The sequence below is a fragment of the Equus caballus genome, chromosome X (assembly GCF_041296265.1).
Source record: "Equus caballus isolate H_3958 breed thoroughbred chromosome X, TB-T2T, whole genome shotgun sequence".
Classification (NCBI taxonomy): Eukaryota; Metazoa; Chordata; class Mammalia; order Perissodactyla; family Equidae; genus Equus; species Equus caballus.
Window position 1 is genome coordinate 101,726,741 of NC_091715.1, and position 144,179 is coordinate 101,870,919.

Sequence of the window (144,179 nt, forward strand, 5' to 3'; positions counted from 1 at the left end):
ATTTAGTGAAGAGACTTCCATTTCTCCATTGTATGTTCTTGGCTATTTTGTCAAAAATTAGCTGTCCATAAATGTGTGGGTTTATTTCTGGGCTCTCAATTCTGTTACATTGATTTGTGTGTCTGTTTTACTGACAGTACCATGCTGTTTTGATTACTATAGCTTTGTGGTATATGTAGAAATCAGAGCGTGAACTACCTCCAGCTTTGTTCTTTTTTCTCAGAATTGCTTTGGCTATTTGTGGTCTTTTGTTGTTTCATAGAAATTTGAAGATTCTTTCTTCTATTTCCATGAAAAATGTCATTGGGATTTTGATAGGGATTGCAGTGAATCTGTAGATTGCTTTAGGTAATATGAACATTTTAAGTATGTTAATTCTTCAGATCAATCAGCATGGAATATCCTTCCATTGCTTTGTCTTCTTTGATTTCTTTCAATAATGTCTATAGATTTGTCTTGTTGTTCTTTTAATTTTATTGAGGTCATAATAGTTTATAACATTATCAAATTTCAGTTGTACGTTATTATTTGTTAGTCATCATATATATGTGCCCATTTACTCCTTATGCCCAACCCCTAACCACTTTCCCCTCTGGGAACCACTAATCTGTTCTCTTTGTCCATGTGTTTGTTTATCTTCCACATATGAGTGAAATCATACAGTGTTTGTCTTTCTCTGTCTGGGTTACTTTGCATAACATAATCCCCTCAAGGTCCATCCATGTTGTTGCAAATGGAACAATTTTGTCTTTTTCATGGCTGAGTAGTATGTCATTGTATGTATATACCATATGTTCTTTATCCATTCATCCATAGCAGGAGACTTGGGTTGCTTCTGTGCCTTGGATATTGTGAATAATGTTGCAATGAACATAGGGGTGCATAAGTCTCTTTGAATTGTTGATTTCAAGTTCTTTGGATAAATACCCAGTAGTAGGATAGCTGGGTCATGTGATATTTCTATTTTTAATTTTTTGAGAAATCTCCAGACTGTTTTCCGTAGTGGCTGCACCAGTTTGTGTTCCTACCAGAAGTGTATGAGGGTTCCCTTTTCTCCACATCCTCTCCAAAATTAGTTGTTTTTGGTCTTGGTATTTATAACTGTTCTAAAAGATGTAAGGTGATATCTGATACATTATAGTTTTGGTTTGCATTTCCCTAATGATTAGTGATGTTGAACATCTTTTCATGTGCCTCTTGGCCATCTGTATATCTTCTTTGGGAAAATGTCTGTTCATATCCTCTGCCCATTTTTTGATCGGGTTTTTTGTTGTTGTTGTTGAGTTGCATGAGTTCTTTATGTATGTTGGAAATTAACCCCTTCTCAGATATTTGACTTGCAAATATTTTCTCTCAGCTGGTTGGTTGTCTTTTCATTTTGTTCCTGGTTTCCTTTGCCTTGCAGAAGCTCTTTAGTCTAGTGTAGTCTCATTTGTTTATTTTTTCTTTTGCTTCCCTTGTCTAAGTAGACATGATATTCAAAAAGATGCCTCTAAGACTAATGTCACAGTGTACTGCCTATATTTTCTTCTAGGAGTTTTATGGTTTCAGGTCTTACATTCAAATCTTTAATCCATTTTGAGTTAATTATTGTGTAGGATGCAAGATAATAGTCTACTTTCAGTCTTTTGCATGTGCCTGTCCAGTTTTCCCAACACCATTTATTGAAGACACCTTCCTTTCTCCGTTATATGTTCTCGGCTCCTTTGTAGAAGGTTAGCTGTCTGTAGATGTGTGCTTCTCCTTCTGGGATTTCAATCCTGTTCCATTAATCTGTGTGTCTGTTTTTGTACCAGTACCATGCTGTTTTGATAACTGTAGCTTTGTAGTATATTTTGATGTCAGAGATTATGATGCCTCCAGCTTTCTTCTTTGTTCTCAAGATTGCTTTAGCTATTCAGGGTCTTCTCTTGCCCCATATGAATTTTAGGATTCTTTGTTCTATTTCTGTGAAGAATGTCATTGGGATTGCATTGAATCTGAAGATTGCTTTAGGTAGTATAGACATTTTAACTATGTTTATTCTTCCAATCTATGTGCATGGAATATCTTTCCATTTTTTATGTCTTCTTTGATTTCTTTCAATAATGTTGTATAGTTTTCATTGTATAGGTCTTTCACCTCCTTGGATAAATTTATTCCTAGATATTTTATTCTTTTTCTTGTGGTTATAAATGGAATTGTATACCTGAATTTTCTTTCTTTTAGTTCGTTATTAGATTATAGAAATGCCACTGATTTTTTTTTTTTTAAAGATTTTATTTTTTTTCCTTTTTCTCCCCAAAGCCCCCCTGGTTCATAGTTGTATATTCTTAGCTGTGGGTCCTTCTAGTTGTGGCATGTGGGACGCTGCCTCAGCGTGGTGTGATGAGCAGTGCCATGTCCACGCCCAGGATTTGAACCAACGAAACACTGGGCCGCCTGCAGCGGAGCGCACAAACTTAACCACTCGGCCACGGGGCCAGCCCCAAATGCCACTGATTTTTGTAAGTTGACTTTGTACCCTGCAACTTTGCTGTGGTTGTCGATTATTTCTAATAGTTTTCTGATGGATTCTTTAGGGTTTTCTATATATAAAATCAAGTCATCTGCAAACAAGAGTTTCACTTATTCCTTGCCAATTTGGATATCTTTTATTTCTTTTTCTTGCCTTATTGCTCTGGCAAAAACCTCCCATACTGTGTTGATAAAGAGTGATTAGAGTGGGCACCCTTTTTGTCTTGTTCCTGTTCTTGAATCTTGAAGGGATGGCTTTCAGTTTTTCCCCATTGAGTATGATGTTGTCTATGGGCTTGTCATATATGGCCTTTATTGTGTCGAGGTAGTTTCCTTCTATTGCCATTTTATTGAGAGTTTTTATCATAAGTGGATGTTGGATCTTGTCAGATGCTTTCTCAGCCTCTATTGAGATGATTGTGTGGTTTTTATTCCTCATTTTGTTAATATGGTATATCACATTGATTGATTTGCAGATATTGAACCATTTCTGTGTCCCTGGTATAAATCGCAGTTGATCACGGTGTATGATCTTTTAAATGTATTGCTGTATTCGGTTTGCCAGAATTTTGTTGAGGATTTTTGTATCTATGTTCATCAGTGATATTGGCCTTTTGCCTTTCCTTCTTTGTGTTGTCCTTGTCTGGTTTTGGGATCAGGGCGATGTTGGCTTCACAGAAGGTGTTAGGAAGTGCTCCATCTTCCTCAATTTTCTGGAATACTTTGAGAAGGATAGGTATTAAATCTTATCTGAATGTTTGGCAGAATTCTCCAGAGAAGCCGTCTAGGACTGACCCTGGACTTTTATTTTTGGGGAGGTTTTTGATTACTGTTTCTATTTCTTTACTTGCGATTGGTCTGTTCAGATTCTCTATATCTTCCTGATTCAGTTTTGGGAGGTTGTAAGAGTCTAAGAATTTATCCATTTCTTCTAGGTTGTCCAATTTGTTGGAATATAGTATTTCATAATATTCTCTTATAATCTTTTGTATTTCTGTGGTATTCGTTGTGATTTCTCCTCTTTCATTTCTAATTTTATTTATTTGAGTCTTCTCTCTTTTTTCTTAGTGAGCTGGGTTAAGGGTTTGTCAAGTTTGTATATTTTCCCAAAGGACCAACTCTTTGTTTCATTGATCCTTTCTACTGTCTTTTTTGTTTCAATTTCATTTATTTCTGCTCTATTTTTATTTCCCTCCTTCTACTGACTTTGGGCTTTGTTTGTTCTTCTTTTTCTAATTCATTTAGGTGTCGTTTGAGATTGCTTATCTGACGTTTTTCTTGTTTGTTGAGGTGAGCCTGTATTGCAATGAATTTCCCTCTTAGGGCCACTTTTGCTGCATCGCAAATGAGTTGGTATGGCGTGTTTTCATTTTCATTTGTCTCCAGGTAATATTTGATTTCTCCTTTACTTTCTTTAATGATCCGTTGGTTGTTCAGTAGCATGTTGTTTAGTCTCCACATTTTTGCCCCTTTCCCAGCTTTATTATTGTAGTTGATTTCTAGTTTTGTAGCATTATGGTCAGAAAACATGCTTGATATTATTTCAACCCTCTTGAATTTGTTGAGGCTTGCTTTGTTTCCAAAGATATGGTCTATCCTTGAGAGTGTTCCATGCAAACTTGAGAGGAATGTGTAACCTGCTGTTTTTGGATGGAGTGTTCTGTATATATCTATTAAGTCCATTTGGCCTAGTTTTTCATTTAATTCTACAATTTCCTTGTTGATTTACTGTCTGGATGATCTATCCGTTGGTGTTAGTGGGGTGTTGAGGTCCCCTACTATTACTGTACTGTTGTTGATATCTCCTTCTAGTTTTGTTAATAGTTGCTTTATGTACTTTGGTGCTCCTGTATTGGGTGCATATATATTTATAAGTGTTATGTCTTCTTGGTGGAGTGTCCCATTTATCATTATAAACTGCCCCTCTTTGTCTCTCTTTATCCGTTTTGCTTTGAAGTCTTCTTTGTCTGATATAAGTATGGCAACACTTGCTTTCTTATGTTCATTATTAGCTTGGAGTATCATCTTCCATCCCTTCACTCTGAGTATGTGTTTGCCTTTGGGGCTTAGGTGTGTTTCCTAGAGGCAGCATATTCTTGGGTCTTGTTCTTTAATCCATCCTGCCACTCTGTGTCTTTTGATTGGAGAGTACAATCCATTTACATTTCGAGTGATTATTGAAATGTGGGGGCCTAATGCTGCCATTTTATTGCTTGTTTTCTGGTTCTCCTCCATTTCCTTTGTTCCTCGTCCCATGATTTTTGGACTACCAATTCAGGTAGGTAGTTTTCTATATTGGCTTTCTTTCTCTTTGTAACTTGTGTCTTTATTCTTGTTATTTGTTTAGTGCTTACCATGTGGTTTGTATAAAACATCTCATAGATGAGATAGTCCATTTTCTGATAACCTCTTATTTCCTTAGATTAAGCCATTCCATCCCTTTCCTCTTCCCCTTCTAGCTTGTTATTGTCATGTCTTTTTTTCTTTCTTCTTCCTTCTTGTGTTGTGAGTTTGTGGTTAAAATGACAAGATTATATTTATTCTTGGTGTTTCCCTTCCTTTTATCTTTAATGTTATACTTAGCACTTGCTAGCCTATTCTGATGGAGGGCTGCAATTTTCTGATTTTGTTTTTCTACTTATCTCCTTTGCTCTGGGTTTTGTAACCCCTTTCCTTTTTTTTTTTTCAGGTATGAGGGTCTTCATGAGTATTTCTTGGGGGGGGGGGTCTTGTGGTGATGAACTCCCTTAACTTTTGTTTATCTGGGAAAGTTTTTATTTCTCTCTCATATTTGAAGGATATTTTCACTGGATAGAATATTCTTGGCTGCAAGTTTTTGTCCTCCAGAGTTTTGAATATATCATTCCACTGTCTTCCAGCCTGTAAGGTATCTGTTGAGAAATCTGTTGACGGCCTGATGGGGGCTCCTTTCTAGGTTATTTTCTTCTGCCTTGATGCTCTTAATATTATGTCTTTGTCATTGACTTTTGAAAGCTTCATTACTGTATGCCTTGAGGTTGGTCTTTTTACAGTGATAAAGTTTGGAGATCTATTAGGTTCTGTTACATGGAGTTCCATCTCTCTCCCCAGGTTTGGGAAATTCTCAGCCATTATTTTTTTGAACAGGCTTTCTGCCCCCTTCTCCTTCTCTTCTCCCTCTGGGATACCTATAATACTTATGTTGCATTTCCTAAGTGAGTCAGATATTTCTCAGAGAGTGTCTTCATTTCTTTTTAGTCTTAGTTCTCTGTCTCCCTCTATCTGAAGCATTTCTATATTTGTTGTCAAAATTGCTAATTTTGTCTCTTCCATATTATTGACCCTACTCCTCAGAGAGTCCAGATTTTTCTTAATCTCCTCCATTGTGTTCTTCATCTCCAACTTTTCTGATTGGTTCTTTATAGTATCAAGCTCTTTTGTGACATAGCTCCTAAACTCGTTGAGTTATCTATCTGTATTCTCTTTTAGCTCATTGAGTTTTTTAATGATAGCTATTTTGAATTCTTTGTCGTTTAGGTTATAGATTTCTGTGTCTTTGGGATTGTTTTCTGCGTACTTGTCATTTTCCTTCTGTTCTGGAGATTTAGTATATTTTTTCATACTGCTTTATGGCGTGTATTTGTGCCTCCACAGATAGACAGAGTTTGGTTACTGTTTCCACTTGCTTCTACTGGTGGGGGAGGGGGCAGCAGCTGTGTAATCTTCCCCCATCAGGATCCCTGTCAGCTGTTCCTGAGAGAGCCTGGGCCCCTCCTCATGATCGCAGTGGCCCTGTGGGGTCTCCTGTCAGCTGTGGGAACAATCACAAGGGGGCCACGGGTTGCTGGTGTCTACTCTCGCAGACTGCCTAGATATGCTCCCTCCTTAGGGTCTGCAGCAGTGTTATGGGCTTTCACAGTGGCCAGGAGCAGGTTCACCTAGCCTTGCAGCTCTGCCACTGTCAGATCCCGCAGAACCTCACTGGTCCACTATGGGCTGCAGCAGAGCTATGGGTAGCTAATGCAGCCTGTGGTTAGCTCACCCAGCTGTGCCACTTCTGCCCCAGGGCCTCCCAGCCTTCTGATTGCTGGGTAGGGCCTCTCCACTAAGGCCGAGTAGAGAATTTCCCTGCAGCTGCTGTGGGAGTCTGGATTTTCCCCCTGGACCAAGGAGGTGTCATGCTGGGGCTCCAACTTGTCACTACCCGCTCCCATGGTCCCTCTGGGTCTCCCTTGCCCCCTCGGGGCTGCAGCAGGGCTGTGTGTGTTAAATGCAGTTGGCAGGTTGCTCGGCTGGCTGAGCCCCTTTTGTTTCAGGGCCTCCCAGCCTTCTGATTGCTGGATGGGGCATCTCCACTAAGGCTGAGTAGAGGCTTGCCCTGCAGCTGCTGTGGGACTGAGGATTTTCCCACTGGGCTAAGGAGCAATCATAGGGTGCTTAGGGCTGTAGTCACCTGTTTCCACAGTCACCCCACCAATGCAAGTGCACGCCCGCCCTCAGTGCTGTGGGGATGCTATGAGCATATCAGCTGGTAGAGAGTCGCTTCCAGGTACTAGGTTGTCTGGGGGTCAGAGAGTTTTCACCTATCTCCACCTCCTCCCAGGGTGAAGTCCATCCACTTTGCGATGTATAGCAGTGTGGGTCTCTCAGGCATCCTGAGGTGCTGTGTAGATATCCTTTGTTGAACGATGAATGTCCAATTAGTTGTAGTTCGAAGGGGGAGAGACAAAGAAAACTGCTCACTCCACCATGTTGCTGATGTCACTCTCAACTATTAGTTTTTTTGAACAAGCTCTCTGCTCTTTTCTCCCGTCCCTTCACCCTATTGAATACCTATAACCCTTATGTTGCATTTCCTAATTAAATCAGATATTTCTTGGAGAATTTCGTCATTGTTTTTTTAGTCTTAGTTCTCCCTCCTCCTCCATCTGAAGCATTTCTATATTTCTGTCCTCTAAATTACTAATTCTGTCCTCCATGATATCACTTCTGTTACTTAATGACTCCAGATTTTTCTTTATCTCATTCATTGTGCTTTTATCTCTAACATTTCTTGTTGTGTTTTTTTATAGTTTCAATATCTTTCATGAAGAATATCCTCTGTTCCTTAATTTTATTCAAGATTTCATTGAACTGTCTTTCTGAATTTTCTTGTAACTCGTTGAGTTTTTTTATGATACTTATTTTGAATTCTGTCGTTTAGATTGTAAATTTCTGTGACTTCAGGATTGATTTCTAGGTACTTCTCATTTTCCTTCTGGTCTCGATTGTTAATAAACCTCTACATGCTATTTGATGGAGTGGATTTGTTCCATCACATAGTGGTAATATCTGGTTGCAGATTCCACCTGCCACCACTGTTGGGGGGTGCAGAAGCTGTGTATTCTGAGCCAGCCATGATTCCTGTTAGCTGTGTCTCTCCTTTGGGACTGTGCTGACAGGGCCTGTCTGTGTTTGCCCCCTGGCCACCACTGCCTTACACACTTAGGCATGGAGGCACTCTCATGGGGGTCCCCTACCATGTCCAATCAGCTGAGCAGATGCACCAGGCAGAGGAAGGGGCACTTTCTTCATGTGCATGATCCCGAGGCTTCTCCTGCTCTCTACTCACTGTGTCTCTTCCTGAGCTGCTCAGCTTGGTGAAGACGTCCCCACAGTTGGTTAGCCTCCTCAGTGTGGAGCATTCCCGTGGGCTGGGATGCAACTCCTAAAGTGAAGGTGTTCGTGTGGAGGGCAACCCTTTCCCCCTTCTCCTCTCTGATCTGCATGCTGTTCTGTGTCCTAGATCACTGCTGTTTGGGGAGGGAGAGGAGACCCCCTTACCTCCTTCCACTGCCTCTAGGGTGTCCAGCACATACACCTTCAGATGGATGGTTGTGTGGATCTCTAAAATGTCTGTTGTGTTGTGTGAATATTCTATGTTGCTTTGTGAGTGTCCTTTTTGTTGTATCTTACGAGGAAGAGACTAAAGGAAGAGCTCACTCCACCATTATGTTGACTTCACTCCTTATAGTTTTCAGTGTACAGACTTTTCACCTCCTTGGTTAAGTTTATTCCTTGGTATTTTATTGTTTTTGTTGTGATTACAAATGAGATTGTATTCTTAATTTTTCATTCTGATAGTTTGTTGTTAGTGTATAGAAATGAAACTGATTTTCGTATGTTGATTTTGTACACTGCTAGCTACTTTACTGTGTCCGTTGATTATTTCTAATAGCTTTTTGGTGAATTCCTTAGGGTTTTCCATCTATAAAATCATTCCATCCACAAATAGTGACAGTTTTACTTCTTCCTTTCCAATTTGGATACATTTTATGTCTTTTTATTGCCTAATTGCTCTGGCGAAGACTCAAGTAGGGCATGTTTGTCTTCTTCCTGTTCTAAGAGGGATAGTTTTCAGTTTTTCACTGTTGAGTATAATGTTAGCTGTGGGTTTGTCATATATGGCCTTTGTTATTTTGAGGTACTTTCCATCTATACCCATTTTGTTGAGAGTTTTTATCATAAATGGATGCTGTATCTTATCAAATGCTTTCTCTGCATCTATTGAGATGATCATGTGATGTTTATTCTTTATTTTGTTCATGTGGTGTATCATATTGATTGATTTGCACATATTGAACCTTCTTTGCATCCCTGGAATAAATCCTACTTGATTGTGATATATGATCCTTTTAATGTACTGTTGTATTCAAGTTTCTAATATTTTGTTAAGGATTTTTGCATCTATGTTCATCATGATTTTGGCATATGATTTTCCTTCTTTGTGTTGTTCTTGTCTTGTTTTGGTATCAGGGTAATGTTGACCTCATAAGGTGAGTTAGGAAACATCCTTTCCTCTTCAATTTTTTGAATAGTTTGCAAAGAATAGGTAGCAAATCTTTGTATGTTTGATGGAATTCACCAGAGTAGCTATCTGGTCCTGGACTTCTGTTGTTTTGGAGGTTTTTGATTACTGTTTCAATCTCTTTACTAGACTTGGTCTATTTAGATTCTCTGTTTCTTCTTGAATCAGTTTTGGGAGGTTGTATAATTCTAAGAATTTCTCCACTTCTTCTAGGTTATCCAATTTGTTGGTGTATAGCTTTTCAAAGTACTCTCTTATAATCCATTGTATTTCTGTTGTATTCATTGTAATTGTCCTTTCAATTCTGTTTTTATTTATTTAAACCTTATCCCTTTTATCTTAGTGAGTCTAGCTAAGGATTTATTAATTTTGTTTATCTTTTAAAAGAACTAGCTCTTAGTTCGATTGATATTTTCTGTTGTCTTTTTAGTTTTTATTTCCTTAATTTTCACTCTGATTTTTATTATTTCTTTTCTTTCACTGATTTTCAGCTTTGTTTGTTCTTTTTTTCCTAGTCCTTTTATGTGTAGTGTTATATTGTTATTTGAGATTTTTCTTCTTTCTTGAGGTATGCCTGAATCGCTATATAATTCCCTCTTAGTACTGCTTTTGCTGCATCACATATATTTTGGTATAATGTGTTTTCAGTTTCATATGTCTCCAGGTTTTTGTTTTTGTTTTGTTTTTTGATGAGGAAGATTGTCCCTGAGCCAACAGCTATGCCAATCTTCCTGTTTTTTGGTATGTGGGATGCCACCATAGCATGTCTTGATGAGCAGTGTGTAGGTCCATGCCCGGGATCTGAACCTGTGAACCTCAGGCTGCTGAAACAGAGTGTGTGAACTTAACCACTATGCCACCAGGCTGGCTATGACTCCAGATATTTTTTTATTTTTCCTTTGATTTCTTCATGGATCCAACAATTGTTCAATAGCACATCGTTTAGTCTTCTCCAGCTTTTGTGTCTTCTCCAGCTTTCTTCTTGTAGTTAATTTCCAGTTTCTTAGCATTGTGGGCATAAAAGATGCTTGATATGATTTCAATTTTCTTAAATTTATTGAGACTTCTTTTTTCCCCCAACATTTGGTCTATCTTTGAGAATGTTTCATATGCACTTGAGAAGAACATGTATTCTGCTGTTTTTGATAGAATGTTCTCTCTCTGTGGATCTATTAAGTTCATCTGGTCTAGTTTTTCATTTAAGGCCAATGTTTTCTTGTTGACTTTCTGTCTGGATGATCTATCCATTGATGTAAATGGGGTATTAAAGTCCCCTACTATTATCGTGGTGCTGTCAGTTTCTCCTTTTAGGTCTGTTAATAGTTGCTTTATATACTTTGGTGCTCTTATGTTAGGTGTATATTTGTTAATAAATGTCATGTCTTCTTGATAATTGTCTCTTTTGTCATTATATTATGTCCATCTTTGTCTCGTTATCTTTTTTGGCTTCATGTCTGTTTTGTCTGATATAAGTGTAGCTCTACCCACTCTGTTTTGGTTGCTATTTGCTTGAAGTATCTTCCATCCCTTCACTTTGAGCCTACATTTTTCTTTAGAGCTGAGATGGGTCTCCTGGAGGCAGCATTATGTAGGGTCTTGTTTTTTAATCTATCCAGCCGCCCTGTGTCTTTTGATTGGTAAAGTCAGTCCATTACATTTAGGGTGATTATGATATATGAGGACTTAATACTGCCATTTCATTTTTTGTTTTCTGGTTGTTCTATATTTCCATTGTTTCTTTTTCCTTGTGTTTCTCTGTGCTATTTCAGTTTAGTGGTTTTCTGCGATATGTTTCTCAGTTTCCTCTTTTTTATGTTTTGTGACTCTACTTTCAAATTTTGTTTTTTAGTTGCCATGAAGTTTGTATAAAAGATCCCATAGATGAGCTACTCCTTTTTCTGCTGATAGAATTTTATCTTCATTTGCCTACGCAAATTTTGTCCTTTTCCTCTTCCTTTTCTATGTTTTTGTTGTCACAAATTATCCCTTTTTGTATTGTGAGTTCTTTACTAAATTGAACTGGTTTTAGTTAATTTTAATGCTTCCTTTCCCTTTAACCTTTATGTTATAATCAAGTGTTTACTAACCTATTCTGATATAGAGTTGTAGTTTTCTTATTTCATTTATTACCTTGGTTAAAGCTTTGTATACCTTTGCTTTTTTGTTTCAGATCAGAGAGCTTTTTTCAAGATTTCTTGTAAGGCAGGTCTAGTGGCAATGAACTCTCTCAGCTTTTGTTGTCTGAGAAAGCCTTTATTTCTCCTTCATATTTGAAAAATTATTTTGCTCAGTAGAGTATTCTTGGCTGACAGTTGTTATTGTTCAGTATTTTGAACATACTATTCCACTCTTTCCTGGTCTGTAGAGTTTCTGTTGAGTATTCTTCTGATAGCCTAATGGGGATTCCCTTGTGGGTTATTGTTTTTTTCTCTCTGGCTTCCCTTAATATTCTTTCTTTGTCATTGATTTTGACAGTTTAAATATAATGTGCCTTGGAGAAGGCCTTTTTGTGTTGACAAAATTAGGTGTTCTATTATTTTCATGTACTTATATATCCAGTTTCTTCCCCAGGTCGGGGAAGTTCTCTGGTATTATTTCTTTTTCTTTTTTTTGAGGAAGATTAGCTCTGAGCTAACTGCTGCCAATCCTCCTCTTTTTGCTGAGGAAGACTGGCCCTAAGCTAACATTGTGCCCATCTTCCTCTACTTTATATGTGGGACGCCTACCACAACATGGCATGCCAAGCGGTGCCATGTCCACACCCGGGATCCGAATTGGTGAACCCTAGGCTACCAAAGCAGAACGTGCAGTTAACTGCTGCACCACTGGGCCAGCCCCTGTTATTATTTCTTTAAATAAGCTCTCTGCTCCCTTCTCTCTCTCTTCTCCTTCTGAGGTACTCCTTATGTTGCTTTTCCTAAATGAGTTGGCTGTTTTTCATAGAATTTCTCCATTTTTAAGCAAATCTCAATTCTCCTCCACCTGAATCATTTCTAGATTTCTATCTTCAAGCTTCCTAATTCTCTGTTCCATATGATCTGCTCTATTTCCAATGCTTTCTACTTTATTATTCATCTAATTTATTGTTTTCTTCAGTTCCAGAATTCCTGTTTGGTTCTTTTTTTTTCCTAAGATTTTATTTTTTTCCTTTTTCTCCCCCAAACCCCCCGGTACATAGTTGTATATAATTAGTTGTGGGTCCTTCTGGTTGTGGCATGTGGGATGCCACCTCAGCGTGGTTTGATGAGCAGTGCCATGTCCACGCCCAGGATTCGAACTGACAAAAGACTGGGCCGCCTGCAGCGGAGCGTGCGAGCTTAACCACTTGGCCACGGGGCCAGCCCCCTGTTTGGTTCTTTTGTATTTAGAGTTTCAGTCTCTTTGGTGAAGTACCCCTCTGTTCATTAATTTTATTCTTGAGTTCATTGAACTGTCTTTCTGAGTTTTCTTATAACTCATTGAGTTTCTTTATGAAAGATTTTAAATTTTCTCTCAGTTATATTGCAATCTTATGTGTCTTCAAGTTTGGTTCCTAGAGAATTGTCATTTCCTTTTTGTGATACCATGTTACCATAGTTTTTCATGATAATTGATGAGTTTTTTCTCTGCTGGCCTATATGTAGTAGCAAACACTTTTCTTATTTAGGTAAAACTTTGTTTACTTTGATTCTGAGCTGCTTCTTGTTGTATTTGAGAGCCTGCACTTTCCACCCTCCACTGCCTCTGCTGGAGGTTCTGTCAGTGCCCTTATTGTGTTGCTTGTTCCTCTGAGGTTGCTGGTGCCCTACTGCTTGCAGTGTTACTGCAGTCACAGGCATCTCCACCTGGGTCACAAGACTAGAAAGCTCCTCTGCTGCTTCCACAGTTAGTTGGGTTTTGGGTTCCCCCACAGTGATGGAGGTAATGGGAGGGTGTGGTGGGAGCTGGGGTCATAGGCACCTCCACCGTATTTGAGTTCATTGGGTCTGCAGGCACCACTGCCATGAGTGACAAAACCAGAGTTGCAGACACTGCTGCAGCTGGGGGAAATTGTGGTTGTGGGCTCTGCAGTTGCATTACCTGGCTCTCCGTAGGCTTGAGTGCTGCTGCCACATGTGCTACCTGTACAGGTTTTCTGGGGGTGCTGGCACCACCACTGCCAACTTGGCTGGGGTTGCAGGCTCTACCACCATTGCCACAAGGGAAGAGGTAGCTGGGTCATGGATGTCACCATGGTTCCTGGAACCTGCCTTCAGAAGTTTAGATATATGGATTCCTTAAGCATTCTTGTGTGCTGTGCAGGGAGTCTTTTGTTGGTTTATGGATGTCCTACTGGTTGTAACTTAGAGGGGAGAGACAAAAGGAGCAACTCACTCTGCCATGACTCTGACATTTCTCTTGGGATTCTCTCTATATAAAATCATATCATCAGCATGTAATGACAGTTTTACTTCTTCCTTTCTGATTTGAATGACTTTTATTTTTTTGTCTTGCCTAATTGCTCTAGCTATATTGAATAGGAGTGGTGAGAGTGGGCATCCTTATCTTTTTCCTGATCTTAGAGGAAACGCTTTCAATTTCTCTCCATTGAGTGTAATGTTAGCTGTGGTTCGTCATATATAACCTTTAATATGTTGAGGTACGTTCCTTCTACACCAAGTCTGTTCAGGGTTTTTATCATGAAAAGATGTTGTATTTTGTCAAAGGTTTTTCTGTGTCTATTGAAATAATCGTATTTATATTTATCTTTCATTTTATTGATGTGATGTATTACATTTATTGATTTGCATATGTTGAACCATCTTTGCATCCCAAGTATAAATCTCATTTGGTCATGGTGTATAATCCTTTTAATGTGTTCTTGAATTTGGTTTGCTAATATCTTATTGAGAATTTTTGCATCTATATTTATCAGGGATATTGGTCTATAGTTTTCTTTTCTTGTGGTATCGTTATCTGGTTTTAGTATCAAAGTAATGCTGTCTCATAGAATGAGTTTGTTTGGAAGTATTCCCCCCTCCTCAATATTTTGGGAGACTTTGAGGAGGATTGGTGTTAACTTTTCTTTAAATGTTTGGTACAATTCTCCAGTGAAGCCATCTGGCCCTGGAGATTTCTGTGTTGGGAGGTTTTTGGTTACTGATTCAGTCTCTTTACTCATTATTGATCTGTTCAGGTTTTCTGCTTCTTCCTGATTGAGTCTTGGTAGATTGTGTGTTTTTAGAAATGCATTCATTTCTTCTATATTATGTAATTTGTTGGCATATAATTGTTCATAGTAGTCTTTTATGATTCTGTGTATTTCTGTCATATCATTTCTGATTTTATTTGAGTATTCTCTTTTTTTTCTTAGTCTAGCTAAGGGTTTGTGATAGACATTCTTTTCCCATTCTTTTGCTACTAGATTCAAGCTCAGTTAGTATCTGTGATGGAGAATTCTATCTGTCAACTTCACTGGGTAAGGGATGCCTGGATAGTTGGTGAAACATTACTTCTGGGTGCATTTGTTAAGCTGTTTCCAGAAAAGATTAGCATTTGAATCAGAAGACTGAAAAAAGAGATAAGCCCTCACCAATGTGAGAGGGCATTATCCAGTCCTTTGAGGACCCAAGTTGAACAAAAAGGCAAAAAAAAAAAAAAAAAAGAGAGTGAATTCCCTCTCTTTCTTCTTGAGCTGAGACATGTATCTTCTCCTGTCCTTGGACATTGGGGCACCTGCTTTTTGGACCTTTGCACTCTGGGAATTCAGCCTCACTGTTCTCAGGCCTTTAGCCTCCAACTGGGAGTTGTACCATGAGCTCTCCTGATTCTCAGGCCTTCAGACTAGAACTGAATTACACCACTGGCTTTTCTAATTCTCCAGCTTGCACATGGCATATTGTGGAACTTCCCTGCCTCCATAACTGCAGTGAGCCAATTCCTATAATAAATCTCCTCTTATACATATCTATATATATCCTATTGGTTTTATTTCTCTGGAGAATCCTGATTGACACAACATCTGATTACAGATGTCTTTGAACACGTGGGAATATTTCTGTCTGACAATTTCTTAGAAATGTAATTGTATTTTCAATTGGATACATCATTAAATTTTAATAATTATCACTTGTTTGATCTCCAAAATGATTACATTTATTTGTATTCCTACAAACAGTGTGTGAAAGTACCTGTTTTTCTACACCCTTAACAACACAGGATATCATCAATCTTTTAAAAAAATTTTGCCAAACCAATCTAATAAGTGAAAATCATTTTCTATTTCAAATTTAATTTATTTTTAATGGTGGCATGACATCCAATTATTTACATGAATGTGCCTTAATTAATTTGTCCATGTTGTATTATGGATATTAAGTTTTTTTCCATAACTTCTCTGATACATGCAATACTCTATTGTGCATCCTTATGTTCTTTTTATTTTGCAAATAATAATTTATATGTGTAAGTTGAATGGGGTCACCTAGGAGTTGTCTGGTTTGTCCCCCTTCAAAATCTCCTGGGTGAATCCTAGGGTTGCAAGAATAGAATTGACCATCCATCAACTGGTGAATAGATAAGCAAAATGTAGTGTTTACATAGCCATAAGAATAAAGTACTTATATGTGCTACAATATGGATAAACCTCAAAAACAAGCTAAGTGAAAGAAGCCAGATGCAAAAGGTCACATATTGTATGATTCTATTTATATGATATATGCAGAATAGGTAAATTCATAGAGACAAAAAGCAGATTAATCATTGTTAGGGACTAGAAAATGGGACTGATTAATGAATACAGAGTTTCCTTTCTGGGTGATGAAAATATTTTGGATTTAGATAGAGGTGATGATTGCATAACATTGTGAGTGTAATAAATGCTGCTGAATTGTACATTTTAAAATGGGTAGTTTTATGGTAGGTGAATTTTGCATCAATTAACGAAACGAGCAAAAAACTTGAATAAATATTTCTCCAAAGATCTACAAAATGTGAAAAGATGCTCAATATCATTTGTCATTAGGGAAATACAAGTCAAAACCACAAAGAAATATCACTTTATACTCACTGGAATGGCCACATTTTTTTTAAAAAAAGAAAATAACAAGTGTTGATGATGATGTGTACAAATTGGAAGCCTCCTACATTGCTGATGGGAAAGTAAAATGGTGCAGCCACTATGGAAAACAGTTTGGCAGATCATCAACAAGTTAAATATAGAAGTGCTATACAACTTAGCAATTCCATTCCTAGGTGTATATCTAAAAGAATTTAAAACAATTATTCAAACAAATATTTGTACACGAAAGTTCATAGCAGCACTATTCACATTAGCCACAAGGTGGAAACCACCCAAATGTCCATTAACAGATGAATAGGCAAACCAACTTTGATATATTCATACAATGGAATGTTATTGGGCCATACAGAGAAATGAAGTACTCATATATGCTACAGTGTGGTGAGAGACTGAATATGAAGATGGACAATGGCCAGACTGTATAGAAATATAGAACACTGGCCCACAATCTGCAGCAACCAATCCAAGGAGCCAAACTACAACCTCTGTAGCAATTGGTCCCAAACAGTCAAGACATAATAATTACTAGCTTCTCTAATTTTTGCCCCTGCTTCCAACTTAGGACCAACCAGAGAAAGCCCAATATTCTCTCCTTGCCAATCACATAGGAAGCTCTTCTTCTAGTTAGCCTACTACCTCCAACTCATCCAAGCCAACAGCCTCCCATCAGGGCATACCTGAAGCCTTACCCTTTATTGCAGTGTAAAGCGTTTACATTCCCCTGCCTGCCTTTGAGTCTCTGCCAAATGCAAGGAATAGTGGCAGACATTTTTGCTATAGCAAAGTCTGAAAGAAATACCCTTCACTTGTTCTCATTTGAGTGGTCTTCATTTATTCCTGCAACAGATGAACCTGAAAACATTATGCTAAGTGAAAAAAGCCAGATATAAAAGGCCGTTTGTATGATTCCACTTATATGAAATATCCAGAATAGGCAAGTTCATAGAGACGGGAAGCAGAAGTATGGTTGCCAGAGGCTGGGGGGAGGAGGAAATGGGGAGTGACTGCTTAATTGATGTGGGGTTTCCTGTGGGGTGCTGAAAAATTCTGAAACTAGATAGTGTTGATGCTTGTACAACATTGTGAATGTACTTAATGCTACTGAATTATACACTTAGAATTTTTAAAATGATAAACTTTTATGTGTATTTTGCCACAATATAAAACATGGGAAAAAATGACGCAATTTATTTCTGCCAACACATCAAAAAGGAAGAGAAATGCTGCAGCTTTCATTGAAAGCATCCAACCCCTGCTTTGTTATTTGTGGTTATCTCCTTCTGGGCTTCACTACAAAACTTTACTCTTGCTTTGGGTAGATTGTGCTGGACTTGAGGTTTCTATTCCAATAGGACCCTTGAGGAAAGAATTCATCTAAGGGCTCTCTTTCCATCCTCTTCCCCAGTTACTCCCAGAGAGCAGGAGTGATTTCTCAGAAGCCCTTTGCTCAGCCCTCAATAGAGACAGCTCCCCTCACTTTGCAAGGAGGCCTTAAATTAGTTCTCTTAGAAAAACAATCTACTCCGTGATCTGCCTTAATTTATGACTAACTCTCTCCGTGTCTAAAACTACTGGACTGAACAGAACCCGTGAGTTCCAACTCTTGTCCAGAAGCAGCCCTCCCCCCAAACTAGTACCCTGCCACCTGCCTGCTCTCCTGGACTGATCCACCAGGCTCAGAAAGATGCTCATAAGGAGGCCTCCAAGGCCCCAGGAATGTGGGGACTGCACAGTCGCTGTCTGACTGGGGGCCTTGGCCCCTTTTTCTTCCAGCCTCAGTGGGCCTGCAAAGACAGGCTGAGTGGTACATTTGAAGGGAAAAGGAAGAGGGACTCACACTTTCTAAGGATGGATCTGCCAAGAGTCAGGAACCTAGTGGAGTATTACCCCACTAGTAGTGGTGGGGGCAGGAGACTGTGAACTATAGATGTGAATACATTTTAGGGGAAGCATGGTCTGGAGAGCATGTGGAGAGAAGAAGGAAAATACACACATGTTTGTATTTTGGCCGTGAGTCAATATCATTTCTATGTGGTGGAATGAGTGCCCTGATGGGGCTGAGGGAAGGGAAGAAGGTGATTACACCATTTCCATTCAATGGAGTCATGTACTCCATGAATGGAGTTTGGGGTAAGAGAATAAAGTCACCCCCTTCCATATTACCCATGTTTTCCTGTCCATTTATCTTATCCCCTTGTTTTACATGAGAGAAGAGTGTTTCCTTTGAGCTCCTGAAGGGTAGGATCAAAACCTCATACTCTGTCAGCTAGACAGGACACTGGAACAAGATCTCCCTGGGTCCCAATACCAGACCCCAAACAATAACTCTGTGATGTTCATGTCTCATGGGTAAGTCACTTACTTCACCCCTCTTAGCCTCCCTTAGAAAATACATATTTGTGTTACGTGTGAGCTTCATTGCTATGTGTTAGAGTGATGGCACTGCAAACAGAAACAGGTGGAGACTGAGAGTTTAGTGGATGAACCAACTCCCAAGGCATGGGCTCCAGTACCTGTGTTTCCTGATGCACTATACTGGTTGTCAGGCACTTCCCTTCTTTCTGTCCTCCTCTCAAGGAGCCCCAGATTCCTGACTTCTGTCTACATTCCTCTACTGTCATAAAGGGTGGAGGCAAAGGGGTAGGAAAGGGGACAAAGACAGAGTCCCCGGAAATCTGCTATTTTCTGTTCTCTTCCCCTGGCAGAGTTGGGGAAAAGGAAGAAAATCATTGCCCTCTGTCTTCTTGTTCCATCTGCTGTCATGTTCCATTACTTCTCCCTGCAGATAACTTCAGAAAAGCACTTTTCCACCGAACCCTTGAAAGGTGAGGTGCTACATTGGATCAAAAGCTATTTCTGTGTATTTTGGATAAGACGCTGCAGTATCAGCCAGAAGATCTCCCTGGATCCTGGTGGCAGGCCTCACCTCATAACTCTGGGATGACCTTGGATAAGTTACCTCACCCCATGTGGCCTCATCTGTCAAAGAGGATCACACCATCCTTTTCTCTTGGCCACCTAGGTCTGGGCCAGATAATAGTCATTTCCTTCAGGGAAAACACTTTGAGTTTCTAGAAGGGAAATACTTTTCCATGTAAGGCCAGGAAATTATGTTAACAGTGATGCTATAGGCCCAGCAGAATTCTATGTTCAGTCACTACATTTAGTACAATTGAGTTAAACAAAAATTCAGAGTGCCAGGCCCCGAGTGAGGCTCTAGAAATATATGTTGTTGCATGGTAGGAGGGTGGTTAGTACTCGTGGGCTTTGACACCATACAGTTCTGGGTAGAGCCCTACCTCTGCGACCTACTAGCCATGTGACCCTGGAGAAGTTTCTTAACCTCTTTGTGCCTTGAATTTCTGATCCATACGTGGTGATAAAACCATAAAGGACTGTTGTGAAGATCAAATATGTTAATGTAATTAAAGTACATAGCATGGTGTCTGACCTAGAAATGTAGGCTTCAATGGGCCTTCATTCTTTTGTTCAGCCTCCTTGATGTTGAAACTACTTCTGGCTCTGGCTTTACCTGGTGGTAGTGTAACCAATTTCTCCATGTTATACTACTTCAAACACATTCCTTTTACAAAGTTAAACAAGAGCTAAGCAATAAATCTTGAGTTGAAATTCAAGATTTTGGTGTAGTTTATAAGAATGATCTTACTTAAGTTTGAAGAACTGATATAAGAGTAGAAAAATTGATGACTCTCAATTCTATAAGCCATTTGCATTTATTTAACAAATATTTATGGGACATTTATTATATGCCAGGCCTCACAAGGCCAAAAGCCACGTCTTCATCTCAGACCTTTCTCTAGGCTCAAGGCTCATGCATTCCATTACCTACTAGAAATGTATATGTAGAACAATGGTTCTCAAATGGGTGATTTTGTTCCCTGCCTCCAGGGGACATGTGGCAGTATCTGGAGATATTTTTGGTAGTCACAACTGGAGTGCTACTGGAATCTTGTAGATAGAGGCCAAGGATTCTGCTAAACATCCTACAATGCACACAATAGTCCCCATGACAAAGTGCTCTCCAGCCCAAAATGTCGTTAGTGCTGAGGTTGAGAAAATATACTCTAGAGTAAGATAAATGCTGTTACCTACCCCTGTGTGCACAGATTCAGGGTAGAACCCAACTTCAGAGTAGAACCCAACTTCAGAGTCTGACAATCCTGGATTAGAATAACCATGCTGCCTCTTACCAGCCATATGTCCTTGGAAAATGTATTTAACCTCTATGAATGTCTTTCCATTCAGGCTGCTATAGCAAAAATACCACAGACTGGGTAGCTTATAAACAACAGAAATTTGTTTCTCACAGTACTGGAGGCTGGAAATCCAAGTTAGGGTGCCAGTATAGTCCTGTTCTGGTGAAGGCCTACTTCCTAAACAGCTGTCTTTTCACTGTAACCTCACATGGTGGAAGAGGCAAGGGATCTCTCTCGGGCTTCTTTTATATGGGTACTTATCCAATTCATGAGGGTTCTGTCCTCATGACCTCATCACCACCCAAAGGCTTCATCTCCTAACACCATCACATTGGGCATTAGGATTCCAACCTATGAATTTAGGGGCGCCACAAACATTCAGACCATAGCAATGAATCTTAGAAGAGCATACCTGGAGGAAGTAATGAGTTATAACAGGGGATACTTATACCTAACTTACAGAACAGTTGTAAAAAGAAAACAGAATGTAAAGTTCCTAACACAGTGTCTGGTCAATAGCAAGCCCTTGAAGTGTTATTTTCCTTCCTGCCCCGCTTCTTAACTTCTGACTCTAAGATGACTTTAATTTAAACTACATAGCTCTAAACAGAATAACTGTGTCCTAAAGAGCTTCTGGAAATATGATGACAGGAAGGAAAATAAACTCATACAGATTCAAATTGTGTAAAAGAGTTGGTGTCACTTCTGTGTTGTAGAGTTATCTAATGGAGGTGGGATAGGGGAAAAGTTGCCACTCCATTTACATGGAATCAATATACCTTTACTGACCTCTTTGGAGCCTTCTTGGAGAGTTAACAGCAGGAGTGCACACTAATTGGGTGAGTTCTTATGGCTTCCTAAAGACAAATTCGAGAGAAGTGTAAAGTGTGATGACGGGTCTTCTGGAGAGAGCGATGGAGTCAAAGGAAGATGTTGCTTCTAGTGCTTGGCAAACTACTTTCTATGCAATCTTAGGTAAAACATGTACCTTCTCCTGGCTACTAACTCAGAGTTAGGGCATGTGATTTGAGTTGATCTTCTAGTAGGCCAAATTTGGGTAAAAGTGATTTAGGTTACCTCTTCCCAAGCATTTCTGTCATCATTTAAATTCTCATATTCTAGTGTTATTGGAGGATTAAACAAGTTAAACTACCTCACAAGAAATCTGGGACATTGCTGAGGCAGCGAGAAAAAGAGTACTGGTGGAAACTCTCAATGACTCTTAACACTTCTGCTTGAAAGGGGCACGCTCCATTTCCTCTTATATTTCTCTCATAATTGGCCAAATCAAGTCATATGCCTAAGCCTGATGTCAGTGGAGTGGAATCAGTGGGTGTAGGAGGGACCTCAGGGACCAGCCAATTCATGTGACCCCACAGCCAAACTTCTTGACCTAAAGGGCAGGATTTGATCACCGTTGTCTTTCTCAACATGAGAAGTTGTTGAGGATGTACCCATGAGGGCACAATACCAGGGAAGAGTAAAATTATCATCTTCTATATGCAAAGCTTCTGGTTATAGTGTGAGGAGGTTGAAAGAAGGAACCTCATTCCAATCTTGTCACTTATCTGAAGAGAGTCTTAGTCTCTGTGAGGCTGAACTTGATTATCTGTGATGTGGAACTCACTATGCCTTTCTCATGGTGCTGTCCTGAGTTATAAATGAGAAAACCTGTAAGGTACATATGAGACACAGTAGGACTTCAACATGTATCAGTCCTGGCCTACCTGCCTCCTTCCTCCAAGAGGGGAGATGACATTGACCTAAACCAAAGGGCATAAATGCCATAGAAAGCATCTGGAAAGGTAGTAGCAAGAGCTGAAATATAGCCCCATAATGTATTTGCTTTGGTGCCAGTTCTGAGTTATGAGATGAGTTGGGGAAAGGTAAAAAAATTATCACATGATTTCCTAATAATGCACATACTTTCCTATCCTCTTAGTTTACCATTTAGTTTGACACTGCAGGAAGAGCAGTTTCCCATTGCTTCTGAGGTATAAGAGACAGTATGGAGCAAAGTAACATGGATGCTGGACAGAAGACTAGAGTCAGGAGACCAGACACATCCTTGACAACAGAACCTTGGGTGAGTCACTGCCCTTGTTCTCCCCTCAGCTCTAACACTATGATGCTTTATAGCAGTGGCCTGAGCTTTGGGTCAGAGAACTCAGTTTAAACTTGAACAGCCTTGGTTGATGGTTATATGACTTTTTCGTTTTTTGGTCTGAAACTCCACATGGTAGATAAAGTTCTAAGATGATCTCCAGTGATCCTCATCCTTGTATAATCCCCTCCCCTTTGAGTGTGGGTAAAACCAATGAACAAGAAGAGATAGCACTTTTGTGATTATGTTGTGTAATATGGCAAAATGGAGATTATCTGGGAGAGGGGCTGAGCTTATCAGATGAGGCCTTAAGGAGACAGTTTTCTCTGGCTGTTCACAAGAGGGGAGGTCAGAGATTCAAATCACAAGAAAGATTCAACACACCCTTGGTGGTGGAAGATGAAGGAAGCCACATGACAAGCCATGTGAAGGAATTGGCATAACCTCTAGGAGCTGAATGCACCCCCAGGTGACAGCCATCAAGAAATCAAGGACTGCAGTTCAACAGCCAATAGGAAATGACTTTTGCCAGCAGCAAGAATGGTCTTGGAAGTGGAATTTCCCCCCAAGCCCCAGAGGAGAGCTCAGTGGAGCTGACGCTGACACTTTGATTCCAGCCTTGTGAGACCCTGAGCAGAGAACACAGTCCATGCCATACCAGACATGTGACCTACAGACCTGTGAACTACTAAATGGGTGTAGCTTTCAGTTATGACGTTTGTGGTTACATACCAACAGAAAATTTATACATTCTAGTTAAGCAAAATCTACAGATTTTACCACCTTAGCAGTATTTCTAAACAGTATTTCTAAAGCTCTGCTGCTAGCAACTAAAGGTGCCCAGGCTGCCATGTCCCATCACTGGTTCTGGCAGTGGGCATGGGGAGCAACCTTTTTGCCAGCCGTCTCTGTGCTCAGGATCATGTGCTTTGGAGTCACATACATCCGTGAAGAGAGGATAGTGATATCTCACTACCAGGGTTGTTATAAAGATTAAATCCTCCATTAACTTGAAGGACGTAGTGCTGGACCCTTTAAAACAATCTGCTTCATAAATAGTAGCTGTCTTTCCTCCATGGATCAGGGTACTCCTGTGGCAATTTGACCTGCCTCATCAGCCAGGGTGCCTTAACCAGGAGCCACATTAGAATCACTGTGATGATCCTATTCTAAACCTTCACCTGAAACTCCCTTGTTGGTGGAAACAGTACTTCTATATCAAAGGGCTTTAAAGTTATTAAGCCATAATAAAATGTCTGAATACCATCTGCTACAGCCTTGTTTCCTGCTCCTGAGAAGTGAATCTTTTGTTCTATTCAGGCCTTCATCTGTTTTACTCAAAGTCCACCTATTTAAATGTTAATCTCATCCAAAACACCCTCACAGAAACAGCCAGAATAATGTTTGACCAGATATCTGGGCACCATGGCTCAGTCAAAGTGACACATGAAATTAAACATTACACACTAAAAAATTATTCGTTGTTTATCTGGAATTCAAATTTAACTAGGTCTCCTCTGTCCTGTCTGGCAACCCTACACATGGACAGCTCTGTGGAGAAGACTCCAAGTGCTCCAGTCAATAGCCCCAGCTGAGCTCCCAGTAGATGCCAGCACCAATCCTCATCCTTGTGAATGAGCTCTCTTGGATGTCCCAGCTGAGAGGTGCCTCTAGATGACTGCAGCCCCAGGTGACAGACACCACATGGAGCAGAAAAACACCCAACTGAGCCCCGTCAACCCACAAAATCCTGAGGGAATACATGGCTATTGTTTTGGGGTGTTTGCTAAGCAGAAATAGATATTCGAAACATTATGATTTTGGTGAATGTTCCCTCTTTTTATGTGGTCTGTTATCATTGGCTAAGATAAATATTCTCTTATCCCGGAAGGCTTGGTAAGACTTTGTTATAATTTTGCCTGTAGTTTGTGTGTTGGTTTATGTGTGGGAAGACACTTCTGAGCATTTCATCAATTCCTTCTTGAGGGGCTTTCCAAAGAAAATTTTCATGATGTATGATATTCACACTAGTCTTGCAAATTGGAAAATGATTCCATTAATAATTATGGAATCACACTGAAATCACATGAATTAAGGTACTGAGAAAGTGTTGCTACAAATGGCTTCATGAGGGAAAGCCTCATACATTGGCTTGGTGTGTATTCATTCAGAACAAAGGATATTTATTCACTTTGAGAGTGTTTCTCAAAGTTTTCCTGAAAAACTTTCTCCTGCTACATGGATTTCCTTTGGCAAGGAAGCCACTCTCTGAGTACACATAGACAGGGCTCCTTAACCAAACAGCAGGTAGATATGCATTGCAGTCTTTGGTCTTTGTGACTGACCCAGTGCAGCACTGCTGAATGGACAAGTCTGTACAATTCTGTACAATTCTGGAGCTCATTAATGGGAAGCCCACTTGCCAGCAAATCTAAGCTACTTTCTCCAATCTTGCCTTGATAAGGAATCAAGGTGATGTATTGTTTTCCTTATTCTTTTTTTAATATTTCTTAGTTGGTCCACAGCTTAGACATGGAGCAAGGGTGGATTTCGGGGAGGGTAAGCAATAAAGACAAGCATTTTGAAGCAATAACATAGGAATTGTTGGTGAGCAAGTGAGACACAAAAGGAGGAGAACTGTGGGCCTATTGTAAGACCGACTTTTGAGGGCAGAGCAGAATCCGTGCTCCCTGTGGGAAGCTTGTTATATGAGTTTTGAAGGGAGAAAGTCTTGGCTATGCAACCCCCCCATTTCTCCTTCCAACCTCACCAATCAGGTAAGTTATTCCTGCAAAAGAGAAAGAGTGAGTGTGTAGAGGGGCTGGAAGTTTGTTGGTCATGAATGTTCCTCTACAGGGAAGAAAATATTGGGAATGGTGGATAAGAATTCCCCAGAATAAACCAATGTATGGTTCAATTGACTATATTTCTGCCTAATAAATGACTATATTATTCTAGGCCTGCCTCCCTGAAATATCTCTGAGATTTCTTAAATGACATTTGTTTGTTTATATCATTAAGTCACATTATTATAGACAGTCTCTTAGTTCTCTGCCACAGATGGCAAACTGCTTAGCATGGCATGTGATTTTACATGTTCATCCTCTGGGGGCTAGCTCATCTCTGAGAACCCTAGGATACCTCCTTGGGTCTCTGTGTACCAATAATACTCCCCTACTGTCTCTTTAAAGCAAACAAAATTCCTGACGACAGGGACATGCTTTGTTCCAACAACATGGGCAGAATTCTGCCAATTGCCGGGGTCCTAGTCTAGTGCCTGTAATTTGCATGCGGAAATGGTAGTGGTCAGGTGGTAGCCTGAAAAGCGAAGGTGTTCTGCTTTAGACCAAAGGCCAGGAGGAGGAGAGTGCAAAAGCACTTCCACTGTGGAGGATAAGCCTGCGCGTCATCGTTGCCATAGAAACCTGACGTCAATATGGCGACCGCGACGGCTTCTATATAGAGACAGACGTGGCCTGGCGGGAAGAATAGATCTTGCTTTCGAGTCTTTGATACTCAGCCGACAGTGTGAGTTCCCGCGATGGGGGCTGAGCTGCCCTGACGTGTAGGGAGACAGAGGGGTCCCAGATTTAAGTGGCCCCTTTGGCCGTTTGGGACTCGCTGCTCTGGCGACCGGTCTCGCAGGCAAAGATGGGCCCCAGTGAGTGTGGTGTCCTGCTCCAGGGATGTCTTGAAGCTACTTTCCTTCTAAAGGCAGGGGCGCAGGAGGAAGACACGGGACGACTCTCTCTGAGCCCCAGCTCCTCTCCCTGCCAAACAGGATAAGAATGCTTAACCCACAGGATCGCTTTGAGCGTTCAGTGACAACACATGAGCAATCTCATGGCCCCGTGGTTATTGCGGGACCGTGAATGCCTGTATGAATTCAGGCTACTTAGTATTAATTTTCAACTTTTTAAATTAGGGCATAGTCTAGGAAAGGAGAGGGGAAAAAGCCCATTATAACATCTGGTTGTTAGAGTCAGTACCCAATCTTATCAATGTCATCGTCACTATCCCAATGCCTAGCATGGTGGAGGACACATCGTTACTCCACAAAAGCATAGTGATTGCTGGATCTGTCTCTCCCTGCTCAGCTCTTCATGCCGGAGGCCTAGCTGGTATTAGGTTTCTGACAGAGGCAGGTTCTGAAGATGTGTGTCCTCATAGCTGCTGAAGCTTCTGTTACAGATTCAAGGGCAGCAGTGCTCAGAGACCCCAACACGTCACATCCCTGCTGGGATATGACGTCTGGCTCAAGTGAGTTCATAGATCTGAACGAAAGCATGTTATAGAGTAGCTCCTGTGAGGTTCACAAACTAACCTCAAAGGAGAGAAGCTGCTTTGATCTCCTCATGAAAGAAGAGGTTTAGCAGGTTGAATGTCATTCCGTCAGCAGCTACCTGCTTTGCAGTAGCCCTTAGGCTCATTTTAGAGATGCTTTCTTTGTTTGCAAGCAGTAAATTGGCTAGCAAGAGGAAGGGTCTTCATGTTTAACATGCATGTACATAAATTTAATATATTTTCTGATTGTATAAATAATAATCAGTGATTCCCACGGCTCTCTCCCATGGTTGTTGAAATAAGCCATTGGCTTGAAGATCTTCCTAGCAATTTGGCATTGATTCTTCTGTAGTCACCATGTTGTCATCCATTGTATACTGAAATATTTTAAGAAGCCAGAAATTTTTCAAGTATTAGTTAAAATATCATTTATAAGAATTTTGTATTTTCAAAATTAATAATTACCTTATAGTTTGCCCTATTATAATGATACCCAGCAATATCCCCAACGATAACCAGGTAGGCTTAAATGTCATTGTTATTATTTTTCCAGGACATAAGATTTTCAGTTCTGTGCTACATGGCCTCCCTACCCCTCCCACTGCCCTGTCCCCAGGCAAACATAGTTCTCCTGTCACTATGGATTAGTTTTCATGTCCTAGAAACTTATTTAAGGGGAATCATAGAGGTTTTATTCTTTTTTGAGGAGGCAATCTGACTTTGTTCATTCATGATGTTTTTGGTTTACCCACTTTGTTGCATACATCAATAGTTCATTCTTCTTTTATTGCTTAGTAGTGTTTTAGTATATGGATATACCTCAATTTATTTTATCCATTTACCTATTGATAGATATTTGAGTGGTTTCCAATTTGGGGCTCTTATAAATAAAGCTGCTATGAACATTTGTGTATTAGTCTTTACATAGACATAGACTTTCTTCCTCTAGAATAAATACTTAGGAGTGTAATGGCTGGATCACGTGATAGATGTGAGATTAATGTTATAAGAAACTGCCAAACTGTCTTCCAAAGTGGTCGTACCATTTTTCATTTCCAGCAGCAGTTGTGTGAGAGTTCCATCCTCCACAACCTTGGCAAGACTTGATGTGTTCAATCTATTTAATTTTAGCCATTCTCATGGGGATGTAGTAGTATCTCACTGTAGTTTGTATTTACATTTCTCTAATGATTAGTAATATTGAACATCTTTTCATATACTTATTTGATATTTGAGTACTTTTTTTTTGTTGAGTGTCTGTTCAAAACTTTTGCCCATTTATTTATTGTAGTGTCTGTTTCCTTCTTATTGACTTTTGTGAGATTTTCTATATTCTGCATACAAATACTTTATCAGATATATGATTTTCAAACATTTTCTCCCAGTCAGTGGCTTGTCTTTTCATTTTCTCAGCAGTGTCTTTGGAAGAGCAAACGTTTTTAACTTTGAGGAAGACCAGTTTATTGATTTGTTCACTTATGGTTTGTGGTTTTGGTGTCTCATCTATGAAATCTTTATCTAATCCAGTGTCACAAGGACTTTCTCTTGTGTTTTCTGGTAGAATTTTTACAGTTTTCACTTTTATGTTTGGGGTTATGATGCATTTTGAGTTAACTTTTATATATAGTACTATATGTGGATCACAGTTCATGTTTGTATATATGGATATCCATTTCTTCAAGAGTCATTTATTGAAAAGACTTTTTTCCACTGAATTGTCTTTGTAGCTTTGTTGAAAATAAACTGTCCATATATGTGTGGGTCTGTTTCTGGACTCTTTATTTTGTTCTTTTGATATACATTTCTACCTTCACCCCAATATTATAAATTTATAGTGAGTCTTAAAATCAGGTAGCATTTATCCTCTAACCCTGTTCTTTTCAAAGTTCTTCACAGTCTAGGTTCTTTTCATTTCCACATGAAATTAGGAATCATCCTGTCAATTTCTTTAAAAAAAAAGTGTCTGCTGGGACTTTTATTGAGATTGCATTGAATCTATAGATCAGTTTGAGGGAAATAGATATCTTAGCAATGCTGAGTCTTGGAAACTATGAAGATGGTATGTCTCTCTATTTATTTAGATCTTCTTTAATGTCTCTGAGCAATGTTTAGTAGTGTTCAATGTACAGGCATTGCACATTCCATGGACAGATTATTCATAAGTATCTCATACTTGTTGCTATTGTAAATAACAGTATTTTAAATTAAAATTTCCATGTATTTTATTTTCACTGAACTGTCAGTGGCCAAATGTTCAACAGTAGCCATTGAGGAATCTTTTTGGTTGAAAGTACAGGCTACTCTAAGATAGAAAAGGTACTTGATGTATAATATACATTTGCCTCTATTTCCAGGTCAACTTTTATTAGTATTGGCAGTCTACTAAAACCAGGGGGAAGAATGTCCCAGAGACAGTTCTACAGGTCATCTACAGAAAAATCCATCACTAAAGTAGTTTGAAATTTATGTGTGTGGTCAGAAATGACTGTGTTAAATTGTGGGGCTTTTGTTCTTTTCACTGCAGCGAATCTGCTTCAGTGAATTCCTGGGAACTTGGGTGATGAGAGAGACTCGGGAGTCGGGGAGGAAGGGGAGAGAGAGAAGAGGAGAGAGAGAAAGAGAGAGCATGTATGTATGTATGTATGTATGTATGCATGTATGTGTGTATTGCTGAAGCTACCAGGAATCTTTATTGTGAAGGATACTTGAGGTTAATTACTGTGTATTGTCAGTCCTGTTCAATTCCTAAGACATATTGGAACCTAATCACGGTAGATATTGTCTGTTTTTCCCCAGCTTTACTTGGCCAGAATGGTTACCATGGTAACTCAGTGACTGCTGTGGGATTTGATGCAATCTGAGCATCCATTTATGATTCTTACCTGAATCACTTGTTACTATGGTTTCTGTCAGCTGTTGCTTTTCCAATTCTGTCATTCCTTCTATAATTATTAGTTAGCATTTGAATGTAGGGTTAAGCCTTCTCTTTTTCCTCTATCATTAATTAATTAATTCTTTTCATTTCTATCAGTATGAAAACCTAGATTCCTACTTTTTGCTCAAAGAGTTTATTATCATTACGTATTTTGATACTCAAATTATCCCAGAATTGGCCAGTGTTAGCCCTTCTTGTTGGCCTCTGTGTCTATTTGACACCTCCCTCAACTTTGAACATGTATGTTCTTCTCTGAGCCTATCTCCCATCTGTAGAAAGGAAGTAATGATGGCCACCTCAGAGCATTGTTTTGAGAATTTGAAGATGAAAAATAACAACTTACAGCGTGTGACATCTAGTAGGTCATCAGCAATGTTAGTTCCCCATTCCAACTTTGCAACCTTAATTCTGTTAGTGTGATGCCTCTGACATTAACATAAAAGCATGACTACCAGAGAGAATACTTGGAAATGTAATAGATAGCAGGGATCAGTCCATAATTCCGTGATGTGTGAGCTTCAGTGTCGTTGCATGTGTGGAAGGGGGCTGTGTGATGGAGCTGGGGAAGAGGCCAAGTGTCACTGAACAGCTTCCAGTGGACTGAGTGGGGACAGGCAAGGACATTCTCACTTTTTTCTCCTGTTTTTCATGTGCTTTCCCATCCTCTCACTTTACTCTAGTCCATGAACTCTCTTATCCCCTGACTGTCCTTCTAGTGGACCCTCAGAGAAGGGTGTGGACTCTGAGCCTCAGAAACAGGAGCTGATAGAGAAGAACCAAATGTGATGTCAAGTGTGCAGACAGATTCCTGGAGCAAGAGTGAAGAGATCAAGGTCCCATCATTGGGACACTTAGGTAAGTCACTACCCTTCCACTAGATTTGTCTATACAGCAGGGTAACAATACCCAGTGTTGCTGACCACCAAGGAGTACTCTGGAGTTTAAGTGTGATCCCATGTGGGAAAGAAATCTGTGGTCATAGGTGGGAGGAAAGGACCAGTGCACTTTTGAGTAATTACATTAACAGAGACATCCCAGATGTCATAGAACTCTGCATGGCAGACATCAAATTAATAGCACACAAATGCCAGATATTTAGGTCATGATTTTCCAAGTGTGGTCCATGGAGCACTTTATCAAAATTGTCATGGAGTACTTGTTAAAACTGCAGACTCGTAGGCCCACCTTAGGTCTGCTGAATCAAAACCAGGAAGGTGCGATGGGAGATGCCTACGTTTTTAACAATTTCTCTGGTTGGTTGAGGTATTCATCCAAGTTTGAAAAGCACTGCTATAGATTAACTCTAAGGTCTTCTTAACATTTTGAATCCTTTAATGTCTAATGTCTTTGTCAGTTTCTCCTGCCACTCAGCTTTAAATGTCTGTGTCCTCTCTGGAATGTCAGATAGGTAGCAATTCCTTCATTTAAATAATATTTATTCAGTGACTTATGTGTGAGGCACTGAACTAGGCACTGGGGACACAGCTCAGAGAACAAGACAGGCAGGGTCCCTGGAGTTTCATTCTAGTTTGGGAAAACTGGCAATGACCAGGTAAACCTATCAATAAGTGGGACAATTCCATATGGGGATGACTGCTTTGAAGAAAATGAACACATGAATAGAGTTAAAGTGATGATGATGGATTATTATGGTGGAGTTGTCAATGAAGCTTTTTCTCAGGGAGTGACATTTGAGCTGAGTCCTGATGACAGAAGCCAGGCTTGGACAGGCCTTTGGGTCAGTGCCCTTGTGATGTGCGTGGCATCAGTTGTTCCAGGAGCAGACAACGAGCTCAAGTGGCTGAAGCGTGGCAGACAAAGTGTAGATGGTAGGAGATGAGCTCCAAGGGCAGACAGGAGCCACATCATTTGGGGGTATATAAGGAGTTTGGAGTTCCTTCTGATGGTGGCAGTTAGAGTATGGGGGTGACATGCTCTGATTCATGTGCTCACAAGGTGACTCTGGCCACTGTGGAGCATGGACTGGAGAGGGACAGGAGAGCTGTGGGGATAACCATTAGGGGGATCTTGCAGAAGTCCGGGGGAGGGACGAGGGTGGATTGGCCCAGTGCTGCAGCAGTGTGCAGAGGACGGGATGGCCCTGGACAGGGCATGTAGGAGGTGGGGCAGGCAGGACCTGCAGTGGCTGTGTGTGAGCGGTTTGTGAGAATAAGGCAGGATCCTGGATGACCCTTCATCTTATTGTTTGGTCATGTGGAGAAACGGCAGTGCTATTTTCTGAGACCAGTTGTTCCAAGTGCTTTCAAGAGATTCTCAAGAAAATCAGTTAGGTCATCCAACAGTAGTTATAGTGAAAGTTAGTGATGGAAACAAGGAACCATAGGAAAAGACAACCTACCAAGTGGGAGAAAACATTTTCAAACCATGTATCTGACAAGGGGTTGATTTCCAAAATATAAAAGTAACTCATACAACTCAACAACAACAACAACAAAACGAAAAACCTGATCAAAAAATGGGCAGAGGGTATGAACAGACATTTTTCCAAAGAAGGTATACAGATGGCCAAGAGGCACATGAAAAGATGTTCAACATCACTCATCATAAGGGAAATGGAAATCGAAACTACCCTGAGATATCACCTTACACCTGTTAGAATGGCTATAATCACCAAGACAAAAAATAATAAATATTGGAGAGGATGTAGAGAAAAAGGAACCCTCGTACACTGCTGATGGGAATGCAAACTGGCACAGCCACCATGGAAAACAGTATGGAGAGTTCTCAAAAAGTTAAAAATAGAAATGCCATATGACTCAGCTATCCCACTACTGGGTACTTATCCAAAGAGCTTGAAATCAACAATTCAAAGAGACTTATGCACCCCTATGTTCATTGCAGCATTATTCACAAAAGCCAAGACGTGGAAGCAACCCAAATGCCCTGCTATGGATGAATGGATAAAGAAGATGTGGTGTACACACACACACACACACACACACACACACACACACACACACAATGGAATACTACTCAGCCATAAAAAAGACAAAATTGTCCCATTTACAACAACATGGATGGACCTTGTGGGTGTTATTAAGTGAAATAAGCCAGACAGAAAGACAAGTACCATATGATTTCACTCGTATGTGGAAGATTAACACATGGGCAAAAAGAAGAGATTAGTGATTACCAGAGAGGAAGGGGGTTGGAGGATGGGTATAAGGGGTAAAGGGGCACATTTGTATGGTGACTGACAAATAATAATGTACAACTGAAATTTCACAGTTATAAACTATTATGACCTCAATAGAATAAAAATAAAATCTTCAGTTCCTTGAAAGTATAAAAATTAATGTGCAGGAGCCATCGCATCTCAGATTTAACCCTTGAATTTTCCCATATTTCCCTCTTATTTCCACTTTAGAGTTAATGAGATGCTCCACTGGAACAGTATGGGTTTTGAGTTCAATATATATTTAGCTATTAATGAAAGGAAGAATGGAAATTGTGTGTCAAAGTAATACTAGTAATCTGTGAAGACTATTAACTCGTAATGTAGAAAACTCTTTCTGCAACTTAGACTTTGAAGGGGGAGAAAGAGAGAGACAGAGACAGAGAGAGAGAGAGCGCTTGTGGCTGCATGGGGATGAGGGATCCAAGGAGGGATTTTTTAATCTTCAATGCCTTGAAAGTTGAGCAAGTTTAAAAGTTGAGGTTGGCAGTTCTTTTCTTTCAGCACTTGAAAAATGTGCCACTTTCTTCTGTACTTTATGGTTCCTTATGAGAAATTTTCTGTCCTCCACATTGTTTTTATCTCATAGGTAATTATGTCATTTCTTTCTCCCTGCTTTCAAGATTTTTTTGTGTGTTTAATTTTCCTAAGTTTGATTATGATGTATGTGTTTCATGAATTTCTTTGGGATGATCCTGTTTGGAGTCTGCATGGCTTTTTGAACCTGTAGGTTTGTCTTTTGCCAAATTTGAAGTTTGTCAGCCATTTTTCCTTCAAATACTTTTTGTGCCATGTACTTTTTCTCTTCTATTCCAAGACAGCAATGATATGAATATTACATCTTTTGTTATAGTACCACAGGTTTCTGATATTTTGCTCTATTTTTTTTAGTCTGTTTTCCTTCTGTTCAAATTGGGTAAGTTCTGTTCTATCTTCATGTTCACTGATTCTTTTTTCTCTCCTCTCCATTCCACTGTTTCATTCATCCACTGAATTTTTATTTCAGTTATTGAATGTTTCAATTCTAAAATTTCCATTCACTTCTTCTGTGTATCTTCTATTTCTTTGTTGAGACTTTCTATTTTTCTTTGTTTTCAAACATGTTTGTATTTACTCATTGAGCCATTTCTGTGATTACTTCAAAATCCATGTCAGATAATTCCAAAATCTGTGTCATCTTGATGTTGGCATCTGTTTATTGTCTTTTCTCATTCAAGTTAAGATTTTCCCAGTTCTTGGATAGAAGAGGGAATTTTGTCTGTATCTGGGGTATTTTGGATATTATGTAATTAGACTCTGGATCTTAATTAAATCATCTATTTTAGCAAGGCTTCGGTGACACCACGCCAGTGGAGGAAGGGGATCACAGTCTCATAATAGCCAAGTGGGGATGAAAGTCCTGGTTCCCCACTCAGCCTTCTCTGACACTGGATTTGGGGTGGAAGGGGAAGAGATGCCTCATTACCATTTGGCAGTTGTGGGATTTCAGGCTCCCCACCAGGCCTCTGCCTACACTACCCTGGCTTAGAGAAGAAGCATATACCCTTGCTGTTCCCCATGTGGCCTCCACTGACACCATAGGGGGAGAAGCTCATTTATTGCCTGGTGGGTATAAAAGTCCAGGTTCCCCATGCAACCTCTACCTACATGAGGGGCAGGGCATGAGAGTGGAAGGGAAGGAGTGACTTGTTACTGCTTAGTGGAGGTGGGATTACACTCCCCACCAGGCCTCCACTGACACCACCGTGGTAAGAAGGGGTAGACACTTCCTTACTGCCCTCCATGTGGCCTCCCTTGACACTGTGGAAAGGAGGAAGCCTCCTCATCACAGGATGGTCATGATAGTTCTACTGTCCCACTTGGCTTCTGGTGACATCAGCCCAGAGAGGAGGGGAAGGGTGCCTTCCTTTCTATCAGAGAGGAGAGGAAGGTGCCTCATTATGACTGGGTGTGGATGGAAGCCAGGCTCCCTGCGTGGTCTCCACTGACAACATGGAGGGCTGTGTTCATTTCCACTAGCAGGGATGAAATCCCTGTTCCACATGCAGTCTTCTCTGATACCATCCCAGAGGGTGGGGAGGGGTGCCTGGTTACAATCAAGTGAACAGGGAATCCACATTCCCCACTCAGCCTTTGCTGGCATTATGGGGGTGGAGCTGTGTGTCATTCTGTGGTGTTTATCTGAGGTAGGGTAGTTGTTGTCTAAAAGCTTTCTTTCTTTCTAGATTTCCCCTTTTCTGGTTCTTTGTCTTTTCTTGAAGCTCTTTTTATCTTTTCCTGTTGGCATTTTTGGGTCTCCTGCTTCTCCTGCATCCAGTCTGGCATATATGGGGCACAAATAAAACGAAGGGAATTCAATGCCATGCCATTAGTTGCTTCCCAAAGTCCCTAGCCATTCTGTCTTTTTTCTCTCTACCTTTCAGAGTCTTCTTATTTTTGTTTTTCCTATAAAATCCAGAGGTTTTAGCTGTATCTATCAGAAGACATAGGGAAAAATGTGTCTACTCCATCTGTCCCCAATCAGAAATCCTTTCCTTTTATTTTTAATATATGTAAAATTTTATATGTTTACATTTCTCCAATTTTCAGATAAAATGTACCATTCTATACATTCCTTTGTGTACACTGACATTTTCACTTAACAGTATATCTTGAAGATCCCTCCATAACTCTATGTGGAGATACTCATAATTCTTCTTTAATATTACATAGTATATATACTGTTTTGTGATTGAACAAGCTTACTCATCCAGCACATAATTGATGGATATTTAGTTTCTTCTCATTCTTTTGCTATACAGTAGTCCCTGCCTTAGCCACAGGGGATGTCCAGTGGATGTCTGAAACTGTAGATAGTACTGAACCCTATATATACCATGTTTTTTCCTATACATACATACGTATGATAAAGTTTAATTTATGTTAGGCACAATAAGAGATTAACAAAAATAACCAATAATAAAATAGAATAATTGTAACATTATATGTAATAAAAATTATGTGAATGTGATCTCGCTCTCAAAATATCTTATTGTACTGTATTCATCTTTATGATGATGATGATGTGAGAAGATACAATGCCTACGTGATGAGATAGGGTGAAGTAAATGATGTAGGCATTGTGATGTAGAGAATTTTCCATTTAATATTTTTGGACCACAGTTGATCGAGGGTAACAGACTGCAGAAAGTGAAACCACAGATAAGGGGAGACTACTGTACAAATAGCACCAGAGTGAATATCTATATCTATAATCTTTTTGTGTCACTGCCAGTTTACCTTTATATATACTTTATATATAAGATATATGTATATAATATCTATAATATATAAATATACATACATATTTCATTTATATATTTAATATATGTAAAGTATATATTTAGTTGTATATATATTTCTGGACATGGGATTTCTGAGTCAAAGAGTAAGGGCATATATAGTTTTGCTAGATTTTATCAAATTCCTCTCCACAGTAGTTGTATTAGTTTCCTATTGCTGCTGTAACAACCTGCCACAAACTTGGTGTCTATAAACAACAGAAATTAATTCTGTCACTGTTCTGGAGGCCATAAGTCCAAAATTAGATTCACTGGGCCAAAATCTAGCAGTCAGCAGAGCTATGTTTATTTCAAAGGCTTTAGGGAAGAATCCATTCCTTGGTTCTTTTAGTTTCTAGTGGCTGTTGTCATTCCTTGGTTTGTGCCTGCATCATTCCAACCTCTGTCTCCTTGGTCACATTGACTTCTCTTCTGTCTGTGTCAATTCTATCTCTGCCTCTCTCTTAAAAGACACTTGTGATTGCATTTAGGGCCTACCTTAATAATCCAGGATAATCTCCCCCATTTCAAAATCCTTAATTTAATCACATCTGCAAAGACTCTTTTTCCATATGTGGTAATATTTAGAAATTTCAGGGATTAGGACCTGATATCTTTGGAAGCCAATAGTTAAGCCTACTACAGTAATCATACCTAATTTTGCATCCCTGTGAGTAATGTATGAAAGGTTGTAATTTTCCCATCCTCACCAAATGAGTGTGTTGATAAACCTTTGGATTTGCCAATCTAATAGTTTAGAAATTGTATCTTAGTGTGTTTTTTGTTGTTGTTAAAGACTGGTACATGAGGTAACAACTGTTGCCAATCTTTTTTTTTATTCTCCCCAAAGCCCCCCAGTGCATAGTTATATATTCTAGCTGTGAGTGCCTCTGGTTGTGCTATGTGGGACGCCGCCTCAGCATGGCCTGATGAGCGGTGCTATGTCCACGCCCAGGATCCAACCAGTGAAACCCTGGGCAGCTGAAGCAGAGCATGCGAACTCAACCACTCGACCATGGGGCCGGCCCCTTAGTGTAGTTTTAATTGCATCTCTCTTACTTGAATCAAGTTTGAGATTGTTTTCGTATATTTGAAGACGTTGTGCATTTTTTTGTTACTTGTTTATATTTTTTACACGTCATTGATAGGGTTGCTGTTTTTAATGACTCTATATTGATACACTAATTTATAGAAGGATTTTCAACATTGTTAGAGATATTGGTTGTAAATACTCTTTCCCAGTGTCTTTTTCATTAGCTAGCACGTGTTTTGGCATGCAAAGTTATTGTTATTTTTACGTAGTCAAATTTATCAATCTTTTCTTCCCTAATGTGCCTGGAATTTGAGTCATAGTTAGGAAAGCTACCTCCACTTCCAGATTATAGAGGTGTTTATTCATGTTTTCTTCTAGTACTTGTATGTACTTTTTTTACTTTTAAATCTCAACTATCTGTAGTTTCTCCTGATGTAAGACAGAGAAATGAATCTCTTTTTACCTTTTTAACCATATGGTTATCTAGTTATCACAATACCAGTTCTTAAATCATCCGTCACATCTCCACTGATTTAAAATGCTGCCTTGATCATATTCAAAACTTCTGAATATAATTGGACCTGGGTCAATATTTTCTATTCTGTTTCATTAGTTTTTCTGTCAACTCATGGGACAATACCACACTCTTATACTGTACATTCTTTATTATATGTTTTTTTTTTTAAAAAAGATTTTATTTTTTCCTTTTTCTCCCCAAAGCCCCCCGGTACGTAGTTGTATATTCTTCGTTGTGGGTCCTTCTAGTTGTGGCATGTGGGACGCCGCCTCAGCGTGGTTTGATGAGCAGTGCCATGTCCGCGCCCAGGATTCGAACCAACGAAACACTGGGTCGCCTGCAGCGGAGCGCGTGGACTTAACCACTCGGCCACGGGGCCAGCCCCTCTTTGTTATATGTTTTAGTATCTGGTAGGACTAGCTGCCACCCCCTCCCACCGTGCTTCTTTTTCAGGGTTTATTTGACAATTCTTGCTGTCTTTTCATCCAAATAAATCTGATAATCAACTAAATTATTATCTAGTATGATTGTCTAAATTCACACCAAAATGCTAATGGTATTTAATTTGAAACACATTAAATTAATAAATTACTTTGGAGAAATTAGCATCCTTATGATATTGAGTCTCCTTACTCAAGAATACCATTGGGACCATCCCTGTGGCCCAGTGGTTAAAGTTCTGTGTGCTCTGCTTTGGTGGCTGGAGTTCACGGGTTTGAATCCCAGGCACAGACCTACTGCATTCATCAGCCGTGCTGTGGAGCCATCACACATACGACATAGAGGAAGATTGGCACAGATGTTCGCTCAGGGGTAATCTTCCTCAAGAATAAAAAGAGGAAGATTGGCAACAGATGTTAGCTCAGGGTGAATCTTCCTCACCAAAAAAAGAAAAAAAGAATATCATATCTTTTTCTATTTGCTAAAATCTAGTTTTGTGTTCTAAATAGGTTTTGAACATTGCTTCTTAAGTTTATGTCCAGCCATTTTCTTTCTTTTATTATATCTTCTAGGTTTTTTTAGTTGTGCATGGGAAGGCTATTGATTTTGGATGTTAATGGTATAAACTGCTTTACTAAATTCTCTTTTTGTTTGGTGTAATTTTTCCATTTTTTCTTTGAGTTTTCCAATGTGTAATGATATCATCAGCAAACATAGATTTTACCTCTTCCTTTTGCTTTTAATTGCTTGCTTTTTCACTTACATTGTAAAATATCTCCTACAAAATGTCAAACATTACAGGAGATAAGTTAACATCTTGTCTCATTCTTGTATTTAGCAGGAAGACCACCAGTATTTCCTCATTAAATAGGTTGCTGGCTTTTTGGCTGGAATGTGTGTATATATTGTCATGCTAAGAAAGTATCAGCCAATTCCTATTTTCTTCACTTTTAATAAAACATGAATGGACATTAGTACTGTCAAATACCTTTTCTTAATCTATGGAGATGATGATATGATTGTTTTCTTTGGCTCTGTTAATACAATAGATTATATTAATGAATTTCCTGGCATTGAAACACTATATATGTGTCTATGTGTATGTGTTTTTGTATAATCTTATAAAATATCATATACATATATATAAATAAGTAGAATTGCATTCCTACCTCTAACTAAGTGTGTGTAACCCTGTAGTAGTGAGTTACCCTCTATAAGCCTGATCTTGGTTATCTGTAAAATGAGCATACCTATAGAATGTCTCTAGCATGTAGTACTTCATCAAATGTATGTATTGGCTCCCCTCCCACAAAAGACATGACTTTAGCATGAACATCTCATAGAGATCAGTTGGATTTGAAGCAGCGGGAAATGAAATGTGTACATATTTAAATAAGGGATAAAGTTTGGTGTAATTTCTTTATAGGATGAGACACCTGAGGATGGTGAGGAAAAGAAATCAATCATCCTCTTATTCCTTTTTTTTAGGACAATAATAGGATTTATTATATCATTTACCAAGAAATCTGATGGAAAGACAGTTCCATGATTGGTTAACTTAGCTGTTCAACACGGTCATTAAAGACTCAGTAGTGGTTAGTATTTATTGCTGACTTCCTCTGTGCCCAACATTGTTATAAGTGCTAACCCAATACTTACTCACTTCAGCCTCACCACAACCCATGAGGGGGAGCTGCCGTTGCTCACCTTTAAACATCAGGGAACTGAGGCACAGTGAGGGTAGTGCTAGCAAGCGACAGACTAAGATTTGAACAGATTCTGTGTGGCCACTGATGGTTCTTGTCTGATAAGACTTTCAACCTCACTGTTAATCAAGGCTAAACAAAATAAATCAAATTGAGTTACAACTCTTTTCCTAGTCAAATAGGCAGGAATTCAAAATATTGATAATAATCACTGTGGTTTGGCATTAGAAGGAAATGTGTCCTGTTATAATCTAGCAGTGTTCCCCAACATCTCGTCTCCCTTCCTGTCCCTCAAGGACATTCTAAAGGCTTTCTTGTGAGTGGGCTAGGAATGGTCTTGCTTCCCTGCTATTTTTTTATATAGTTGAAAGAGCAATAGGTATTTATTTTAGGTAAAAATAGTTAATGTATAAAAGGGAAAAAATCATTACCCCAGACATACCAACCAAAGATAAGCCCTGAATGTTTTCATCTGCATTATATTCTTCCAGAAGTTTTCTTGCGTGAGTGTTTATATATTTATGCATATTTGCATGTATTTGTATATTTATCTACAAAAGAAAAGATCTCATCTCACATGTAGTTTAATAACCTGCTTGTCTCATTGTAGTGGGTTGAGTTGTGTCCCCCGAAAAGATATGTCCAGTTCTTAACCCCTTCACATGTGAGCGTGACCAGTATAAGAAATAGGGCCTTTGCAGATCTAATTCGGTAAGGATATTGAGGTGAAATCACCTAGGATTTAGGGCTCACCTAAGAGAAAGGAGAGGGAGATTTCACACACACAGGGAAAAAGGCCATGTGGAGACAGAGGCAGAGACTGGAGTCATGCTGCCACAAACCAAGTTGCTCTAGAAGCGACCGAACACTAGAAGAGGTAAGGATGGATTCTCCCCTAAAGCCTTTGGAGAGAGCATGGGCCTGCTGACACCTTGATCTCAGACTTCTTGTCCTCAGAACTATGAGAGAACACATTTCTGATGTTTTAAACCACGAAGTTCATGGTAATTTGTCATGGTGGCCTCAGGCATCTAATACAATCAGTAACAACATACCCCAAATGTCACCAATTGTGAATAAATGTCAGTCTCTACCCTATTTTTTATGCTATGGAGAGAGTAATTCCAATAAAGACATAGAAAGAAAGATGATTAAAATTTATTATGTGCCAAGTGCTTTTGATGTATTGAGTCATTCAGTGCTCACAGATCCCCTATGAGGTAGACACTGTTGCTAATCTCCAGTTTACAGATGAAAAATTGAGAGGCAGAGGAAATAAGGACTTGGCTCATGACTGCACGTTAGGGAGCAGGACAGCTTGGATTTGTACCCAACACTTCATGCTCCAGAGCCTGGGAAACTCAAAGATTTGTTGTTAAGTGACAGAAGCAGTCTGCACAATCATGTATATTTTCAGAGCTTATTAAAAGTAATACTCAGTATGTTAATATGTTTATAAAAAATATCTGGACCTAGTGACAAAAAGGTGACTTGTGACCTTGGTGAGATCATGTTCATTGAATCATGGGGACAGAAGCCATAGTGCACTAACAGAAGTAGTCAGTGGGAAAGAAGATTGTTAACAGGGAATGTAGAAAACTCTTTCTGGAACTTTGATTCTGAAGGAGAGTGGAGAGAGAAAGAAAGGCTTGTGGCTGCATGGGAATGAAGGGACCAAAGAAGAATTTTTTAAAATCTTCTGTTCCTTGAAAGTTTAAAAATTAATGCACAAAAGCCATCTCACCTTGGGTTTAACCCCTGAAATTGCCCATGTAATCATTTGCCTTCTTTTCCTCTTACTTCTGCCATAGACTTAATGAAATACCTCCAATGGAATAGTATAAGTTTTAAGCCCAATATATAGTTAGGTACTAGTGAATCAAAGAATGGAGAATTTTATGTCAAAGAAATGCTGGTAATTTTTGGATTTTTTTTTTTCAAAAAGATTTTATTTCTCTCCTTTTTCTCCCCAAAGCCCCCCGGTACATAGTTGTATATTTCGTTGTGGGTCCTTCTAGTTGTGGCATGTGGGACGCTGCCTCAGCGTGGTCTGATGAGCAGTGCCATGTCCGCGCCCAGGATTGGAACCAACGAAACACTGGGCCGCCTGCAGCGGAGCGCGCGAACTTAACCACTCGGCCACGGGGCCAGCCCCGGTAATTTTTGGATTTTTGACTCTCAGGGAGGCAGCAGAAGGCTGAAACCTTGGTGTGACGTGGCTGGATCATGCATGATCTGAGGACCCCTGCACCGGTGACTGCGACAGGTCCAGAATTTTCTTATAAATGTAGTAAGATATGGGTCGGTCCACAGCAGCAATTAGGCCAAAACTATACCTCACTGGCCTGGTGCCATCTCTCACTGAGCTCACCAGGTGAGGAACTGGATTAGGGTCTGTGCAGAGGCACGATGTGGAGCAGCTCTTAGGAGTTTCTGAAACATCCAAGAAAGTAGAGAATCTTGTGTCTCTAAAACTTTGAAGTCAAGGTATATTAGAGAGATATGTGCTTCTTTCATAAAGATATGTATATTCTCCTATGGGAAACAATTAGAAATGACTCCTCACAGTGCCTGCCTTAGTCCTGAGGCTTAACCTGTCCCTACTGCTGTGTCCCAACATTTAAAGGGCCATTGAAGTCCCACCACATGCCGTGTACTCTGGGCAGGTTTTCTCATTAACCCCTCAGGACAGCTCTGTGATGAAAGCATCAGGTACGTTGAGTCCCATTTCACAGATGGCCAAGCTGAGGCTCACAGAGCCTAAGTCCTCTCTCCAGATAAGTGGGAGAATGGCAATGAGGCTCCATCCCCTGCCCTTCCTAGAGAACACAGAGCAGCCTCCCTTTTACAGAAGATGGGCTTCCACAGCTGGAGAAATGGGTATTTTGCTCTCTCCTGATATTGTGGCCCCTGGGTACTCACTCGAAAGCCCCTCTTGATGATGAAGATGTTAGTGCACATGTATGTGCACAGACATTCATTACCTTGGAAAAGTATTCATTGTATTCAATTTCATGGGGAAACGAAGTAGATTCAAAATGGTATTGACAGTGTATCTGTGTGTGTGTGTGTGTATGTATGTGTATGTGTTTCTAAGTCTCCTCTAGTTCAGTCACCCCACCTCATTTATCTTCAGTTCAGACTGTGGCTCAATTCCAATCTCAGGTTTCAATATCCCAGAAAATGAAAGATACAGACAGATTACAGCCACTTGGTGGAAAATCCTAGAAAACTCTGAAACCACTAAACCAAAATCCCAAGCTCCATCCCTCCCTCCCTCTTGCTGAGCCCCTCGTCTGAGACTCTCACAACTGACATCCTATACCTGGACACCAGATTGCATCCATCTCCATTTTTCTTGTTCAGGGAATAAGAGGACATTTTGTCAATAATAATAAATGTCATCTAACAGTTTGTTTACTAAGATACCAATTCTGTCCGGAAAATTCACATGTATATTAAAGCAATTCTATCTGCTGTCGACCCCAAATCTACATTGCGTTCATTGAGTTCTCTCTTCCCTCATCAGTGTAGGTTGATATGTCCACGCTGTAGTGGGCATCCCTCCCAGGAAGTGTGGTGTTCACCCTCCATTACCTCATCCTTGTACAGGTTGCCCAGTCATTCTCCCACACCTTGTCTGTCATCCCCTGTCCACAACACTGGACAGAGCTGCCCAGACTCCACTGCAACGCCCCATCTTCCCTGTCACCTCCCGCCTGCCCTGCACTGCTCATTGCCTACGTGCCACCCACTGCCAAGGTGCACTACTGCCACTTGATGTTTCATCGTGTGCAGGCCTTGGAGTGTATGTTTTCAGTTTTCTTTTACCCCATCAGCATTTTCAGACAGAATTAGAGTTTTTCTGAATAGGTTCACAGGCTGAGTTTTAAGGGATGATATCGTATTTTTTTTATCCCTTCCAGGCAGTTCTTAGGTTAATGATGGTGGTACGTTGGTGCCGCCTTGTTACAGAAGCCTGAACTGCAGCCTCCACATCGCGGAGCAGGAAGGTGGGAAGGAGAGGCTGTGACCCAAACCCACCAGACAGAGCTTTCTGAAGTCTGGGCCATTCTCATTGTACAGGGTCACTGACAACCTCTTTCCATGCTGAAGAGAAACCTGTATGTGAAAGGAACAAAAATATTTTTTACTTTTATTCTTTGAGACCTCTGGATAAATATCTAGAGACCCATATAAGCAAAAATGGATCCGTACCATTTATGATCTTCGTGACACACTTTTACCCTTATTATCACCATCTTTCCATGTAAATGTATGTCTATGACAACATTTTAATTTACAACAAAATTTTAGTTTTTTATTTTTTTTACATCATCTGGGCGTTTCATTGTCTAGAAACCTCACAATTTACTTCACCTGCATCCTAATGATAAAAATTTCATTCCTTTACCATTTTTTCTTACAAATAATACTATACTAAACACCTTTGCTCATATATATGCAAATATCTTTGTAAGTTTCTCGTTATATTAAGTTCCTGAAACTATTCTTTCAAAACCATGAAGTCTAGAAAAGTTTGTGTTAACACAATACATTCAGGATGCTATTACTAATGTATACTCCTAAGAATATGGTATCAAAGTGTCTGTTTCTCTACACGTTGGAAATAATGTGAATCACTGCTAATAGGCAACAAATCATCTCTCATCATTATAACTCTTTTTTAAATGTCTGACTAGAATTCCATCCTGTGGATGTGACGTGATCAAGTCTCACAACCCCTTGTTATTTGGCATTCAGAGTGTTTCTTATATTCCCTATTATCAGCACTGTGTGAATGGCATCTTTTCAGTGTCTGTACACTGCTGAAGGGTACACTTCATGTGGCTATTTTCACTGGAGAGCTGAATGTGTCTTCTTTTAGCTCAGAAACTATCTCGGGAGAATTCTAGCATTGTAATAACAGAACCTGGTCAATGATTCAGTGTATGAGTGTGTGTAGTATCAGTGTGTGTGCATGTGTGTGTGCACTGACAACTACATTTCCCTCGTCTTCCTTCTGTCCCTTCATGGCATTGCTTCCCATTTGTCCTCCTTTCCTAAATTCAGGCCCAGAAGTGAAGGTAGGGAATTATCAGGACAGCAATCCTTATAACCAAATCCTTATTAACACCCTTAACTACATCCTGAAGATAAACTTCTAACAGGGGAATTGTCAGTGTAAAGAGTGTGCACCTATTGACCCTTTGAGAAGTCCTGCTGTACTGACACCCAGAAAGGTAGTTCCAGTGTAGTCTCCCCAAAGTGGAGTCATGTGATAGAGGCCACAGAGGAGGGAAGTAAGTAGTAATGCTGACATCATGTCACACAGGCCAGGCCCTCTACCCTGTCGTGGAGCCACTCAAACCATGCCACAGTCGGAAGATGTAGAAGTGATCAGAAGTAAATCAGACTTTACACACAAGTGCAACCTGCAGTAGCATGTGTGGGGGAAGGTCATTGCTTGTAGGAACACAGGACATAGAGTCAGCAAGCCTGGGATACAGCCATGGTTTTATATAAATTTGTGTTTATATAAAACACGTGCGTCAAGACCATTTTTATTAAAAAGACTGATAGTCACTGTGGTACAATAGAAGACCAGGGCAACTTCATGTTGTAGACAACTTTATTGGAATATAACTTAGACAATAAAATTCACACATTTTAAGAGTACAGTTTGATGATTTTTAAAGAATATGTGGACTTTGCAATAATCACGATAATTGAGCTTTTGACGTTTCCATCACCCAAAAGTCCCATTGTACTTGAATGCTATTATGTCTTGCACTTACCTTCAACACAAGAAACTACTGATATGTTATCTGTCTCTATGGATTTGCCTATTCTGGACATTTCATGTAAATAGAATCATACAATATGTGGGCTTTGAGATATTTGACTTCTTTCACTTTGCATAACGTTTTTGAAGTTCATGCATGTTTTATCATCTATCCGTAGTTCATTAATTTATATAACTGAAAAATATTCTTTTGTGTGGATATGCCACATTTTGTTTAGCTATTCATCTATTGATGATCATTTGGGTTGTTTCCACTTTTTCGCTTTTATGAATGATGATGATATATGTGTATTCGTTTATAAGTTTTTGTGTAGATATGTGTTTTCATTTCTCTTGGGTATGTACCTAGGAGTACAATTTCTGGGTCATATAGTAACTCTGTGTTTAACCATTTGAGGAACTGCCAGACTGTTTTCATGACCCTCACAGTCTTGAGGAAACAGGTTTAGTTTGTTGTTATTCTCATGATTAAACTAGGATTATTGGTTTCCAGAAAGAATACCACAGAGCTGCAGTGCCCTTCTTGTCACAACCTAGCTGAGAGGACATGATATCCACATGATGTCACTGGAGATGTTGACCTTCATCGTTGGGTTAAGGTGGTGTTTGCTGAGTTTCTCTAGTGTACAGTACCTATTTTCCATTGGCCTACTCTATTCCTTAGAAGTGAAGCATTAAATTTTCCCTGTAATATATATATTTATAGGAGGAGAGAGAGAGAGAGAGAGAAAGAGATTGATTGATTATGAGGAATTAGCTCATGCCATTTTGGAGGATGAAAAGTCTCGTGATCTGCTGTCTACAAGCTAGAGACCCAGAAAAGCTGATGGTGTAGTTCTAGTCCAAGTCCACACTCCTGAGAACCCAAGGACCATTGGTGTAAGTCCCAGTCTCAGGGCAAGAGAAAACCAATGTCCACTTCAGCAATCAGACAGAGAGTGCAAATTCTATGTTCCTCCACCTTTCTGTTCTATCTGTTCGGGCCCTCAATGGATTGGATGATGCCTACCCACATTGGGGAACATGATCTGCTTTACTCAACCTACCAACTCAAATGCTAATCGCATCCAGCAACACCCTCACAGAACACCCAGAAGTAATGTTTAACCAGATATCTGGGCATCCCATGGCCCAGTCAAGTGGACACATAAAATGAATCATCGTAGACCTCATGGAGGGATCCTATCTACATATATTATTTGGAACTGTTCATAAAGACAGTTTGATTCCTCTCACCCATTTCATTATTAATTCAAACATTTATTTATATTATCTTGGATTCATGTGTATTTATTATATAGGTTGGACTATTTTACTGAATGGACACATCCCAAACGAACGTCCAGCACTGTGGTTTCTGTGGTGCAGTGTAAGTATTTTGATTTAAGAATCAGAAACCTACAAAAGAGTTCCCTATTATCAGCATTGTATTTCAGCACTGTCTTAGTCCATTTGAGCTGCTATAACAAAATACCACAGACTAGGTGGCTTATAGCAATAAATATTTATTTCTCACAGTTCTGGAGTCTGAAAGTCCAAGTTCAGGGTGCCAAAAGGGGAGAGTTCTGGTGAAGGCCCTTTTTCTTGGTTGCAGGCTCCAGTTTCTCCCTGTGTCCTCACATGTTGGAAGGAACAAGCAAGGTCTCTGGGACCTTTTTTATAAGGGCACTAATCCCATCATGAAGACTCTGCCCTCATGACCTGATCACTTTGCAAAGGCCCCACTACCTAATATCATTAATTGAGGGTTAGGTTTCAGTATATGCATTTTGGTTGGGACACAAACATTAGACCATAGTAAGCACTATTACATTGCCTAATTATGATATATTAGACAATGTGCAATGTTTTTAGACAATACATTGAACTATGATACAGTATAAAATAACATGATAATTTCAGGTGATTTCATTGCATGCTTAGAAATCCCTTGAGAAAGAAATAAAAACAAATAAGAAAAAGGTTGTTGAAAGGACCATGAAAAAATATTGCTACCATTCAGTAAACCTATTAGCAAAATCCCTTATGATGAAGCCAAAGTATGGAATGTAGAGAAAAATTTGTGCTTCATTTGAAGCCCATTGTCTATAGCACACTCTTCTCTATTATCTGACTTTGACTCTATGGAAAATATTTTACAACCCTAACATTTAGGTAACTGATAGCATTGTAATATAATCCTTGTCTGTACACAAATAAATGAATTCTATCTTAGAGAAGGAAACTTTTGTCTCCATTTGAACATTCATTTCTACACTCATGATCTATAAATGTGACAAAGAGGTAGATGTTGACCTTGTGAAGGTTAATTTCAGTGGCAGTGTGGGGAAACACGTTAGATGAGGGATGCAGACTGAGTTGGAGGGGAGGTGCAGGGGGATGTGAGTTGAGTATTGAGAATTCCTAATAGATACAAAGGGGAGAATGCATGTGAAGAGGACAGTAACTAGAGACGTGGAGAAGGGTCCGGGTCATTAAATTATGTTCTAAAATCATCAATTATAAGAGGTGTGAGCAGGTTGAAATCTTAATGGGAAGGAGCCATCTCTTCTTAGATTTAACATCTGAATTTACCACAGCACTCTTTCCACACTTTACTTCCTTGTTTCCATTCTGGAGAAGCCTAAAACTTTACCAAAGGGATGGTGTAGAGTTAGGTATTAACGCCTCTTAACTGTATGAGGGAATGGATGGATAGATGGATGCAAAATGTGTCAGGCATGTGCTGGGAATTCATGGATTTTTATGTCCCTGTGCAGAGCTCCTCATGCAGTTGACTTACCCAATGGTGTTGGGTGGCTGAGAGGATGCAGCTTCTTGGGATTCTGCAACTGATGGCTGCAAGTCCTCAACATCAGTGTTCAGAAGCAGATTTAGGCAGACCGCCACACCTTACATCCTGGAGGGATCCAACTCTGACTTAAGCCGGTGAGTTCACAGACATACTTGCTTTCCATTCTGTGAACAGGAGTGCAGTCTGCTCAGAAGCATGTTGTTGTCTAGCTCTTGTTCCATTCAGAGTCTTAACAAAGTGTAGATCTGGCTCCTCGCTAAACTTGAATTCAACATATATTCACAGAGAGACATTCATAATCTTCCAGGCATACGATCTGTTCTTAGGAACCCCCAGAGGCCACACATATACACATGCACAACCTGGAGCCTACATGCATGCCGTAGCACCAGGAGAACCAGCAGGCTCATCTGCCCATTGCTCATTGTTTGCTCGTCTGCATATGTAACCAGACCTTACTGCAGTAAAAAATAATGACGATTGATGATTAAACAGTATTTTGTGTACTAGGGAAATTTAAAAAGTTTCCTCAATATCCAGTTAAATATCATGACAATAAGAGTATTTAGTTACACAATAGTAACCCAGTGTGTGTGAGCTTGTGGGGAAGCCTACACTCTGAGATATTGCTGGTGGGAATGTCAGTCAGTACAAACTCTTTCCAGGTTGACTTGTCGATGTCCATGAAAAAGCCTGTGCACTCCCATTCTGTATGTATGTACTTGGGGCTGGCTCCTTCAAGTCTAGATCCTCAGCATGACACCTGTCCCTCTGTTAGAGTGCATATTCCTTATCATAGAAGTTGTGCGGGCATGCCACTTTTAAAAACACTGAACTAAATGCATACCCTCATTTTTGCAGAATAGGAAATTGAGGTCCAACGAATTTCAGTGACTTGCAGAAACACAGGCAGGACTAGTAGCCTGGCTTCAGAGGTAAGGATACAGATTTCAGAAGTGAAATAGGTTAGCAGGAAGCAAGATTTTCTTGATTTTGGTGTGAAGTGCGGCTGAGCATCATACAGCCTGAGCATGGACATAGGAGGTGGCAGTCTCTGCTTTTTGTCTTAGTAGCAGGATGACCCCCAGCCACGTTACTTAACCTCTGCACATTTTCTTTTTCTAGCTGCAAAATGGAAAGAAAATCATACCATCTAACTCCCAGGAATGTTGTGGGAAATATGCAAGATTGAAAAAGTACCATCATTCAGGAAAGGTGAGTCTCCATGACTCCCTGAGGTCAGGGGTTGTGCTTTTCTATGGGATTTTATGTATCGACCACCTACATTGTTCTGCAACTGGCCTTTTTTCCATCAAAAATAGCATCTCTCCAGGCTTTCATTTGCATTTCATTCATTCACGTGTTTTCAAATGTTTCTTGGGCATGTACATTGCTCTTTACATGAGTTTTCTGTGTGTATATGTATTATTTATTGCTAAATAACAAATTACCAAAATGTTTCGCTGCTCTAAACCAACAAACACGTATTACAACACTGTTTATTGGGGTCAGGAATAAGGAAGTGGCTTAGAAGGGCATCTCTGCCTCAGGGTCTCTCACAAGACTGCAGTCAAGGCAGAGGGAGGGGCTACAGTCACCTCAAGGCTCGACAGGAGGCTCCTCTTCCAAGCTCATTCGCATGGCTGTTGGCCCGGCCTCAGGGCCTCACTGGGCCTGGCCAGAGACATGGGTTCCTTGTTACATAGGTAACTCACTACATCGCAGCTGGCTTCTCTCAGAGTGAACATGAGAAGGTGCCCAACGAGGAAGACACAACCTCTTTGTCACTTAATCTCAGAAGTGACATCCCATCTCTTCTCATATATTCTGGGTGTTAGAAGCAAGTCACTAACTCCATCCCACATGGAATGGGACAGATTACACAAGGAAGTGAACAGTGGCAGGCCGAGATCCTTGGGGTCGTCTTAGACACTAACTACCACATCGTCATTAGACCATCTCCCCATATTGGTTACTGGGAATATTTCATATGAGAATTAGCCCTATATGATTTGCAAATATTACTCTTGCCTCATCAGACAAACTTTAATGATTTATTTTGCCATAAAGTGTTTGAAATTTTTCAATACTATAATTTAAAAGTAATACAGCTTATTATATTAAAAAATATAAGAGATTATAATCTCTGAAAGAGATTAGGACATTTGAAGCCCTGGTGGCTTCAAGACACAATGAGAAAAGCTTTAGTGAAATGCAGATTACTGAGCAGGTTTCCCCAATATGCCTAACCTCTCCTAATATCTTATGCCCTGATGCAAACTATGGATTTAATAATAGATTACTCAAATACATGTTAAGATAAAGGAGATACAATTTAGAGTACCACATGCTTACGTGAGTTTAATCAGCATTGATATTCTACCCTTCAGCTCATCTGAACAGAGGGAACACCTCTTCTTCTGACTTGGCCCCTGTCTTTCCACCGCTTTAAAAAAAACAGTCAATTCATGTAGTCCACATACCCAGGTATCTTGGTTCCAGGTGAAGGATTTCACTTCGACCACCACCATCATCCTCATCATCCTCATCACCAAGAGGGTTGTTTTGTGAGCACCCATGGGGGAGTGTAAAGTGACCAGTCTCCAAGCCTTGCTGGCCCATCGTCTAGATAACAGGTCGCTGGGTGTATGCAGTGTTACTCAACCTTCTGTCATTATTGTTCCCATTATGGAGGTCCTTTAAACTTTTGTCCTTCATCTTACCCTTTCTCCCTAGAACATGAAATTTTGATACCACACATGATGTGTTAACTGTTTCTGTACTGTGTGTCTCTGAGTGACACAAATAATTCTAACGTCTACCACTGCAGGTAAAATGGGAGGACACAAAATTCCTTACTTAGATGGAAATGGGGTGTGATTTTAACCCTTGAGCCCAAACTTCATGAATGAAGAGATCAGATGACAGATGACTGATGATGCCCTGTTCTTTCTAACAAGACACCACCAACTGGGAATGGTGGCCCAGCGTTGGCTCCAGAGGCTGCCTCTACATCTCTCACCTCCTGAGTTATTTTGTGTGGACCAACATGTGCTCTGTGTGTGGCAGTGAGGGCGTGTGCTTTCTGGGTAGCAGGGAGCGGGAGGAATACTGGGGAGGGGTCAGCTGCTAGGGAAGCCCTGAGTGTCAGGGAGGCTGATGTGAGAAGTGAGTGAAAACCGGGGCCCTGAATCAGGTCGCTCAGTTATGAAGTAATGCCTGATAATCAGGGTGGCACACTTCACCTCCTCAGAGGCACCTGAAATCCCTGTCAGAGGGTGACACTGCCGTGTTTGTGTGCCTAGTATCCTGGTTCTGAAGGCGGTTCGTAACAGTGTGAGCAAAGGCAGTGTTAGTGTCTGTCCTCACATGGCAGGGGGTGGTTGTGGGGGAGGGTCGACTCCTTTGAAGGACACAGGTGGTCAGAGCTACTTTCTAGACCCCACTGCCTGTGGGCAGGACAGCCTCCTCCAGGTGAGAGGAGGACAGCAGAGAAAGCCAGGTAGACATAAGTGTCTTTTATTTTTCTCAAGGACATCTAAAGTTTTCTGGCCATCTCTTTCTCATTAGACTTGCATGTTCATGTTGTAACACCCCTCAGCACATTAATCTGAGAACAGCTACAGAAGTAGACTGCTTGCATCTCCCATGATAAAATATGCTGGACATCTTCTAAATAATAATACAAATGGAAGTAAGTCTAATATGTGACTCGAAGAAAATGCCAAAGTCTCACAATCAATTCCAGAGATATGAAAACGACATAAGATAAAATCCACCTCCCATTCCTAGTTTGCAAAACAGAAGAAAGACCTTAATAAAATACTGTTTTAATATGACTATAGGAATATTTGCATTGTTTACTAGGTGTCTCCTAAAGCAAGAAGTGCACACTGATAAAATAAGGACCTGGACATTCAACTCTGACTGAGCGAGGTGCTGGCCTCGGGACCGTCGAGCACTTTTACATCTTTCACAACTTGAGCTAGAACTCAGGTCTGCTGAATCACAGCTCTGTGTTCACCTCGTGAGTGACTGCAAAGCTGCCTTTAAAAGGACAGGCAGAATTTCCTTCTTTTGTTGGCTGCATAATATTCCATGTGTATATATACCACATTTTCTTTATTCAGTCATCTGTCAACAGACGCTTAGTTTGTTTCCATGTCTTGTGCACTGTGAATAATGCTGCAATAAACTTAGAAGTGCAGATGTCTCTTTCAGATAGTGATTTCATTTCTGTTGGACATAAACCCAGTACCTTCAGAATATCATGCAAAATGAAATAAGCCAGACATGGAAAGATTAATGTCACATGCTCTCACTTATATGTGGAAACTAAAAATAAATAAATAAAAGTTAAACTACACTAACAGAGAGTAGAACAGTGGTTACTAGGGGCTAGGAATGGGGGAAAAGAAGAAATATTGATCAAAGATTACAAACTTTCAGATCTAGGATGAATAAGTTCTGGAGACCTAATGTACAGGATGGTGACTATAGTTAATAATAATGTATTGTATACCTGAATTCTGCTAAGAGAGTAGATCTCAAGTATGCTCACCAAACACACACAGAAAGTGGTAAATATGGGAGGTGATGAATATGTTAACTAGTTTGATGTTCGTGATCATCTCACAATGTATACATATAACAAAACATCACATTGCACACGTTAAATATGTATGATATTTTATTTGTCAAAAAAAGATATAAGGGATCTTGTAAAGATGGTGGCGTAAGCAGACTCTGAACTCATCTCCTCCCATGAACACAACCAGCTTACAAGTATTTTTGGATAAATTACCCTGGATAGAAAACTGAAAACTGGATAAAAAGAACCCCCACAACAAGGGACAGTCTTGAATAAGGCAGAAGAGGCAGAAATTCCTTCTGGAGAGAATAAAACCACCTTCAGGAGCAGTGGAGTTTCTAAGATGGCCTGGCAGGAGCCACCCTAAGGTATGCAGCTCTCCCTGGAGGAGTGAGCTCTGGAGTGGGGGCCAATATGGCTATAAGCATCCTTCAGACTCAGCACAACTGAGACAAAGGTCTTACTATCTGGCTTTGCTGGCTATTAACTGTAGCAGGGGTACCCCAATAAAAGCTATCAGATGAGAGCTGAAAAGACCCAGGTCTTAAAGGGCCCCCACACAAACTCACCTGTCTCAGCAACCTAAACTCACCAGAGAGAAGGCTGACAGTCCTTTGGTGAAAAGAGACTCACCTGGTGGGCTCTGGGTGCATCTCAGTGAGAGGAGAGACCTCTCTGGAGACTGAGACATTGGTGGTGGCCATTTTTCTGACCTAGTCCAGGTGTGCTGACACAGAACCTGCCAGACACCATTGAAATTCTCCCCCTGGCCTGTTAGCCCAGGGGTCTGCCACACCCACTAGAGTGCAGATTTAATTCAGTTCAGCCAAGGCAGGCAGCCAGCCCTAGGCACCAGCCCTGCCCAACAGCAAGCCCTCAGGTTACTTGTCGGCCTGAATTGACTGGGTGCCTTGATCTTCTACAGGCAGGGGAGTGTGTCCATCTCTGTGGGACAGGGCCTGTGTGAGGACCAGGTGAACTGTGGACGGCATTGTTGGAGAGGTGGGGGCCTCTACAGTGGGGCATCAGGGTACACTCCAGGGGATTGGAAAGTGTGCACGGCCCAGGACTGTGTTGATGGTGTGTAGCCAAAGGTGCAGAGGCTCCCCAAACCAAATTTACAAACAGCTGGCCAGGGAAGGAAAAAGTAGACTCCCTGGGCACCTGCATTAAGAGCAACCCTGCCACAGCAGAAGGACACAAGTAGCCCACAAAGGTGTCACTCCTGGATCATTTGGACTGGTGACAAGAGGGAAGCACACTGCTGGGCCTCAAAAGGCATCTCTTACATAAGGCAACTTCTCCAAGATCAGGAGACATAGCCGACTCACCTAATACATAGATATAAGCACAGAGAAAGAGGCATAATTAGCAGACAAAGGAATACATTCCAAGCAAGGGAAAAGGACAAAACCCCAGAAACAGGACTAAATGAAACAGAAATAAGCGACCTACCCGACAAAGTGTTCAAACGAAAACTCATGAGGATGCCGACAGATATTGGGAGAAGACTGAATGAACACAGTGAGCTCATCAACAAAGAACTGGAATATATAAAGAAGAACCAATCAGAAGTGACGAATACAATACTGGAAATGAAGAAGTCGCTAGAGGGACTCAATAGCAGAGTAAAGGATACAGAAGAACAGATCAGCGAGCTAGACAAAAGGCTAGAGGAAATCACCCAAGCTGAACAGATAAAAGGAAAAAGACTTAAAAGGAATGAGAACAGTCCAAGGGAACTCTGGGACAACATCAAGCCACTAACATTCATATTATAGGTGTCCCAGAAGGAGAAGAGAGGGACAAACAGGCAGAAAATTTATTTGAAGAAATAATAGCTGAAAACATTCCTAAGCTAAGGAAGGAAACAGACGTCCAAGTACAAGAAGCACAGAGAGCTCCAAACAAGATAAGCCAAAAGAGGCCCACACCAAGACACATTATAATTAAAATGTACAAATTTAAAGATAAAGATGGAATCCTAAAAGCAGCAAGAGAAAGAAAACAAGTGAAATACAAAGGAAAGCCCATAAGGCTATCAGCAGACTTCTCAGCCGAACCCTACAGGTGAGAAGAGAACGACATGACATATTTAAAGTGCTAAAAGGAAAAAACCTACAGCCGAGAATACTCTATCCATCAAGGTTGTCATTCAGAATATAAGGAGAGATAAAGATTTTCCCAGAAAAGCAAAAATTAAAGGAGTTTATCACCAAGAAACCAGTTCTACAAGAAATGCTGAAGGGACTTATTCAAGTGGGAAAGGAATGACCACAAATAGGGATAAAAAAAATTATCAAAAAAAAAATAAACCTCCCCAAAAAAATCAGGCAGTAAAATCACTGTTAAAGGTAAAAATATAGTATAGGTAGCAGATCAACCACCTGTGAAGATAATATGAAGATTAAAATACAAAAGTACTAAAATTACCTATTTCAATAATAAGAGGGTAATGGATAGAGACACACAAAACAAGAGTTTAGATATGATTTCAAAAACATGTGGGAGGAGGGGAGTGAAAAAGTAGAGCTTTCAGAAAGAGGTCAAGCTAAAGAGTCTATCAACTCAATATAGACTATTATATACATAGAATATTATATAGAATCCTCATGGTAATCACAAATCAGAAACCTATAATAAGTAAGCAAATAAATAAGACAAAAGAAATCAAACACATTACTAAAGAAAGCCATCAAACCACAAGGGAAGAGAGCAAGAGGAAAAGAAAGGAACAGAGAAGATCTACTAAAACACCCAGAAAAAAAGTAACAAAATGACAACATATACATATTTATCAATAGCTAATTTAAATGTCAGTAGACACAATGCTCCAATCAAAAGGCATAGGGTGGCCAATTGGATAAAAAAAAAACAAGACCCATATATATGCTGCATACAAGAGACACACTTCAGACCTAAAGACACTTGCAAAGTGAAAGTGAAAGGATGGAAGAAGATATTCCATGCAAATGACAAAGAAAAGAAATTGGGGGTAGCAATACTTATATCAGACAAAATAGACTTTAAAACAAAAACTGTAACAAGAGACAAAGAAGGGCACTACACAATGATAAAGGGAACAATCCAACAAGAAGATATAACCCTTGTAAATATCTATGCAGCCAACATGGGAGCACCTAAATATATAAAGCAATTATTAACAGACATAAAAGGAGAAATCGGCAGTAACACAATAATAGTTGGGGATTTTAACCCTCCACTTACACCAATGGATAGATCATCGAAACAGAAGATCAATAAGGAAACATTGGCCTTAAATGACACATTTCACCAGGTGGACTTAGTAGATATACATAGAACATTCCATCCAAAAACCACAGAATACACATTCTTTTCAAATGCACATGGAAAATTTTCCAGGATTGATCACATATTAGGCCACAAAACAAGTCTCAATAAATTTAAGAAAATCGAAATAATACCATGCATCTTTTCTGACCACAAAAGGTTGGAAACTAGAAATCAACCACAGGAATAAAATCATAAAAGCCACAAAAATGTGGAGATTAAACAAAATGCTACTGAACAATGATTGGGTCAATGAAGAAATCAAAAAATTCCTGGAGAAAAATGAAAATGAAAATCCGACTTGCCAAAATCTACGGGATACAGCAAAAGCGGTTCTAAGAGGGAAGTTTATAGCAATTCAGGCCTACCTCAACAAAGAAGAAAAATCCCAAATAAACAATCTAACAGTGCATCTAAAGGTACTGGAAAAAGAGGAAGAAACAAAGCCCAAAATCAGCAGAAGGAAGGAAATAATAAAAATCAGAGCAGAAATAAATGAAATAGAGACTAAAAAAAAATAGAAAAAATTAATGAAACCAAGTAGTGGTTCTTTGAAAAGATAATCAAAATTGACAAACCCTTAGCTAGACTCACCAAGAAAAAAACGGAGAAGGCTCAAATAAATAAATTCAGAAATTACAACGGACACCTCAGAAATACAAACGATAATAAAAGAATACTATGAAAAGCTGTTCCCCAACAAATTGGATAATCTAGAAGAAATGAATAAATTCTTAGAAACATCCAACCTTCCACAACTGGACCAAGAAGAAGTAGAGAATTTGAATAGACCGATCACCAGTAAGGAGCTTGAAACAGCAATCAAAAACTTCCCAAAAAATAAAAGTCCAGGACCAGATGGCTTCCCTGGTGAATTCTACCAAACATTCAAAGGAGACTTAATACCTGTCCTTCTCAAACTCTTCCAAAAAGTTGAAGAGGAGAGGAGGCTTCCTAAGTCATTGTACGAATCCAACATTATCCTGATACAAAAACCAGACAAGAGCAACACAAAAAAAGAAAATTACTGGCCAATATCACTGATGAACATCAATGCAAAAATCCTCAACAAAATAATAGCAAATCAAATATAACAATACATTAAAAATATCATACATCATGATCAAGTGGGTTTCATTCCAGGGATGCAGGGATGGTTCAACATCCACAAATCTATCAACGTGATACACCACATTAACAAAATGAAGAATAAAAATCACATAATCATCCCAATAGATGCAGAGAAAGCATTTGACAAGATACAGCATTCATTTGCGATAAAACCTCTAAATAAAATGGGTATAGAAGGAAAATACCTCAACATAATAAAGGCCATATATGACAAACCTACAGCAAATATCATTCTCAACAGAGAAAAACTGAAAGCTTTCCCTCTAAGAACAAGAACCAGACAAGGATGCCCACTGTCACCACTCTTATTTAACATAGTGTTGGAACTCCTAGCCAGAGTAATCAGGCAAGAAAAAGAAATAAAAAGGATCCACATTGGAAAAGAAGAAGTGGAACTGTCACTCTTTGGAGACGACATGATTTTATATATAGAAAACCCTAAAGAATCCACTAAAAAACATTTAGAAATAATGAATGAATACAGTCAAGTTGCAGGATACAAAATCAACATACAAAAATCAGTTGCATTTCTATACATTAACAATGAAGTAGCAAAAAGAGAAATTAAGAATACAATCCCATTTACAATTGCAACAAAAAGAATAAAATACCTAGGAATAAATTTAATCAAAGAGGTGAAAGATCTGTACACCGAAAACTATAAAACATTGTTGAAACAAATTGAAGAAGACACAAAGAAATGAAAAGTGATTCTGTGCGGTTGGGTTGGAAGAATTAACATTGTCAAAATGTCTATACTTCCTAAAGAAATCTATAGATTCAATGCAATCCCTATCAAAGTTCCAACAGCATTTTTCACAGAAATAGAACAAAGAATCCTAAAATTTACATGGAACAACAAAAGACCCCAAATAGCCAAAGGATTCCTGAGAAAAAAGAACAAAGCTGGAGGTATCACACTCCCTGATTTCAAAATATAATACAAAGCCATAGTAAGCAAAACAGCATGGTACTGGCACAAAAACAGACACACAGATCAATGGAACAGAATCGAGAGCCCAGAAATAAACCCACATATTTATGGACAGCTAATATTTGACAAGGCAGCCAAGAGCATACGATGGAGAAGGGAGAGTCTCTTCAAAAAATGGTGTTAGGAAAACTGGACAGCCACATGCAAAAGAATGAACATAGACCATTACCTTACACCATGCACAAAAATCAACTCAAAATGGATTAAAGACTTGAATGTAAGACGTGAAACCATGAAGCTTCTAGAAGAAAACATAGGCAGTACACTCTTTGACATTGGTCTTAGCAGCATATTGTCAAGCACCATGTCTGACTGGGCAAGGGAAACAAAAGAAAAAATGAACAAATGAGTCTACATCAAACTAAAAAGCTTCTGCACAGCAAAGGAAACCATCAACAAAATGAAAAGACAACCTAACACTTGGGAGAAGATATTTGCAAGCCGTGTATCAGATAAGGGGTTAATATCCAAAATATACAAAGAACTCATACATCTCAACAACAAAAAAACCAACAACCCAATTAAAAAATGGGCAAAAGATCTGAAGAGAGATTTCTCCAAAGAAGATATATGGATGGCCAACAGGCATGTGAAAAGATGTTCAACATCGTTAGCTATCAGGGAAATGCAAATCAAAACTACAATGAGATATCATCTCACTCCCATCAGAATGGCTATAATTAACAAGACAGGAAACAATAAGTGTTGGAGAGGATGCGGAAAGAAGGGAACCCTTGTTCACTGCTGGTGGGAGTGCAAACTGGTGCAGCCACTGTAGAAAGCAGTATGGAGTATCCTCAGAAAATTAAGAATAGATCTACCATATGATCCAGCTATCCCACTGCTGGATATTTATCCAAAGAACTTGAAAACACAAATGCATTAAGATACGTGCACTGCTATGTTCGTTGCAGCATTATTCACAATAGCCAAGACTTGCAAGCAACCTAGGTGCCCATGAAGGGACGAATGGATAAAGAAGATGTGATATATCTACACAATGGAATACTCCTCAACCATAAGAAATGATGAAATCCAGCCATTTGTGACAACATGGATGCACCTTGATGGTATTATGCTGAGTGAAATAAATCAGAGGGAGAAAGTCAAATACCGGATGATCTCACTCATAAGTAGAAGATAAAAAAGACAAACACGTAGCAATGGAGATTGGATTGGCGGTTACCATAGGAGAAGGGGGGGGGGAGGGCACAAGGGGTGATTAAGCTCACATATGAGGTGATAGACTATAATTAGTTTTTGGGTGGTGAACATGATGTAATCTACACAGAGTTCGAAATATATTACGATGTACATCTGAAAGCTATATATTATTATAATCCAATGTTACTGCAATAAAAAAAAAGATATAAAGCCCTCCTCCCTACCCAAATAAAGGCAGTCCTGGTTCTCACCATTTTTGACACATGGTTTCCTCATCTCAAAAAAAGAGAGATTGACACCACTCCCTTACTGCATGGTCCTGATGATGGAGCTCTGTCCTGATGATGTAAGACTATCCTGTGTGCATGAAACAAGCCCTGTGCAAATGTAACCCCTTCCTGTTAAAGAGACACTGAGGCAATTGGAAAATAGGGGGATCAGCTAATGGTGCAGTTTGCCCAGAGCACAGAGTGCTTGGCAAACAGGGCTAGAAGTACACGCCAACCATGACATGGGGGCCTTGGCAGGAAGGAAGCTGGGCAACCTTGGAGGGTGTTTTGGAGGTATGATTGTCTTTATCCACTTTCCTAATAGCTCAGGCATTACCTGGGCCTGCTGTTCCTTACATGAGCTGTATTTGGCTCTGAGCCTTGGCTGCTGTGCAACAACCTGCCTCTGAGATCCGAGCAGGGCTCAGGGAAACTGCTCTGGACTGCTGTGTCCATAGCGCCCTGTAGAGGGGATGATGGAGAGGGGGTGGGAGCAGGTCTGGGAAGCTTTTACAGGGGTGGGGTTCTGGTGACAGTCTGCTCTCTTGGAGGGGCCCTCTCTGCAGAGTGGATGCGTCAGACACCTATGAGGGAAGACAGCAGGTAAAGGAGATGGGTCAATGAGAAAAATACAGATATGAGGTCAAGGCCAAATGAAGCTTATGTTTCGTCTTTTATTATACATAGCCCTTTTGCAAGCAGAATTGGCATCATACACTCCATACTGTTCCATAAATTATTCCAAAGAATAGCATTTGTTTTCACCTTTCGAAAATGAGGGGTTTTAATTCTTAAGAATGGAAACCAAAAAGCGAAATGGAGGCAGATGCCCCTTTACTGATCACATGGAGAATTGCCGTTCTAAGTCCCAGATGAGGACCCAGCCAGAGTGGCGAGAGGGAGGAAGGGACCTGGGCTTGATGGTACCAGACAGAGCCTTCTGGAAGTTTCCACCCACTGACAGAAGTCCCTCTGTATCCACCAGTTTTGAGGATCTCTAAGCCTCATGAGTAGAAGCCCAGCCCCTGTCTGAGATGGAGAGAAAGTGGCACCTTTGAGTGTGTCTGCGGAGTGATAGAATTTGAAACATAAAAACACAGACCCACACAATGTCATTGTGTTTCAGCATAGAAATATGCACACACACAGACACACACACACATAAGTGCACACACATATCTACTATGTCTAAGCAAGTATTTAAACCTACTTTTTTCCTTGGCACTATACTTTGTACATATTTCAAAAATAGTAAGATATGTGTATGTTTTTCCTTGTCAATCCATTTACAAATTTCTTCTCTCCAAATTCTTATCTTGATGATTTTCCTGCTAGAATGTTTCAGTCAGTGCACGTGTATTTATAAGGTGATCTTGTATCTGCCCCCTTCTGATCCTCATCCTCTGAGTGAAAGGAGCCTCTGTCAATATATTGGTACCTATTCTCCAGGAGTGGTTATCTGTAGTGGAGTATTAACTTGTACTTACAGGTAAACACATATATTCATATATTGCACATCTATTCACATTCACATAATCTTCAAAATTGTAATCACGGTATACATACTTTAGCTTGCTTCCCCATTTAATGTTATTCATCTTGATTATCATATGCATTTCATTGGTTACTGTGGTTTTGGCTTTTAAAAATGTTTTTGTGTGTGTCCATTTTTAAGTGAAACCTCTGTTGCTGTCTTGTGTCCATCTCTCTGTTGGTTAATACACGTGCTCATATTTCAAGCTAGTTGCTTTCAGCTTTACTAAATACTTACTAGATGTTGCCGTATAGCTCTCGAGAATGGCTATATGCTCACCGGTGGCACCCATCACTTCCCCTTTCCCAATTCATGCTCCTAAGGGGGAGGTTGTTTTCCTGATCCCAAACATGGCCCCTGGAGTCAGGCAAATAGACCAGATGAATCTGGCTCTGTCTCTTAGTAGTCGTGTGAACCTGGAAACATACTTAAGATCCTTGAGCCTCAACTTCCTCAGGTATAAAAGAAATCCTGACTCCTAACTCATGGGAGCATTGTGAGGAGTTCAAGGGGAAACCACCCTCAAGGACCCAGCATGGTATTTGGCCCATCATCCACAAGACCAATGTTTGCTGCCTTCCCATCCTAAATGCTTCCATCTCTGACCAAGAGGAGGTTTCTTACCTGAATAGCATTTCCATATTTTAATATTTGGGAGCATAGTGAGGGAACCACACACACTCGTCTATGCTGTGTAGGAAATTTGGTGCCATCTCTGTGATGTGCAGTGTAATGAAGCTGGGCTGGGGAAAAATGCTCATCTTTTCCAGGGAATAATTGTGCTTCTCCTGTCCTCTGTTGGTGCCCTCTGTGTCACATCCGATGTGCACATGATCTGGAGTCTGGGACCTACTTGAAGCTCCAGAAAGAGATGACTAGGTGTCTACAGGGAGGGACAGACATATCTGCATATCATAGACGTATCTGTGACAGTCATATGGCAGACATATCACAGACAGTCTACCTGCTCCTTGGTACAGGCATCTACCATGGACTCTGTCCCTCATAGACTGTGATCAGATGAAGACCAGGTTCTGAGGAAACAATGATAGGAATTAAGAAAATCTGCATTGCCTCCAGCTGACCAACCAATTCAGGATCATCCTGCCGTTGGTGTCCTCTAGCCAAAAGACCACCAGGAACACAACTTTTACCAAACAAAGTTGGACTTTTTACTCATTGCAGTGAGGAAGAATGCACACCCTGGAGACCCATGGGCTGTCTCAACAAGAGGGCGCTGGAAATAAAGTATTATATCGTTTGGGCTTGTGTGAGGTGATTTTGGAGAGGGTTCAAGGAAGTGGGAGATTGCTCTATATTGAATGTTGTTCAGGAAATGGAAATAATTCTATGTTTGGATATATTAATACATTTTATCTGAAAAGAGAGAAGACTAGAGCAGGACCAAAGTGATAATTGGTAAAGAAGCATCAGTCACTCATATTATCTGGGGAAGAGGGTATTTGGTCATTTTGCAGTTTGGATGGTGATCTTCATACATCATCTCGCATAGTTACCATTTTTTACGTATGGTGAGAACATTTAAAATCTACTCTTTTAGCAACTTTGAAGTATACAATACAGTATTGTTAACGATAGTCACCATGATGTACAATAAATCTCCAGAATTTATTAATCTTATAACTAGGAGTCTGCACCTTTTAACCAGCATCACCCATTTCCCCCACCTCCAGCCCCTGGCAACCACCAGTCTACTCTCTGTTTCTATAAATTCAGCTTTTTAGATTCTGCATATAAGTGACACCATACAGTATTTGTCATTTTGTGACTTACTTCACTTAGCATGATGCTCTCAAGGTTCATCCATGTTGTTACAAATGCCTGAATAATATTCCATTGTGTGTATATATATATACGTATATATACATGTATGTATATATAAAATATATACTATGTATAATTATATATTATATACAAAGATATAAATATATGTGTGTATGTGTGTGTGCATATATATATAATATTTTCTTTATCCATTCATTTGTTGACTGACACTTAGGTTGTTTCCATGTCTTGGCTGTTGTGATTAATGCTGTAATGAGCATGGTGGTGCAGATATCTCTTCAAGATACTGACTTCATTTCCTTCAGATACATACCCAAAAGAGGAATTGCTGAATCATATAGTAGTTCTATTTTTAATTTTTGAAGTACCTGCATACTATTTTCCACCGTGGCTGTCCCAATTTTCATTTCCCCCAACAGTGCACAAAAATTCCCTTTTCTCCACATCGTTGTCAGCACTTGTTACTGTAGAGGAGGAAAACAGTTCCTTTAGCCTCTAGGTCCTTCTGGCTGCTCTAAGAATTAAATTGTCATGAGACAGAATAACAGGAGAAAATCAAAAAACGTTTAATAACATATATACATGGGGGAAACCCAGGAAAACTAAGTAACTCACCAGCATTGCCGAAGCCACCACCTTAAATACCATCTTCAGATAAAGACAAAGGAGGATGTTGAGGGTAGTGCTTTGGGACTTCAAAGGGGAGGAAGGCAATTCCCATGGAGAAGAAAATCCAAATGTTTGTGAAACAAGTGTTGACTGTGCCTTCTACAGACAATGTGACCTGAGAGACAAACTTTGATAAAAAAATGGGCTTAGCAAGGACCATCCCAGTTTGCCAATACTCAGAGTTATCTGTGGTGATGGTCTGTCCTGGGATATGCCTTCTATCCTAAATTCTTTTAGGCAGTTATGGGGAAGGACAAAGTTTCCTTCAGAGTTTTTTGGTCCTTAAAAATAATCAAGGCAAAGAGATACATTTTGGGGTGGCTACTTCTGATCCTCCACATTACCTCTTGTGTTTTTGATAGTAGCCATCCTAACAGGTGTGAGGTAATATCTCATTGTAGTTTTGATTTATATTTCTCTCATGATTAGTGCTGTTGAGCAGCTTTTCATATACCTGTTGGCCAATTGTATATCATCTTTGAAAAAATGTCTGTTTAGGTCCTTTGCCCATCTTTTACTCAGATTATTATTTTTTGCTATTGAGGTGTATGAGTATCTTATATATTTTGGATATTAACCCCTTGTCAGATATATGGTGTGCAAATATTTTCTTCCATTTCATAGATTGCCTTTTTATCTTGTGTTTGTTTCTCTTGCTGCACAGAAGCTTTTTAATTTGATGTGGTCCCGCTTGTTGCTTTTGTTGCTTGTGCTTTTGGTGTCATATCCAAAAAATCATTGCTAAGACCAATGTCAAGGAGCTTTTTCACTATACTTTTTTCTGGGAGTGTCTTGGTTTCAGGACTTACAATTATTTATTTATTTATTTATTTTCAGGTGTACATTGTAACATATTTCGAATTACGTGTAGATTACATCATGTTGACCACCCAAAGACTAATTGCAATGCAACACCACACACATGTGACTTTTCACCCTTTTCACCCTCCTCCATCTCCCCTTCCCCTCTGGTAACCACTAATCCAATCTCTGTTGCTATGTGTTTGTCATCGTTTCTATCTTCTACTTAGGCTGAGATCATACAGTATTTGACTTTCTCCCTCTGACTTATTTCACTTAACATAATACCCTCAAGGTCCATCCATGTTGTCACAAATGGCTGGAATTCATCATTGCTTATGGCTGAGGAGTATTCCATTCTGTATATATACCACATCGTCTTTATCCATTTGTCCCTTGACGGGCACATAGATTGCTTCCAAGTCATGGCTATTGTGAATAATGCTGCGATGAGCATTGGGGTTCGTGTATCTTTATGCATTTGTGTTTTCAAGTTCATTGGATAAATCACCAGCAGTGGAATAGCTGAATCATATGGTAGATCTATTCTTAATTTTCTGAGGAAACTCCATACTGTTTTCTATAGTGTCTGCACCAATTTTCACTCCCACCAGCAGTGTACAAGAGTTCCCTTCTCTCCACATCCTTTCCAACACTTATTGTTTCCTGTCTTGTTAATTATAGCCATTCTGATGGGAGTGAGGTGATATCTCAAGGTAGTTTTGATTTTTGTTTCCCTGATAGTTAATGATGTTGAACATCTTTTCATGTGCCTGTTGGCCATCTGTATATCTTCTTTGGTGAAATCTCTGTTCAGATCATTTGCCATTTTTTAAATTGGGTTGTTGGTTATTTTGTTGTTGAAATGTATGAGTTCTTTGTATATTTTGGATATTAACCCCTTATCTGATATATGGTTTGCAAATATCTTCTCCCAAGTGTTAGGTTGTCTTTCATTTTGTTGATGGGTTTCCTTTGCTGTGCAGAAGCTTTTTAGTTTGATGTAGTCTCATTTGTTTGTTTTTTCTTTTGTTTCCCTTGCCCGTTCAGACATGATATTTGAAAAAATGCTAAGTCCAATGTCAAAGAGCATACTTCCTAAGTTCTTCTTCTAGAAGTTTCATCATTTCAGGTTTTACATTCAAGTCTTTTATCCATTTTGAGTTGATTTTTGTGCATGGTTTAAGATAATGGTCTACGTTCATTCTTTTGCATGTGGCTGTCCAGTTTTCCTAACACCATTTTTTTGAAGAGACTTTCCTTTCTCTGTTGTATGTTCTTGGCTCCCTTGTCAAATTAGCTGTCCATAGATGTGTGGGTTTATTTCTGTGCTCTAGATTCTGTTCCATGGATGTGTGTGTCTCCTTTTGTGCCAGTACCATGCTTTTTGGTTACTATGGCTTTGTAGTATATTCTCATATCAGGGAGTGTGATACCTCCAGCTTTGTTCTTTTTTCTCGGGAATCCTTTGCCTATTTGGGATCCTTTGTTGTTCCATATAAATTTTAGGATTCTTTGTTCTATTTCTGTGAAAATGTTGGAACTTTGATAGGGATTGCATTGAATCTATAGATTGCTTTAGGAAGTATGGAAATTTTAACTTTGTTAATTCTTTCAGTCCAAGAGCACAGAATATCTTTCCATTTCTTTGTGTCTTCTTCAATTTCTTTCAACAATGTTTTATAGTTTTCGGTGTACAGATCTTTCACCTCTTTGGTTAAATTTATTCCGAAGTATTTAATTCCTTTTGTTGCAACTATAAATGGGATCGTGTTCTTAATTTCTCTTTCTGCTACTTCATTGTTAGTATATAGAAACACAACTCACTTTGTATATTGATTTTGTATCCTTCAACTTGACCATAATAATTTATTATTTCTAAAACGTTTTTAGTGAATTCTTTAGGGTTTTCTATATATAAAATCTTGTCATCTGCAAATAGTGACAGTTTCATGTCTTCTTTTCCAATTTGGATCCCTTTTGTTTCTTTTTCTTGCTTGTTTGCTCTGGCTAGGTCTTGCAATAATGTGTTAAATAGGAGTGATGAAAGTGGGCATCCTTATCTGGTTCCTGTTCTTAGAGGAATAGCTTTCAGTTTTTCTCTGTTGAGAATGATATTTGCTGTGGGTTTATCATATATAGCCTTTATTATGTTGAGGTATTTTCCTTCTATACCCATTTTATTTAGAATTTTTATCATAAATGGTTGGTGTATGTTGTCAAATGCTTTCTCTGCATCTGTTGAGATGATTATGTGATTTTTAATCTTCATTTTATTGATATGGTGTATCATGTTGATTGGTTTGCGAATGTTGAACCATCCCTGCATCCCTGGAATAAATCCCACTTGATCCTGGTGTGTGATCTTTTTAATGTATTGTTGTATTCGAGTTCCTAGTATTTTGTTGAGGATTTTTGCATTGATGTTAATAGTGATATTGGCCAGTAACTTTCTTTTTTTGTGTTGTCCTTGTCTGGTTTTGGTATCAGGATAATTTTGGTTTCATAGAATGAGTTAGGAAGTTTCCTCTCCTCTTCAAGCTTTTGGAAGAATTCTTCAGGGAGAGATATTAAGTCTTCTTTGAATGTTTGCTAGAATTCACCAGGGAAGCTGTCTGGTCCTGGACTTTTATCTTTTGGGAGGTTTTTGGTTACTGTTTTGATCTCCTTACTCGTGATTGGTATTTTCAAATTCTCTACTTCTTATTGATTCAGTTTTGGGAGGTTGTATGATTCTAAAAATTTATCATTTCTTCTAGATTATCCAGTTTGTTGGCATATAGCTTTTCACAGTATTCTCTTATAGTCTTTTGTATTTCTCAGGTGTCTGTTGTAATTTCTCCTCTTTCATTTCTGATTTTATTTATTTCAGCCTTCTCTCCTTTTTCTTGATGAGTCTAGCTAAAGATTTGTCAATTTTATTTACCTTCTCTAAAAACCACTACTTGATTTCATTGATTTTTTTCTTTTTAGTCTCTATTTCCTTTATTTCTGCTTTGATTTTTATTATTTCCTTCCTTCTGCTGATTTTGGACTTTGTTTATTCTTCTTTTTCCAGTTCCTTTAGGTGCAGTGTTAGGATGTTTGTTTGGGATTTTTCTTGTTTGTTGGGGTAGGCCTGACTTGCTATAAACTTCTCTCTTAGAACTGCTTTTGCTGTATCCCGTAGATTTTGACATGTTGTGTTTCCATTTTCATTTTTGTCCAGGTATTTTTTGATTTCTTCATTGATCCAATCGTTGCTCAGTAGCATTTTGTTTTTTATCCACATTTTTGTGGCTTTTCTGATTTTCTTCCTGTGTTTGATTTCTAGTTTCATACCTTTGTGGTCAGAAAAGAGGCATGGTATTATTTCGATCTTCTTTAATGTTTTGAGACTTGTTTTGTGGCCTAATATGTGATCAATCCTGGAAAATTTTCCATGTGCATTTGAAAAGAATGTGTATTCTGTGGTTTTTGGATGGACTGTTCTGTGTATATCTTCTAAATCTATCTCATCTAATGTGTTGCTTAAGGCCAATGTTTCCTGATTGATCTTCTGTTTGGATGATCTATCCATTGGTGTAAGTGGAGTGTTAAAGTCCCCTGCTATTATTGTGTTATTGTCTATTTCTACGCATATGTCTGTTAATAATTGCTTTATATATGTAGGTGCTCCTATGTTGGGGGCAGAGATATTTACAAGTGTTATATCCTCTTGTTGGATTGTTCCCTTTATTATTATGTAGTGACCTTCTTTGTCTCTTGCTACAGATTTTCTTTTGCAGTCTATTTTGTGTGGTATAAGTATTGCTACCCCAGCTTTCTTTTCTTTCCCATTTACATGATGTATCTTTTTCCATCCTTTCAGTTTGTGAGTGTCTTTAGGTCTGAAGTGTGTCTCTTATATTCAGCTTATATATAGGTCTTTGTTTTTATCCAATCTGCCACTCTATGCCTTTTGAATGGAGCATTTAGTCCATTGACATTTAAGGTAGCTATTGATAAATATGTGTTTATTTCCATTTTGTTACTTTTTTGGGGTGTTTTAGTAGTTCTTTGTTCCGTGCTTTTTCTCTTGCTCTCTTTCCTTGTGGTTTGATTGTTTCATTTAGTACTATGTTTGATTTCTTTTCTTGTACTTATTTGTTTATTTATTATAGGTTTCTGGTTTGTGATTACCATGAGGTTCATACATAATATCCTACATATATAGCAATCTATCTTGAGTTGATAGTCTCTTTAGTTTGACCTCTTTCTAAAAGCTCTTCTTTTTTACTCCCCTCCTCCCACATTTTATGTTTTTAAAATCATACCTAATCTCTTATTTTGTGTGTGTCTGTCCATTACCATCTTATCATTGAAATAGGTAATTTTAGTCCTTTTGTCTTTTAACCTTCATATTGTCTTCATAGGTGGTTGATCTGCTACCTTGACTGTATTTTTGCCTTTAACAGTGATTTTATTGGCTGGTGGGTTTTTTGGGATAATTTTCTTATTCCTATTTTGGTCTTCTCTTTCCCACTTAAGTAAGTCCTTTCAGCATTTCTTGTAGAACTGGTTTCTTGGTGATAAACTCCTTTAATTTTTGCTTTTCTGGGAAAATCTTTATCTCTCCTTCCATTCTGAATGATAACCTTGCTGGATAGAGTATTCTTGGCTGTAGGTTTTTTCCTTTCAGCACTTTAAATAAGTCATGCCACTCTTTTCTAGCCCATAGGGTTTTGGCTGAGAAGTCTGCTGATAGCCTTTTGGGCTTTCCCTTCTATGTCACTTGTTGCCTTTCTCTTGCAGCTTTTAGAATTCTGTATTTAATTTTGGACATTTTAATTATAATGTGTCTTAGTGTGGGCCTCTTTGGGTTTATCTTGTTTGGAGCTCTCTGTGCATCCTGTACTTGGATGTCTGTTTCATTCCTTAGATTAGGAACATTTTCAGCTATTTTTCTTCAAATATATTCTCTGCTGATTTGTCTCTCTCTTCTCCTCCTGGGACACCTATAATATGAATGTTAGTGAGCTTGATATTGTCCCAGAGTTCCCTTAGACTGTCCTCATTCCTTTTAAGTCTTTTTCCTTTTTTCTGTTCAGCTTGGGTGATTTCCTCTAGTCTTTCATCCAGCTTGCTGATCTGTTCTTCTGTATCATCTACTCTGCTATTGTGTCCCTCTAGTGAATTTTTCATTTCCAGTATTGTATTCTTCATTTCTGATTGGTTCTTTTTCATATTTTCTAAGTCTTTGTTGACGTTCTCACTCTGTTCATCCAGTCTTCTCCCAATATGAGTAAGCATCCTTATGACTTTTTGTTTGAACTCTTTGTCAGGCAGATTGCTTATTTCTGTTTCACTTAGTTCTTTTTCTGGGGTTTTGCCCTCTTCCCTTTCTTGGAACATATTCCTTTGACTCCTCACTATGCCTCTTTCTCTGTGCTTATATCTATGTATTAGGTGGGTCAGCTACGTATCCTGATCTTGGAGAAGTGGCCTTATGTATGAGATGCCTTTTGAGGCCCAGCAGTGTGCTTCCCTCTCGTCACCAGTCCAAATGTTCCAGGAGTGACCCCTGTGTGGTCTACTTGTGTCCTTGTGCTGCTGCAGAGTTGCTCTTACTGCAGGTACCCAGGAGTTTGGCTTTCCCTCCCTGGCCAGCTGTTTGTAAATTTGGTTTGGGGAGCCCCAGCACTGTTGGTGAGAAGGTCTAATAGCACAATCCTGTTGCAGTTTTCATGTTAAATGAGTAGGCACCCAGTGCTGCTGGTTGCTATGCTCAGGGGCTTATAATTGCTCTAGGCCTCAGGCCTGCAAGGCTGTCATTAGCTCTCTTAGGATTGCAACTGAGTGGGTCTGGTCCCAGGCATGGGAGCACCCAATTGTTTCAGGCTTTGGAAATTGGGGCTGATCCCCTTTATAGCTGTTTATGAAGCACAGGTCTCCTGCCACTGATAAGCCCCACCACCCCAGGACCACATACCCCTTCAACACAGTCCTGCCCCATGCACACTTCCAAACTCCCTGGAGTATACGAAATTGACCAACTGCACAGGCCTGCACCTCTCCACCAACTCCCCCAACACAGACCCTGCCCCATAGATGCAAACACACTTGCCTGCCTGTAGAGGATCGAGGCACCCAGACTATGCAGACCCACAGCTAGCCTGAGGGCTTGCTGTTAGGTGGGTCCAGTCCCTGGGGCAGGCTGCCTGCCCTTTCTGAACCGCATTGAATCTGTGCTCTATTGGGTGTCACAGACCCCTGGGCTAACAGGCCACAGGACGAACTCCAACAGCATCTGCCAGTGTTTGTGTCAGCACGCCTGTACTAGGTCACAACAATGGCTACCACCAATGTCTCAGTCTCTGGAGAAGTTTCACCTCTCCCTGAGATGCACCTGGAGCCTATGAGGTGAGTCTCTTTTCACCAAAGGACTGTCCACCTTTCTGGTGATTTTAGGTTGCTCTCTAAGATGGGTGAATTTGCGCCTGTGCTCTTTAAGTGCTGGCTTTATTCTGGTGATGTCCAACAGCTTTTCCAGCATTATTCCCTATTGCACTTAATAGTCAGTGAAGCCAGATATTATGAAACTTGTCTCAGTTGTGCTGAGTCTAAAGGATGCTTATAGCAGTAATGTGCCCTCACTAAGGTCCCCACTCCTTCAGGGAAGGCTGCCTACCTTAGGTTGGCTCCCTCCAGGTCAACCGTGAAGCTCTGCAGCTTGTGAAGGTGGCTTTTTTTCTCTCCAGAAGGAATTTCTTCTTCTTCTGCCTCAATCAGGACTGTCACTTTTTGTGGGGGTTCTTTTTATCCAGTTCTCAGTTCTCTCTCTGGAGTAATTTTTCCAAGAATAGTTGTAACCTGGTTTTGTTCATTGGATGAGGTGAGTTCAGAGTCTGCTCAGGCCACCATCTTGATGAGATCTCTCTAATACATTTTGCGTTAAATTTTGTGAGTGGTGTAAGTTAGAATTTCATTCTTTGGCATGTGAACATCTAAACACCATTTCTTAAAGAGGTGATCCTTTTCCCATGAAGTATTCTTGGCTCCCTCATCAAATTTTAGTTGACTGTATATGCATGGGTTTATTTCTGGGTTTCTATTTTGTTGCATTGGTCTATGTGTATGTTTTTATGTCTGTACCTTATTGTTTTGATTAGTCTGAATTTGTAATATACTTTGAAATTAGGAAGTGTGACATCTCTAGCTTTGATCTTCTTTGTCAAATTACTTTGAGTATCCAGGGCTTTTTGTGGTTCCATATGAATTTTAGCATTGTTTTTTCTATTTCTATGAAAAATGTCACTGATATTTTAATAGAGATTACACTCATTCCTTGGATTTTGGGCGTTAGTATAGATATTTTTAGAATATTATTTCTTCCCATCTATGAACATGGTATATCTTTCAATTTATTTATGTCTTCTTCTGTTCCTTTTGTCAAGGTCTTATAGTTTTCAGTGTCTAGATCTTTCACCTCATTTGTTAAATTGATTTGTAAGTAGTTTCTTGTTTTGATGCAAATGTAAATGGGATTGTTTTCTTTCTATCTTTCTTAGATATTTTTAATGTATAGAAACACAACTGATTTCTGTATATTGAATTTGCACCCTGCAACTTTACTATGTTCATTGTGATATTGTTTTTTATCTCATTTCATGATGGTCACAAAGTGACATTGATGTTGGTGTTTTGTGTAATGAGTTTTGTTCAATAGGAGAACAACACAATCCAGCTGTGAGTGCCTGGTGACATCATGATGGATAATGGCTGGGAGGAGAGTAAGGGAAACTTGAGAGGCTGTGCATATCCTCAATGAGACAGACAGAGATTGCTGTTCTGGACAAAGCCAGCTATAGATGGAACCAAGAAGAACAACCAGACCAGTTATACAGAGGTAAAGGCTCTACAAATTTTTGTTCATCTGAGCTTATGGTGAGCAAAGTAGGGCACCATTGTGCTAGAAGGTAATGGAAACAGGGCTCAAATCCAGATCTGCCTCACTTCTGTGCCCAGGTCCTTAGCCAGTACATTTCATGCTATCCTCTTTTAAAGATGAGGCCAGTACAGGGGAAGGTACTTAACCTGTCCTGGGGGCCATTTTCATGTAAGGAAGTCTGGCAACAGGCTGATCCTAGACTGTGGTAGCCAGTTAAGGCTGAGGATCAAGATAGATTAATTGTGGTGTGGCTATTCATGCTTGTACATTGCACTATCACAAACGCCTGGGATTGGTACAGAGGAAAGCCTGTCATGTTTGAAACCCTTTTCTTCTCATGCTCAGTTTAGTCCTCAATATACTATATGATGTGCACATCATACTTTCAAGAGTAGAAAGTGAATTTCCCTTCCATTGTGGACATTCATCTCTGCTCTTTAAAATAACACACTGTGCTCATTCTTTCTGCCAAATCATATCTTCTCTCAGCACCTGAAAATAGAATGTCTCAATGGGAGGTCAAGGACTCCTTTGGATCCAGCCATATTTGTTTTGAGAAAGTAATGGACATCTTTTCATATGCCTGTTGGCCATTCGTATATCTTCTTTGGAGAAGTCTCTGATCAGATCTTTTGCCCATGTTTTAAGTGGGTTGTTGGTTATTTTGTTGTTGAGATGTATGAGTTCTTTGTATATTTTGGATATTAACCCCTTATCTGATATATGATTTGCAAATATCTTCTCCCAATTGTTAGGTTGTCTTTTCATTTTCTTGATGGTTTCCTTTGCTGTGCAAAAGCTTATTAGTTTGATGTAGTCCCATTTGTTCATTTTTTCTTTTGTTTCCCTTGCCTGGTGAGACATGGTTCTTGAAAATAGGCTGCTAAGAGTGATGTCAAAGATTGTACTGCCTATGTTTTCTTCCAGAAGTTTCATGGTTTTGGGTCTTACATTCAAGTCTTTAATCCATTTTTAGCTGATTTCTGTGCATGGTGTAAAATAATACTCTGTTTTCATTCTTTTGCATGTGGCTGTCCAGTTTTCCCAACACCATTTATTGAAGAGAAAGGCAAATCAAAACCACAATGAGATATCACCTCATTCCTGTCAGAATGGCTATAATTAACAAGACAGGAAACAAGTGTTGGAGAGGATGTGGAGAAAAGGGAACCCTCATACACTGCTGGAGGCACTGTAAACTGGCGCAGCCACTATGGAAACCCACTATGGACTATCCTCAGAAAATTAAGAATACATCTACCATATGATCCAGCTATCACACTGCTGGGTATTTAAGAGAACAGCCCTCTACTCCCTCCCCTGGCAGCAGTGATTCAGGGAAGGATCCCCACAATGGCCTGCATGCCTTGAGAAAACACGTGTGGCTTCCTTGAGTAGTTCGGCATGAGTAGGGAAGACAGCCAGCTTGTTATGTGCTTGTCTCCCAGTGGACATGGCTTGTGTGCCCATGAGTGGTCCCAGCAGGGGCAGAGAGGGTGGATCAGATTGCTTCCTGACTATCTACCAGCATATCTAGCATGTGTGCCCCTCTCCCTCCCTGCACATTGGCAAGGTCTTTCCAACATTTGGGATAGTATACAAAACAGATTTTCCTAGCTGGGGTGGGGAGCTCTGACCTGAGTCTTCAAAACACACCAGCCAGCACCAGAAACTAGAGGCTGAACAGCAAGTAACAACAAAAATCTGTCTCTCCTTAACCTGTGCTCCCCCCAGTGGTGGCAGGTGGACCTGTGACCAGAGGCTTCAGGATTGACAGCAGAACCAGTGCCCCTACCCCCAGTGGCAACGCCCCAGACATCAGCTCCACCAGCAGTGGGGACAGTGTAAAATTCCCTCGGTCCCCAGGCCCCTGGCAGGGACAGTGACACCCATGAACCCAGAACCCCTGACAGTGATGCAAAAAGCAACCCCAGACAACCCAGGAACAGCAGCACAGGTGGTGTACCAGACAGCAGCACCTGAGCCTGTGCAGAGCCCATTGAGTGGCAGTGGAGGACCATGAGATTCCGATGACCCTAGAAGTAGTAGAAGTGCTCACAGCCTGGTGACCCTGAGGGTGACCCTTGAGACTAGAGCAAAGGCACCAGCAACCCTGAAGGCCCAAGCAGCAAATGGAGGGCACCGATGATGCCCCTGGCAGAGGCAGCAGAGAATGGAAAGTGTATTCTCTCAAATACAACCAGTAGCAGCACAGACCCAAAGTAACCAAAGCCATGCCCAAATAAGAAATGTGGTTACTACCACAAATATGCCAGGATAGGATTGACTCATCAAACACCGTGAAGAACTAAAGTAACACAGCAGAATAGAAGGAGAATGAAGCTCTCCAGAAACCAAACTTGAAGTGACAGAAGATCACAATCTGATTGAAAGAGAATTCAAAATAGCTATCGTCAAGAAACTCAATGAGTAAGAAGAAAAGTCAGAAAGATACTTTCGTAAGCTCACAAATAAAATTAGTAAACAGAAGGAGCACTTCACCAAAGAGATTGAAACTCCAAAAAAAGCCTAACAGGAATTCTGGAGATGAAGATCAAAATAAATGAGATGAAAAAAAATAATGTAGAAAGCATTGACAATAGAGCAGACAATATGAAGGACGGAAATAGTGAGCTCGAGGACAGAAATGTAGGAATGAGTCAGATGGAAGAAGAAGGGAATTAAGATTATTAAAAGATGAAGAAATTCTTCAAGAAATATCTGACTCAATTAGGAAAAGTAACATAAGGCTTATACGTATCCCAGAAGGAAAAGACAGAGTGAAAGGAGCAGAGAGCTTATTCAAAGAAATAATAGCTGAGAACTTCCCAAGCCTGGGGAAAGAACTGGACATGCAAGTACTTGAAGCTAATAGAACTCCTAATTACATCAATGCAAAAAGACCTTCTCCAAGGCATATGATATTAAAACTGTCAAAAGTCAGTGACAAGGAAAAACTATTGAGAACAGCAAGGCAGAAGAAAATAACCTACAGAGGAACCCCTATCAGACTTTCAGCGAATTTCTCAGCAGAAACCCTATAGGCTAGGTGAGAGGTGAATGATAGCTTTCAAAAAACTGAAAGCGAAGAATTATCAGCAAAGAATACTCAATGCTTCAGATATGATGGAGAAAAAAAAGGTTTCCCAGACAAAGTGGAGTAAGTTCATTGCTACTAGACCCGCCCTACAAGAAACATTGATGAGAGCCTTCTATCTGAAACTAAAAAGCAAAGGTTAAAAAACCTTGAGCGAGGAGATAAATAGAATCAGAAAATTGCAGCTCTATATCAGAATAGGTTAGAAAACAATTAATTATAACATAAAAGATAAAGGGAAAGAAAGCATCAAGAATAGCTACAACCAATACAATTAGCTCACAGACTCACAACAGAAAAAACAAGAATTTGTGACAACAAAAACATAGAAAGGCAAGAGGAAAGGGACAGAAATTGCATAGCCTAACAGAGATAAGAGGCTATCAGAAAAAAAAAAGACTATCTCGTCTATGGGATCTTTTATACAAACCTCATAGTAACCACAAAACAAAAAATCAGAGCAGAGTCACAAAGCACAAATAAAGACAAAATAGACAAATCATCACAGAAAACCACCACACTGAAATGGCAGACAGAAATACAAGGAAAACCAAACAATGGAAATATAGAACAATCAGAAAACGAGGTAAAATGGCAGTATTTAGTCCTCATATATCAATACCCACCCTAAAAGTAAATGAGTTTAATTCATTAGTTGAAAGGCACAGAGTGTCTGGATGGATTAAAAATCAAGACTGAACAATATGCGGCCACCAGGAGGCACATCTCAACTCTAAAGATAAACATAGGCTCAGAGTGAAGGGATGGAAGATGTTACTCCAAGCAAATGGCAAGGAAAACAAAGCAGGTGCCACTGTAGTTCCACCAGACAAAACAGACTTGAAGGTAAAAAGAATAACAAGAGACAATGATGGGCATTATGTAGCGATAAACGGGACATTCCAAGAAGAAGTCATAGCACTTATTAATATATATGCACATAAGAAAGTAGCATCAAAGTACCTAAAGAAACTATAACAGAACTAAAGAGAGAAATTTACAGCAACACAATAATCGTAGGAGACTTCAACACTCCACATATGTCAGTGGATAGATCAACCAGACAGACAGTCAACAAAGAAACTGTGGACTTAATGAAACACTAGACAAGATGAACTTAATAGGTATATGTAGAACATTTTATCCAAAGACTGCAGAATACACATTCTTCTCATTCCTCAAATGAAACATTCTCAAAGATAGACCATATGTTGGGAAACAAAATAAACCTCAATAAATTCAGAAGATTGAAATCATATCAAGCAGCTTTTCTAATCATAATGATATGAAACTAAAAATCAATTACAAGAAAAAAGCTTGGAAAATCACAAGCATGTTGAGACTAAAAATATGGTACTGACCAATGACTACATAAGTGAATAAATCAAAGGAGAAATCAAAAAATCCCTAGAGACAAATCAAAACCAAAACACAACATACCAACTTTTATGGGATACAGCAAAAGCAGTACTAAGAGGGAAATTTGAAGAAATACAGGCCTACCTCAAGAAGCAAGAAAAATCTCAAATAAGTAATCTTAAACTACGCCTAAAGGAACTACAAAAAGAAGAACAAAGACCAAAGTCAGTACATGTAGGGAAATAATAAAAATCAGAGCAGAAAGAAATGAAATAGAGACTAAAACAGCAATCAAATAGGTGAATGAATCTCAGAGCTGATTCTTTGAGAAGATACACAAAACTGACAAATGCTTAGGCAGATTGACTATGAAAAAAAGACTGAAGATTCAAATAAAGAAAATCAGAAATGAAAGAGGAGAAATTACAATGGATACCACAGGAATATAAAGGATTATAAGAGAATACTATGAAAAGCTATATGAAAACAAATTGGATAACCTAAAAAAATGGATAAATTCTTATCATTCAACTTCCCAAAACTGAATCAGGAAGAAATAGAGAATCTGAAAAGCACGACCACAAGTAAAGAATCGAAACGGTAATAAAAACCTCCCAGAAAACGAAAGTCCAGGACCAGATGTCTTCTCTGGAGAATTCTGCCAAACATCCAAAGAAGATTTAATTCCTATCCTTCTCAAACTATTCCAAAATATTGAAGAGGATGGGATGCTTCCTCACGCATTCTGTGAAGCCAACATTACCCTGATATACAGACCAGAGAAGGACAACACAAAAATGAAAATTAAAGGCCAATATTGCTGTTGAACATAGGTGCAACAATCCCCAACAAAATATTAGCAAATCGAATGCAACAATACATTAAAAGGGTCATGCACCATGATCAAGTGGGATTGATTCCAGGCTGCAGGGATTCTTCAACAACTGCAAATCCATGTGAGACACCACCTTAACGAAATGAGGAATAAAAATCACATGATAATCCTAATAGGTGCACAGAAAGCGTTTGATAAGAGCCAACATCCATTTATGATAAAAACCTTCAATAAAATGAATATAGAAGAAAATGACCTCAACATAATAAAGGCCACACATGACAAACCCACAGCCAACATCATGCTCAACAGTCAAACACTGAAAGCTATTTCTCTGAGAACAGGGACAAGACAAGGATGCCCACTCTTGCCACTCTCATTCAACACAGTACTGGAAGTTTTAGCCTGAGCAATTAGGCAAGAAAGGAAATAAAAGAGATCCAAATAGGAAAGACAGAAGTAAAACTGTCACTCTTTGCCCATGACATGATTCTATATGTAGAAAACACTGAACAATCCACCAAAAACGCATTAGAAATAATCAATGAATACAGTAATGCTGCAGGTACAAAATCAACATACAGAAATCACTTGCATTTCTATACACCAACAAGGAACCAGCAGAAAGAGAAACCAAGAATACAGTCTCCTTTACAATTGCAACAAAAAGAATAGAACACCTAGGAGTAAACTTAACCGAGGGGGTGAAAGACCCCTACACAGAAAAGTATAAGACATTACTGAAAGAAATCAAAGAAGATATAAACAAATGGAAAGATATTCCATACCCATGGAAAAGAAGAATAAGCATAGTTAAAATGTCCATATTACCTAGAGCAATCTGCAGATTCACCGCAATCCTAATCAGAATCCCAATGACATTCTTCACCAAAATAGAACAAGGAATCCTAAAATTGATGTGGAACAAAAACCCCGAATAGCCAAAGGAATCCTGAGAAAAAAGAACAAAGCTGGAGGTATCACACTCCCTGACTTCAAAAAATACTACAAAGCTATAGAAATCAAAACAGCATGATCCTGGCAGAAAAAGAGACACACAGATCAATGGAACAGAATTGAAAGCCCAGAAATGAACCCACATGTCTACGCACAGCCAATCTTCGACAAAGGAGCCAAGAACATATAACGGAGAAAGGAAGGTGTCTTCAATAAACGGTGTTGGGAAAACTGGACCGACACATGCAAAAGAGTGAAAGTAGACCATCAGCTTACACCACACACAGAAAATAACTTGAAATGGATTAAACACTTGAGTGTGAGACCTGAAACCATAAAACTCCCAGAAGAAAATATAGGCGATACACTCTTTGACATCGATCTTAGCAGTACCTTTTAGAATATGACGTCTGACCAGGTAAGGGAAACAAAAGAAAACATAAACAAATGGAACTACATCAGATTAAAAAGTTTTTGCAAAGCAAAAGAAACCATCAACAAAATGAAAAGACAATCCACCAACTGGGAGAAAATATTTGCAAATCATATATCCAACAAGGGGTTAATTTCCAAAATATATGAAGGACACATACAACTCAACAACAACAAACAACAACCAAATTAAAAAAGGGCCAGAGAGACATTTTCCAAAGAACGTATTCAGATGGCGAAGAGGCATATGAAAAGATGTTCAACATCACTAATTATTAGGGAAACTACAATGAGATCACTTCACACCCCTCAGAATGGCTACAACTAACAAGACAAGAAGTAACAAGTGTTGGAGAGGATGTGGTGAAAAGGGAACCCTCATACACTGCTGGGGGGAGTGTAAGTTGGTGCAGCCACTATGGAAAACAGTATGGAGATTTCTCAAAAAATTAAAAATAGAAATACTGTGTGATCCAGCTATTCCAGTACTGGGTACTTATCCAAAGAACATGAAATCAATACTTCAGAAAGATATATGCACCCTGAAGCTCATTGGAGCGTTATTCACAATAGCCAAGACGTAGAAGCAATCCAAGTGCCCATCAGCAGATGAATGGATCAAGATGCGGCAGATATACAGACAACGGAATAGTATTCAGTCATAAATAACCAAAATCTTGCCATTTGCGACAGCATGGATGGACCTTGAGGATATTATGCTGAGCGAAATAAGTCAGACAGAGAAAGACAAGTACCATATGATTTCGCTCATATTTGGAAGATAAACAGACACACAGATAAGGAGAATAGACTAGTAGTTACCAGAGGAGAAGGGGTTTGGGGGTAGGCAAAAGGGGCAGAGGGGCACATATGTATGGTGGCAGATGAAAACTGGACTGCTAGTGGTGAACACGGAGATGTACACCTGAAATTTACACGATGTTTTAAGCCAATATCACCCCAATAAAATACTTTTTTTTAAAGTTAACTATGTTTGTCAGTGTTTTGTGCGATTGCTGCTTCTTTGCATTTTTCTCTCCCTCTTTTGAATGTCTTTTCCAAATTGTCTAAACTGAGTGAGAATTCCTATTATGGTCATAAGCAAAGCCCATAAAAGTATGTCCAATAATTAAGGGAAGGCTGGGTGAAGCATTGGGAAGAGTAAAGGCTTTGAGTTCAGAAGACGTGGGTTCCAGTTTGGGCTCAACAAGTGAATAGGAGCATGACATGTGGCAGTGTGGGACATTAAGGACTCTGAGCCCCAGGATTTCCATTCAGGGAGTGAGGACTCTCCCTCATAGAGTTCTTGTCAAGATTTATTGAAATCACAAGGCAGTGAAGGTCACACAGGTGCTATAGGCTCAGCCGTGCCCGGGATCTGAGGCTCAAGCTTCCTCAGCTGTAAAGAAGAAAATACCATGTGGACTTGGTAGTTATGTCAAAGGGATTAAATGTTATTGTGTAGTTGAAAAGTTAAGCCATGTCATATCATGCACTCAATTAATGAGAATATAAAGAATGACGGTACGTCACCAGAGATCAACGGAAACTTTTGCTTCCTTCTTGAATTTTTTTACTATTTTCAAAATTCACTTAAATATTTTGAAATATAGTTAAAGGTATTTCAGAAAGCAAATTATATAACAGCTTTCAAACTTGCAATTCTACCTCTCGAAGTTTCTTTTCGTCTTTACCACGTAAAAGCATGTCTGTTAAAAATCACTGACGGTCAGGACGGTACTCTCATGGTATCCTTTAGAGGAGGAAGCATCAATCCACAGCCTCCACAGCTTCTTTAAAGCACGTTTCCCAGTTGTCTGTAAACCCACTCTGCAGTTCCATTGCTGAACAGCCCTGTGTCCTGAGCATCACCCTCAAAAGTGGAAGAGGCGAATCTGAGGGAAATCTTCAGATAAGATATTTGAAAACTTCAGAGGCTTCAGTGCACTGTGTGAAGCTACAGGCAATGAGAAATTTTGAGCTCACAGTCTTTGGTCCCCTTTCTCATGAAAAGTGCATCTGGAGAGGGTAAAGTCATTGGAGTTACTGGATGCCTAATGATAATCAAACCAGTAGGGTGTGTCTGAAACTTCTCACAGGGAGTGGAGTTTCAACTGAGATCTGAGGCTAAGGAGGCTTTAGGCAGCAGAAGACGAAAGGGTGGAGACCTGCCCAGAGATAAGAGGAAGGAAACACCTTATAACCCGGTTCACCCCTTGGGAAATCCAGTGTAGAGATCTCTTATCCAGAAGTTTGGCATGCTGGGAAAAACTGTGACACTTAACAGGACAATTACAGAAAGTTCCTGAACTCCTTCTGCCCTCCTGGCTCCCAGCTCTGGCCTGTAATCTCCACCAGCACTCTAAGAGGAGTGTGATCTTATTACTAGGGTTTCTGTCTGTGAAACCATAGAGAAGAAGAAAATTGTTAGGGAAAGAAATTTGAGCGTCTTTTATTTTACATGTTCTTTCACCACTCACTATGCAAAATAACTTTTAAAAGATTTTTCTTACCTTTTAGCAAATAATACTTTTCACTGGAGAAAAGTCAGAAATTAGAGTTCTGTGCCGTCTAGTGAACATATCCAGACTGGCAGCTGGGATGTCACTTAGCAGGATGCTTTGGAAGGAGGGAGCAAGGTCCCCATCAGAGGAAACTTTCTGGAAGATTTTGTGGCAAATGAAGCCTTAAAGGTGAGTTAGAGCCCATGTACATTTAAACCTAGTGGGAAGAACTTCTTTTCAGCCCCTCCCTCCCAACTATGACCAGAAACCTATATGACTGTGATTGAGAGAGAAAAGCAATGTGAAAACTATGTAGCTATAGATATATACAGTTAAGCTGCATACACACATATCGTGTTTGTCACGAAACTCCCAACCATGCGTATACTACAATGGTATAAAATTTTACAGCAGTTATTTTTCTGATTTCAAAGTAATACATTTATTTCAAAAACTAATGCAGTGTAAGAATGCCTATTTATTAGAGATAATGTTTTTGTGTGTTTTTTAATCTGGTTACATAGCAAGATGTACATCCTTGGTAATTTAGTCTATAGTCCCCAGATATACATCTCTGTGTACAGTAGTATATAAGTAGTTTTACATGAACATACACATTCTTCCAAATTTTGCTCACAATATGTATATTCTGTTCTTCATATGTTATATACATATGTTTATGTATATGCAAATATATATATATTCATCCATGTCTATATAATTGTTTTTGTACTTTAATATTTGTATGTTTGTCATGTGTAGTTCTTATTTGAATTAATTCAATAAACTTTGAATGGCACTCTTTTACTAATCAGACTTATTCATATAAGAGAATATTAATTATTTGCCTATAAAATACGTTCCAGTAGCTTTTCAATAATTTGCGTTTCTTGATATGTGAGATTTTTGTTTGAGATAGACAGGGTTTTTTAAACTTCCCTTTGCTTTCTCTAATTAAGTTTGTAACGTCATTAAGTTTTTCTTGGGATACGTAGGTAGTTCTTAATTCCCCTGGTGACTATGCCATGCTGATAGGGTACTCAAGCAACCCTCTCCCCCAATGCCTTGGTCCTGGTGATGAGGGTGGAGATGAAATCTCATCCCTTAGGCCTGGAGGCCTAGAGATAGGGCCACAAGGATTGAACTGTCCTGGGGGCGATGTGTGGGGCCTAGGCAGAAGCAGAGGAAAAGTAACCTCCATGGAGGAAACGAAATGATCATTTACAGGATTATTTTAAACTAGAGGCACTTTTCCTGGTGTCTCCTATAAGCAAGCAGGTATTCAATTCTTTTCCCCATTATTCTCAAATGCGGAATTAGCTCTAAAGCTTCTTCCCATTGTGCTCTGAAGCCTTCAAGGCTTTGAATCTAGAATTCCCAGCAGACTCGTATTTGATGTAATCCTTTGTATTCCTTGTTTTTTTTTTTTCTGTCTTGGCTGTATTATTTTTAAGTAAAGAAAATCCATGAAAATTAAAGCAATTTCCATACTGTCAAAAGAAAAATATCAGAAATTTGAAAATCTGGGAGTAAATATTCGCAAACAATATTCCAGAATTTGTGCTAATGTGCAAGAACCTAAAGGACTTTTGTTAATCAGTAGAGAAGGGGACAAAAGATAACAACAAATAATTCACCTAAAGAGCAAACTGCTTTGCCAGTAAACATCTGGAAAGATGCCAAACAGCACAAATTGAAGAAATGAAAATCTGGATGTCACAATAAGTGAAAAAATCAATTTGCAGGAAATTATTTATGTGATTGCAAATTTTACAAAGATCATATCTATAACTACATGACTAGCTAAATATTTTAAGTAGGTATATGCATTACCTAAAGAGAAACACATCTGCCATATGTGCACCCATCTATTTACATTGGATATCTTGGATATCTGTGAGTCATGGTGGGGGGGTTGTACAGATGGAAGGTGCAGAATGATTTCATGGTCTAAGTATATGTTTTTAATGTTTAACATTTTGCAATTAAGCAAGTGTGTTGAGAGAAACAGTTGCAAATATCTAATTACCAGTTGACAATAAAGTCCACATATATGTACCATGTTATAAAAATGTTCACATGATACGGTTTTATAAAAACTTTAAAAATTCAACTTTGGCTTGACAGTTTCTGTGCGTATGTGTGTGCATTTCTGTTTTAAACTTCCCTCACCCCATATGTTCACATGTCGTTCTTCTATACCTCTCTCAGAGGCTGGCCTTCCTCTCTCAGGGCACAGAGATCCAGGAAGGGATTGTTGATAATGAGTGGAAAATTCCAGAAAGTAGTGGAAAATTCCAGGAAGTTCTTGCTGATGCACTGGCATACAGGCTGTTGCCTCCTTCCCTCTTCTTTGCAGAACTTTCTCTGGACTTTCAGAGCTGCAGTGCTGGCTCCGACCACTAAGGTGCATCTGTTTACATTCCCTATATGTTTTTAAAATGAAAAATATAATTCTTCTACTTTTATTACAGTGACCCGCCAAACCCTTGTTCTTTTCTTTATATTTTCCAGGTCTGTGTTTTTCCTTTGTTTTGGTATTATCTCTCTCTGGGATGGGCTGGAGGTAATTCCAGCAAAGTGACTATTTTCAGAACATTCTGTTACTTTGCCCTAACTTAAGAAAATGCCATATATTGCAGCAAGAAATTAGTAAAGCTAGGCATGGAGAGGTCATCGCCACTCCATGGAGGTCTATTTCAGTCTCTGTTTTTCCGGGTAGCATCTGAATGACTCCAGACAAGCTGCAGCACCTCATTAAACCTCAGCAACCTTGGAAAGCTGGTGATTCTGACTTCAGAGTTCCCCTGGGAAGAACACATGAAAGAATAGATGCAATGTAGCAAGTACAGAGCCTGGCCTGAGCTGGCACTCAGAGTGCTCTGGGTTTGCAGAGTGAAGGAACACAATGCAATGCAGCTGACACAGAGACTAGCACACAGAGTTCCCTGAGTTTGTAGCTCCAAGTACCTGGATCCCAGGCCTCCTGACTCCAGTTGGCCTCCTCTGCAGGGGTGGCGCAGTTGGAAACAATTTCCTGGGAGGTACGCTGGTAGCAAACTCAGGGGGCAGTAGCTCTAGGAGGTTAAGTTTCGTCTGGCCTCCAGGGCTCTCTTCTCTCTGCCTCTGAGGAAGAGACTTCCTGTAAGGACTCCATCTTGTTTGTGTGGCCCTGACCAAAGAGGTTTGGGGCACGTTCTCGCCTTCTTCGGAAGCCGTCCCTGATCTTCCCCAAACGTCCAGCTCCAGACACCACAGATTCTCTTCACAAGCAGCTTGTGAGGACATTGGTGACAAGTCTCAGGCTTCAGGCCACACCATGGGTGAGTTGGTCAGCATGAGGCCTTGGCCTCAGAACCCCACAGGGCAGGAGGGGTTCTGGGTCCCCTTCCCTCCCTCAAGCCACAGGACACTCAGCCGACCCCCCTTTAGAGGAGGGGTGGTGAGGGCCCAGGCTGACTATTTTCCAGTCTCCTGAGGAAATGGGCCAAGTGGCCCCTGACACACCTATCCTGCTTCTACACAGAAAACCTCCCCTCTTATGGAAGTGGTCATGGCTGAGGTAAAATTTTTTCCCTGGTTGAGGGCCATGTGGTCATCTCAGGTCCATGATTTGGAGCCTGGGGAGAGTTACCTAGATGGAGGTGGTGGTGTGGGTTGGTGTAAATTAACATTCTTTGGATTCATGCTAGAGGTGGGGGAGGGCCACCCTTACTCTTGAATCTTGTATCAACTATTCAAGGTAGATTGTATTACCCGCCATGGAAGTTTCCTGGAGGCTTGCTTTATGGCCCAGCATATGACTTATTCTAGAACGTCCCATGTGTAGTTATGTGCATTGCTCTATGTCAATTAAGTAAAATTGTTAATTTACTTTAATCACATTTTAAATCTTCTCCATCTCGCTGAATTTTTGTCCGTCCTTTTAGATGTCACTCAGTGAGGTGTATTAAAATTTCCCATTGTGACCATGGATTTAACCATTTCTCCATTTCCTTGTGTCAGTTTTTGCTTTCCATATTTTGGCTGTATGTTAAGACGTGTGTGCAAATTTTGAATTTTTTGTTAATATCTTCTTATAGCATTGAACCTTTCATTATAAGGAAATTTCCCTCTTTTCTCTAGTATTGTTTTCTGTTTAAAGAAGTCGGGGCCTGCCAGGTGTGCAGTGGTTAAGTTCGTGCATTCAGCTTGGGCAGCCATGGGTTTGCCGGTTCAGATCCCAGGAGCGGTCCTACGCACCGCTTTTCAAGTCATGCTGTGGCAGGCATCCTACATATAAAGTAGAGGACGATGGGCACGGATGTTAGTTCAGGACTAGTCTTCCTCAGCAAGAAGAGGAGGATCGGCAGCAGATGATAGGTCAGGGCTAGTCTTCCTAACATTTAAAAAAAACAAAAAAAAGAAGTGTACTTTTTCTTTTGCTAATACGGTTATACCAGCTTTCAGTAAGTTAGTGTGGAAATGGTATACATTTTGCCAATTGTTTTACTTTCCAATGTTTTAGATTGTTAAATTTTGTATATGTCTTTTGTAAGGAGCATTTGATGGAAGGCTGAGTGTGACAATATCTGTTTTTCAGTTTTGAATATTTAGTATGAAACTTTTAATGTAAATATAGATACAATTTGGTTTATATACACCGTATTATGTACATTTACTTTTGCCTGTTCTAAGTTCCTTTCTCTTCTGCTTTCTTTTGAAATCTATTAAACTATCTCATTTTGCTAGATAGTTAAACATTTTTTTGCCCTTCTTGTCAGGTTTGCCTTTAAGATTACAATGTACATTTTAGACTTTTCACAGTCTATTGCAAATTAGATCTTTCAAGGTCCTCAGATAATGAAGGGACCTTGCAACACTTTGATTCCATTTACCTGCTCCCAATTTATTGTCATGCATTTTAACTCTATGCATATTTAAACCTCCAAAAGAACTTATTATCATTGTGCTATATAGCCAATACTTATTTAGATTTGCCTACATATTCACAAATGTCATTAGTCTTTCTTTCCTGCACCTGTGTGCCTCCATCTGGGACCATATTTCTTCTACCTGAAGAAGAACCTTTAATATTTCTTTTAGTTTGAGTTTTCTCATCACAAATTTTCCCAGTTTTTGCTACATTAACATCATTATAAAAGGCATATCTTTTCTTTTGGAATGTTTTTCCTTAAAGTGTACTTTTTCTCCTATCCATATTGTTTGACTTGATGTCTTCTTACTTTTGGAAACTTCTCAACCAAGATCTCTTCAGAGACGACTTCTCCACTATTCCCTCTCATTCTTTCCGGGACTCAGACTAACCATGTGTTAGATATGTTCACTATGTCTCCTTTAATTCTCTCCCTCTCTCTTTTCGTATTCTCCATATTCTGTTTCTCCAGGCTTCATTCCAGATATTTTCATCAGACTTCTCTCTCATTTCTTTAATCCTTCCTCCTGGCAGGGAACTCACCTTTGACCCTGGAACCATAACACCAAACTTTCAGGGTCGATTTTACTATCACCCTAGAGCAGAAGAGGGAAGTGAGAGTTAGAGATGATAAACAACGTGTCCCGGGTCACCTAGCCTGAAACGGGCAGAGCAGGGACTAACATCACAATTAAACCCTAGTCCCAAACCCTTTCCTCTGTGCTTATTTTCTTCTTGGCTGTGAATGCTCCCCACCTCTCGTCTTCCAGGAAGCGGAACCACAGTGAAATCTTTCAACCTTTTGAGCCCTGTGATGCACTTCTTTTTAGATTAGAGAAGTCAGTGACATTCCTTCATTAGCCATGATATTTCTCCAGGACTTTTTCTGGTATTGGAACTAATGATGTGTTGTTCTCAATTTCAGGGCACAATAACCAACCTAACTTCCTACAAAGAAGGGCAAGATGCTGGGGTATTTACCGAAGGAGATATAGTAATTGGTCTGAAGAAGTCAGTTCTGGCATTCATCCTTCATCTCACCAGCAGCAAGATGAGGATCCAGGAAAAAGTGATGCTCCTGTGGACACTGGAATAAGATAGTAAGTGACCAGTCAGCATGGCTGAAATGTACCAGCCAGTGGAATCCGTAACCCTGTATTCAATATGTCACTTTTCTCTCCAGTCTGGAAGAGTGAGGAACGACAGGATCAGGTTAAGGGTTGAGCAAACTTTATTGTAGCCCTGGTATAAGTGGGGCAAACGTGTATAGGAGACGTCCTGAGTATACAGGGACTGCTTCTTTCTCTCCACTTTTCCACAGTGCTCCCTATGCCATTCCACCCTGTCATCGGAGAGGCACTTTTCAGAAACAAGACCAAACCCACGTTAACATGGAGAGAGAGCAAAAGCCTCCAGAGAGAAGAACGGAGGGGAACAAGCAGGATGAGACCTCAGGGAGCTGGTTCAAGATCATGGTGAGTGTCCTAGCAAAGTGGACTTAATATTTAGGAGAAGATGAACAGAGGACGTTATGTTGGACTGGTGTAGGGATGCTAGGTACTCTTCTGAGGCAGAGGAGTTGGTCATCTGTCATTTTATTACCTAGAGTTAACATCCTAGTCATATAAAGGCAGACTCAGAGCAGCAGCAAAAAAGGAACAGACTGACTGTAGGGAGAATGGGAGAGGAGAATGGGAGAGGTTATCTAAAAGCCAAGGAGGAAACTACTGCCAAGGAGATGGAGCAACTCCACCCAGCAAGGCTCATTTGGCTCAAGCTAGTGTGGGAGAGGGTTGAATCTCGGGTTCTTGTCAGAGGGGCAGGCCAGGTCTGCCTTAGGTAGGATCTCTTGGAATTTTATAAAAGAGAGTACATGTTAAACATCTTAAGTTGATTATTTGAAGAAAAGTATTTGAATGGAAAAAAGGGTATTTAGGAAATCCATGTCCGGTACAAAAGTTATAAATAATGGATATTGTTCTATCTTAAGAAATTATTTTAAAGCCTGAAAAACAGGACTGAAAGGAAGATATGGGGGGGGGGGTCTTATCTTAACCTTAGATTCCATTATGTCAATTTCCTCTCTCATCTTCTCTCACTCCTAGGTTCCATTTGGCATAAAATATGATGAGAAGTGGCTGCTCAGTTTGATTCAGAAGCAATGCAGTGTCCCCTTCACCCCAGTCGAAGTAAGAGGACAGAGAGGTGGAGAAGTAGAAACAAGGCAGCTTGAGGGTCCAGATGGGCAGGGCCTTCTGGTCTCATATTCTGTTTCTCTTGTCACTCTCCCCATAGTTTCACTATGAGAAAATGCAGGCCCAGTTCTTCGTTGAGAATGCCAACATTGCCTTTGCATTGAAGAATATCAACGGCAAGATTTGGGATAAGAATAATGAAAGGGTGTGTGTCAAAGACATGACCAGGGTTAGCGAGGGGCGAGGGGGCAGGACAGCGGCAAGGTCTTGCTTGATCCCAAGGCTCAGATTTCCTGGTGCTTACCCAGCCCCTCTTGTGCTCTTTGCAGATATCTATCTTTGTCAGCCCCTCTGATGCACCCTGCTCTGTGCAGAAGGAGCTGAAGTCAGAAAAGGTGAAGCAGATAAAGTTAGTGCAGACTCAAACGAGTTGTGCACTCACATGCAGACCCACCTCTTCCACCCCCGCCTATTACCTCCCTTCACCACCTCAGACTCAGAGCCACTAAATCCCATCTCTAACTCTGCAGCTGACCATGCACAAACTATATGATGTCTCCCGGCAGTCTCTTGACATCCACAAACTCCGCTTTGACCCTGGTAGGCTCCAGCAGTAATTCTAGGGAGGGTGAGGGCAGAGGGGTCCAATTGTTGGGAAGGAGACTTAGGGATGGAAACCTGGGGAGGGGTTGGTGCTGGGGCTGTACCAGCTGGGCCCCTCTCAGCCTTCTCATTTCCTCCTCTCGGCCTCTTTGAGCCTTGGTGACCCTTGGTGTGGAAATGGTACCGAATCCTGGAAATGACATGGCTGCCTCCCTGCAGATCCATGGAGAGAACATGCCCAAGGTGAGGACTTGGGCCCACTGCTGGGATTGATGGTGAATGGGGAGAGTTCAGGTAGAAGAGGCAGATTCGTCTCAGATATCCCTGGTTGAGGTCCTCACTCTCTTTCCTCATCATAGCTTTTGCCCTGGAACCTGAGCAACACGAAACCCTGCCAGCTGGCTGACCTGTCCACCACTATGCAGAATGCCTCCAACATCAAGAACTTGAACCTCCCCAGCAACGAGGTGAGGTTCACTACCCAGATCCTTCTTTGAGGGGAAGGTGGGACGGTTCCTGGGGTGATGACAAGAGGCAGGGAAGTGGATTTGTTAGCAAACATAGGAACTGGGGTGCAGGGTCATCCTGGCTCTCTTCCTCTGGTCCACGTTGTTCCTCCTCATAATCACAGGTGAAGGCTGCAGGGAAGTTGGACAAGGGCCAAGGGCTGGAGCCAGAAGAGATGAGCGCAGACAGAAACTCCCTGTGCACCACCTTCCCAGATAAGTCAACCAACATAAGGTCAGTTGTACCCTCTGTTGCCTCCTGGGAGCCTGAGCTACCGCTGACAGTGACTGTTTGCAGGAGGCAGCAGTCCTGGTCTTCTGGGTGGACCACAGGCCCTGCCATTTCTTTTCTGTGCCCCTCACCTGTGCTTAGAGGACAGGCCTCTCAAGGGCACAGCCCCTCCCTCCCTCCACAAGTTACATCATCCTGCTTGGACCTTCAGAGTATCCCTGGGTCACCCAAGATGGGTGTGATTCCTCAGACAAGGACTCGACTAAGACAGGCACCAGTGCACAGGGGCCATCAGGAGAGAAGGTGGTCATAGAGGGGGCCACAGACCCCCAGCCTCGTGCTGAGCTGGGGCCTGACTATTTATTCTTTCTGGGGAAGGTCTCGCCCCCGGGGCTGCTCCATTTCCCATTCGCAGTTCAGACTGAGCTCACACAGGTGACAAAGTGTCAACCAACATCCACTGCCCTCCCAGCCCAACAAGTGCACCTTTTCCATTCCGACCTCGGGTCCAGGGCCAGCCACGGCAGATGAAGGAAAGGGCTGCAGCAGGGGAGCCATCACCCCTTTCTTCTCTCTTCTTCCCTGACCCCCACCACCAGGGCAGAGTTTTTTTCTCTTCCCTTTGCTTTGCTTTGCTTTCTCTCTCTCCCTTGTCTCTACTCCCCTGTGTCTCTCTCATCTCTTTCCTCCTAACTTCACTCTGTCCTCATCCCCACCTGTTCCCTCCCTGCCTCCTAAGCCCAGCCCCACTCACCTCCTTGCTCCAGCATCATGGGCCATCCCTGGTGGTGTCCTGGTCCTGGCAGAATGCTGGACCCCCAGTGAGGTAGCAGAGCCCTGGGCTCCCACCCCATTCCCTCTCCGCTCTGGAGCCCTCAGTGAGATGTTGGAGAAAGGAAGGTGGGCAGGGAGGGGAAGGAAGCCCCGGACCTGGGAGCCAAATTCTATGTTGTGCATGGGAAAGCAGTCAGAGCAGTCTAGGTGAGAGCCACCCAGGGGGAAGGGGTGGGGGGAAGGAGAGAGGGAGGGAGAGCAAGCAAGCCCTCTTCCTATGGGTCAGTCCATGGGGGAGGAGCCCAGGGCCCTGGAGGGCTGCAACACGGATTGAAGGTGGGACACCCTGGGCTGTGTCTCTGATGTAAATCTGCTTGCTTTCATGAGGAAAGACACCTCCACAGTTTCACTTTTCTGTTTTGTCTTGATTTTGGCAGCTCCATCCTGGAATTGTTCCCCAAGTTGTTAAGCTTGGTAATTGTATTCCTTGATCATTGACTCCTCTAACTGACACTGACACTGCCCACAAACTGCTCCCAACCCCTTTAGGTCTTCCCCAAGTTACAGTTTTCAACCTGAGCCTTAAACCTCATGGTGGGAGGGTGGTGGTACACACCTATGTGGGCACCCGACAAAGGCTCTCAGTCTTATTCAACAACATTCTCCAAGGCTTCAGGGACCCCTTGATGATGATCCCAAATGTAACCTTGCCCATGGAACTTCCAGGGCCCTTTCACACCTGACCCCTGACCCTCACCCCCTGCTGGACCCATCCTTTTCCCAGATGATCCAGCACCAGCTGCTGGTCTGCACTGCTGACTTGCTCTTCCCTTCCCCAGGATAGCCAGGAGTCACGCCCACCAACTAACTTTGGTATTGAAGCCCACAAGAGGCTACCAACCTGCAAGGTGAGGTGGGAGGACCAAGCAGAGATTTATGCGGTGCATGAGGAGGGGTATCAGCTGTGGTCCTGAAAACTGTTGTAATTTCAGGGAAGCTTCTTTGAATCTGATGCGCTGAAGAGTCTGGTTCTGCAATTCCTGCGGCAGTAAGTACTCCTGGGAATCTGAGGAAGGGGACGGCTGGGCCGGGGGATGCCGCCTAAGCTCAGGTCTGCTTCTTGGGTCTTTGAAGTCTCATTTGGAGCCCAGGTCACACATGCAGCTTGTCCCTTCTGTTCCCCCACAGATATTACCTGACCTATGACTCTGGAGACCGACAGGGTCTTCTCGGTGCTTACCTTGACAAGGCCTGCTTTTCCCTGAGCATCCCTTTCAACCCCGAGGACCCAGCCCCGTGAGTATCACAGCTCAGACTCTGTTCCTGGGCCCTGTGGCTCCCCAGCAGACACAGGCCAGCTCCTGGAAATACCCAGTGGACAGACCACCACCTCCTGTTCCTCTTTCTCTCCCAGAAGCAGCTTGTGCGAGTACGTCAAGGATAACAGGAATATAAAGAAGCTCAAGGACCCCCGTGCGTGTGGGAAGATTGGGCAGGGAAAAGGGTCATGGAGGGATTTTTCAAGGCCCAGGGTGTGGCAGCCCCTGACCTTCGCTCTCCTCCGCCCACGCCCACAGACCTGCGGCTTCAGCTGTTGAAGAGTACAAAACATGACATCGTGCGCTCTCTCTGTGTGTTGCCCACAACTCAGCATGACTTCAGCTCCTTCGTGGTGGACCAGTGGCTCCAGACGGTGAGCACCTGCTTCCTCCCTCAGGCAGGCCCAGAAAGCTGCAGGTGGGTAGGAGGCTTAGGTGGTGACTGAGCCCCTGGGCTCTTCCCTTTCAGGAAAGGGTGCTGTGCTTCTCTGTCAAGGGGGTGTTCAAGGAAGGTGAGTGTATGTGGAGTCTCCACTAGAGGCCCCACTGCTCCCTCCCCCTGGCTGTGCTCCCCCTCAAAACTCTCCCAGCTTCCCTGATCCCTTCCCCTCTCTTCCTACTCCCTCTGTGTTCTTCCTACTCCCTCTGTGTTCTTCAGTCCCCACTCTGCCTCCAAACCGTCCTGGTCTGACCTGTGTCCATGCCTGTCTGCCCCGCACAGCTCAGGCACAGGGACACAGGCTGTGGAGTTTGATGTCTCATCCCAGATCCTTACTCTATGAACTTGTGCTGGTTACTTAACCTCTATGTTTCCTCACTTGCACAATGGGGCTAATAATACCCACCTCTTGGGTAGCTGTGAAAAATGAATCGAGTGAACTTCTAAAGTGGTTGTCACAGAGCCTGACACATAGTAGAGTCCCTGTCATGGGGAGCAGATTGCTCCTATTGTTGCCCGCTCCATTCCTGACACCCTGACTCCCAGTGAACAACTGTCCCCTTCAGCATGACTATCAAGTCAGATCCTGACTAGGTAATGCCGTGTGAGCATGTAAAGCATGTGCGACTCTTCGGGGGTATTTTTGTTTGTCGTTTGTCTTTAAAGTGGTAGGAAAGTCTCAGAGTTCTGTTCGTGCCTTCACACGGACCTTCATCATTGTCCCTGCCAGCAATTCCAGGTGAGTGCCGTGTTGTGAGTGGGAACACCCAGCCCAGCCTGGGCTCAGTGGGTGGGAATGTGGTGGTGTTGACCTCGGGGTTTTCTCAGTATTGTGGAAAGCCACCAGTTAGATCCGAGGAGCAGCCTAGCCTAGTGGGTAAGAGCATGGGCTCTGGAGTCAGATCACTGGGTTCTCTTCCTGGCCCCAACACTCCCTAGCTGTGTGACCTTGGTTAAATCACATGACCTCTCTGTGACTCAATGTCTTCCTACTGTTCAGGGTAAATGCAGGTGTAAAATCATCTCTGGTTTGGGGACAAACCTGTAAATATAGTGAAGCTGGTAAATAATCTCTCCAAAGGTGGGCTCTGTGGCAGGGACAGAGGTACCAGCTAAGGAATTTGGGGGGGCAGGCCCAGTATGGGGCTCTGGAAGGAATCTGGTTGCTGAGTGGCAGTGGGAGCAGGATCATTGTTGGGGGTGTAGGGTTCTCCATCCATCAGTTGTCTGGGGGCCGCCTTTTCCTCCAGTCTGTGCATCCTGAATGACCAGCTGTTTGTGAGGGACGCCAACCCCAAGGAGACTCACAGTGGGCTCTTCATCCCAGTTCCCACACCCGCCTCCAGCTCTGTGCCCACCCTCTCCCAGGAGCAACAGGAAATGGTGCAGGCTTTCTCCACCCAGTCTGGCATGAACCTGCAGTGGTCTCAGAAGTGAGTGCTGGGTTTGCACAGGATAGGAGGGAGCTGGGAGGAGTGGAGGCGTGAATAATGGGAGCTTGCAGGTAATTTGTTTTGCTTTTTTATTTCACTCATTATCACCTTCAACATTTCCCTCTCAGTACATATGAGCTACCTGGTTGCTTTTGAACAGGTGTGCATTCCTGTTATGGATTTCATTGACTTCGTTTTCTTATTGGCAGACATTTGGGTACCAGGAGTTTTTCCCATGACACACTGTGCCACAGGACTCATTCTGCTGCATATGATGCAGTAAACGTGGCCACGTGTTTCCGTTGTGTAGGTTAGGAAATAGCACTGTGCGGTCAGAGTGTCTCCACTTTGGTCCTAATGGATGGCACCTGTCCTTCCTCCGCCACAGGTGCCTTCATGATAGCCACTGGGACTACACCAAAGCCGCACAGGTTCTCGCTCTGCTCAAGGTGAGGTCTGGGAATTCGGGCCAAGTGAGTGGAGGCCAGGTGGCCTGGGAATGAGACTCGGGGCTCCTGGGCTCTACTGATCTCCCAACTCCCTCCCTTCACTTCCTCCAGGCCCAGTGCAAGATCCCAGAGGAGGCCCTCACACAGACTGATCCAGGATCCTGAGAGCACAGCCCTGACAAGAAGCCCTTGGGTGTTATCATCTTCATCCTCATCACTTTGGTTGTGTTTTTCCTTTACTATGAGTATATCCCTGGGACTGAGCTTGGAGATCTGCTTGGGGCTGGGAAGCCAATGTTTAATGGACACTCATTCACCCAAAGGGGCAGTTGTTCTGTGTATTTTTCATACCCAGGATCCCTGATTCCTCTGATAATAAAGAACAATGTTGCATGTTGTGTAAATTCCCTGATAAATCCATTCCAGGACAGCATCATTAGCACTGGTCTTCAGAGAAGGAAAGGGAAGTCAGAGAGGGTCAGAAACTCATGGGGAACCGTGGGGTAGAGATGGAATTTCTGGACCCCCCTCCAGAGCCCAGGCAGTGTGTGCTCCCCAGTGCTGTGTGTCTGCCGAGGTGAAGGATGCTTTGTAACCCTGACAAACCCGGGGATGCCTTTCTGTGTCCCTAGAGTACTAGTCAAAGATTTTTAGGCAGCGAAAAGAATTACTTTCATAGCCATACAAATTTATTCAAATTCAAAAACAATTCATTTTCGGAAAACCCGCATAATATGACTGACATTGTCTTAATACCCTTTACATATAAAGAAATCAGTAGAGAGAAGGGAAACTAATATTAACCTAGAATTGTTATTAAAAGCAAAAGGGGGTCCAGCCCAGTTGTGCAGCGGTTAAGTTTAAGTTTGCACGCTCTGCTTTGACGGCCCAGAGTTAGCCAGTTTGGATCCCAGATGCGGACATGGCACCACTTGGCAAGCCATGCTGTGGTAGGCGTCCCACAAATAAAGTAGAGGAAGATGGGCACGGATGTTAGCTCAGGGCCAGTCTTCCTCAGCAAAAAGAGGAGGATTGGCAGCAGATGTTAGCTCGGGGCTAATCTTCCTCAAAAAAGCAAAAAACAAAACAAAACAAAAACAAAAGCAATCGGAATGCCCAAGAAATCTATGAAAAGCTATTCAACCATAATAATCCATAAAATCACAACTGCAAACATTGACATAAGGTACTGAATGACAAAAGAAAGCTGAAGGTTGCTATCTTGAGGAAAATACATTGTGTGTGTGTGTTTGTGTGTGCGTCTATTGATATACTGTGTATAGGAAATGTAGGGCAGCCCTGACGGCCTAGTGGTTAAGTTTGGTGTGCTCCACCTCAGCAGCCTGGGTTCGGTTCCTGGATGTGGACCTACACCACTTGTCTGTCAGTGGCCATGCTGTGGCAACGGCTTGCATATAAAAAGAGGAAGATTGGCAACAGATGTTCGCTCAGGGAAAATCTTCCTCAGCAAAAATGGAGATGTATAAAGTCATTACTTAACAAAAGTACAATGTGGCAGGTGAAACGTGGAGACCGCATACCTCTGAGAGGCAGGCATTTCCTTCCTTACCTCAGTGTCCCCCCTCCTTGGTGTGAAGAACAACTTTTGGAGACTGGGAAAGATAAAGAATCATTTGTGTGAAAAATGGCCTTCAGGGTAAGTTCTGGAAGCATCCACAGGAGGACCTTTCTGGATACTCAGGAGCAAAGGGAGAGGAGATGGGCTTAGATGGAAGGGCAGTCCTTGCATCCCTCAAGGATGAAGGACCTGATGAGGACATAGCCCTTCAGCTCGACACCCCCAGGACAGCCCCCAGGTTGCTGCTGTCTGCAGCTGAGAACCAGGAGTGCTCTTCGGTAAGTACCTTCCCAGGGTCATGAGAGGACCGGCACAGGGCCTGACACCCAGAGTGAGCTCAGTGCTTCTCTGCTTACTTCACCCCTAGTCTCTGTCTTCACTTCCTGTGTTCCCCACCCTTGGCCGGGTTCATCCCTAACTTTGTACTATCTGGCAATGTAATCCCCACTCCTTTCAGTCACATTCACACTTTGACTAGGTGGTAGGAATAATAATGCTACTAATAAAACTGAAATCAACAACGACAAAAATAAGAGATACCAACAATTATAGTGCACATAGGACATAAATTACTTGCTCGAGATCAAGCAACCAGCAGGTAATGGTTCCCAGCATCAAATCTAGGTCCTTCTGACCAAAAAGCCCCCGTCTCCAACCCCAGTTTATGCATTGAGTGCTCCTCTGTGTTAGGACGAATCCCAGCACAGGGGAAGGGACTCACCAAGGTCCTGTGGTCAGGCGATAGGTCCAGAACTGGACACATGTTTGATGACTTCCATCTTCTGTCTAGCTGACCTGGTCCTATTCTTTGCTGTCCTGTTATATTTCTTCTTCAATAAAAAATTGTTTCATTCTTCTCAAACTAGAGGGAAAATAAGGAGATAGGAAAGCATGAGGAAAAAAGAAAGTGATGACATGGGACCAAAGTTCACTTCTTGCTGCTACATTGCCAGATGATGTTTCACATATTCTATTTTATGAGACAGAGGAGGCAGAGTGGGCTGGGAGTCATACATATCAAAGTCCTATCACATGCCAGACATTCTCTCAGGTTTTCTCCTTTTCTTCTTAGAAAAGCTCTGTGAAGAAGGCACCCTTAGTTCCATTTTACAGATGACCAACCTCAGACTCAGAGAGGCATATGAATTTTCCAATCTAATAACTACCCATTGCCCTCTGCACAGGTCAACCAGCAGCCTCCCATTTAGCTGATGGACCGCCAAGGCTTAAGGACTGATAGTGAGAAACTACCTTGATGTGGAGCTGAGCTGTGGCATGCCCCCATTGGGCATGAAGATGATGGTGGGGATGAAATCCTGCCCTGTGGGCCAAGAGGCCTGGGCGTGAGGCCCACATGGACTGGCTGATTCCTGAGGTGTTGAACTGGACTCTGGAAGCTGCACAAGCTCTTGCCATTGGGAAAGGGAACCTGAATGGTAGGATATTAACATGTACAACTACTATATAAACGGTCTTTCACAGTTCATCTCATTTAATCCTACCAGGTCTATCCAAGACCAATAATTATCAACAATCAGGAAACAGAAGACAAAAGTTAAGTAACATGATCTAGGAAACGACCTTATAAATTACTGCTCCAGGATTCATAATCTGGAGTCACACAAAGGATTAAGCTTTCCCCACTTTGTCCTCTGAGCTGACATTCAACATCATTGAAGGCATTCTTATTCAGTTGTTCTGTTTAAAACAATGTGCTAAAGTACTTTTAAAATACAGGCATGCATCGCTTAACAATGGGACGCATTCTGAGAAATGCATTGTTGGGGGGGTTTCGTCGTTGTGCAAACATCATAGCATGTATTTACACAAACCTAGATGCTATAGCCTACTACATATAAAGGCTCTGTGGTACTAATCTTATGGGATCACCGTCTTATATGCATTCAGTTGTTGACCAGAAAGTCTTTATGTAGCACATAACTGTACTAAAAATCATTATAAAGGATCAAATACCATCTGCACAGAAAACATTAAAAGGTGTGTGAAAAGCTGGGAGAAATTATTTTCAACCGATATTCAGGCATAGGTTTATATCTTCCGTATACAAAATAATCTTAAACAATAGAGAGAGGTCAATGGTATGAAGAAAGAATGAACACAGAAAGGAATATAGATCCCCAATAAACACATGAATACATACGAAACCAAATAAACAAATACAAAATAAATCATATTAAGTGACACATGGATGTTATAATGTATAAAGGAGAATATGCCCCAGTTCTGCAAAAGAATATATATATATCAACATGGGTGTATAAGTATGTGTGTGATTAAATATGTTAGTGCATTGAATACAGAGAAAAATCTGGGAAACAGGCACCAACATGTTAACAGAGACTACCTTCGTGTTATGGTGGGCAAAAGGCAGGGACAGATAGGAGCGACAAAATCATTTCAGCTTTGAAATATACCTTTCTATACGTTTCCTTCTGTTAAACAAAGAGAAGAACTAATTGGTAATCTAACAAAATATGGAGATAAAGTTTTATGAAACAGGTATATCAGCAACCAAGTCACAAAATAATAGTGTAGAAATACATTTATTGGCTTAGAAACATGCTCATGTTCTGTAATATAAAAATATAGCACATAAGTAGGTTTCTTTGATAAAAATTCACTGTGCGTGCATTGCCAGAGATAGAGGATATTTTTATTTTATAAATTTGCATTTCTATAGTGTTTTAAATACGGAAACATTGAATAGAATGTTGAAAATCAAATAATTGTGAAGTGATTACAGCTATGATGCTCATATACTCACTTCTTCAGGGGCAGATCAAAACAATTCCTTGGATAGTTTTCTGTATGTGTGTATGTTTGTGTATGTTTCTTTGTCTCAACCTTGTTCACACTAATTATTCATACACTTAAGTCCTTAGTTCAGTTTGGTGCTGGATGTTCAGTCCCAGGGCTTGCAGATCCCAGGATGAGTATGACTATAGAAGCACTGCTGCCCGTATGTGGAAAAGTCTAGAAATCTTGGCCTATAGGATGGACTCTTTTCACCTCACTCCCTCACCAACACCACAACCCTTTCCATCCCCTATCCTTTGCCAAGCCTCCCAGTGGAGACTTTCACATCTGCAGTTCTGACTCTGGTCATCGGGGGCATCATTCTCCATTTTCCACAGGACCCTCCCCACCCTCCCACATTCCCCCCACCCTGCCACACCCCCACCTCCTCCAGCCCCCCCAACCCCCGCCCCACACCCTGCACCTCAACGTAAAGGCATACTTTTTAGAAACAGAGTCAAAATGTTTCTTCAAAGCATGTTACAAAACACGTAGATTGTGATCTCAATTCGATTCGAAAAATTCATATGTGTATAAAAAGATTGAAAGGACGATGCATAGCTTTGTTTCCTGTTTGTGCCTACATCTACATCTAATTAATTTATTAAACAGATATTGAGTGCCTACTGTGTGCCAGACACTATACATCTAATCCCACATCTGCATCCCAACCTTCCCTGTCTGATCTCCAGACCCGCATAACTGGAAATGCACACAGGAAGCTACATGGAGGTTAATGCCCACCCCATGGGGTATGACCTCAGACTCCATTCCAAGCAAGATTAGTTCAAGCTTGACCCTGAGTCCTAGAAACCAGTATTGAAACAGGAAATGATGCAGTTGAGTGGAGAGAGGTTTTAATTTGGGAAACTGTGGCACCTTGAAACTCACACCTCTGTCGTCTTGCATAGGACTAACCGGCTACTAACTTCTCCTGATGGACCTCAATCTCAGAGAGCGAAGGACAAGGCAAACAGTGAGTGTTGGTTTCAGTCTTGCTTCGTCTCGTGGGCTCAAGCCAGAGGTTTCACTTTCTCCTTAGTACTTTGCTCAGTCAGAGTTGTATATTTTGGAATTGGTTTTGTGTCTGCCTTATCCTTGGGAGAGTTGTCCCATCCCTTTAGTCATCTGACAGGTCCATCTGAGGTGACACAAAGTTTCTGCTTCATGTAAGACTTTCTCTACCAGTTAAGGGGGCCTGGACTCAGATCCACAGGAGACAGAAAAGAGTAGAGACCAAGTTCTCAAAGACAAGCACGGGGCCAAGACTCTGATCTGAACATCTAATTCTCCTGACTTAGTGAAATGGTTTTCCCAGATTTCTCACATGATGGTCACCTCCCCTCAGGGTGCCTCTTACATCTGACACTCTAATATGAGCCCTTTCTCTCTCTCTTGTCCACAAAAGTACACTCACAGTGAAATTCCTGTATAAGCTAGTAGTGGAGAACATTTTCCTAATATGACTTCAAATCCAGAAGCTATAAGGGGAAACAGTGATACACTTGATTTCATTAAAAATTGCATGGCAAGCAAAAGCCCATCAGCAAAGTAATATGAAAAGTTACAAATTGGGAAGAATTCTTACAACTTATATCACAGACAAAGGTTATATACTTTGTCGTGAAGAGATTATGAAAAAGCAAAGGCAAAATACAACATCCTGAGGGAGAAAGGGCACTAGGCACAAACAGGTATTTCGCTGAAAAGTGTTCCTCAAGCAGATAAAAAATGCTACACTTAACTCTTGACAAAAGATGCAAAGGAAAAAAAAGGAGATGCCTCTTCTCATCAATTACATAGTCTGTGAGGAAATAGGCAACACACGCATTGCTGGTGTCAACGTAACATGGTACAACCCCTATCCAGGGGATTGGATACTATCTTGTAAAATTACTAGGGTATTTACCCTTGGAACCAGCAATTTCTCTTCTAAGGATCTATCCCAAAGAAACAATGGAAAAAGACAAAAAGGTGTAGGCACAAGGCCATTTCCGACAGAACAATTCATAACACCAGAAGGTTAGACATAAGACAGATGTCCACCAATAGGGGCTGGTTGAATAGGCTACAGTCCATCTACGTCCTGGAGTCCCACGCTGCTATAAAAAGCAGCAGCGACTCCCTCACTATACGGCTATGGTGTGATCTCCAGGATATATCATTAAATGAAAACAGCCAGGTGCAGAAAAATGTGTAGAGCTGCTGCTGTCCTAGATGGGAGCCACTAGTCGCAAGTAGCTATGTCAATTTAATTGAATTAAAATCAAATGAAATAAAAACTCAGTTAGTGGTGGTAGCTACAGCTTAAGTGCTCAATGTTTAATTCCTGAAAAAACCATCCAGGTACCTAGTGACGACCACGTTCGACAGCACAGCAACAGAACTTTTCCTTCTCTGCAGAAATTTCTATTGGACGGTGCTGGTGTCGAGCATGCCACCTTTTACCTATGAAAGAGGGAGAAAACTATTATACATATTACATTTATTATATATTTTACAAACTGGAAGGTAAAAACAAAAGAGGAGGCAAATGATTACCTATAACGGGGACAGAGGAGCATCACCAGGTGGCAGCTGCTGATATATATTCTCTTAAAAACATAACACAGATTTGCTGCCTCTGTGCACTGAAAAGGGCAAGAAACAATGACCAGCCCAGTAGCAATGAGCACCCTACTCTCCAGACAGAGTCTTCTGAAAACAGTTCCCACTAAAAGCATAGAAAGACAACTTCTGTAATGAAGAAAAGATCCACAATTCAACAGATTCAATTCTAATCACGCCTGTCGAGCTGAAGGCACCATAACTATTTTCCTTTAGTGATTAATTTTTATGTGGATGATCTACAGAATTGTCCCTGGGACATTTTTCCATATCCTTCGACTGGAAGACTCTCTACTGTTCAGATGAAGATTGTTAAGATGAAAAATCCCCACACTTACCTATAGATTCAATACAATCCCAATCAAAATTGTAGTGGGCTTTTTGCTTTTGAAATTGGTAACTGAATCTGAAATTCATGCGCAGGTGCAAAAACACCTAGACTATGAAAAGCAACCTTGAAAAAGAACAAAGCTGGAGGATGAACACTTCCTGATTTCAAGACTCAGTATAAAAGTTCTGTATTCAAGGCAGTGTGGTACTGGCATCAAGCTAGACAAGCAGATCAAAGGGACAGAATAAAGGGTCTATAAATAGAACCACATGGATGTGGAAAACTTACTTTTGTAGAAGGTGCAAAAGCAACGCAGTGGGGAAAAGACAGTCTTTTCAACAATTGGTGCTGGGACAAGTGGCTATTCACATGCACCGATAGAAACTGTGATCCATATATTGCACCATCTACCAAAGTCTACTCCAAATCGATCGTAGACCTAAACATAAAACCTAAAGCTGTAAAAACATAGTAGAAAACACAAGAGAGAAAGACATAGGAGAAAATCCTTGTGCCCTTGGCTTAGGCGAAGATTTATTAGATTCTACACCAAAACCACAACCCATAAGTAAACTCACTGATAAATTGGACCTTCTCAAAATTAAAAACTTCTACTCTTCCACAGCCACTGTTGAGAGGATGAAGAGACAAGGCACTGATCGGAAGGAAAATATCTGCAAATCGTATATCAGATAAAGGACCTGCATCCAAAATAGAGAAAATCTCTCAACAGTCAATAACAGATACTCCAATAAATAAATGGGTAAAATATTTGAACAAACGCTTCATCCAAGAAATTATACAAATGGGAAATAGGCATGTGAAAAGATGATCAACATCCTTGGTCAATAAGGAAATGTAAATTAAAACTACAATGAGATAACACTGTACCTCCCAAGAGAATGGCCCAAATTAAAAATGCTGACCATACTAAGCATTGGCAATCTTCTGGAGGATGGAACCCTCATATATTGCTGGTGGGAATGAAAAATCGTACCACCATTTTGGAACCAGTTTGGCAGTTTCTTACAATATTATTCTTACACCTGCCATATGATCCAGCCATTGAACACCTAAGTATTTACCCTACAGAAAGAAAGCATGTGTCCCTTTGAAGACTTATACACAAATGTTCATACCAGTTTTATTTAATAGAGCTTCCAGTTGGAAACAACCCACACGTCCATCACCAGGTGAATGGATAAAATAAATTGTGATATAATCATATACTGGAATACTACTCAGCAGTAAAAGAGACATGCAACAAATGGATTAATCTAGAAATAATTAGGCTGAATGAAAGAAGCCAGAAAAAAGAATATATTCTGTACAACTCCATTTATACAAAATTATAAAAAATGAAATTAGTTAATAGTGACAGAAGTCCAGTGGTTGCCTGGCAACAGGGAAAGGTCCAGGAGAGGGAGCTGGAGGCTGGAGGCAGGTGGGTGGGGATATTACAAAGGGGCACAAGGAAGCTCTTTGGGGTGATGGATGCGTTCATTATCTAGACTAATGTTGGTTTCACTATGTACACGTGTCAAAACTTGTTAAAGTATATACTTTAAATGTGTGCAGTGTATTGTATGTCAACCATACATCAATAAAGCACTTGAAATATATTTTAATTTTTCTAAGTCCTTAATAAAATTAAATTAAGCAGGAGAGCAATTCTCATTAAAATTCTACTGTTACATTAATAGACCCATACTATGTCTTACCATATTGGTCCACACTAAATATGACCAAAATAGAAATCATCATTTACAACGAGGTATATCGAAATACTTGGTGAAAGTGGATGCACATGTCCTTCTAGAACTAAAAATATTATTTCTTGGAAAATCATCATAACGATAGTTTAGAATATCTAGTTATTTTAGGGAACATGACTGAATATCATAATAATAGGGTTTTCTCTGGAGTAATTATTATTTTTGAAAATACTGAATTCTCGTAACTGACATTTTTAACTAACATTTGGAAACTTTCTGGCATTTAAAAAATTTCAGGACTGGCCCCGACGCCGTGTGGTTAAGTTCACACGCTCTGCTTCTGTTGCCCAGAATTTCGCCAGTTCAGATCCTGGGCGCGGACACGGCACTGCTCATCAAGCCATGCTGAGGCCGTGTCCCACATGGCACAACCAGAAGGACCTACAACTAGAATATACAACTATGTACTGGGGGGCTTTGGGGAGAAGAAGAAGAAAAAAAGCAGATGGGCAAGAGATGTTAGCTCAGGTGCCAATCTTTAAAAAAAATTCATTATACAATGCATAAAAACATGGGAAGCAGGGAAGAATCCATGTTACAATCACAAATTGCTAGAAAAACCATCTACTCAGCTGTATATTTCAACACTTACCTGAGAGAGTCACGAGAATCACTGATTATAGAGTCAGAAAAACATATGTAAATTTATTGCACGTGCATATTAAACATCAAGTTCCTTCTTCACGCTACAGAATTCATTGCTTTTGCGCAAATAAAGCATCTCTAAGAAGGGCCTCAAGGGCTACTGCAAAGCATGTGGCTGCTGATGGACTGAAATTCCACTTATTACACCTCTTCTCCCATGATGGGATCAAAGTACCTTCTCGCCTCTGAGGCGCCTTTGTGAACCTCACAGGAACTGTTCCACAGCATGCTTTTGTTCAGATCCAGGAACTCACTCGGGCTGGGCCTCGTAGCCAAGCAGGGATGTGAAGTGTCGAGGTCTCCTGAGGACGGCTGTCCTTGAATCTGGAGCAGATGGTTCAGCAGTCATGAGGACACAGCTCCTCAGAAGCCGCCGCCTTCAGATGCCTGATAGGAGCTCGGCCAGTGGCATGAAGAGCTGCACAGGGAGAGACAGATCCAGCAATCACTATGCTTTCCTGGAGTAACAGTGTGCCCTGCACCATGCTAGGCACTGGGATAGTGACAAGGACACTGATACGATTGGGAACCCACACATAAACCCATATGCAGACTATAGCCAAAACTATAACAAAATCCTACTGAGTCTGCAAGAATAAGCAAATTACTGTCTTTCCAATGATTATAGACCACGGAAAAAGAGGAAAAGTACACTCAAAACACACGTTTTGGATATTCATTTCTACTCTAAAAAGTCCCCCAAACAATAGCCATTTATCTTGTCTCAGGTTCTGTGGGTTGACTGGGCTCGGCTGGGTGTTTTTCTGCTCCACGTGGTGTCTGTCACCTGGGGCTGCAGTTCTCTGCAGGCACCTCTCAGCTGGGACATCCAAGAGAGCTCACTCACATGGATGATTAGTGCTGGTTGTTGCCTGGCGCTGCTCACCAAGCACCTTGATTCTCCTCCACAGAGCCCTTCTTGTGTAGAGTTGCCAGACAAAATCAGGACACCCAGTTAAATTTGAATTCCAGAGAACCAACCAATAATTTTTAGTGGTAGTATGTCACATGCAATGTGCCTTTATTTGAAATGGAAATTCAACTTGGTCTCCTTTATTTTATTTGCTAAATCTTGACAACCTGGGGGAGGAGACTGTGAATCTGTAAGTTTAACAACCATCTGAAATGACAACCCCAATGGGGCAAGTCTGAGGAAAATGAGAAGATCAGATTGGCAATAAAGACAAAACTGGCAATACCGCGCCTTGGTCGGATGAAGGGGAAATGGACGCTGGCATACACATTGGTGTCAAATGGGCATATCCATTTTCCGGGGCCCATATTATTATGGCTTAATAACTGGAATGGTCTTTGATACAGATGTCCTACTTCCACCCACAAGGGAATTTCAGAAGCGGGTTTAGACAATGATACCGAGGTGATTCTTGCCTGCCATCCAGTTAGGGGACCTGGCTATGGGGGCAGGTCAGGAGCCATGTAAGTGTCTTGCTCCAGAGAGGATATGCAGCTAACACTTATGGAGCAGATGGTTAGCCAACACCAGTGGAACATTCTTCATGTTAGTGGCTGGATTTATTCCGCAAGACAACCCTGCTGATGAGGGATCACTATCCTCTCTTCATGGATGTATGTGACTCCAAAGTTCATGCTCCTGAGCACAGAGTCAGATAGCAAAGAGTTTGCTCCCTATGTCCACTACTAGAGCCGGGGATGGGACCTGACATCCTGCGCACCATTAGATACTAGTGGCAGAGCTTTAGCAAAGGTATCAGGACACCTAAGGTGCTTAATCTCGGTTCTCCCTGTGTTTACCTCCCTGCACCAGGGAGCCAGGCCTGGTGCCCGTTCCTCTTGCCTCCAGTTAGGTTTATGAGGGGGCTGGAAGCAGAGGCTCTCTGAAGCCCGGGTTTCCTCCGTCCTTGGTAAACACTTAAACTTACAGTAAAGGTTGGGCTGTCTGTACCTGGTAGTGAGGGGAGGGCTTCCGAGGACACAGAGAAGGAGAGAAAGGGAGATTTCTTCCACGGAGAAATGAGGTCAGAGATCTGTATGTCCCTACAGGAGTAGAGATCCAGCACTGCTCCATATCAGTGCTTGTGGTGGTTCTGTGGATGGTCCATCGAGGCTGGGCAACCAGCAGTGAGACAGATTTTCCCATTTGGATCAAGGTGTCAGGGGGCCTGAAGACACTGAGTCAGCTGTGTTAACGGTCAGCTCAACCCTAAGCAATGTGGACAGATGAGTGATGACGGCAGAGGCCTTGACTGGCTGCATCAGGAGGACAAGCTCCCACAAATGGGACTGCTTTGTCACAGAGCATTAACATTTAACATTTTAAATACTTACTGTCTAGTTGACTTTACAGTCTTTTTGTTAGTGTAAAGCTCAAAGAATTACAAGACAAGAGCACCTGTTTCTGCAGATCTGAGTACATACTGGGTTTTAATTTGGCAGTATTTGCTAATCTGATATCCTGGTACTATAACGTCAGATTATTCTTCGTTTTTCCCTGTAAATGGCATATTTCATATTTGTGCCCCAGAATAAATCCTGGAATAATTCCAGAGTTTGAAAAGGAAACCTGATCAGCAACTATGTGTTTATGCTGCATCTTCTTTAAGTGGAAAACTGGGGCTATGAGAACTCCATACACTGCTGGGGGACAATTAATTGGCACAACTGACTTAGAGACATTTGGAAGCATCTATGGGAGAAGAATGTGAGGTCCCCATCATCTGCTGCACTCTTAGGTCTGCCATGCAGAGAGTCTTGAGCACCTGTGCCCCAGGAAATGTCTGCAAGAATGGTCACAGCAGCATGGTAGTCCTATCAAAACAGCCCTGCGGTCACCTTGTCAGGGAAGTTGCAGCAAAGCTATTTTCGGAGGGAAAAATGTTGCACACGGACACTTACTCCATGATCTTACATATATTTTTATAGATGAAAGATGCAAATAATTATGTATGTGCATTATTCTCTCGCAACAACTCTGTGTGAGGATGGCACCAAAATTCCTATGCGACAGATGGCAAACTCAGACTCACTGATGGAAAATCAATCTTCCAGAGTCATCGATTAAGAAGCAGGAATGGTGTTTGACTTCTTCCCCTCCCCCAAAGGACGCTCAGCTGTCTTCTTCATAGAAGATGACCTTCTAGAGCTTGAAAACTTGTCGTTTTACACATTTCTCGTATTGTGCCCATGTGTGTATCATCCCTGGCCCCTCTCTTTGAAGAAACTGATGGTGCTGATAAATCCCCATGGAGCATGGTCCTGTAGGGGGTTATGGGTTGTGTCAGGGTCAAGGGCCTGTGATTCCTGCCTCCTCTTTATCTGCACTTTCTCTTCATTTGGGGGCTCAGTGGGAAGCTGCTTTTCCAATATCCATCTAGAAGATAAATAAGGAGACATAAAGTGATGGGGAATTACAGGAAATGGTTGATGATCCTTTTCTTTCACCCCAGATTCCTTGGAAAGCCCATCCTGCAACAGAGAAATGGCCCCAAAGCTTCACTTATTATGTAAGTGTGAGCACATGCTACTTCTTACTGCCACGTTTCCAGGTGGTCTCTATTGCCGTTATGCTGTTTGGTTTAGCTAATAGCCGTCACTCTCTGGGAAGGAGGAGAAAAGTAGGCCAGGCCTAACATGTGTTGAATTCCTACCACGTGCCATCTCCTTTGTAGAGGGTTTCTCATTTACCCTTCCTTATGGTTCTGTAAGGAGGGCATCATGGGTCCCCTTTTACAGATGACAAAGGGAAGGCTAACAGAGCCTGAGTGAGTATTCCAATATCATACACCACAGCAAGGGCAGGGATGGAGTTCCAGATTTTGCCCTCATCACAATATTCCATGCATTCTCATCAGAAGCCATATCACCCCCAACAGTTGGAAATTGGTGTTTGAGTGTAGGGTGGAGGTATCCATTACAACAACTAGTGGCACTACAAAGGACCACGGTACATCAACAGTTAACACTTCAGCTGCACTATTAAAATTTCGCATTCTAGACAAAAGGAGTTGATAAGGAAGAACGTCTAAAAACCCTCCAAAGCAGGGTGATAATGAAAGAAGGTTCAGGACTATTTCATATACCAGTGACCTGTTCTGTAGATGGCTGGCCACCAGGGCTTGGAGACTGGTCATTTTATGCTCTGCCATGGGTGCTCTCTCAACAACCTCTCTTGGTGATGAGGATGATGATGATGGTGATAGTGGTAACTGAAGTGTAATTCTCCACATACGACCGAGACACCTGGGTGTGGGGACCACGTGAATTTACTGTTTTTTAAGGTGGCAGACAGGGGCCAAGCCCGAAGATCAAGTGTTTCTTCTGGGAAAGATAATCTGCAGGGCGGGATATCAGTGCTGGCAAAACTCATGTAAGCATGTGGTACTCTCAATTTTATCTCCCCTTAATCTTAACATGTATTTGAGTGACCTATTATTAAATCCATAGTCTACATCAAGTTACAGTCAGGGGAACTGCTCCGTGAATGTCTGCTCTGTAGTGAAACCTGGAATTACTCTAAAGATTTCCCCATTGTGTCCTGAAGCCCCCAGGTGTCCAGTTGTCCTAATCTTATTTTGGCACTGACACTTGATGCCGCCCAGGCCATTGTTTATTTTTTTATAGTGAGCTGTAGCACTTTTAAATTCTAATACTGAAAACTTTATAATGCTGTGAATGCCAATTGCTTATTCTCACTGCCTGCTGCCCCATTTGGGACTCTGAGAGCTGTAGAGAGGAGCTGGCTGTCAGGATAGAGCTGAACAGGTTTCCAAAAGTGTTGGAAAGGTTGGAAACCCACAGGTCCTTACTACAGCTCTAGAAGAACGCTTCCTCTGTAGTTCTGAAATAGTCCCAATCCTCATTCCTAACATAAACATTGGCAGAGAGCACTGGGCTATTGCACAGCCTCTAGGACTTAAATCAAGGAAATAGAACCATTGTCTCTGCTGAGGAGAAAGAGGGATGTGGGATACGTAGGGTCTGAAACTGTGTGTGTGAATGGGTAGCATCTTAAGGACTGGAGGAATCAATCACTGGCTAAGGACCTGGGCGCAGAAGTGAGGCAGATCTGTATTTGAGCCCTGTTTTCATTACCTTCTAGCACATTGGTACCCAAGTTTTCTCACTATAAGTTCTTATGAACAAAAATATGTAGAACCTTTGTCTCTGTGTAACTGGTCTGGTTGTTCTCATTGGTTACATCTATAGCTGCCTTTGCCCAGAACAGCAATCTCTGTCTCTCTCACTGAGGATATGCACAGTCTCTCAAATTTGCCTTGCTCTCCTCCCAACCATTCTCCATTATGAAGTCACCAGGCACTCACAGGTGGATTGTGTTTTTCTCCTATTGAACAAAACCCATCACACAAAAAATCAACTTCAAAGTCATGTTGTGACCTCATGAAATGAGATAAAAAAAAAAAACAATATCACGATGAATACAGTAAAGTTGCAGGGTGCAAATTCAATATACAGAAATCAGTTGTGCTTCTCTACTCTAAAAATGATATCTAAGAATTATAGAAAGAAAACAATCCCGTTTACATTTGCATCAAAACCATAAACTACTTACAAATCTATTTAACAAATGAGGTGGAAGATCTAGACACTGAAAACTATAAGACCATGACAAAAGAAACAGAAGAAGACACAAATAAATGGAAAGATATACCATGTTCATGGATGGGAAGAAATAATATTCTAAAAATATCTATAGTAACCCCCCAAATCTAAGAAGCCAGTGTGATCTCTATCAAAATATCTATGACATTATTCACAGAAATAGAAAAAACAATCCTAAAATTCATATGGAACCACAAAAAAACTGAAATAGTCAAAGTAATTTGACAAAGTAGATGAAAGCTAGAGACGTCACACTTCCTGATTTCAAAGTATATTACAAATTCAGAGTAATCAAAACAATAAGGTACTGACATAAAAACATACACATAGACCAACGCAACAAAACAGAAACCCAGAAATAAGCCCATGCATATACGTGATTTCGTGCTATCCTCTTTTGAAGATGAGGCCAGTACAGAGGAAGGTACTTAACCCATTCTTGGGGCCATTTTCATGTAAGGAAGTCTGGCAGCAGGCTGATCCTAGACTGTGGTAGCCACTTAAGGCTGAGGACCAAGATAGAATAACTGTGGTGTGGCTATTTATGCTTGTACGTTGCACTATCACAAACACCTGGGATTGGTACAGGGGAAAGCTTCTCATGTTTGATGTTTTCAACCATTTTCTTCACATGCTCAGTTCAGTCCTCAATATACTATACGATGTGTACATCATACTTTCAGGAGTAGAAAGCGAATTTCCTTTCCATTGTGGACATTCATCTCTGCACTTTAAACTAACACCCTGTGCTCATCCCCTCTGCCAAACCATATCTTTTCTCAGCACCGGAAAATAAAATGTCTCAATGGGAGGACAAGGACTTTTTTGGATCCAGCCATATTTGTTTTGAGAAAGTAATGGACATCTTTTCTTTTTTGTTTTTAAACTTATTTTTAAAGATTGGCACCTGAGCTAACAACTGTTACCAATCTTCTTCTTTTTTTTCTGCTTCTTCTCCACAAATCCCCCCAGCACATAGTTGTATATTTTACTTGTGGGTCCTTCTAGTTGTGGCATGTGGGAGTGAAAGGAGCAGTGAGGTTATTCAAAGAAATAATATCTGAGAACTTCCCAAGCCTGGGGAAAGAACTGGACATGCAAGTACTTGAAGCTAATATAACTCCTAATTACGTCAGTGCAAAAAGACCTTCTCCAAGGTATATAATATTAAAACTGTCAAAAGTCAATGACAAAGAAAAACTATCGAGTACAGCAAGACGGAAGAACATAACCTACAAAGGAACTCCCATCTGGCTTTCAGGAATTTCTCAGCAGAAACCCTATAACCTAGCAGAGAGTTGAATGATATCTTTCAAAGTACTGAAAGAGAAGGACTATCTGCAAAGAATACTCTACCCTTCAGATATGATGGAGAAATAAAAGTTTTCCCAGACAAACAAAGCAGAGGATGTTCATTGCCACTAGACCTGCCCTGCAGGAAACATTGACGAGAGCCCTTCTATCTGAAACTAAAAAGCAGAGGTTTACAAAACCTTGAGCAAGGAGATAAATAGTATCAGAAAATTTCAGCTCTATATCAAAATAGGCTAGCAAACAATTAATTATAACATAAAAGATAAAGGGAACGAAAGCATCAAGAATAGCTATAACCAATACCATTAACTCACAAACACACAACAGAAAAAACAAGAATTTGTGACAACAAAAACATAGAAGGGGAAGAGGAAAGGCACAGAAAGTGCATAGCCTAACAGAGATAACAGGCTATCAGAAAAAAGACTATCTTGTCTGTAAGATCTTTTATGCAAACCTCATGGTAACCACAAAACAAAAAATCGGAGCAGAGTCACAAAGCACAAATAAGGAGACAATAGGGAAATCATCACAGAAAACCACCAAACTGAAATGGCAGACAAAAATAGAAGGAAAACCAAACAATGGAAATACAGAACAATCAGAAAACAAAAGCTAAAATTGCAGTATTTAGTTGTCATATGTCAATCACCACCCTAAATGTAAATGGGTTTAATTCACTAATTGAAAAGCACAAAATGTCTGGATGGTTTAAAAATCAAGACTGAAAAATATGCTGCCACCAGGAAGCACATCTCAGCTCTAAAGATAAACATAGGCTCAGAGTGAAGGGATGGAAGACTATGCTCCAAGATAATGGCAAGCAAAAGAAAGCAGGTGCCACTGTCCTTGCACCAGAAAAAACAGACTTCAAGATAAAAATGATAACAAGTGACACTGATGGGCATTATGTAGTGATAAAAGAGACATTCCAAGAAGAAGTCAACACATGTTAATATTTATGCACCTAACACAGGAGCAACAAGATATCTAAAGCAAGTGTAACAGAACTAAAGGGAGAAATTTACAGCAACACAATAATCATAGGGGACTTCAACACTCCACTTAAGTCAGTGGATAGATCAACCAGACAGACAGTCAACAAAGAAACTGTGGACTTAATGAAACACTAGACCAGATGAACTTAATAGGTGTGTATAGAACATTTTATCCAAAGACTGCAGAATACACATTCTTCTCATTCTGCAAATGAAACATTCTCAAAGACAGATCATATGTTGGGAAACAAAATAAACCTCGATAAATTCAGAAGATTGAAATCATATCAAGCAGCTTTTCTAATCATAATGGTATGAAATGAGAAATCAATTACAAGAAAAAAGCTGGGAAAGTCACAAACATGTTGAGACTAAAAATCTGGTACTGAACAACCACTAGATACGTGAAGAAATCAAAGGAGAAATCAAAAAATACCTAGAGACTAAGGAAAATGAAAACACAACATACCAACTTTTATGGGATACAGCAAAAGCGGTACTAAGAGGGAAATTTGAAGAAATACAGGCCTACCTCAAGAAGCAAGAAAACTCTCAAATAAGTAATCTTAAACAACACCTAAAGGAACTACAAAAAGAACAAAGACCAAAGTCAGTAGACGTAGGGAAATAATAAAAATCAGAGCAGAAATAAATAGAGAATAAAAGAACAATCAAATAGGTGAATGAATCTCAGAGCCGGTTCTTTGAGAAGATAAACAAAACTGACAAGTGCTTAGGCAGATTGACGATGAAAAGAAGATTCAAATAAAGAAAATCAGAAATGAAAGAGGAGAAATTACAATGGATACCACAGGAATACAAAGGATTATAAGAGAATACTATGAAAAGCTATATGAAAACAAATTGGATAACCTAAAAAATTGGATAAATTCTTATCATTCAACTTCCCAAAACTGAATCAGGAAGAAATAGAGAATCTGAAAAGCACGACCACAAGTAAATAATCGAAACGGTAATAAAAACCTCCCAGAAAACGAAAGTCCAGGACCAGATGTCTTCTCTGGAGAATTCTGCCAAACATCCAAAGAAGATTTAATTCCTATCCTTCTCAAACTATTCCAAAATATTGAAGAGGATGGGATGCTTCCTCACGCATTCTGTGAAGCCAACATTACCCTGATATACAGACCAGAGAAGGACAACACAAAAATGAAAATTAAAGGCCAATATTGCTGTTGAACATAGGTGCAACAATCCCCAACAAAATATTAGCAAATCGAATGCAACAATACATTAAAAGGGTCATGCACCATGATCAAGTGGGATTGATTCCAGGCTGCAGGGATTCTTCAACAACTGCAAATCCATGTGAGACACCACCTTAACGAAATGAGGAATAAAAATCACATGATAATCCTAATAGGTGCACAGAAAGCGTTTGATAAGAGCCAACATCCATTTATGATAAAAACCTTCAATAAAATGAATATAGAAGAAAATGACCTCAACATAATAAAGGCCACACATGACAAACCCACAGCCAACATCATGCTCAACAGTCAAACACTGAAAGCTATTTCTCTGAGAACAGGGACAAGACAAGGATGCCCACTCTTGCCACTCTCATTCAACACAGTACTGGAAGTTTTAGCCTGAGCAATTAGGCAAGAAAGGAAATAAAAGAGATCCAAATAGGAAAGACAGAAGTAAAACTGTCACTCTTTGCCCATGACATGATTCTATATGTAGAAAACACTGAACAATCCACCAAAAACGCATTAGAAATAATCAATGAATACAGTAATGCTGCAGGTACAAAATCAACATACAGAAATCACTTGCATTTCTATACACCAACAAGGAACCAGCAGAAAGAGAAACCAAGAATACAGTCTCCTTTACAATTGCAACAAAAAGAATAGAACACCTAGGAGTAAACTTAACCGAGGGGGTGAAAGACCCCTACACAGAAAAGTATAAGACATTACTGAAAGAAATCAAAGAAGATATAAACAAATGGAAAGATATTCCATACCCATGGAAAAGAAGAATAAGCATAGTTAAAATGTCCATATTACCTAGAGCAATCTGCAGATTCACCGCAATCCTAATCAGAATCCCAATGACATTCTTCACCAAAATAGAACAAGGAATCCTAAAATTGATGTGGAACAAAAACCCCGAATAGCCAAAGGAATCCTGAGAAAAAAGAACAAAGCTGGAGGTATCACACTCCCTGACTTCAAAAAATACTACAAAGCTATAGAAATCAAAACAGCATGATCCTGGCAGAAAAAGAGACACACAGATCAATGGAACAGAATTGAAAGCCCAGAAATGAACCCACATGTCTACGCACAGCCAATCTTCGACAAAGGAGCCAAGAACATATAACGGAGAAAGGAAGGTGTCTTCAATAAACGGTGTTGGGAAAACTGGACCGACACATGCAAAAGAGTGAAAGTAGACCATCAGCTTACACCACACACAGAAAATAACTTGAAATGGATTAAACACTTGAGTGTGAGACCTGAAACCATAAAACTCCCAGAAGAAAATATAGGCGATACACTCTTTGACATCGATCTTAGCAGTACCTTTTAGAATATGACGTCTGACCAGGTAAGGGAAACAAAAGAAAACATAAACAAATGGAACTACATCAGATTAAAAAGTTTTTGCAAAGCAAAAGAAACCATCAACAAAATGAAAAGACAATCCACCAACTGGGAGAAAATATTTGCAAATCATATATCCAACAAGGGGTTAATTTCCAAAATATATGAAGGACACATACAACTCAACAACAACAAACAACAACCAAATTAAAAAAGGGCCAGAGAGACATTTTCCAAAGAACGTATTCAGATGGCGAAGAGGCATATGAAAAGATGTTCAACATCACTAATTATTAGGGAAACTACAATGAGATCACTTCACACCCCTCAGAATGGCTACAACTAACAAGACAAGAAGTAACAAGTGTTGGAGAGGATGTGGTGAAAAGGGAACCCTCATACACTGCTGGGGGGAGTGTAAGTTGGTGCAGCCACTATGGAAAACAGTATGGAGATTTCTCAAAAAATTAAAAATAGAAATACTGTGTGATCCAGCTATTCCAGTACTGGGTACTTATCCAAAGAACATGAAATCAATACTTCAGAAAGATATATGCACCCTGAAGCTCATTGGAGCGTTATTCACAATAGCCAAGACGTAGAAGCAATCCAAGTGCCCATCAGCAGATGAATGGATCAAGATGCGGCAGATATACAGACAACGGAATAGTATTCAGTCATAAATAACCAAAATCTTGCCATTTGCGACAGCATGGATGGACCTTGAGGATATTATGCTGAGCGAAATAAGTCAGACAGAGAAAGACAAGTACCATATGATTTCGCTCATATTTGGAAGATAAACAGACACACAGATAAGGAGAATAGACTAGTAGTTACCAGAGGAGAAGGGGTTTGGGGGTAGGCAAAAGGGGCAGAGGGGCACATATGTATGGTGGCAGATGAAAACTGGACTGCTAGTGGTGAACACGGAGATGTACACCTGAAATTTACACGATGTTTTAAGCCAATATCACCCCAATAAAATACTTTTTTTTAAAGTTAACTATGTTTGTCAGTGTTTTGTGCGATTGCTGCTTCTTTGCATTTTTCTCTCCCTCTTTTGAATGTCTTTTCCAAATTGTCTAAACTGAGTGAGAATTCCTATTATGGTCATAAGCAAAGCCCATAAAAGTATGTCCAATAATTAAGGGAAGGCTGGGTGAAGCATTGGGAAGAGTAAAGGCTTTGAGTTCAGAAGACGTGGGTTCCAGTTTGGGCTCAACAAGTGAATAGGAGCATGACATGTGGCAGTGTGGGACATTAAGGACTCTGAGCCCCAGGATTTCCATTCAGGGAGTGAGGACTCTCCCTCATAGAGTTCTTGTCAAGATTTATTGAAATCACAAGGCAGTGAAGGTCACACAGGTGCTATAGGCTCAGCCGTGCCCGGGATCTGAGGCTCAAGCTTCCTCAGCTGTAAAGAAGAAAATACCATGTGGACTTGGTAGTTATGTCAAAGGGATTAAATGTTATTGTGTAGTTGAAAAGTTAAGCCATGTCATATCATGCACTCAATTAATGAGAATATAAAGAATGACGGTACGTCACCAGAGATCAACGGAAACTTTTGCTTCCTTCTTGAATTTTTTTACTATTTTCAAAATTCACTTAAATATTTTGAAATATAGTTAAAGGTATTTCAGAAAGCAAATTATATAACAGCTTTCAAACTTGCAATTCTACCTCTCGAAGTTTCTTTTCGTCTTTACCACGTAAAAGCATGTCTGTTAAAAATCACTGACGGTCAGGACGGTACTCTCATGGTATCCTTTAGAGGAGGAAGCATCAATCCACAGCCTCCACAGCTTCTTTAAAGCACGTTTCCCAGTTGTCTGTAAACCCACTCTGCAGTTCCATTGCTGAACAGCCCTGTGTCCTGAGCATCACCCTCAAAAGTGGAAGAGGCGAATCTGAGGGAAATCTTCAGATAAGATATTTGAAAACTTCAGAGGCTTCAGTGCACTGTGTGAAGCTACAGGCAATGAGAAATTTTGAGCTCACAGTCTTTGGTCCCCTTTCTCATGAAAAGTGCATCTGGAGAGGGTAAAGTCATTGGAGTTACTGGATGCCTAATGATAATCAAACCAGTAGGGTGTGTCTGAAACTTCTCACAGGGAGTGGAGTTTCAACTGAGATCTGAGGCTAAGGAGGCTTTAGGCAGCAGAAGACGAAAGGGTGGAGACCTGCCCAGAGATAAGAGGAAGGAAACACCTTATAACCCGGTTCACCCCTTGGGAAATCCAGTGTAGAGATCTCTTATCCAGAAGTTTGGCATGCTGGGAAAAACTGTGACACTTAACAGGACAATTACAGAAAGTTCCTGAACTCCTTCTGCCCTCCTGGCTCCCAGCTCTGGCCTGTAATCTCCACCAGCACTCTAAGAGGAGTGTGATCTTATTACTAGGGTTTCTGTCTGTGAAACCATAGAGAAGAAGAAAATTGTTAGGGAAAGAAATTTGAGCGTCTTTTATTTTACATGTTCTTTCACCACTCACTATGCAAAATAACTTTTAAAAGATTTTTCTTACCTTTTAGCAAATAATACTTTTCACTGGAGAAAAGTCAGAAATTAGAGTTCTGTGCCGTCTAGTGAACATATCCAGACTGGCAGCTGGGATGTCACTTAGCAGGATGCTTTGGAAGGAGGGAGCAAGGTCCCCATCAGAGGAAACTTTCTGGAAGATTTTGTGGCAAATGAAGCCTTAAAGGTGAGTTAGAGCCCATGTACATTTAAACCTAGTGGGAAGAACTTCTTTTCAGCCCCTCCCTCCCAACTATGACCAGAAACCTATATGACTGTGATTGAGAGAGAAAAGCAATGTGAAAACTATGTAGCTATAGATATATACAGTTAAGCTGCATACACACATATCGTGTTTGTCACGAAACTCCCAACCATGCGTATACTACAATGGTATAAAATTTTACAGCAGTTATTTTTCTGATTTCAAAGTAATACATTTATTTCAAAAACTAATGCAGTGTAAGAATGCCTATTTATTAGAGATAATGTTTTTGTGTGTTTTTTAATCTGGTTACATAGCAAGATGTACATCCTTGGTAATTTAGTCTATAGTCCCCAGATATACATCTCTGTGTACAGTAGTATATAAGTAGTTTTACATGAACATACACATTCTTCCAAATTTTGCTCACAATATGTATATTCTGTTCTTCATATGTTATATACATATGTTTATGTATATGCAAATATATATATATTCATCCATGTCTATATAATTGTTTTTGTACTTTAATATTTGTATGTTTGTCATGTGTAGTTCTTATTTGAATTAATTCAATAAACTTTGAATGGCACTCTTTTACTAATCAGACTTATTCATATAAGAGAATATTAATTATTTGCCTATAAAATACGTTCCAGTAGCTTTTCAATAATTTGCGTTTCTTGATATGTGAGATTTTTGTTTGAGATAGACAGGGTTTTTTAAACTTCCCTTTGCTTTCTCTAATTAAGTTTGTAACGTCATTAAGTTTTTCTTGGGATACGTAGGTAGTTCTTAATTCCCCTGGTGACTATGCCATGCTGATAGGGTACTCAAGCAACCCTCTCCCCCAATGCCTTGGTCCTGGTGATGAGGGTGGAGATGAAATCTCATCCCTTAGGCCTGGAGGCCTAGAGATAGGGCCACAAGGATTGAACTGTCCTGGGGGCGATGTGTGGGGCCTAGGCAGAAGCAGAGGAAAAGTAACCTCCATGGAGGAAACGAAATGATCATTTACAGGATTATTTTAAACTAGAGGCACTTTTCCTGGTGTCTCCTATAAGCAAGCAGGTATTCAATTCTTTTCCCCATTATTCTCAAATGCGGAATTAGCTCTAAAGCTTCTTCCCATTGTGCTCTGAAGCCTTCAAGGCTTTGAATCTAGAATTCCCAGCAGACTCGTATTTGATGTAATCCTTTGTATTCCTTGTTTTTTTTTTTTTTGTCTTGGCTGTATTATTTTTAAGTAAAGAAAATCCATGAAAATTAAAGCAATTTCCATACTGTCAAAAGAAAAATATCAGAAATTTGAAAATCTGGGAGTAAATATTCGCAAACAATATTCCAGAATTTGTGCTAATGTGCAAGAACCTAAAGGACTTTTGTTAATCAGTAGAGAAGGGGACAAAAGATAACAACAAATAATTCACCTAAAGAGCAAACTGCTTTGCCAGTAAACATCTGGAAAGATGCCAAACAGCACAAATTGAAGAAATGAAAATCTGGATGTCACAATAAGTGAAAAAATCAATTTGCAGGAAATTATTTATGTGATTGCAAATTTTACAAAGATCATATCTATAACTACATGACTAGCTAAATATTTTAAGTAGGTATATGCATTACCTAAAGAGAAACACATCTGCCATATGTGCACCCATCTATTTACATTGGATATCTTGGATATCTGTGAGTCATGGTGGGGGGGTTGTACAGATGGAAGGTGCAGAATGATTTCATGGTCTAAGTATATGTTTTTAATGTTTAACATTTTGCAATTAAGCAAGTGTGTTGAGAGAAACAGTTGCAAATATCTAATTACCAGTTGACAATAAAGTCCACATATATGTACCATGTTATAAAAATGTTCACATGATACGGTTTTATAAAAACTTTAAAAATTCAACTTTGGCTTGACAGTTTCTGTGCGTATGTGTGTGCATTTCTGTTTTAAACTTCCCTCACCCCATATGTTCACATGTCGTTCTTCTATACCTCTCTCAGAGGCTGGCCTTCCTCTCTCAGGGCACAGAGATCCAGGAAGGGATTGTTGATAATGAGTGGAAAATTCCAGAAAGTAGTGGAAAATTCCAGGAAGTTCTTGCTGATGCACTGGCATACAGGCTGTTGCCTCCTTCCCTCTTCTTTGCAGAACTTTCTCTGGACTTTCAGAGCTGCAGTGCTGGCTCCGACCACTAAGGTGCATCTGTTTACATTCCCTATATGTTTTTAAAATGAAAAATATAATTCTTCTACTTTTATTACAGTGACCCGCCAAACCCTTGTTCTTTTCTTTATATTTTCCAGGTCTGTGTTTTTCCTTTGTTTTGGTATTATCTCTCTCTGGGATGGGCTGGAGGTAATTCCAGCAAAGTGACTATTTTCAGAACATTCTGTTACTTTGCCCTAACTTAAGAAAATGCCATATATTGCAGCAAGAAATTAGTAAAGCTAGGCATGGAGAGGTCATCGCCACTCCATGGAGGTCTATTTCAGTCTCTGTTTTTCCGGGTAGCATCTGAATGACTCCAGACAAGCTGCAGCACCTCATTAAACCTCAGCAACCTTGGAAAGCTGGTGATTCTGACTTCAGAGTTCCCCTGGGAAGAACACATGAAAGAATAGATGCAATGTAGCAAGTACAGAGCCTGGCCTGAGCTGGCACTCAGAGTGCTCTGGGTTTGCAGAGTGAAGGAACACAATGCAATGCAGCTGACACAGAGACTAGCACACAGAGTTCCCTGAGTTTGTAGCTCCAAGTACCTGGATCCCAGGCCTCCTGACTCCAGTTGGCCTCCTCTGCAGGGGTGGCGCAGTTGGAAACAATTTCCTGGGAGGTACGCTGGTAGCAAACTCAGGGGGCAGTAGCTCTAGGAGGTTAAGTTTCGTCTGGCCTCCAGGGCTCTCTTCTCTCTGCCTCTGAGGAAGAGACTTCCTGTAAGGACTCCATCTTGTTTGTGTGGCCCTGACCAAAGAGGTTTGGGGCACGTTCTCGCCTTCTTCGGAAGCCGTCCCTGATCTTCCCCAAACGTCCAGCTCCAGACACCACAGATTCTCTTCACAAGCAGCTTGTGAGGACATTGGTGACAAGTCTCAGGCTTCAGGCCACACCATGGGTGAGTTGGTCAGCATGAGGCCTTGGCCTCAGAACCCCACAGGGCAGGAGGGGTTCTGGGTCCCCTTCCCTCCCTCAAGCCACAGGACACTCAGCCGACCCCCCTTTAGAGGAGGGGTGGTGAGGGCCCAGGCTGACTATTTTCCAGTCTCCTGAGGAAATGGGCCAAGTGGCCCCTGACACACCTATCCTGCTTCTACACAGAAAACCTCCCCTCTTATGGAAGTGGTCATGGCTGAGGTAAAATTTTTTCCCTGGTTGAGGGCCATGTGGTCATCTCAGGTCCATGATTTGGAGCCTGGGGAGAGTTACCTAGATGGAGGTGGGGGTGTGGGTTGGTGTAAATTAACATTCTTTGGATTCATGCTAGAGGTGGGGGAGGGCCACCCTTACTCTTGAATCTTGTATCAACTATTCAAGGTAGATTGTATTACCCGCCATGGAAGTTTCCTGGAGGCTTGCTTTATGGCCCAGCATATGACTTATTCTAGAACGTCCCATGTGTAGTTATGTGCATTGCTCTATGTCAATTAAGTAAAATTGTTAATTTACTTTAATCACATTTTAAATCTTCTCCATCTCGCTGAATTTTTGTCCGTCCTTTTAGATGTCACTCAGTGAGGTGTATTAAAATTTCCCATTGTGACCATGGATTTAACCATTTCTCCATTTCCTTGTGTCAGTTTTTGCTTTCCATATTTTGGCTGTATGTTAAGACGTGTGTGCAAATTTTGAATTTTTTGTTAATATCTTCTTATAGCATTGAACCTTTCATTATAAGGAAATTTCCCTCTTTTCTCTAGTATTGTTTTCTGTTTAAAGAAGTCGGGGCCTGCCAGGTGTGCAGTGGTTAAGTTCGTGCATTCAGCTTGGGCAGCCATGGGTTTGCCGGTTCAGATCCCAGGAGCGGTCCTACGCACCGCTTTTCAAGTCATGCTGTGGCAGGCATCCTACATATAAAGTAGAGGACGATGGGCACGGATGTTAGTTCAGGACTAGTCTTCCTCAGCAAGAAGAGGAGGATCGGCAGCAGATGATAGGTCAGGGCTAGTCTTCCTAACATTTAAAAAAAACAAAAAAAAGAAGTGTACTTTTTCTTTTGCTAATACGGTTATACCAGCTTTCAGTAAGTTAGTGTGGAAATGGTATACATTTTGCCAATTGTTTTACTTTCCAATGTTTTAGATTGTTAAATTTTGTATATGTCTTTTGTAAGGAGCATTTGATGGAAGGCTGAGTGTGACAATATCTGTTTTTCAGTTTTGAATATTTAGTATGAAACTTTTAATGTAAATATAGATACAATTTGGTTTATATACACCGTATTATGTACATTTACTTTTGCCTGTTCTAAGTTCCTTTCTCTTCTGCTTTCTTTTGAAATCTATTAAGCTATCTCATTTTGCTAGATAGTTAAACATTTTTTTGCCCTTCTTGTCAGGTTTGCCTTTAAGATTACAATGTACATTTTAGACTTTTCACAGTCTATTGCAAATTAGATCTTTCAAGGTCCTCAGATAATGAAGGGACCTTGCAACACTTTGATTCCATTTACCTGCTCCCAATTTATTGTCATGCATTTTAACTCTATGCATATTTAAACCTCCAAAAGAACTTATTATCATTGTGCTATATAGCCAATACTTATTTAGATTTGCCTACATATTCACAAATGTCATTAGTCTTTCTTTCCTGCACCTGTGTGCCTCCATCTGGGACCATATTTCTTCTACCTGAAGAAGAACCTTTAATATTTCTTTTAGTTTGAGTTTTCTCATCACAAATTTTCCCAGTTTTTGCTACATTAACATCATTATAAAAGGCATATCTTTTCTTTTGGAATGTTTTTCCTTAAAGTGTACTTTTTCTCCTATCCATATTGTTTGACTTGATGTCTTCTTACTTTTGGAAACTTCTCAACCAAGATCTCTTCAGAGACGACTTCTCCACTATTCCCTCTCATTCTTTCCGGGACTCAGACTAACCATGTGTTAGATATGTTCACTATGTCTCCTTTAATTCTCTCCCTCTCTCTTTTCGTATTCTCCATATTCTGTTTCTCCAGGCTTCATTCCAGATATTTTCATCAGACTTCTCTCTCATTTCTTTAATCCTTCCTCCTGGCAGGGAACTCACCTTTGACCCTGGAACCATAACACCAAACTTTCAGGGTCGATTTTACTATCACCCTAGAGCAGAAGAGGGAAGTGAGAGTTAGAGATGATAAACAACGTGTCCCGGGTCACCTAGCCTGAAACGGGCAGAGCAGGGACTAACATCACAATTAAACCCTAGTCCCAAACCCTTTCCTCTGTGCTTATTTTCTTCTTGGCTGTGAATGCTCCCCACCTCTCGTCTTCCAGGAAGCGGAACCACAGTGAAATCTTTCAACCTTTTGAGCCCTGTGATGCACTTCTTTTTAGATTAGAGAAGTCAGTGACATTCCTTCATTAGCCATGATATTTCTCCAGGACTTTTTCTGGTATTGGAACTAATGATGTGTTGTTCTCAATTTCAGGGCACAATAACCAACCTAACTTCCTACAAAGAAGGGCAAGATGCTGGGGTATTTACCGAAGGAGATATAGTAATTGGTCTGAAGAAGTCAGTTCTGGCATTCATCCTTCATCTCACCAGCAGCAAGATGAGGATCCAGGAAAAAGTGATGCTCCTGTGGACACTGGAATAAGATAGTAAGTGACCAGTCAGCATGGCTGAAATGTACCAGCCAGTGGAATCCGTAACCCTGTATTCAATATGTCACTTTTCTCTCCAGTCTGGAAGAGTGAGGAACGACAGGATCAGGTTAAGGGTTGAGCAAACTTTATTGTAGCCCTGGTATAAGTGGGGCAAACGTGTATAGGAGACGTCCTGAGTATACAGGGACTGCTTCTTTCTCTCCACTTTTCCACAGTGCTCCCTATGCCATTCCACCCTGTCATCGGAGAGGCACTTTTCAGAAACAAGACCAAACCCACGTTAACATGGAGAGAGAGCAAAAGCCTCCAGAGAGAAGAACGGAGGGGAACAAGCAGGATGAGACCTCAGGGAGCTGGTTCAAGATCATGGTGAGTGTCCTAGCAAAGTGGACTTAATATTTAGGAGAAGATGAACAGAGGACGTTATGTTGGACTGGTGTAGGGATGCTAGGTACTCTTCTGAGGCAGAGGAGTTGGTCATCTGTCATTTTATTACCTAGAGTTAACATCCTAGTCATATAAAGGCAGACTCAGAGCAGCAGCAAAAAAGGAACAGACTGACTGTAGGGAGAATGGGAGAGGAGAATGGGAGAGGTTATCTAAAAGCCAAGGAGGAAACTACTGCCAAGGAGATGGAGCAACTCCACCCAGCAAGGCTCATTTGGCTCAAGCTAGTGTGGGAGAGGGTTGAATCTCGGGTTCTTGTCAGAGGGGCAGGCCAGGTCTGCCTTAGGTAGGATCTCTTGGAATTTTATAAAAGAGAGTACATGTTAAACATCTTAAGTTGATTATTTGAAGAAAAGTATTTGAATGGAAAAAAGGGTATTTAGGAAATCCATGTCCGGTACAAAAGTTATAAATAATGGATATTGTTCTATCTTAAGAAATTATTTTAAAGCCTGAAAAACAGGACTGAAAGGAAGATATGGGGGGGGGGGTCTTATCTTAACCTTAGATTCCATTATGTCAATTTCCTCTCTCATCTTCTCTCACTCCTAGGTTCCATTTGGCATAAAATATGATGAGAAGTGGCTGCTCAGTTTGATTCAGAAGCAATGCAGTGTCCCCTTCACCCCAGTCGAAGTAAGAGGACAGAGAGGTGGAGAAGTAGAAACAAGGCAGCTTGAGGGTCCAGATGGGCAGGGCCTTCTGGTCTCATATTCTGTTTCTCTTGTCACTCTCCCCATAGTTTCACTATGAGAAAATGCAGGCCCAGTTCTTCGTTGAGAATGCCAACATTGCCTTTGCATTGAAGAATATCAACGGCAAGATTTGGGATAAGAATAATGAAAGGGTGTGTGTCAAAGACATGACCAGGGTTAGCGAGGGGCGAGGGGGCAGGACAGCGGCAAGGTCTTGCTTGATCCCAAGGCTCAGATTTCCTGGTGCTTACCCAGCCCCTCTTGTGCTCTTTGCAGATATCTATCTTTGTCAGCCCCTCTGATGCACCCTGCTCTGTGCAGAAGGAGCTGAAGTCAGAAAAGGTGAAGCAGATAAAGTTAGTGCAGACTCAAACGAGTTGTGCACTCACATGCAGACCCACCTCTTCCACCCCCGCCTACTACCTCCCTTCACCACCTCAGACTCAGAGCCACTAAATCCCATCTCTAACTCTGCAGCTGACCATGCACAAACTATATGATGTCTCCCGGCAGTCTCTTGACATCCACAAACTCCGCTTTGACCCTGGTAGGCTCCAGCAGTAATTCTAGGGAGGGTGAGGGCAGAGGGGTCCAATTGTTGGGAAGGAGACTTAGGGATGGAAACCTGGGGAGGGGTTGGTGCCGGGGCTGTACCAGCTGGGCCCCTCTCAGCCTTCTCATTTCCTCCTCTCGGCCTCTTTGAGCCTTGGTGACCCTTGGTGTGGAAATGGTACCGAATCCTGGAAATGACATGGCTGCCTCCCTGCAGATCCATGGAGAGAACATGCCCAAGGTGAGGACTTGGGCCCACTGCTGGGATTGATGGTGAATGGGGAGAGTTCAGGTAGAAGAGGCAGATTCGTCTCAGATATCCCTGGTTGAGGTCCTCACTCTCTTTCCTCATCATAGCTTTTGCCCTGGAACCTGAGCAACACGAAACCCTGCCAGCTGGCTGGCCTGTCCACCACTATGCAGAATGCCTCCAACATCAAGAACTTGAACCTCCCCAGCAACGAGGTGAGGTTCAGTACCCAGATCCTTCTTTAAAGGGAAGGTGGGAGGGCTCATGGGGTGGTGGCAAGAGGCCGGAAGTGGATTTGTTAGCAAACATAGGAACTGGGGTGCAGGGTCATCCTGGCTCTCTTCCTCTGGTCCACGTTGTTCCTCCTCATAATCACAGGTGAAGGCTGCAGGGAAGTTGGACAAGGGCCAAGGGCTGGAGCCAGAAGAGATGAGCGCAGACAGAAACTCCCTGTGCACCACCTTCCCAGATAAGTCAACCAACATAAGGTCAGTTGTACCCTCTGTTGCCTCCTGGGAGCCTGAGCTACCGCTGACAGTGACTGTTTGCAGGAGGCAGCAGTCCTGGTCTTCTGGGTGGACCACAGGCCCTGCCATTTCTTTTCTGTGCCCCTCACCTGTGCTTAGAGGACAGGCCTCTCAAGGGCACAGCCCCTCCCTCCCTCCACAAGTTACATCATCCTGCTTGGACCTTCAGAGTATCCCTGGGTCACCCAAGATGGGTGTGATTCCTCAGACAAGGACTCGACTAAGACAGGCACCAGTGCACAGGGGCCATCAGGAGAGAAGGTGGTCATAGAGGGGGCCACAGACCCTCAGCCTCGTGCTGAGCTGGGGCCTGACTATTTATTCTTTCTGGGGAAGGTCTCGCCCCCGGGGCTGCTCCATTTCCCATTCGCAGTTCAGACTGAGCTCACACAGGTGACAAAGTGTCAACCAACATCCACTGCCCTCCCAGCCCAACAAGTGCACCTTTTCCATTCCGACCTCGGGTCCAGGGCCAGCCACGGCAGATGAAGGAAAGGGCTGCAGCAGGGGAGCCATCACCCCTTTCTTCTCTCTTCTTCCCTGACCCCCACCACCAGGGCAGAGTTTTTTTCTCTTCCCTTTGCTTTGCTTTGCTTTCTCTCTCTCCCTTGTCTCTACTCCCCTGTGTCTCTCTCATCTCTTTCCTCCTAACTTCACTCTGTCCTCATCCCCACCTGTTCCCTCCCTGCCTCCTAAGCCCAGCCCCACTCACCTCCTTGCTCCAGCATCATGGGCCATCCCTGGTGGTGTCCTGGTCCTGGCAGAATGCTGGACCCCCAGTGAGGTAGCAGAGCCCTGGGCTCCCACCCCATTCCCTCTCCGCTCTGGAGCCCTCAGTGAGATGTTGGAGAAAGGAAGGTGGGCAGGGAGGGGAAGGAAGCCCCGGACCTGGGAGCCAAATTCTATGTTGTGCATGGGAAAGCAGTCAGAGCAGTCTAGGTGAGAGCCACCCAGGGGGAAGGGGTGGGGGGAAGGAGAGAGGGAGGGAGAGCAAGCAAGCCCTCTTCCTATGGGTCAGTCCATGGGGGAGGAGCCCAGGGCCCTGGAGGGCTGCAACACGGATTGAAGGTGGGACACCCTGGGCTGTGTCTCTGATGTAAATCTGCTTGCTTTCATGAGGAAAGACACCTCCACAGTTTCACTTTTCTGTTTTGTCTTGATTTTGGCAGCTCCATCCTGGAATTGTTCCCCAAGTTGTTAAGCTTGGTAATTGTATTCCTTGATCATTGACTCCTCTAACTGACACTGACACTGCCCACAAACTGCTCCCAACCCCTTTAGGTCTTCCCCAAGTTACAGTTTTCAACCTGAGCCTTAAACCTCATGGTGGGAGGGTGGTGGTACACACCTATGTGGGCACCCGACAAAGGCTCTCAGTCTTATTCAACAACATTCTCCAAGGCTTCAGGGACCCCTTGATGATGATCCCAAATGTAACCTTGCCCATGGAACTTCCAGGGCCCTTTCACACCTGACCCCTGACCCTCACCCCCTGCTGGACCCATCCTTTTCCCAGATGATCCAGCACCAGCTGCTGGTCTGCACTGCTGACTTGCTCTTCCCTTCCCCAGGATAGCCAGGAGTCACGCCCACCAACTAACTTTGGTATTGAAGCCCACAAGAGGCTACCAACCTGCAAGGTGAGGTGGGAGGACCAAGCAGAGATTTATGCGGTGCATGAGGAGGGGTATCAGCTGTGGTCCTGAAAACTGTTGTAATTTCAGGGAAGCTTCTTTGAATCTGATGCGCTGAAGAGTCTGGTTCTGCAATTCCTGCGGCAGTAAGTACTCCTGGGAATCTGAGGAAGGGGACGGCTGGGCCGGGGGATGCCGCCTAAGCTCAGGTCTGCTTCTTGGGTCTTTGAAGTCTCATTTGGAGCCCAGGTCACACATGCAGCTTGTCCCTTCTGTTCCCCCACAGATATTACCTGACCTATGACTCTGGAGACCGACAGGGTCTTCTCGGTGCTTACCTTGACAAGGCCTGCTTTTCCCTGAGCATCCCTTTCAACCCCGAGGACCCAGCCCCGTGAGTATCACAGCTCAGACTCTGTTCCTGGGCCCTGTGGCTCCCCAGCAGACACAGGCCAGCTCCTGGAAATACCCAGTGGACAGACCACCACCTCCTGTTCCTCTTTCTCTCCCAGAAGCAGCTTGTGCGAGTACGTCAAGGATAACAGGAATATAAAGAAGCTCAAGGACCCCCGTGCGTGTGGGAAGATTGGGCAGGGAAAAGGGTCATGGAGGGATTTTTCAAGGCCCAGGGTGTGGCAGCCCCTGACCTTCGCTCTCCTCCGCCCACGCCCACAGACCTGCGGCTTCAGCTGTTGAAGAGTACAAAACATGACATCGTGCGCTCTCTCTGTGTGTTGCCCACAACTCAGCATGACTTCAGCTCCTTCGTGGTGGACCAGTGGCTCCAGACGGTGAGCACCTGCTTCCTCCCTCAGGCAGGCCCAGAAAGCTGCAGGTGGGTAGGAGGCTTAGGTGGTGACTGAGCCCCTGGGCTCTTCCCTTTCAGGAAAGGGTGCTGTGCTTCTCTGTCAAGGGGGTGTTCAAGGAAGGTGAGTGTATGTGGAGTCTCCACTAGAGGCCCCACTGCTCCCTCCCCCTGGCTGTGCTCCCCCTCAAAACTCTCCCAGCTTCCCTGATCCCTTCCCCTCTCTTCCTACTCCCTCTGTGTTCTTCCTACTCCCTCTGTGTTCTTCAGTCCCCACTCTGCCTCCAAACCGTCCTGGTCTGACCTGTGTCCATGCCTGTCTGCCCCGCACAGCTCAGGCACAGGGACACAGGCTGTGGAGTTTGATGTCTCATCCCAGATCCTTACTCTATGAACTTGTGCTGGTTACTTAACCTCTATGTTTCCTCACTTGCACAATGGGGCTAATAATACCCACCTCTTGGGTAGCTGTGAAAAATGAATCGAGTGAACTTCTAAAGTGGTTGTCACAGAGCCTGACACATAGTAGAGTCCCTGTCATGGGGAGCAGATTGCTCCTATTGTTGCCCGCTCCATTCCTGACACCCTGACTCCCAGTGAACAACTGTCCCCTTCAGCATGACTATCAAGTCAGATCCTGACTAGGTAATGCCGTGTGAGCATGTAAAGCATGTGCGACTCTTCGGGGGTATTTTTGTTTGTCGTTTGTCTTTAAAGTGGTAGGAAAGTCTCAGAGTTCTGTTCGTGCCTTCACACGGACCTTCATCATTGTCCCTGCCAGCAATTCCAGGTGAGTGCCGTGTTGTGAGTGGGAACACCCAGCCCAGCCTGGGCTCAGTGGGTGGGAATGTGGTGGTGTTGACCTCGGGGTTTTCTCAGTATTGTGGAAAGCCACCAGTTAGATCCGAGGAGCAGCCTAGCCTAGTGGGTAAGAGCATGGGCTCTGGAGTCAGATCACTGGGTTCTCTTCCTGGCCCCAACACTCCCTAGCTGTGTGACCTTGGTTAAATCACATGACCTCTCTGTGACTCAATGTCTTCCTACTGTTCAGGGTAAATGCAGGTGTAAAATCATCTCTGGTTTGGGGACAAACCTGTAAATATAGTGAAGCTGGTAAATAATCTCTCCAAAGGTGGGCTCTGTGGCAGGGACAGAGGTACCAGCTAAGGAATTTGGGGGGGCAGGCCCAGTATGGGGCTCTGGAAGGAATCTGGTTGCTGAGTGGCAGTGGGAGCAGGATCATTGTTGGGGGTGTAGGGTTCTCCATCCATCAGTTGTCTGGGGGCCGCCTTTTCCTCCAGTCTGTGCATCCTGAATGACCAGCTGTTTGTGAGGGACGCCAACCCCAAGGAGACTCACAGTGGGCTCTTCATCCCAGTTCCCACACCCGCCTCCAGCTCTGTGCCCACCCTCTCCCAGGAGCAACAGGAAATGGTGCAGGCTTTCTCCACCCAGTCTGGCATGAACCTGCAGTGGTCTCAGAAGTGAGTGCTGGGTTTGCACAGGATAGGAGGGAGCTGGGAGGAGTGGAGGCGTGAATAATGGGAGCTTGCAGGTAATTTGTTTTGCTTTTTTATTTCACTCATTATCACCTTCAACATTTCCCTCTCAGTACATATGAGCTACCTGGTTGCTTTTGAACAGGTGTGCATTCCTGTTATGGATTTCATTGACTTCGTTTTCTTATTGGCAGACATTTGGGTACCAGGAGTTTTTCCCATGACACACTGTGCCACAGGACTCATTCTGCTGCATATGATGCAGTAAACGTGGCCACGTGTTTCCGTTGTGTAGGTTAGGAAATAGCACTGTGCGGTCAGAGTGTCTCCACTTTGGTCCTAATGGATGGCACCTGTCCTTCCTCCGCCACAGGTGCCTTCATGATAGCCACTGGGACTACACCAAAGCCGCACAGGTTCTCGCTCTGCTCAAGGTGAGGTCTGGGAATTCGGGCCAAGTGAGTGGAGGCCAGGTGGCCTGGGAATGAGACTCGGGGCTCCTGGGCTCTACTGATCTCCCAACTCCCTCCCTTCACTTCCTCCAGGCCCAGTGCAAGATCCCAGAGGAGGCCCTCACACAGACTGATCCAGGATCCTGAGAGCACAGCCCTGACAAGAAGCCCTTGGGTGTTATCATCTTCATCCTCATCACTTTGGTTGTGTTTTTCCTTTACTATGAGTATATCCCTGGGACTGAGCTTGGAGATCTGCTTGGGGCTGGGAAGCCAATGTTTAATGGACACTCATTCACCCAAAGGGGCAGTTGTTCTGTGTATTTTTCATACCCAGGATCCCTGATTCCTCTGATAATAAAGAACAATGTTGCATGTTGTGTAAATTCCCTGATAAATCCATTCCAGGACAGCATCATTAGCACTGGTCTTCAGAGAAGGAAAGGGAAGTCAGAGAGGGTCAGAAACTCATGGGGAACCGTGGGGTAGAGATGGAATTTCTGGACCCCCCTCCAGAGCCCAGGCAGTGTGTGCTCCCCAGTGCTGTGTGTCTGCCGAGGTGAAGGATGCTTTGTAACCCTGACAAACCCGGGGATGCCTTTCTGTGTCCCTAGAGTACTAGTCAAAGATTTTTAGGCAGCGAAAAGAATTACTTTCATAGCCATACAAATTTATTCAAATTCAAAAACAATTCATTTTCGGAAAACCCGCATAATATGACTGACATTGTCTTAATACCCTTTACATATAAAGAAATCAGTAGAGAGAAGGGAAACTAATATTAACCTAGAATTGTTATTAAAAGCAAAAGGGGGTCCAGCCCAGTTGTGCAGCGGTTAAGTTTAAGTTTGCACGCTCTGCTTTGACGGCCCAGAGTTAGCCAGTTTGGATCCCAGATGCGGACATGGCACCACTTGGCAAGCCATGCTGTGGTAGGCGTCCCACAAATAAAGTAGAGGAAGATGGGCACGGATGTTAGCTCAGGGCCAGTCTTCCTCAGCAAAAAGAGGAGGATTGGCAGCAGATGTTAGCTCGGGGCTAATCTTCCTCAAAAAAGCAAAAAACAAAACAAAACAAAAACAAAAGCAATCGGAATGCCCAAGAAATCTATGAAAAGCTATTCAACCATAATAATCCATAAAATCACAACTGCAAACATTGACATAAGGTACTGAATGACAAAAGAAAGCTGAAGGTTGCTATCTTGAGGAAAATACATTGTGTGTGTGTGTTTGTGTGTGCGTCTATTGATATACTGTGTATAGGAAATGTAGGGCAGCCCTGACGGCCTAGTGGTTAAGTTTGGTGTGCTCCACCTCAGCAGCCTGGGTTCGGTTCCTGGATGTGGACCTACACCACTTGTCTGTCAGTGGCCATGCTGTGGCAACGGCTTACATATAAAAAGAGGAAGATTGGCAACAGATGTTCGCTCAGGGAAAATCTTCCTCAGCAAAAATGGAGATGTATAAAGTCATTACTTAACAAAAGTACAATGTGGCAGGTGAAACGTGGAGACCGCATACCTCTGAGAGGCAGGCATTTCCTTCCTTACCTCAGTGTCCCCCCTCCTTGGTGTGAAGAACAACTTTTGGAGACTGGGAAAGATAAAGAATCATTTGTGTGAAAAATGGCCTTCAGGGTAAGTTCTGGAAGCATCCACAGGAGGACCTTTCTGGATACTCAGGAGCAAAGGGAGAGGAGATGGGCTTAGATGGAAGGGCAGTCCTTGCATCCCTCAAGGATGAAGGACCTGATGAGGACATAGCCCTTCAGCTCGACACCCCCAGGACAGCCCCCAGGTTGCTGCTGTCTGCAGCTGAGAACCAGGAGTGCTCTTCGGTAAGTACCTTCCCAGGGTCATGAGAGGACCGGCACAGGGCCTGACACCCAGAGTGAGCTCAGTGCTTCTCTGCTTACTTCACCCCTAGTCTCTGTCTTCACTTCCTGTGTTCCCCACCCTTGGCCGGGTTCATCCCTAACTTTGTACTATCTGGCAATGTAATCCCCACTCCTTTCAGTCACATTCACACTTTGACTAGGTGGTAGGAATAATAATGCTACTAATAAAACTGAAATCAACAACGACAAAAATAAGAGATACCAACAATTATAGTGCACATAGGACATAAATTACTTGCTCGAGATCAAGCAACCAGCAGGTAATGGTTCCCAGCATCAAATCTAGGTCCTTCTGACCAAAAAGCCCCCGTCTCCAACCCCAGTTTATGCATTGAGTGCTCCTCTGTGTTAGGACGAATCCCAGCACAGGGGAAGGGACTCACCAAGGTCCTGTGGTCAGGCGATAGGTCCAGAACTGGACACATGTTTGATGACTTCCATCTTCTGTCTAGCTGACCTGGTCCTATTCTTTGCTGTCCTGTTATATTTCTTCTTCAATAAAAAATTGTTTCATTCTTCTCAAACTAGAGGGAAAATAAGGAGATAGGAAAGCATGAGGAAAAAAGAAAGTGATGACATGGGACCAAAGTTCACTTCTTGCTGCTACATTGCCAGATGATGTTTCACATATTCTATTTTATGAGACAGAGGAGGCAGAGTGGGCTGGGAGTCATACATATCAAAGTCCTATCACATGCCAGACATTCTCTCAGGTTTTCTCCTTTTCTTCTTAGAAAAGCTCTGTGAAGAAGGCACCCTTAGTTCCATTTTACAGATGACCAACCTCAGACTCAGAGAGGCATATGAATTTTCCAATCTAATAACTACCCATTGCCCTCTGCACAGGTCAACCAGCAGCCTCCCATTTAGCTGATGGACCGCCAAGGCTTAAGGACTGATAGTGAGAAACTACCTTGATGTGGAGCTGAGCTGTGGCATGCCCCCATTGGGCATGAAGATGATGGTGGGGATGAAATCCTGCCCTGTGGGCCAAGAGGCCTGGGCGTGAGGCCCACATGGACTGGCTGATTCCTGAGGTGTTGAACTGGACTCTGGAAGCTGCACAAGCTCTTGCCATTGGGAAAGGGAACCTGAATGGTAGGATATTAACATGTACAACTACTATATAAACGGTCTTTCACAGTTCATCTCATTTAATCCTACCAGGTCTATCCAAGACCAATAATTATCAACAATCAGGAAACAGAAGACAAAAGTTAAGTAACATGATCTAGGAAACGACCTTATAAATTACTGCTCCAGGATTCATAATCTGGAGTCACACAAAGGATTAAGCTTTCCCCACTTTGTCCTCTGAGCTGACATTCAACATCATTGAAGGCATTCTTATTCAGTTGTTCTGTTTAAAACAATGTGCTAAAGTACTTTTAAAATACAGGCATGCATCGCTTAACAATGGGACGCATTCTGAGAAATGCATTGTTGGGGGGGTTTCGTCGTTGTGCAAACATCATAGCATGTATTTACACAAACCTAGATGCTATAGCCTACTACATATAAAGGCTCTGTGGTACTAATCTTATGGGATCACCGTCTTATATGCATTCAGTTGTTGACCAGAAAGTCTTTATGTAGCACATAACTGTACTAAAAATCATTATAAAGGATCAAATACCATCTGCACAGAAAACATTAAAAGGTGTGTGAAAAGCTGGGAGAAATTATTTTCAACCGATATTCAGGCATAGGTTTATATCTTCCGTATACAAAATAATCTTAAACAATAGAGAGAGGTCAATGGTATGAAGAAAGAATGAACACAGAAAGGAATATAGATCCCCAATAAACACATGAATACATACGAAACCAAATAAACAAATACAAAATAAATCATATTAAGTGACACATGGATGTTATAATGTATAAAGGAGAATATGCCCCAGTTCTGCAAAAGAATATATATATATCAACATGGGTGTATAAGTATGTGTGTGATTAAATATGTTAGTGCATTGAATACAGAGAAAAATCTGGGAAACAGGCACCAACATGTTAACAGAGACTACCTTCGTGTTATGGTGGGCAAAAGGCAGGGACAGATAGGAGCGACAAAATCATTTCAGCTTTGAAATATACCTTTCTATACGTTTCCTTCTGTTAAACAAAGAGAAGAACTAATTGGTAATCTAACAAAATATGGAGATAAAGTTTTATGAAACAGGTATATCAGCAACCAAGTCACAAAATAATAGTGTAGAAATACATTTATTGGCTTAGAAACATGCTCATGTTCTGTAATATAAAAATATAGCACATAAGCAGGTTTCTTTGATAAAAATTCACTGTGCGTGCATTGCCAGAGATAGAGGATATTTTTATTTTATAAATTTGCATTTCTATAGTGTTTTAAATACGGAAACATTGAATAGAATGTTGAAAATCAAATAATTGTGAAGTGATTACAGCTATGATGCTCATATACTCACTTCTTCAGGGGCAGATCAAAACAATTCCTTGGATAGTTTTCTGTATGTGTGTATGTTTGTGTATGTTTCTTTGTCTCAACCTTGTTCACACTAATTATTCATACACTTAAGTCCTTAGTTCAGTTTGGTGCTGGATGTTCAGTCCCAGGGCTTGCAGATCCCAGGATGAGTATGACTATAGAAGCACTGCTGCCCGTATGTGGAAAAGTCTAGAAATCTTGGCCTATAGGATGGACTCTTTTCACCTCACTCCCTCACCAACACCACAACCCTTTCCATCCCCTATCCTTTGCCAAGCCTCCCAGTGGAGACTTTCACATCTGCAGTTCTGACTCTGGTCATCGGGGGCATCATTCTCCATTTTCCACAGGACCCTCCCCACCCTCCCACATTCCCCCCACCCTGCCACACCCCCACCTCCTCCAGCCCCCCCAACCCCCGCCCCACACCCTGCACCTCAACGTAAAGGCATACTTTTTAGAAACAGAGTCAAAATGTTTCTTCAAAGCATGTTACAAAACACGTAGATTGTGATCTCAATTCGATTCGAAAAATTCATATGTGTATAAAAAGATTGAAAGGACGATGCATAGCTTTGTTTCCTGTTTGTGCCTACATCTACATCTAATTAATTTATTAAACAGATATTGAGTGCCTACTGTGTGCCAGACACTATACATCTAATCCCACATCTGCATCCCAACCTTCCCTGTCTGATCTCCAGACCCGCATAACTGGAAATGCACACAGGAAGCTACATGGAGGTTAATGCCCACCCCATGGGGTATGACCTCAGACTCCATTCCAAGCAAGATTAGTTCAAGCTTGACCCTGAGTCCTAGAAACCAGTATTGAAACAGGAAATGATGCAGTTGAGTGGAGAGAGGTTTTAATTTGGGAAACTGTGGCACCTTGAAACTCACACCTCTGTCGTCTTGCATAGGACTAACCGGCTACTAACTTCTCCTGATGGACCTCAATCTCAGAGAGCGAAGGACAAGGCAAACAGTGAGTGTTGGTTTCAGTCTTGCTTCGTCTCGTGGGCTCAAGCCAGAGGTTTCACTTTCTCCTTAGTACTTTGCTCAGTCAGAGTTGTATATTTTGGAATTGGTTTTGTGTCTGCCTTATCCTTGGGAGAGTTGTCCCATCCCTTTAGTCATCTGACAGGTCCATCTGAGGTGACACAAAGTTTCTGCTTCATGTAAGACTTTCTCTACCAGTTAAGGGGGCCTGGACTCAGATCCACAGGAGACAGAAAAGAGTAGAGACCAAGTTCTCAAAGACAAGCACGGGGCCAAGACTCTGATCTGAACATCTAATTCTCCTGACTTAGTGAAATGGTTTTCCCAGATTTCTCACATGATGGTCACCTCCCCTCAGGGTGCCTCTTACATCTGACACTCTAATATGAGCCCTTTCTCTCTCTCTTGTCCACAAAAGTACACTCACAGTGAAATTCCTGTATAAGCTAGTAGTGGAGAACATTTTCCTAATATGACTTCAAATCCAGAAGCTATAAGGGGAAACAGTGATACACTTGATTTCATTAAAAATTGCATGGCAAGCAAAAGCCCATCAGCAAAGTAATATGAAAAGTTACAAATTGGGAAGAATTCTTACAACTTATATCACAGACAAAGGTTATATACTTTGTCGTGAAGAGATTATGAAAAAGCAAAGGCAAAATACAACATCCTGAGGGAGAAAGGGCACTAGGCACAAACAGGTATTTCGCTGAAAAGTGTTCCTCAAGCAGATAAAAAATGCTACACTTAACTCTTGACAAAAGATGCAAAGGAAAAAAAAGGAGATGCCTCTTCTCATCAATTACATAGTCTGTGAGGAAATAGGCAACACACGCATTGCTGGTGTCAACGTAACATGGTACAACCCCTATCCAGGGGATTGGATACTATCTTGTAAAATTACTAGGGTATTTACCCTTGGAACCAGCAATTTCTCTTCTAAGGATCTATCCCAAAGAAACAATGGAAAAAGACAAAAAGGTGTAGGCACAAGGCCATTTCCGACAGAACAATTCATAACACCAGAAGGTTAGACATAAGACAGATGTCCACCAATAGGGGCTGGTTGAATAGGCTACAGTCCATCTACGTCCTGGAGTCCCACGCTGCTATAAAAAGCAGCAGCGACCCCCTCACTATACGGCTATGGTGTGATCTCCAGGATATATCATTAAATGAAAACAGCCAGGTGCAGAAAAATGTGTAGAGCTGCTGCTGTCCTAGATGGGAGCCACTAGTCGCAAGTAGCTATGTCAATTTAATTGAATTAAAATCAAATGAAATAAAAACTCAGTTAGTGGTGGTAGCTACAGCTTAAGTGCTCAATGTTTAATTCCTGAAAAAACCATCCAGGTACCTAGTGACGACCACGTTCGACAGCACAGCAACAGAACTTTTCCTTCTCTGCAGAAATTTCTATTGGACGGTGCTGGTGTCGAGCATGCCACCTTTTACCTATGAAAGAGGGAGAAAACTATTATACATATTACATTTATTATATATTTTACAAACTGGAAGGTAAAAACAAAAGAGGAGGCAAATGATTACCTATAACGGGGACAGAGGAGCATCACCAGGTGGCAGCTGCTGATATATATTCTCTTAAAAACATAACACAGATTTGCTGCCTCTGTGCACTGAAAAGGGCAAGAAACAATGACCAGCCCAGTAGCAATGAGCACCCTACTCTCCAGACAGAGTCTTCTGAAAACAGTTCCCACTAAAAGCATAGAAAGACAACTTCTGTAATGAAGAAAAGATCCACAATTCAACAGATTCAATTCTAATCACGCCTGTCGAGCTGAAGGCACCATAACTATTTTCCTTTAGTGATTAATTTTTATGTGGATGATCTACAGAATTGTCCCTGGGACATTTTTCCATATCCTTCGACTGGAAGACTCTCTACTGTTCAGATGAAGATTGTTAAGATGAAAAATCCCCACACTTACCTATAGATTCAATACAATCCCAATCAAAATTGTAGTGGGCTTTTTGCTTTTGAAATTGGTAACTGAATCTGAAATTCATGCGCAGGTGCAAAAACACCTAGACTATGAAAAGCAACCTTGAAAAAGAACAAAGCTGGAGGATGAACACTTCCTGATTTCAAGACTCAGTATAAAAGTTCTGTATTCAAGGCAGTGTGGTACTGGCATCAAGCTAGACAAGCAGATCAAAGGGACAGAATAAAGGGTCTATAAATAGAACCACATGGATGTGGAAAACTTACTTTTGTAGAAGGTGCAAAAGCAACGCAGTGGGGAAAAGACAGTCTTTTCAACAATTGGTGCTGGGACAAGTGGCTATTCACATGCACCGATAGAAACTGTGATCCATATATTGCACCATCTACCAAAGTCTACTCCAAATCGATCGTAGACCTAAACATAAAACCTAAAGCTGTAAAAACATAATAGAAAACACAAGAGAGAAAGACATAGGAGAAAATCCTTGTGCCCTTGGCTTAGGCGAAGATTTATTAGATTCTACACCAAAACCACAACCCATAAGTAAACTCACTGATAAATTGGACCTTCTCAAAATTAAAAACTTCTACTCTTCCACAGCCACTGTTGAGAGGATGAAGAGACAAGGCACTGATCGGAAGGAAAATATCTGCAAATCGTATATCAGATAAAGGACCTGCATCCAAAATAGAGAAAATCTCTCAACAGTCAATAACAGATACTCCAATAAATAAATGGGTAAAATATTTGAACAAACGCTTCATCCAAGAAATTATACAAATGGGAAATAGGCATGTGAAAAGATGATCAACATCCTTGGTCAATAAGGAAATGTAAATTAAAACTACAATGAGATAACACTGTACCTCCCAAGAGAATGGCCCAAATTAAAAATGCTGACCATACTAAGCATTGGCAATCTTCTGGAGGATGGAACCCTCATATATTGCTGGTGGGAATGAAAAATCGTACCACCATTTTGGAACCAGTTTGGCAGTTTCTTACAATATTATTCTTACACCTGCCATATGATCCAGCCATTGAACACCTAAGTATTTACCCTACAGAAAGAAAGCATGTGTCCCTTTGAAGACTTATACACAAATGTTCATACCAGTTTTATTTAATAGAGCTTCCAGTTGGAAACAACCCACACGTCCATCACCAGGTGAATGGATAAAATAAATTGTGATATAATCATATACTGGAATACTACTCAGCAGTAAAAGAGACATGCAACAAATGGATTAATCTAGAAATAATTAGGCTGAATGAAAGAAGCCAGAAAAAAGAATATATTCTGTACAACTCCATTTATACAAAATTATAAAAAATGAAATTAGTTAATAGTGACAGAAGTCCAGTGGTTGCCTGGCAACAGGGAAAGGTCCAGGAGAGGGAGCTGGAGGCTGGAGGCAGGTGGGTGGGGATATTACAAAGGGGCACAAGGAAGCTCTTTGGGGTGATGGATGCGTTCATTATCTAGACTAATGTTGGTTTCACTATGTACACGTGTCAAAACTTGTTAAAGTATATACTTTAAATGTGTGCAGTGTATTGTATGTCAACCATACATCAATAAAGCACTTGAAATATATTTTAATTTTTCTAAGTCCTTAATAAAATTAAATTAAGCAGGAGAGCAATTCTCATTAAAATTCTACTGTTACATTAATAGACCCATACTATGTCTTACCATATTGGTCCACACTAAATATGACCAAAATAGAAATCATCATTTACAACGAGGTATATCGAAATACTTGGTGAAAGTGGATGCACATGTCCTTCTAGAACTAAAAATATTTTTTCTTGGAAAATCATCATAAAGATAGTTTAGAATATCTAGTTATTTTAGGGAACATGACTGAATATCATAATAATAGGGTTTTCTCTGGAGTAATTATTATTTTTGAAAATACTGAATTCTCGTAACTGACATTTTTAACTAACATTTGGAAACTTTCTGGCATTTAAAAAATTTCAGGACTGGCCCCGACGCCGTGTGGTTAAGTTCACACGCTCTGCTTCTGTTGCCCAGAATTTCGCCAGTTCAGATCCTGGGCGCGGACACGGCACTGCTCATCAAGCCATGCTGAGGCCGTGTCCCACATGGCACAACCAGAAGGACCTACAACTAGAATATACAACTATGTACTGGGGGGCTTTGGGGAGAAGAAGAAGAAAAAAAGCAGATGGGCAAGAGATGTTAGCTCAGGTGCCAATCTTTAAAAAAAATTCATTATACAATGCATAAAAACATGGGAAGCAGGGAAGAATCCATGTTACAATCACAAATTGCTAGAAAAACCATCTACTCAGCTGTATATTTCAACACTTACCTGAGAGAGTCACGAGAATCACTGATTATAGAGTCAGAAAAACATATGTAAATTTATTGCACGTGCATATTAAACATCAAGTTCCTTCTTCACGCTACAGAATTCATTGCTTTTGCGCAAATAAAGCATCTCTAAGAAGGGCCTCAAGGGCTACTGCAAAGCATGTGGCTGCTGATGGACTGAAATTCCACTTATTACACCTCTTCTCCCATGATGGGATCAAAGTACCTTCTCGCCTCTGAGGCGCCTTTGTGAACCTCACAGGAACTATTCCACAGCATGCTTTTGTTCAGATCCAGGAACTCACTCGGGCTGGGCCTCGTAGCCAAGCAGGGATGTGAAGTGTCGAGGTCTCCTGAGGACGGCTGTCCTTGAATCTGGAGCAGATGGTTCAGCAGTCATGAGGACACAGCTCCTCAGAAGCCGCCGCCTTCAGATGCCTGATAGGAGCTCGGCCAGTGGCATGAAGAGCTGCACAGGGAGAGACAGATCCAGCAATCACTATGCTTTCCTGGAGTAACAGTGTGCCCTGCACCATGCTAGGCACTGGGATAGTGACAAGGACACTGATACGATTGGGAACCCACACATAAACCCATATGCAGACTATAGCCAAAACTATAACAAAATCAAGGACCAGCAAATTACTCTCTTTCCAGTGATTATAGACCACGGAAAAAGAGGAAAAGTACACTCAAAACACACGTTTTGGATATTCATTTCTACTCTAAAAAGTCCCCCAAACAATAGCCATTTATCTTGTCTCAGGTTCTGTGGGTTGACTGGGCTCGGCTGGGTGTTTTTCTGCTCCACGTGGTGTCTGTCACCTGGGGCTGCAGTTCTCTGCAGGCACCTCTCAGCTGGGACATCCAAGAGAGCTCACTCACATGGATGATTAGTGCTGGTTGTTGCCTGGCGCTGCTCACCAAGCACCTTGATTCTCCTCCACAGAGCCCTTCTTGTGTAGAGTTGCCAGACAAAATCAGGACACCCAGTTAAATTTGAATTCCAGAGAACCAACCAATAATTTTTAGTGGTAGTATGTCACATGCAATGTGCCTTTATTTGAAATGGAAATTCAACTTGGTCTCCTTTATTTTATTTGCTAAATCTTGACAACCTGGGGGAGGAGACTGTGAATCTGTAAGTTTAACAACCATCTGAAATGACAACCCCAATGGGGCAAGTCTGAGGAAAATGAGAAGATCAGATTGGCAATAAAGACAAAACTGGCAATACCGCGCCTTGGTCGGATGAAGGGGAAATGGACGCTGGCATACACATTGGTGTCAAATGGGCATATCCATTTTCCGGGGCCCATATTATTATGGCTTAATAACTGGAATGGTCTTTGATACAGATGTCCTACTTCCACCCACAGGGGAATTTCAGAAGCGGGTTTAGACAATGATACCGAGGTGATTCTTGCCTGCCATCCAGTTAGGGGACCTGGCTATGGGGGCAGGTCAGGAGCCATGTAAGTGTCTTGCTCCAGAGAGGATATGCAGCTAACACTTACGGAGCAGATGGGTAGCCAACCCCAGTGGAACATTCTTCATGTTAGTGGCTGGATTTATTCCGCAAGACAACCCTGCTGATGAGGGATCACTATCCTCTCTTCATGGATGTATGTGACTCCAAAGTTCATGCTCCTGAGCACAGAGTCAGATAGCAAAGAGTTTGCTCCCTATGTCCACTACTAGAGGCGGGGGTGGGACCTGACATCCTGCGCACCATTAGATACTAGTGGCAGAGCTTTAGCAAAGGTATCAGGACAACTAAGGTGCTTAATCTCGGTTCTCCCTGTGTTTACCTCCCTGCACCAGGGAGCCAGGCCTGGTGCCCGTTCCTCTTGCCTCCAGTTAGGTTTATGAGGGGGCTGGAAGCAGAGGCTCTCTGAAGCCCGGGTTTCCTCCGTCCTTGGTAAACACTTAAACTTACAGTAAAGGTTGGGCTGTCTGTACCTGGTAGCGAGGGGAGGGCTTCCGAGGACACAGAGAAGGAGAGAAAGGGAGATTTCTTCCACGGAGAAATGAGGTCAGAGATCTGTATGTCCCTACAGGAGTAGAGATCCAGCACTGCTCCATATCAGTGCTTGTGGTGGTTCTGTGGATGGTCCATCGAGGCTGGGCAACCAGCAGTGAGACAGATTTTCCCATTTGGATCAAGGTGTCAGGGGGCCTGAAGACACTGAGTCAGCTGTGTTAACGGTCAGCTCAACCCTAAGCAATGTGGACAGATGAGTGATGACGGCAGAGGCCTTGACTGGCTGCATCAGGAGGACAAGCTCCCACAAATGGGACTGCTTTGTCACAGAGCATTAGCATTTAACATTTTAAATACTTACTGTCTAGTTGACTTTACAGTCTTTTTGTTAGTGTAAAGCTCAAAGAATTACAAGACAAGAGCACCTGTTTCTGCAGATCTGAGTACATAATGGGTTTTAATTTGGCAGTATTTGCTAATCTGATATCCTGGTACTATAACGTCAGATTATTCTTCGTTTTTCCCTGTAAATGGCATATTTCATATTTGTGCCCCAGAATAAATCCTGGAATAATTCCAGAGTTTGAAAAGGAAACCTGATCAGCAACTATGTGTTTATGCTGCATCTTCTTTAAGTGGAAAACTGGGGCTATGAGAACTCCATACACTGCTGGGGGACAATTAATTGGCACAACTGACTTACAGAGACATTTGGAAGCATCTATGGGAGAAGAATGTGAGGTCCCCATCATCTGCTGCACTCTTAGGTCTGCCATGCAGAGAATCTTGAGCACCTGTGCCCCAGGAAATGTCTGCAAGAATGGTCACAGCAGCATGGTAGTCCTATCAAAACAGCCCTACGGTCACCTTGTCAGGGAAGTTGCAGCAAAGCTATTTTCGGAGGGAAAAATGTTGCACACGGACACTTACTCCATGATCTTACATATATTTTTATAGATGAAAGATGCAAATAATTATGTATGTGCATTATTCTCTCACAACAACTCTGTGAGGATGGCACCAAAATTCCTATGTGACAGATGGCAAACTCAGACTCACTGATGGAAAATCAATCTTCCAGAGTCATCGATTAAGAAGCAGGAATGGTATTCTACTTCTTCCCCTCCCCCAAAGGACGCTCAGCTGTCTTCTTGATAGAAAATGACCTTCTAGAACTTGAAAACTTGTCGTTTTACAGATTTCTAGTATTGTGCCCATGTGTGTATCACTCCCTGGCCTCTCTCTTTGAAGAAGCTGATGGTACAGATAAATCTCGAGCATGGTCCTGTAGGGGGTTGTGGGTAATGTCGGAGTTGAGGGCCTGTGATTCCTGCCTCCTCTTTATCTGCACTTTCTCTTCATTTGGGGGTTCAATGGGAGACTGCTTTTCTGATATCAATCTAGAAGATAAATAAGGAGACATAACATGATGAGGAATTATAGCAAATGGATTGACGATCCATTTCCCTCACCTGAGATCCCTCAGAAAGGCCATCCTGCAACGCAGAAATGACCCCAAAGCTTCATTTATTATGTAAATGTGAATATGTGTTACCTCTTACTGCCACGTTTCCAGGTGGTCTCTATTGCAGTTTTGCTCTTTGGTTTAGGTAATAGCCTTCATTCTCTGGGAGGGAGGAGAAAAGTGGGCCAAGACTAATGTGTGTTGACGTCCTACCACATGCCATCTCCTCTGTAGAGGGTTTTCTTTCTTTCTTTTTTTTTTTTTTTTGAGCTTTTGTTTACTTTTCTTTTTTTTTATTTATTTTTTTTAAAGATTTCATTTTTTCATTTTTCTCCCCAAAGCCCCCCGGTACATAGTTGTATATTCTTCATTGTGGGTCCTTCTAGTTGTGGTATGTGGGACGCTGCCTCAGTGTAGTTTGATGAGCAGTGCCATGTCCGCGCCCAGGATTCGAA

General features: G+C 41.3%; 2 protein-coding genes across 15 annotated transcripts; both read left to right on the forward strand.

Annotated features, from left to right (window-relative positions):
• Positions 1 to 26,101: 26,101 nt before the first annotated feature.
• Positions 26,102 to 95,347, forward strand: LOC111771476 (nuclear RNA export factor 3-like). 12 transcript variants are annotated; one of them, XM_070258279.1, is made up of 27 exons: positions 26,113 to 26,210; positions 30,618 to 30,756; positions 47,222 to 47,289; positions 48,680 to 48,848; positions 49,840 to 49,929; positions 82,095 to 82,267; positions 84,290 to 84,485; positions 87,919 to 88,093; positions 88,315 to 88,468; positions 89,099 to 89,182; positions 89,289 to 89,393; positions 89,518 to 89,583; positions 89,719 to 89,788; positions 89,946 to 90,034; positions 90,151 to 90,258; positions 90,423 to 90,532; positions 91,741 to 91,777; positions 92,143 to 92,211; positions 92,296 to 92,351; positions 92,492 to 92,599; positions 92,718 to 92,776; positions 92,881 to 92,996; positions 93,092 to 93,134; positions 93,728 to 93,800; positions 94,312 to 94,494; positions 94,883 to 94,943; positions 95,055 to 95,347. In XM_070258279.1, exons 9-27 carry the CDS (start codon positions 88,385 to 88,387, stop codon positions 95,106 to 95,108), a joined length of 1,575 nt encoding a protein of 524 aa, XP_070114380.1. In that variant the 5' UTR covers positions 26,113 to 26,210; positions 30,618 to 30,756; positions 47,222 to 47,289; positions 48,680 to 48,848; positions 49,840 to 49,929; positions 82,095 to 82,267; positions 84,290 to 84,485; positions 87,919 to 88,093; positions 88,315 to 88,384; the 3' UTR covers positions 95,109 to 95,347. The 12 variants fall into 12 exon arrangements, with proteins under 12 accessions (XP_070114374.1, XP_070114376.1, XP_070114375.1 ...); XM_070258272.1 differs by lacking the exons at positions 26,113 to 26,210; positions 82,095 to 82,267; positions 84,290 to 84,485 and adding exons at positions 42,297 to 42,380; positions 72,660 to 72,852; XM_070258273.1 differs by lacking the exons at positions 82,095 to 82,267; positions 84,290 to 84,485 and having other exon boundaries at positions 26,102 to 26,210; positions 89,289 to 89,417.
• Positions 95,348 to 119,979: 24,632 nt separating this feature from the next.
• On the forward strand, positions 119,980 to 130,976 carry LOC138921730 (nuclear RNA export factor 3-like). Of its 3 annotated transcripts, none has more exons than XM_070256839.1 (21): positions 119,980 to 120,115; positions 123,549 to 123,723; positions 123,945 to 124,098; positions 124,729 to 124,812; positions 124,919 to 125,023; positions 125,148 to 125,213; positions 125,349 to 125,418; positions 125,576 to 125,664; positions 125,781 to 125,888; positions 126,052 to 126,161; positions 127,370 to 127,406; positions 127,772 to 127,840; positions 127,925 to 127,980; positions 128,121 to 128,228; positions 128,347 to 128,405; positions 128,510 to 128,625; positions 128,721 to 128,763; positions 129,357 to 129,429; positions 129,941 to 130,123; positions 130,512 to 130,572; positions 130,684 to 130,976. In XM_070256839.1, the coding sequence occupies exons 3-21, from the start codon at positions 124,015 to 124,017 to the stop codon at positions 130,735 to 130,737; spliced, it is 1,575 nt and encodes a 524-aa protein (XP_070112940.1). In that variant the 5' UTR covers positions 119,980 to 120,115; positions 123,549 to 123,723; positions 123,945 to 124,014; the 3' UTR covers positions 130,738 to 130,976. The 3 variants fall into 3 exon arrangements, with proteins under 3 accessions (XP_070112940.1, XP_070112938.1, XP_070112939.1); XM_070256837.1 differs by lacking the exon at positions 119,980 to 120,115 and adding an exon at positions 120,740 to 121,031 and having other exon boundaries at positions 124,919 to 125,047; XM_070256838.1 differs by lacking the exon at positions 119,980 to 120,115 and adding an exon at positions 120,740 to 121,031.
• Positions 130,977 to 144,179: the final 13,203 nt, after the last annotated feature.

What these genes read in the sequence shown, in the direction of transcription:
- LOC111771476 (XM_070258270.1), top strand. Translation starts at nt 72,771, where the DNA reads ATGAGACAGACAGAGATTGCTGTTCTGGACAAAGCCAGCTATAGATGG. An exon ending in GTGGACACTGGAATAAGATA is followed by an intron (nt 88,094 to 88,314) that starts GTAAGTGACCAG and finishes ACTTTTCCACAG; the next exon opens with TGCTCCCTATGCCATTCCAC. An exon ending in AACCCCGAGGACCCAGCCCC is followed by an intron (nt 92,600 to 92,717) that starts GTGAGTATCACA and finishes TTTCTCTCCCAG; the next exon opens with AAGCAGCTTGTGCGAGTACG.
- LOC138921730 (XM_070256837.1), top strand. An exon ending in GGAGCTGGTTCAAGATCATG is followed by an intron (nt 124,099 to 124,728) that starts GTGAGTGTCCTA and finishes TCTCACTCCTAG; the next exon opens with GTTCCATTTGGCATAAAATA. An exon ending in TCCCCAAGTTGTTAAGCTTG is followed by an intron (nt 127,407 to 127,771) that starts GTAATTGTATTC and finishes TCCCTTCCCCAG; the next exon opens with GATAGCCAGGAGTCACGCCC.